At 42.5% G+C, this 122,500-nt stretch overlaps 3 protein-coding genes across 3 annotated transcripts; 1 reads left to right on the forward strand and 2 right to left on the reverse strand.

Moving 5' to 3' along the window:
• Positions 1–24,803: 24,803 nt before the first annotated feature.
• On the reverse strand, positions 24,804–84,307 carry arhgap35a (Rho GTPase activating protein 35a). The gene is made up of 7 exons (XM_083913833.1): positions 83,669–84,307; positions 44,709–48,553; positions 39,775–39,916; positions 32,681–32,758; positions 31,513–31,644; positions 29,837–29,942; positions 24,804–28,944 (listed from the first exon to the last, which is right to left on the reverse strand). Exons 2-7 carry the CDS (start codon positions 48,444–48,446, stop codon positions 28,449–28,451), a joined length of 4,692 nt encoding a protein of 1,563 aa, XP_083769959.1. The 5' UTR covers positions 48,447–48,553; positions 83,669–84,307; the 3' UTR covers positions 24,804–28,448.
• An 8,329-nt stretch (positions 84,308–92,636) lies between these two features.
• On the forward strand, positions 92,637–101,570 carry ap2s1 (adaptor related protein complex 2 subunit sigma 1). The gene is made up of 5 exons (XM_083914186.1): positions 92,637–92,773; positions 93,549–93,698; positions 94,228–94,341; positions 97,443–97,502; positions 99,907–101,570. Exons 1-5 carry the CDS (start codon positions 92,771–92,773, stop codon positions 100,006–100,008), a joined length of 429 nt encoding a protein of 142 aa, XP_083770312.1. The 5' UTR covers positions 92,637–92,770; the 3' UTR covers positions 100,009–101,570.
• Positions 101,571–102,422: 852 nt separating this feature from the next.
• On the reverse strand, positions 102,423–112,908 carry rab4b (RAB4B, member RAS oncogene family). Its single transcript, XM_083914299.1, has 8 exons — positions 112,746–112,908; positions 109,144–109,224; positions 107,757–107,871; positions 107,438–107,500; positions 106,077–106,231; positions 105,826–105,921; positions 104,937–105,114; positions 102,423–104,811 (listed from the first exon to the last, which is right to left on the reverse strand). The coding sequence occupies exons 1-7, from the start codon at positions 112,759–112,761 to the stop codon at positions 104,999–105,001; spliced, it is 642 nt and encodes a 213-aa protein (XP_083770425.1). The 5' UTR covers positions 112,762–112,908; the 3' UTR covers positions 102,423–104,811; positions 104,937–104,998.
• Positions 112,909–122,500: the final 9,592 nt, after the last annotated feature.

Raw genomic sequence — 122,500 nt, forward strand, 5'->3', positions numbered from 1 at the left:
GACAGCCGTCTCCCATGGGGAACTGAAACAGGGTGTCTATGCTGTCTTCAAAGCCACCAGTCTCCTTTGACAAAAACAGTAACTTTACCTCAGTCTACCACTGCCTCCATCAGTCAGTTTGTTTGTGTTATTGTGTGACTTTGTTGTTTTAAAGGCTTAGTTCAGATTCACCAATTCAACCATTTTTAGGTGGCTAAAATATGTTTTGCTGCAGCCTGTGTAGCGTCCGTGTCAGGACTTCCGCCTGTTTGTCCGAACTGGGGGAGTGTCGACAGCCAGCTACTGTAGGTAAAACACTGACTTCGGATAAGTACTTTATGCAACCACGCTTAAATTATATACACTATTCCTTTAAGAGATTATTTGTTTCTGTTACTCAACTAGTAACTAGCATTAGCATATTTTCAGAGAGGTAAATTACGCCAATTTTACACATCAAAATCAGTTTAGTCGTTTTTAGAAGTACCCCTTAGACCAAAAGGATAAATGAGGTTAGCGTTATGTGAAGTGTAGGATCCAGTATTGTTTTGGCTTAACCTGTATGAGAGATAGAAAGCCAGGATAAACTGCATGCAGTTAATCCGAAGGAAGCGTAACCTCGCTACAAATCTGTTTAAAATTCTGTTTGTCTTAAAAGGCTACTGATGGCATTGATATGATGCAGTCATCGCTGCAACATAGAAAAATAATTCGTTTTCTGTTTCTGTCGCGAAATGAAATATTTGTAGCTGTCAGTGTAGTATTTAAGACTATGGAAATTTAGCACAGCAACAACGTTTTCGTCACCTTTCAGCAGCTCGTACAGATAAGTATAAAAGGGTGTTTAAAGATAACTGCCATAGAGTAGATAATATTCCAAATCTATCAGACAATAATTCTTTGAGGGCATGCAGCCATTAAGGAGCCATTTCGCCTTTTGTTGAGTATGCTCCTCCATATTTCATTGAGATGCATATCTGCCTTTCACACTGTCTGCCTGCTCCGCTATTCTCTATTCAACAGTGACCCATTGCTCCCTGCCATACAATCCTTCACCTTTCTGGGCTTAAAAGTAATTACCACTTTAATTTGCTGTCCGCTTTTGTGCATGCCTGAGTGTATCTGTAGCTGACTGGAGGTCTGTGTGTGTGTGTGTGTGTGTGTGTGTGTGTGTGTGTGTGTGTGTGTGTGTGTGTGTGTGTGTGTGTGTGTGTGTGTGTGTGTGTGTGTGTGTGTGTGTGTGTGTGTGTTGGCGGCGGGGGCGGTATATGTATATACAGGAAGCAATGGAGTGCATGAATTTATATAAATGTCTGTGGAGCTGAAACAATGAGCTGAGATAATTTAATAGATAGACCCAAAATGAACCAACAACAATTTTGATAATTGATTCGCTGTTGTGAAAGTCAATTATAAAACTAGTAAAAAGTAAAACTTCAGTCACTTGCTGCAGCATCTCAAACGTGAGTATCTTTAGAACACATTACTATAAATTACACAAAACAGTCATTTTCATAATTTTCTGATCATTTTTTGCTGATTTGGGAAAGTAAATGCAGCCTAGACCATCTGAAGGTTGTATGGCTGTGCAATTAGTGTGTGGACATGAATGTGGGTATAAAATACAAGAAAGGTGTGTGTGTGTGTGTGTGTATTTGTGTGTGTGTGTGTGTGTGTGTGTGTGTGTGTGTGTGTGTGTGTGTGTGTGTGTGTGTGTGTGTGTGTGTGTGTGTGTGTGTGTGTGTGTGTGTGTGTGCACATAAAAGTGTATATTAGTGTGACTGTGTGCATATACACACATGTACATGTGTGTACTCAGACGTGTATATGAACTTGTGTGTTTTTGTATTGTTTAATGTGTGAGTGTGTGTTTATGGTTAGCCTCCCATTGGCCCAATTACTCTGAAACCAAACCCCCTCTGCTTCCCTGCTTCCCCCTAAAATCCCTCACCCCTCTCACCTCACAGTCCCAGCGGCGGACCCCCCGAAACACCCCAACCTTCCACAACGCCAGACTCTTAACCCCCCCGCAGCCTTGCACGGCCAGATTGCCCGTCACAATACACCCGACCCCTCACAGGACCTCCACCACCTCTACTGTACCTTCTGCTCCCCTCATCTCCAAAAGTCCCACTAAACCACTCCACCCCCCCACCCCCTTTTCCTCCCACATCTCCCCCCACCTCACCCCTCCATTCTTCCCCCTTCTGCCCTCCCTAGTCCCAGGTGAGCTGACGACACAAGGAGAGCAGAAACACTCTGCGAATATTAATGGTTTGATCTGAATATTAATAAACCATGCATCTTAATGATCTTTTAAAAAAAACAAAGAGCCACAGTCGAGCGATATACTGTCGGCACACACACACACACACACACACACATGCACACACACATGCACACACACACACACACACACACACACACACACACACACACACACAAACACACACACGCACACACACACACACACACATGCACACACACACACACACACAGGCCGATGGAACACACACACACACACACACACACACACACTGAGCTGAACTATCTGTCCTGCACTGTGTAGATTAGTTAAAACAGGGCCTTATCCTCCAACCTGCTGTTTAAATGCTGAGCACCACGTTCAAGACAAATGTGTTGTCTTTTTTTCCCTCTCTGTAAATGAAGACACCTCTCCTTTCCCACGTCCTTCTCCTCTATCTCCTCCTGTTGCTCTCATTTTCTTTTTATCTCCTGCTACTCTTTTAGTTCAGGCAGCCCCCCTCACTCCACCACCCCTTCCCTCCCTCTACCTCTCACTGTTACCCCATTTCAACCCCCCTTTCTTCCTCTTTCCCCACTCCCTCCCTCTTCTTTTCCACCACTATCTCACCCTCTCTCACTCTATCACTTTCTCTCTAGATTACCCCATCTCTCCCTCTCTCCCTCTCGCAGCCTCACCTACTCGATATTCCAGCCTTGTTCTCCTGCAGTCTCCAGCACAACTTTCTGACCCACTTCCTCTCTCCTCCCTGGCCCCCTGATCAAAGCCTGCAGGACGGCATCGCCTTGGGCAGAGGAGAGGGAGAGCGCGAGATGGGAGGATGAAGGGATCGGAGCTGAGAGAAGAGAGGAAGAGACAGATAGAGAAGGGATAGAGCAGCACGAGAGAGGGGGAACAGAGAGATCACAAAGACGGGAAGAGGAGCCAGGTGCCCTCTCAGCCCAAGGACAAAAGCTCTTCCTGGCTGATCACACACACACTCAGCGAGTCCTGTCAGCGCCGTCATTCCTGGTCATGTACGTTATGTGTAAAGACAGCGCTGACACTAATGTGGTATGATAAAGAAATATATTTTTTTCTGCAGCTCAACCCCCCCAAAAACAACTCAACTTTACAAGTGATGGCCATTAAAATTCAACAGGATGTTTAATAAATTACACTTTCAGATTACATGTTGTCCCATCTTGTTATTCTGTTTTGCATTCAGGCGTTGCACAGGTGAGTGCACTGACAGTGTGTATCTGTATCTCAGCAGGTGACAGACAGGGTGTAAACTCCCCTGATTATGAAGTCATTTTTGTTTTAAAGCCTTATTTTCTCAAAACAGGTGAAAAAACAGAGGAAAGAGGGTTTTTTTCCACTAAGTTTCATGTATTTTCTATAATCAAGTTGCATTTTTTCTTGATTCTAGTGCAGAAAACTGCTTAAGACACAGACACTGAAAATTATTACAAAATTCAATACAGAATGATTTGCACCAACTTGTTCTCACAATAGACTTGACTAGATGGAGATTTATTTCAGTGCACAGCCGCCTTCTCCACAGAGTCGTTATAATTTTAAGAGTCTGCGTCTGGGTTTGGGATGTAAGGTCTGTCCATCCCAGTGGCCGTGTCGGCTGGGCAGTCGGGGCAGAGAGGATAGAACACCAGCCCATTTGTACCCAGAGCGAGGTGGCATGTACTTTAACATTCCCCGTGCATCCCGACAAAGAGCACTAATTATAAATAAATTAGGGACACGACACGGTGTGCCACAGGGGGACCAGCCAGAGCAGTCACAGAATAGAGAGACTGATAGAGAGAGAACAGGGTGTGTAAAAGAAACAGAGAGAGGTAGGAGGGAGGGAGAGGAGAAGACAGAAAGAGTAGACAGGAGAGATTTGGCAATGACATAGAGGAGCAAGTAGGAGAAGAAAGTAGATAAGAAAATAGAGGAATGGAGCACGGGGAGGCCTGGGGATACAGAGGGAGTGGAGGGAGGGAGTGTAAGCGAGCGGATATACAAGGCCTGAATCCTCAAAATATAGCTTGAACATACATCTGCTGCCAACAAAAAGTGACAAGATTCTCTCTAGATGACGAAGGCAGTGCAATATGTTTGAACCAAGATAGAAAAAGGCGGCAGGGAAATTAACAACCGAAATGAAACACAGGGAGGCAGTGTTTTAAAAAAATAAGAAAGAATATATATACAGTATGAGTGGCACAAGATGAACTCTACAGAAAGCAACAGCAAAATGGAAAAAAAAGAATCTGCCCACTTCTGTTCTAAATTAATCTCTGTTATTTTCTAAGTAAATTATACAAATCTGATAAAGTAAATATTGTATAATTCAATAATCATAAGGTAGCGATATCTACCAGAGTGTTCTACACACACTAGTAGTCAACACTCCCCACCTGTCACTCCAGCTTATCTGAGATGACTTGTCAACCAAGCGAGTGTATGTTAAGAGACTGCCGTGAGCGTGCGTGCGTGCGTGTGTGTGTGTGTGTGTGTGTGTGTGTGTGTGCGTGCGTGTGTGTGTGTGTGCGCGCATGTGTGTGTGTGTGTGCGTGTGTGTGTGTGTGTGTGTGTGTGTGTGTTTATGTGTGTGTGTGTGTAGAGAGAAAGATCTGTTTCTTCACGTCCATGTGCACACACGTGTGTTAGTGAGCGCACTCGTGTTTGTTGCGTGGTGTGTGTTTAGCGTAAGTGTGCATGCGTGTGTGCGCGGGGAGAAAACCTCGCCACTATCTAAATGGATCACACTTCAGAGTGTGCTGCCATTTCTCAGAAGCTGCCATCTCCGTGCAGATAGACAGGAAGACGGACAGATAGACAGGGCGGTGGGGGGGTGGGAGACGGGCTCAGCCGGCTTGCTCTGCTCAAGGTTATGTCCTGCTTGAAGTTGAGAACTGATGACTGTCGCCAAGGTAGGGAAAATGTGTGAGTTCAAGAGAAAAAATAACCGTTTGTCTGTGTGATGTGAATGTCTTAAATGATGGAAGTTAACAACCTGCACGGACGATAACGCCAGGAGACATTCATCGTTACCGAACAACTGCTTTGTGTCTCCCTTTCGGGCTGGGGGGGTCAGAGGTCAGCCGACTGTGACACAGACAGAGAGAGGTCGACTGACTGACCTGCTATTGGCCCCTGACATAGCGACCCCCCACTGACACGGGGGTAGCCATGGCTACTGAGCTGCAGACAAACATGATGTCGGTATGAGACTTGGGGGCGGGGTGCAAGAGAGAGGTCAAACAATAACTCATCTAAGATTCCCCTCAACACACATTCACATTCACACACACACACACACACACACACACACACACAAATAGAGTCTGGCTATTATCCCATTAAAATAATTATTTTCCGATAGATTTGCTCGATTTGCAGAACCAACGTGCGCAGACGGATCTGCGAAGTACAAACAATATAAAAGAGACGGGGTCACCATTATACAAGTCTATACTTGTGTCTATAGTCTCTAAACTTTCTCCACAGAGGAGAGTTAAAGAAGAAGAAAGGTAAAGAAGGGAGGGAAGACAAGAGAGGAGCAGCTTGTTGCATTAGCATTCCACCAGCAGAGAGGCTGTCTGTTTGCCTCTGGCAGCAGCCGAGAGAGGGGGACACTCTCTGCATCCTCACACAGCTCGTCTATCTCTCCCTCTGTCACTGTCTATCTCTCGCTCTGTCTGTCTCTGCCTGTCTCTCTCTCCCTCGCTCTCCCTGAGTCTGTCTGTTACATTTCTCCTTCCACTCTTCCACTGCCTGTCACTGTTTTTCAACACTCTGGACAATTTTCTTTGCAGTCTTCCTGAATCTCTCTATCACTCTATCTCAGACTGTCATCTTTCGGTTTATCTTTCTCTCCACTAATTTCTATTTGACCCCTTTCTCTTCACATCATTTTCATTCAAGATCCCATCACAGTCTCCCCTAGAAATGATACTGTTCACCGCTGTCTCTCTCTCCCTCTCTCCCCCCCAAACGGTCAAGGCGGATGGCCGCCCACAGTTGAGCTGGGTCTGTTCGACGTTCCTGCCTGTTAAAAGAAAGGTTTTCGTTGCCAATGTGTTCAAGATTACTGCAACTTGCTATTGTTAGGTCTGTGTAAAGAATAAATAAACCATAGTGTAGACCTACTCTATGTAAAGTGACTTGAGATAACTTTTGTTAGGGTTTGGCATGATACTGTACATAAAATTTAATCGAAATTGATGAGAATTAAGAAAACCGGCTACATAGTTTAGCATGATATGTGTGCACATTGTTCATAAAGGTCCTGTGTTGTAAAAAGTAAGATTTCCATGCCTTTTTTGATTATAAAGCAGGTTAACATACTATCGGAATACCCTAAAGTATCAAAACATTAAATCCACAGACTAATCGGGACTTCTGTACAGATATGATTTCATAACTATACTATACCGTATATAGGTATGTATGTGAGTGTGCTGATTCAGTGCTGTTACAGTCATTCCCCAGCTGCAGATGGCAAGATATCAATAAATACATAGTCACGCATGCACATTCAAGCATTTTGTGCAGTTACTTTGCTGCTATCATACACTCCTGAACACGTATACACAGACTCTGTTTCTGTTATAATCACCTCATTAGATCATTTCATTAAAATGGCAAATGCAATATAGATAAACTGTGAGGGTTAATCTGAATTTAAAATTAAATTACATGACAGTGCCTGTGAGTCACACGCGTGTAAATACAGTCGCGTAGGTCAGTGTTGCAGGATGTCAGCTACGTGCAAGACTCTCTCTTTGTTGCCATGGTGATTTTAATAAACACAAGCCTTGACCATTCCATGCATGCAGATACATAAAAGGCAATCCATTAAACAGTATCATGTTCATTTTCAATTATTCATTGAATGTATTAAAGGTTGCATTTTTGCATTAATTATTAAATGTAAGTCCTTCTGTAAATGAATACAAGAAGGAAAATGGAAGAGCGCATCCATACCAAATGAATGAAATTGCATCTTCTTCTCTCAAACTGTACAACGGTTTGAAGAAAAAAGATGTTCATTTACCCGCTTATCTTTATTAGAAGGTGCCAGCAAGTGGACAAATGGAGCGTGTAGCAGGACAGCGATAACACTGTTTAGGTTTTGCACTCAAGTGCTGACCTTCACCTTTTTAGCTTTCAAGGACGTTTACGTTCTATTAACTAAGAATCGTTAATATTTTATAGGACAATACAGAAGGACAATCTATTTAATATGGAACTAAATCTCTGTCTGTATGTTTCTCTGTCCTTCTCAGGCACCCGTCGACTTCACACTTGGCGATGTATTAAGGACCCAAGGAAGTGCAGCATTAAGTGTGAGCTCTTGATATTTAGGGGACATATTTATTAGTTGTGCATTATGCACATACCGAATGGCATGCTGGGTCCAGCTCATGTTACATTGTAGCAAATTCTAACATTTCAAGCATCAGCGATGTAACTTTTGGAATGAACCCTTCTGTTTCTGGGAATAGCCTGGTCTTAAATAGCTAGCTGTTAGCAAATGGCGCGTATACTCTAACATTTCTCACAGACGCAAGTAGAGATGATCCTGATACTGATTCAGATACCTGAACTATATATACAGCATACAGTTTACTTCTCAATGAGACCAAACATCCATACAAGATAATATACAACTGGGGCAGCAGTAGCTCAGTCCATAGGTGACTTGGCTGGGAACTGTAGGGTCGCTGGTTCAAGTCCCCTTGTGGACCATGTATGGGGCACGGACTGGTGGCTGGAGAGGTACCAGTTCATCTCCTGGGCACCGCCAAGGTGCTGTTGAGCAAGGCACCGAAACCCCAACTGCTCGGGGTGCTGGTCACTGGCAGCCCCCTCGCTCTAACATCTCTCCTTAATTGCATGTATAGGTCCTGTCTGTGCATGTGTGTATTTTCGGGTCTGTGTGTGTAACATGTATAATAATAAGAGTGAAAAAATTCAATTTCCCCGTGCGGGATAAATAAAGTAATTCTTCTTCTTCTTCTTCTTCTAAATATATTCATATATATTTTTTTCCAAATGTCTTTATTACATTTTTGCAGACAGGAAGAAAAAAAGTATAACAGTTGTAAAAACCCCAACATGAATCCCAGCTGATAAATATATCTATTAATCAGGTGTATACTACCCTGTATGGATGTTTGCTATCATTGCTATATGGCCTGGCTCAGGTTAAACCCATTGTAAAAAAGGAAAAAAAAAACATACTTTCTTTCATGATCTAGTTTAACAGTCAGTAATAATGGAAAAAGAGCAGGAAATATTTTCAGGTCTGATTGGTGTGTAGACTTGCACACACGCTGCTACCAGCATTTTAGGCAGTATCAGAGGCATTTACGATACTGGCATCAGTATCGTAAGTGTAAATGTTTGGATCAGCAGTTCTTGACAAATACAAGACCGGAGACCAAGCAATCACCCTTTTCCATATAGTATTCATCTGAATGTAAACACTCAAATTAAAATTGAAAGCAGCTTTAATCAGATAGTAATAGTTTCATTTAGAATCCAATTTGCTGGCTTGAATAAGTAAGTACAGCGCCTTGATTGAGCAGACGTCACAAAGTGCTTTATAATAATACTTAAAGCCACAAACAACATGAGAATGAAAATATAAAGAAATAAAAAAATAAAACCAGTGCAGACGGAAAACAACAAACGTGTGTCGTGTCCCACTGCTTAAACAGACAAACAGACTGCACCATTTACAGGCGTGTGCACCCATTTGACTTGAATTGTCAAGAGAGGAAAAAGTGCTTTTCGACTTGTCAAGATCCAGGCTGTGTTCTCTGCAATGAAAGAAGTCAAACTCTTTGAGAATTCAACTTTTGTCAGCATTTCTACCTACACGCGTGAAAGGTAGTGCCTTGTGAATATCCAGCATAGTTTACTGTCATTCTTTTGCTGAAAACAATGAACATTTGCTTTTCTATCAACCGCGCACAAAGTGGATGCGGCATAAAACGCATTCAGACAACACTTAATGAAAACATTCAATCACGATAGAACAAAATTACCATATCAGTATGATGAGTACTCACCATAATACTCTGATGATTACTCTGCTTTATCAAATTCAATTAGATTATAAAGGCTGAGCCTCCAAAATAGCTGTGGGTAAGTAAATCATGTGGCGTTCGGGAGCTGAGCTAAAGCCAACTCTGTAGTGTAGCCACTGAGACAAAATGCATTCAAACAAATGAATAGTCCATTAAATAAAAGCAAAACTCTGCCGGCTAATAGAGCCTTAAAAGCATATTAGCATTAGAAGAGGATAGACACTCATTTGTCTTATAAGAGAGTGTTTTAGCAGTGAGAAATTCAGGGATGAGTTAGCAAGCCTCGTGATTCTTCCTTTACATACATGTGACATCTGGTGGAGGTCTTTATCCCTACAGTGCTGAGTGATGGTTCGACCTAACCCTGACGTGATCAATTCTTTCATTTTTTCCCCTCCTTTCTTTCCTTTTCTTACATTGTCACAGAAACGCATCCTTCTCATTTAAAAGGTACTGTATCTCCCTCGTCTCAATTAATCTCACTCTCTCCCTCTGTTTGCCCTTCCGCTTTTCCACTCCCCGCATCCCTGCATCCATCTTGTTTCCTGCCCTCCCCCTTTTCCCCCAAGGCCCAGCCACCACTCTGGTATTCCCAAAGTCATCTGCAATCAGACATCTTCAATGGATTAATTACACTGTCCTCACACAGCTTGATTGAGCATCTAACATCTACACCCCACCTCTTCAGACCCCCGACACTCCCACCCTCACCTCCACCCACTTTACAGACCTCAAATGCTTTCTTCTCACCCACTTTTCATCTCTCCTTCATGCTTCCTCTCCTTCCTTTTTTTTTTAATCCCTTCTCCTCTAAACCTCTACCTTCAACTCCAGACCCCGCCCTAACCTCCAGTTCTCTAAAAAAAAATGACCATGGCGGTCGTCCCCCCTCTTCTCCGGGCTAGGGAGCCTTTGCTAATTGGACATCGATTTGCAGGGCTACCTCCATGATCTCTCCGGAATATCGGGATCACACTAATTGAAGAATTAACTTAGGTGAGACTTGAACCTGGAAAAACGGAAGAGTGAGAGAGGCAAAGACGGACAAAATGCTTCAGCTTAAGAAATACAATAACGCACACACAGGGGGTGCATCCAAGCGCATGCAAGGGGCTCACGTACAAAATGGGGAACGGATGTGCAAGGAATCAGAGCTCCTTTAAAGATAAATGGGTGTTGACATTTTGCCACATGGTAGGACACTAGATGTACATTGATCATTATTATCTGGTTTAGAGTAACTTTAATCAGTGGGCCCTCAGTTAACTTCCTTAACAATACATAAAAGAGAGCAAAGGGAAAATTAAACACACTCTGGAGGAACAGTTTAAAGTAGTGTTCCTGCTCAAGTGTTGTATAGTGAGGCTTTAGCAAAAAAGGCACATGTTTGGAAAGGAGTAAATATACGACTGGATAAACGATACACAGATTATACTGCACAAGTTGTGTGAGTTTGTTAACGTTTAAGTTTGTTTTTCAAGCCTTTATTATGTATAGGACAGACAGGAAATGGGGTGAGAGGGGGGGAGACATGCAGCAAAGGGCCGCAGGTTGGAGTCAAACCCGCGGCCACTGCCTCGAGGACCCTCAGCCTCTTTAGATGGGGCGACTGCTCTAACCACTATGCCACCAGCCACCCCTTGAATGAATGTTTTGATATAGTTTTACCGTTTTATAGTTCAGTTCAAAATGGAGGAAAGTAACAACAACAAAAAAAGTTTTCTTCACAAATTCAACGCAACACTCGGTGAGTAATTAGTATATAAATGGTTTGAGGGTACAAGCCTATCTTTACTTATTTTTTAGCACACAAACACACACTCTCTTTTTCATTCCTCCCTCCAACACTCGCATCCACTCCACATCAATCATGGATCCCAGACCATAACCCCAAAAGGAGAGTGCTGCTTTGAGTCATTCTAAAATCATGATGGATGACAACTTCCCAAAGCAATCCCTCTGCGTGCCAGCATCATTTAACTAAAGGCATCAAGCTGCCCCGGCCAATACCCCTCCTCTGGTTCTCCGGCCTGAGAGCGCTGGACACCCCGCTCAAAAACCACTGACATGATTCTGAAAAAAATTCTCCTGAGGAGACATATGAAGGCTGCCACAGAAGAATGAGCCTCGCCCAAGTTTTTGATCATGAATCTGTATTGTTTCCCCCACCCTTTTACGAGCGGAATAGACGACGAGAGACGAGATTATAAAGAGGTTAAGCTGACCTCAGGCTCACGCTTTGGCGCGGGCTTACCCTGGAGTGTGAGATGACAAAACATTTAGTCCGATCTCACTTGCAGCTCGCTGACAGGCTGAAACGAAAGAACAGCCTCGGAGGAATTTAAAAATCATTGAATGAATGTCAATTAATTTCACAGGATGGACTTGAATTGATTAGAATATAAAACAATCTTTTTTGAAAGCAAAAGGGAATTGATGTCCAAGGCCTTCAAACAGCAAGAGTGGGAAGATAGAGAAACGACAAAATGAGAGAAAGACTGCTGCTCTTGTGTGCATGTGCGTGAACTTAACAGTATTTGTGCCAAGTGCGTGCGTGTGTGTGTCTGTGTGTGTGTGTGTGTGTGTGTGTATGTGTGTGTGTGTGTGTGGTAGTGTGTGTGTGTGTGTGTGTGTGTGTGTGTGTGTGTGTGTGTGTGTGTGTGTGTGTGTGTGTGTGTGTGTGTCTGTGTGTGTGCAGCAGTTGTGCTGCATGCTTGGCTGGCGGGGTGTGTGTAAAGTAATTAACATGATAGCCTCCCTCTAAGCCTGATAGCCTGTTCCCTGCAGCGAGGTCGTTCAACAGACACCAACAGACACCTGAGCTGCGTCTCAGACACAACCCTGCAACGCATCTCTAATTCAAGAAAGCACACACACACACACACGCACACAATGTTCAACCTACATATGCCTGGTAATAACAAATACTAAAAAACATACAGCTATCAGCAGATATGACATGGTACATGTATACCTGTCAGCAGCATGTGGCATGATGGCTGACAAACTGTTTATTCAAAATAAACTGACATTTATTAATTCACCTTGACAATCATGCAGACAAAATTGCAAAAAAAAAAAAGATATATTCAAGAGTGGAGGCAAGAAATAGAGATAAGTGGAAACTCAGTGAGCTAAAATCAGAATTGTTTTAATGCGCTTCTAGATCTGAACAGAATATGACATTATATGTCTTCTCTTTAAAGCTGCTATAATCAATATTTTGATGATAGTGTGTCAAATTACATCATGAAAACAATGTGACAATATGAAATGGATCACTCCACTTATAGTAATGAACCTGCAGGGAATTATCACCTGAATTTGCACCCCCTCTCGGATTTACGCAGCTTTAAGGAGCTTTACGGAGCTTTATAGTGACTTTCAGCCCTTTGTTTAGCTATCCGGCCTGAAGCTTTACTGTTTTGGTTCACCCTCACCGCTCATTTTTGGCCACAGTGGGCAGCTCAGTTGGCAACTGACTGGTGAACAAAGTGGAGCATGTAGCAGCTAAAAACACACATATTTCCCTCAGGAGATGGTAGAGACCAAAAAGAGAGCTAAAAGAGAGTAAATATTGGACTTAAACTCACCAGGTGGCCAGAAGCACGGTTCCAAAATAATGATAATGTTACGCTCTGCTGGATGTGTAATGTAATTAACGTAAGTGATAATGTATGTTCATGAATTGTTACCACTACTCCCAAGTTCTCAAAAAATCAGTTGTTGAAGGTTTAACTCTTTGTTAATTACATAAATTATATAAAGTATAATTTACTGTCACCCCACTGAAAGACGATAAGCTATCACATTTTGTCAAAATGCTTGTAGTTGAGATGTTCACATTTTTTCTAAAAGTTGCAATTGCATGATGTGTTGGAGGTTTACGGCAGTTACAATGACATAGGCCATGTCAACAAGACTTTGACCATAATTAGGCAATACAGTAAATAGATTATCATAAAAGAAAAATATGATAACTTTTTTAGCATCATCTCAATACATTGTGTATTTTGAATTATGGTTTGGAGAAAGGATGAAGGATGTGTTCTGTCCAAAAACGCCCAAAACGGGCTAGGCTAACAAAGAAATCTAAGAGATGTTGGTTTCGTTTATAAACGGCCGTGCAGTAGATCCATCCATTCCTGAAAAAAAAATAGTTATTTTTTGACTACACATTCTTTCAATTACATCTGTTAAGTAGATTTATATCCTGCTAACTAAAATATCAAACATGACGGGACAAAAAAACATAAGCTCTGTGGTGGAGGTAATGAGATATCCCATATGACCGCCGGTGGCCAACATAATGCTGACAATATCCTTCCCTTTACTTCCAGTACAATCTATTGTTTCCCTCTTCTTCATCGCCCATAACCCCAGGACCTTCGCTCTGGGCCTCTAATACTAAGACTGTGGCTTGGTGCAGACACCCAAACACCCCCTTCAGCCCCACAAAGCCCTCATTTGCTACAGGATTAGAGTGAGGGCACCAGGGTCAAAGTGAGGCTACCACCAGAGACCCTACAAAAGAAGAAATGCACACACACACACACACAAACAAGGGGCCGCAAAGCCACGAATACACACTCAAACACACACACACACATACATTAGCATTGTGTACGCTCTGCATACATGACACTGCTTTAAAGCACACAGTCTGAGGAGCATAACAGCATTATGTATTCACATACTGTAGGTGTGTAGGCAGGACCCATATCCCCAGACACGTACCGAAACAGAGACACAAATTTGCATGAGCATGTGCAGGACTAAATAAATTGACCTTAACTCTCCAACTCACAAAAACACGAATACATATTTGTGAGTCCTTAAACACCAGGGTCACATAACTTCAGAGAAAGAGAAAGGCTGTTGATAAATTGTAGCAGCTTTAAGGCGGCATGAATCACACCTTCGCAAAGAAGTCTGAGAGGGAGAGACAGGAGAGAGTCAGCGAGAGAAGAAAAGTGATTGTCAGGCAGAGAAGAAACATCACTCTGAAAACTTCTAAAGAAGGCCCTGCTCTGGGTTTTAAATGCTCTCCTCCCTCTATCACTCCCTCTCTCTTCCCACTTTCCTCTCATCCCTTTCATGAATTAAAAGCACGGCCGGTCTGTGGGGAGAAGCATAGTTAATTCTGATCAGATCTCCTCCTCCCCCCTCTCCGCCTACCCCCACCCTCCTCCTCTCCTCCCTGGGCGACGGTTGCCGTGCAGTCTGACAGACGGAGATGGGATCTGACAGTAAACAGGCATGCGGATGCCCAGCGCGTGATTGACACGTAGGCAGGTCGGCGGGGGCCCGCCCCCCTCCTAATCCTGCCCTGTCAGCTCTAATTGGGGAGGTGGGGCTCTATGTCACCAAGGTGACTGATTGACAGGACCTCAGCTTTGCATAGATATGAGGGAAAGGTGGGGAAGTTCACGCATGGCATAACACTGTTAACACTACTATACTGCTAATAGAGATATGTGTGTGCATGTATGCGTGTGTGTGTGTGTGTGTGTGTGTGTGTGTGTGTGGCGCGCTCCTGCACGTTCACAGACGCCAAGATACAGGTGAACACACTCAACGACATCGCTGAGCACACAAATAAACCTCCAACAATAACCATGAACTAAAATTGACATGAACGCAAAGTGCATATACACACACACACACACACACACACACACACACACACACACACACACACACACACACACACACACACACACACACACACACACACACACACACACACACACACACACACACACACACACACACACACACACACACTCACAATCTCTTAACGTGCTGTGATGAAGAGCAGGGGTCACAAATGCTACAAGTACTGGGATATGGGATGCAGGGAGGAGTAATTCAGAGGTCTTAACCACGTCGAGGCCAATGAACGACAGGGCAGGGGTTAGACACTTTGCTATAACACTTCAACCTGTGGACAAGCAAATGTGTAATGTCTGTTGAATGAAAGAACATCTGGTGAGAGTGTATTTTTGTGTGCACGTGTCGGGGTGATGCCTTTTGGACATTTGTTGCTCTATGTGGTTCACATCTTGGGGTTGGGACGCCTCCATAGGTTTGCAATATAAGATAGAAAAGAAGAAACGAGCTATGCTTAGCGGGTCTGGGAGGCTGTACTTATAGGCAGTTATGCTTTCAGCTAAATGTCAGCATGCTAACATGCTCACAATGACAAGTTTAGCAGGCGAAATGCAGCACCAAACACAAATTAACTGTGGCTGATGGGAATGTTATTATTTTTGCAGGTATGTAGGTATTGGACACATTTTGACCTAATGATGGTGCTAGATAAAAAGTCAGGTGATCACCAAAGTGATTACAATTAATATTAAATGGTACATGAATATCTGTACTAAATATAATGTGCAGTCCAGCTAATGGTATTTGAGACATTTCCCTCAAAACCATAAATGTTAAAAGTCAGGGGGAGTCTTTAATATTCATGACCCATGATTGTCTGGGTACATCCAATAGTTGAGATATTTCGGTCTTGATCACAGATGTGGACCAACCAACCAACCAACCAACCAACAAACCAACAACCAATCGACATAACATTATATAACACCCAATTTAACAGTTAAAACAAATCTAAAACTAAACTTGAATTCTTCTTTCATGAGGTTAAGAGTGATTTAGAGATGTGATTCTGATCATTTTAGAGGCTGTAGTTTGTGTGTAATGTTATACTGAGTAAATATTGTTCATCCCGTCTGTGTGTTATGTGTTATGGTTTGACTGTATAGCACACTGTCTCATGCCCACCCTATGTATACAATAGGGTTAAATAGGTGTACCTAACAATCTACGCAAAATTCTGATCATTTTTTTAAACTTCTACTTTTTTAATTTTTGCTTCAGGCCTCTAAAAATTATAAAATTGCAGAAATCACAGAGGGAAAATCACTGGTTAAGATGTTCACAATCTCACAGCCTGCTTCATTACAACGGGTTATAAACCAAAACCTCTATGAAAACAGTCAGATTTCAAGCTTGAAAATATCTGAATTTGTACAGCTAATTATGAACTGTTAATTGTAATAGCTCATATATTTGTGTATGAATCTATTGCAGGGATAATGTGTGTGAGTGCATGCGTGCACATGCATGTGAATGTGTGTGTGTTTTGATTGACAGCTGCCACTGACCTGTGCCAGTCAGAGTGCCATACTGCGGGGCGATGGGGTCGATCGCAACGGAGACGACCTTCGCCCTCATCTGCATCCTGCCTTCATTAGCAGAGCCAGGCAAGGAGAATAACAACCCAATAAATTAATAAAGAGAAAGAGGGGAGAGGGGAAAGAAGGAGGGAGGGAGCGAACAAGAGGAGAGAGCAGGCAGAGCAAGGGTAAAAAACGGGAAGACAGAGTGATGGGAGGAAGGAAGCAGGCGTGAGGAAAGGGCAGGGAAGGAGAGGTATGAGAGGAAAGAGCGACGCACTGAAGTATAGAGGGCTGGGAGTGAGGAGACAGAGGGAAAAAGCTGTGTGCGTGTGTGTGTGTGTGTGTGTGTGTGTGTGTGCGTGCGTGTGTGTGTGTGTGTGTGTGTGTGTGTGTGTGTGTGTGTGTGTGTGTGAGAGAGTGAGAGAGAGAGAGAGAGAAAGAGAGAGAGAGAGAGAAAACTAAGGGTGTGCGGTCAGCTCACCTAATGAATGAAAAGTAACGAGAGGCTGAGGAATATGGTCAGAGAGAGTTAAAGGTATATACGAATTGAATTAATCCCCAGCAATAATCCAAATGCAGATAAGATGCATCCGCAGTACATCATGACAACACACAGAACCGCAAGTCAATTAGTAAATGTACCCCAAAAGAAAAGAATGGAAACAGATTTTGTCAAACGTGTCTCTGGGGCTAATTTAGAAATGGTGGCTCAGAGCCTTTTTTTAAACAAAGTATTGATACATTACCATCTGTACCGGCTCCTAAATGCCAGCATTGACAGAGTTGCTCTAACTGGTGCACAGAGCAGCATTTTGACAGGGCCAAATGTTCCAAATCCTCCCCCCCTTCATGATTGGGTTCACCACATACAAATAAAGTATCTAGTTTAATCTTCTACTATTGCACAGGATACATATCCTTGCTGGTCTTTGAGCAGGCAGCGGTAGAGGAATTTACCTCTCGAATACCTCCACACGTGCAGCGAAACACACACACACACACACACACACACACACACACAGCAGAGTCCAGGGGAAGCTTGTCGCGTAAATAAATTATGAACAAGTATGTAACGTGCGATAGACTGTTGGTTGGGAGCTTTCCCAGGAGGACTCTGGTAATGATGCTTTCTCATCTTCTAGCAGAGTTGTAGCGTACACCAACTTCCATTACTTCATCTTCATCGGCGTGATGGATGGAAATGCGGCCTATCATTATGCCAGGAGATCTGCGTTTTAGATTTCTCTGTATATTTCTAAATGTATCTAGAGTTCTACACAGAAGAGCAGTGGCAGTAGCCGTTTGTTCGGTGTAACCCCTCAGTCATATCAGATGAGATATTGACGATATAAAAGTTGGTATTAATAATAATTTTTCATGCAGTTTAACTCAAGTTTGCATATTATTACAATCTGGAGTGGCAGAAGACGGACATTTCAACTGTTTATCTGTACTTTTGGCTACCTATTTAAGCCAATTTCCCATTAGCTAACGGTTTAGACTTCTCCGCTCACTGGATAATGAGTTTTATAGTAGTGTTGTCAGTTCTGAAACAGAAACTGAAGCCATCTACTCAGAGCATTCCCCTGGTTGCTCTCAGTGCCATCTATAACATCTTTCAAATTCCATGGTCTACGGAGGAGTTGTTTGGGAATCACTGTAGTAGAGTAAATACTATGGAAAAAGCAATCTAGGCCAGGTTTCTGACTGCAGCTTGCGTTAGAAAAAGACTGTATAGACAGATCACTTTGAAAAACAGAGATGTTCATTGAGCCGATTACAGCCGAGTCTCATTCTAAACTGAATCTGGAGAAGCAAAAACATTCAGAAGCAACATGCAGCCTTCTATAAGCATCCGATAACACACAACACATCAACAAGACCCATGTGTTGAGAAGACAAGAGGTAATGTGCCTGACCCTATTCTCTATTTGACTGAGAAGTGCTGGCTGTTCAGGGTCGAGGAGTGTGAGTGCCGGAGAACGGGCCCTGCTGTGCTGGTGAGGAAATTCTCATGGCGATCGATGGGGAGGATTAAGGCCGGCTTTGGGGCTCAGAGGCCTGGATCTGAGCAGTATTCTCAGTGGGGACCCTGAGGAGAGCTGAAGAGGAAAGCTGGAGGAGAGAGAAGAGGAGAGCTGGGGGAGAGAGGAGAGAGAGAGGCTAACCTGCAACTGTCAGAGAGGGTTGGCCGGGCTGGGAATAGAGGAGCAGTCATGGTCCCAGTTGACATTATGAATGGTGCGGAGACTCTGCCACCCACTCAGACAAACACACACTGGCTAGTCTGATTGGATAAGCTGCAGGGCAGAGAGGAGAGGTAAGAGGGAGAAAACAGCCTGATAAACACAGATGAAGTTGGTTATTTTTTGCCTCCTTACTCTCCATCTTTTAATTTTCTTCGGGCCAAATCGGTAGTTGTCTTTTGACTTGATGAGTGCAGTGCACAACAAAAGGCTCCCTCCGCCTGTGTGTCTGCCTCTGATGCTCATGATTGGTCAGCCTGTTCGCCAGCTCGCCGCTCTCCCCCGGGTACAGACGGTTGGATCCATGATTCATTTTGCAACGAGGAAAAAAAAAAAGGAGAGAGCGCAAGTGAGAGAAGAAACAGCCAAGACCACTGGGAAATTATACGGTGGAGCGGCGTGGTGGATCTGGAATTAAACGGCATAATTAATCAAGCAAAAAAACAAGCACGTTGCTCATACATTTATTATTTGCATTTTTTCACTTCAGGAGATGTAATCAGCAGATATACGTCGGGGGGCCCCTGATTCATGTCACAGGGACCTGGAGGCCGAGCGCCCATTTTCGACCACTGACCCTATAAGCGTAAAGTGGGATCAGTTCTGCTCAACGATTTTTTTGTTTTCCTCACTGACTATCATCTCCACACAATGCCCTCTGCCTCCAAAGTAATCACCACAACAAGCAGAACAAGTCCCACAGAATCATGTTGTTCTCTCTCCCTGTCCTTTAAATTAGGGTGTCCGCAAAATTGGGTTCACAACTCCAGGCTCTCCGCCGAGTTGTCGTGCATTATGCAGTGTGTGCACTTGACCCGATGGAGAAAAACTAGGCACTAGCCAACTAGAGAGATAGCGTGGAAATATCACAGCAATATGATCACACAGCAGTAAGAAGGATGCAGTAAGAAGAACACCTCATATAATAACTTTAAAATAAGTAAATCACCATTGCGAACACGGCTAAAAAGGTCATATCTGGTTGCATACCAATTAGCAGCACTTGCTAAACCTCTGTACACCCCTGCATGTCCATCATACTGTATCCTTATGAGGATCCTTGTTTGACTTTCGCATATAGTTGTAATGATTTTCAAGACTGGTCCCCACTTTAATGATGCCACTGCAGGGGGGGGGGGGACTCCGTTAGCTGTCTCAGGTTGCTTTGAAAACTCATTTACCAAAGAAGTGATTGCCAGGTGTTGTTTTTTTAGCTGACTAATGCTGCAGATTGAAAAGCAACCTAATATGACCTGGTAACTCTAGGAGTTACGTCAAATCTTTTTTTTTTCATTTTGGCATTCTGTGTGATTCTGTCCGCTTTTGTAGATTTTTGCTGTTATCATTTAAAGGTATCCCTACAAAATGTTCCTGATCAACTACATTGACCGGCAACCATTTTCTCATGGTGCAGATGCCTAGGAACTACCATGTGAGCAGTTCACCCGAATCTCATATTTGATTGGTGTTTGCACTCCCGGAGATGGTAAAAATTAAAAAGCAAAGATAGGAGATATTTTGTGTGTTATTTTTCTCTTCCATGTTGGTCACCTCACAACCAGAGATTGTTTTTTGACTCATCAGAGGGTCCTGTCTGACAGATTTTGAACAACTGACCTGAAGGACCAGGAGTTTATACGTATTAATTCACATTGACATGAGCTTCAAACATTGCAGCCAGAGTATATTACATTCATGCCCACCACCTATAGGCTGCTATAGCTTCCTAACTTTGCTGTATTATCAGTTATTTGTGCCTTGATTTTATCTTGTCATAAAGAATGGTAAAAATGCTATAAAGCACAATGTCACGCAATATTTTATTAATAGTTATACAAACTACATTAGAAGTGATGGAAGTGGGATTGGGACAGTTTTTGACTTTCCGCCTTGTGTAAGCTTTCATGCCATACTTCTTTTTTTTTTAAATAGCAAGACGCAACACATTGCTGTTAAACTGAAGATGCTGCTTATCCATCTGAAGAGGCCAGACTATCAAATTCCAAGGAGGTATGGCATATCTTTTTGTGTGAAATGACCCCAAACCTTTTTTTGTTGTTGTAACATTTGGGCCATGTTGATGGCGCATCTTGACGTTGATTCAGGCTAGTGGAAGCATATTTATCAAACCTCATTCCAATGATGATGGGCTATCAACACTTTACATCATATTCATGTTTCCACTGAGGTTTTGTGCAGTATATATGAGCTATGACAATTTTATGACCATTAATCTCCTCACCATGTGTTGCAGGGTCAACTTCCTGTTTGATGCATGTCCCGCCCAGCCACGTGATGTCAAACCCTGTATATAATTATAATATCCCATTTGACCTTGTTTCCCAATCACCCTTAATTCACTATGACATGTTGTTGTTGTTATTGTAGGAATATTGATGTTTTTATTAACAGGATGCAGATAGTTGCTGAATTTGCAGGTAACACATGCTTCATTTGTTCCGCCTAGATCTCCTGTACTGCCCTACAAAGCTTGAGTGCAGTAAATTGGAATAAAATGTATTAAAAAATGGCTTTCAAGTTAGTTTACTGTCCCAACAAATAAATATTTGGCACACTGATGATAGATTATGGTTCACTAGTTTACCATTTAATATTTTTAATCCAAATCAATCCTAACCTCCATACTTTCAGGCCCAAAATTGTGCAGAAATCATGTTATTAGTGATTTTGTAGTTACTGCACTTAGGCTCTGTAGGGCCCTTGATTATGCTCCAGTGTATGCATAATAACTACATCCGCCAAACCGTTTGAAACGTATCACTTTCCAGCTGGTCAATACGGCTTGTTCCTAGAGCGCCGTCATCAATCGAGCCATCAATATGGAAATACCACTGTGACCCAGACATTAATCAATGGGCTCCTCGGGGAGGTAAGAGGGAGAGCTGGGGGCACCTGAAATCATCAATGAGACGGATCGGCCCGCAGTCAGGCTCGGACAGTCCGTATTGATAAGAGCATTTCCACCTGTAGCGGCCGGAGCTGGGGGGGGGGGAGACAGGCCCGCATCTGAATTCAATACCCGCCGCCGCAGCTGCGAGCTCCAAGCCCAGAAAGACACGGTTGAGCGGAGATACGTGCCTCGACTCATCATAAGACCGGTCTCTTTTTCTCCATATATGTCCCCTTCCTCCTCCTTCCTCTCTGTCTACCTCAGAACTTTTTTTTTTTTTTGGTCATGCCCCGCACTAAAGAAGCACATCACGCCTCTAATAGAGAGCTAAAATGACTTCAAATTAAGTTCTTTGTCTTTATTCCGCGGATTACTTTACCTCCTCCTCCTCCCTCCCCCACAATCTCTTGAGTTTAGTCAGACCTATTTCCTCCGCCAAACTTCAAACTGAGAGAGCTGAAGTGGAGCTTCGACATCAATGAGAAAAGTCTTCAGATGCTCCTCTCACGCGCTCATCTCGCTGTGAGCGCGGGATTAAAGCGTCGTCTCACTGTTGACACCCAAACCTTGACCCGATCAATTAGGTCCACGCTCTCTGCCGTTTGCCTCCTCTCCCCGGATACAGCAGAGCGGTGGTGGATGAGTAGTGTGGGACAAGTCAGCCTCCTAGTGGTGCGTTTATGCACGCGCAAGGGAAAAAGCAGCAACATGCTTGTGATCCTTTTGATTTGGTGGCACAATGGAGCTCTACTAGCTGTGTTCGTTTGTCTCACTTGTCCCCTCATATTAGTCCTAGCATTCCTGACAACCCCTGAGTGGTTTCATCCCCACATTGGCCAGTGAGGCAATGTTGACAATCCCTATATTTGACTTCCAATCAAATCCCAAAACACTCTCTCCCTCATGACACTTCTTAAAGGTTAGAGTTCAAGGGTCGCATGTCCTGTGTGCACACGCGTCTGCCCTTTTCATTCTCAATCAGTCGCTCTCTCTCTCTCTCTGTTTTTTTTTTCTTCCTGTGCCAGTATGGAGAGATGCACCACAAAGGTCATGGACATGGATTTCCTTTGGTTTGACTCAATGAAAAGGTCAGAGGAGGGCACCATGAAATGGCAGTGAGGCCTTCGCATTACCCTCACAGGGACCCGAGTCCTTACATCACCCTGAAAATGGCACAGGCGGAGCCCTTCTCAGGCAGCCTCTCGCAAAAAAACGTGAGGGTCCCGGAGGCAGCTTTGACGTTGTCTGTTCCCCCATGTGGCTTTAGTGGCCCTTCATCAGTGTGTAGAGGTACATATTATCAGTGAAATTAAAGTTTTTAGCACATTTAATGTACACACATCCTCCCATGGCTGTCCTATTATTTCTGTTTTTATATATTTTATACAAACTGATAGAGTAAAATAACAGACAAAAGATAATGGAAATTGCTATTTACCCGCTGTTATTGTACAGTTTATTAGAGTACATGTGTGTGATTGGCTGTGTTTCGCTCCTCCACCCTAAAATGCAATTAGAATGACTTTTCGTAGAGCAGAGTGGCCATTAATTTTGAAGTCCCATACCAGACACGTGTTTAAGTATTTAAAAACGACTCTGCTATGATTAATACTTTGTTTAACATGGATTTCCCACATAAGAAGGAAAAACAACTCCGAGATGGAGCAGGAAGCATATCTACGCTTTTTCCCTTATTGAGAAAATCACGCATAGCTGGCCTCGCCCCACACTCCCACGCATTCTTGCGGTAGCTTGAGACTCTTCAGTAGCTTCTGCCAGAGGTTGATGAGCATTTAAAGGTTTAAAGAGAAGAGCGCAAACGGCTCATCAAGATGACTAAACACATTCATTGGAGTGAATCAGCCATACGCCTACATTTTTGAGCCGGCTTCACACAGGAGGCAGCAGGGCAGGCGCTCTTGGGCGGATCGCCGACTCATGGTATGGCAGGTGCAACTCCTGGAGCCCCACAGGTGGATGGACAAACAAAAGCCTTAGCGATCTGCAACCAAGTTATAGTTTCAGAATGGTAAATGTAGGAATGGAAAGTTTAGTTAGCATCTTTTATTCGTTTCTGTAGTTTGTAAGCTTGTAACTGTCAATGACTGACAGCTATGACAGTGTGCATTCTCTTTGTACTGACAGTCCGCTCTGAGTCGGAGGTTTCAGGTTTCTTTGCCGGAGTTGTGTTAAAGTTGTTCCCCCCGTTGATTAGTGTTTCACATAGGCAACGATTGGCTTATGGATTAGTGACGTACCAACTAAAGCTTGCCCGAATACGTTTGAACCTCAGGTTGCAGAGGAGGAGACATCACCACCTTCAGGAGAGGAATGTGAACACCTCTCTAGTGACAAAATGTGTTCAAATAGAAGTCACTATCGCCAATGTCAGACATTTTAATGGACAGGAACAGAAGACAGACAGTAGAGGGGAACATTCTCCCATCCACACTAGTCTACTTGAGCAAGACAATCATAATGTCATGTATCTTAATAGATAAGTTAGAAATAAGCTTCTGTTATCCTGTTGGGAAGACCAGTGGTTCTGAACCACCGTCTTTATTTTTTTTAATTAAGCGATTATTTTGCCCCCTCAAGTCTTCACAATTCAGAAAGAGTAAACACAGTTAAACTCGCACTTTGTTAAAACTGGTCACAACCGGAAGGCATATGTGACTGCGGGTGAGGGGTTGCATGCAGATATTCCCTCATTTTATGTCACAAGCCAAAAAGGTGCAGGTGTGGACCATTATCTTCCCTGATAGCACACTTTGGATTTCAAAAACTGGTTCTGGGAGCTTTTCCAGTTGAGGTTAATTTAAATATAGGAGTCGATTAAGAATCCATCACCCTAACTGTAGACTGTGTCGGCCTTGGGACTTTGTCATCTGTTCCATGTGCCACTAATCACTCGTGTAGCAAAGAGACAAGAAGCAGAAGTTTTACAAGATTTGATTTATTAACTATGATACAGATCACATAAGGCCTTGCTTCATACACCATTCCCATTGAGACAAATTACCATAATGACAGTTTTTTTTGTTTAATGTTATCTTTTCATTTTACAGTACTTTTTTTCATTTTTTCTCCCACCCACCTCCCCACCCCCCATTACTCCTTAATATTTTTTCTTATCATCTCTTAAATAGTGAGAGTGGTGGAGCCCTCTTCCTTGTTCGGGAAGAAATCATGCACTATACTGGGCTGGTCTCTCAATAGTTCACAAAGAAATTGTTAAAAAAAAAAAATGCTTTGTATTTTTTTAATTATTAAAATAAAACGTAAAAAGAAACTTTTTTTTCTATCACCACTGACTAAAGGGCAACATGTTAGACCCCCTAACATACCAATAAACAACCATTTGAATATAGTTTTGCTTGTTTCTCATTTTAACTTAACAGACATCTGTCACCATTGTTGCAGAAAAAAAGAAAAGAAAAAGAAAAGCAATGCAGCCACATATTATCGCTGAACCAAAGTCACATTTTTAATTCAATTGTTGTTCTAAACTGTCACTTTGCTTCCCATCTCTCCCTCGACCCTTTTTTCCACAGTCTTTGGCTGCCTCACAGTCAGTTCAGTATTAACACATTGATATACACAGGGAACGCCACTGGCTGGCGTTCACACACAAGTACCAGTGGTCACCCCTCCTTCCTCCCTCTGTCTCCCAAATAATGATCCCATTCACCCGTTCGCTGCCTGTCTTCCCTCCCTCTCACTCTCCCCCATCTCTCTCACACTTTCTCTGAGGATCAGTGTGTGTAATCTGGACGAGCTAACAGGGTTAAACAGCGGGGTAATGACCACAAGGAGAAGTGCATTCCTCTCCTTCATGTTTATTTGGATCACGCTGGTGTCTGGCTGTCTGCCGAGCACAGTTTGCTAGCATGTTAGCTCAAACCCACCCACCCAAACACACACTCATAATTCCTCTATCCTCTGATCAATCACACACACGCACACACAAGGTAAATAGGTAGTGTAGACTTATAAAAGCCCCTTTAAGAGTTCAGTGATTGGTTAAAAGGTTTTTTTTCCTTTTGGGCAGAGAGGACAGTCTGGGGAGACATGGAGAGATGCAATTCAGTGTCAAACAGAATAAGTGACCTTGGTGAGCATCTGCTGAACATTTAGACGCATAAGTTTACGTGCGCACACACTTTCTCGAGCTCACAAAAACACATGTGCACACACACACACAGACACACATTTCTGCTACGATCTGGGTTCAGCAATTCTCCTCGAGCCCCATCTCACTGGTTTCTACGGTAACAGCAGGCTGGGCTGAGGAATTCTGTGATGCTCTGTTCCAGTCATGCAGATGGATGAATGGACTGTCTGTTCTGTCTGCTGTCTCTCCCAGACCCAACTGTCTCTCTTAGACTAGGAATGACTAGGAGATGCGGCAACATAACAGTGACAGCAGGGGGGGGGGGGGGGGGGGGTTCTGGTGTAGTGGTTGCAAATTATATTTAGTTTCCACAGAGAGCAGGTTTCAGTCTCCTTTCCAGAGGCATTAAACAGTGTCCTAAGAGGACAGCGTGCTGAGGCCTGGAGCAGTGGTTACTAATCATTTTCAACAATAAAAAAGCTGCCCCTCTCAACCGTCAAAGCTTGAGCCTTGCTTCTAGCGCTTACTTTCTGGCACGCAATGCTACATTGTGCCTTGCGAAGCCATAGTGAAGTCTTCATTTCCTTCCACTCAAATATGGCGTCTTGTAAGTGGCATGCACGCCTTTATAAAGGGTTGAGTGCTTTGGTGAAGTGGAAACTAACGAGACAGAGAGGCAATTTTATTCTATGCATGTCTAATCAACTGCATTGTAACCGCATGTGGCTACAGGGCCTTGCTCTATATATGCCCAATTGATTTGTACCAGATTTAAAAATGCTGCTGTCTTTTTATTTACACTCTTACAATTTGAGAGCTCTAACGGTAATTTGACCTGACATACAGTGATGAATAATCTTAACAATTGCACCTATAAGAGAATGTGACGCTACAAAAACCACAGCAGGAAAATGGTGCTACGCCCATGCAGTAGTGGAAGTGAGGTTATGGCCACAATTCCCATTTTTAACTCTAGATGTCAGTGGTGTGCTCCCAGAGAGAGAGAGAGGGGGAGAGAGAGAGGGGGAGAGAGAGAGAGAGAGAGAGAGAGAGAGAGAGAGAGAGAGAGAGAGAGAGAGAGAGAAAGAAAGAAAGAGAGAGAGAGAGTAGGGTGGACTGACAATAAAGTGAATAAACGGTGGCTGTCATGTCATGGCAGCTGCAATTTAAAATGTGCCTTCAAAGTGCTCAGAAAAGTGCTTTTTGAACAAGGTCCTTACTATGGAAACTGCAGCACCGACTCACTTGTAAAACCACCACAGCATGAAAGGAGCAACATGACACATGAAGATCCAACACTGGAATTATTCCTACTATCTGCCTAATACAGGGAAATATAGGTCAAACAAAAAGGTATGGATACATGCGCACACAGACAGATACACAGTCACACAGACACTTACACACAAGGCCACTTATTGAGTGATAGGCCTCGGGTTTCTCTGTGTTTCCCAAGATTTTGTCAGGATAAAAAACGATATGGGACAATATGAATGTCAAATTTGTAGACCAATTAAAATCTCCACTTTTTAAGCTGATATCTTCTTCTTTTTTTATAAAGACAGGGCAAGAGAGAGAGAGAGAGAGAGAGAGAGAGAGAGAGAGAGAGAGAGAGAGAGAGAGAGAGAGAGAGAGAGAGAGAGAGAGATAGAGAGAGAGAGAGAGAGAGAGAAAGAGAGAGAGGCAAGAAAACAGGAGACTGGGAGGAGCCATCCCAGAATGCAAAGGGTGTGAGAGTTCCCATAATCCTTTGCTCCAATTTGGTGCCTAATGGATCCGGTCGGTTGAGGTTTTTTTTTTTAGCACCTGGTTTACTGCCTCAACTGAAACTGATTTTGCCTGCATGCGTGTGTCGCTGCGTGAGGGGTTGATAGATAGGAATGTGTGTGTCAAGAGGACAGAACGTCCTGTTGGGTGAGTATTGACACGTGTTTCTTGCTTAAGTTTTCCGTACAGTGGTGAAATCAACAAACGTGTTCAGGACTCGAACTCTGCTCCACTTTGTCCCAGCCACAGCCTCACAGTTAGGTACAGTAGGTGGGTGGCATTGAAAAAACCTGCACCGGTCGGTCACCAAAATTCCCAGAACAATTAGAGCCTAAGGGATTGAGGAGTGTTTGTCAGAGGCACACTGGCCACTGGGTGTTTTTGTCAAGTGTTTGTGTGTGTGTGTGTGGTAAGTTTCTGAGTCCCTCCCTGAGTCCCTTTAACAGTTACTGGCAACATCTCACTCATTAGTGTGCTTGTGTGTAGGTTCTCTATAAGGCAAGGAGGGCAGGTCTGGATGAAGTGCGACAGAGAGACAAATGGGTAAAGTGGCGAGGAGGGAGAGAGATCATACTGCCAGTTCAGAAGCTATTCAGTGTTCCCCTTTTCTGCCTTGTGTGTGTCCATTTTTCTAAAAGCAACAGAGGCTCAAATGTCCCCTTCTTCTCCCATATATGTAGGCTTCTCCCTGTACATACTGCATCCCACTCAAACTCTCCCAACTTCTCTTCCTACCTCCTGTTCTCGTTTCAATTATCTTCTTCGATTCCTTCACAAACTTCAAAATCTCTTAGTGTAAACCCTTAAATATCTCTGAATCTCGTTATCCATCTTCTTCAGGTTCGTTTTTTTTTTCGCCCGTTCCCTTTCACTTGATCCCTGGTTCACAGCGTGTGTTGTTCCGTAGGGGGGTGATGGGGGTGCAGGGAGGGCGGCAGCAGTGCTGGGATCGGGGACTGGGGAGTAGCAGGTGGGGAGTGGGGTGGGGACTGATGTTGATGGTGGAGGTGGTGGTGATGGTGGTGGTGGTGGTGGATAGGAGGGCCGTAGTGTGGAATGACCGGAGGGGTGGCTGGGAGGACATAGGGAGTCGGGGACGGAGTCGGCGAGGATGAGTAGCCTCCAGCCATGCAGGAGTAGGCCGAGGTTCCTCCTCCCGAGGAGAGCGTAGAGGTGGGGGAGCCGGGGAGGCCGTCGGCCAGAGGCTGATTGTAGAAGAAGTAGGTGCACTGGTGGATGAAGCTCTCGATGATTGTCTGGTAGGTGCGCGTGGCAGTCAGGGCATCCATGGTGGTGAAGTCTGGTCTCATCAGTGTGGGCCAGAAGCAGATGGACAGGTTCTCACTGGTCATTAGGTTCAACTTGTTGTTCTGGCTCACCCTGCACACCACAAAAAAAACAAAAAATAAAATGAATTGGCCACAAACCTCCACCTCATTTTTACCAGACATTTGACATTGGTCACATAATCAAATTACAGCAAAGGTTTTTGCTCCTCATATGGCATAAAATAGGCTATTAAAACAGCTGAAATGGTCTGAAACTAACAGTTATTTTCATTACTGATTAATGCTTAATTTTAAAATAATTTAACAAGATTTTTCTTACATCCATGCTCGTGATTATGTCACTCAATGCTAATGCTAACATGCCCTCAATGTTAGCATGCTGATGTTTAGTTGTATTGTGTTAGCATACTAACATTTGCTTATACGTATTAAACACAAATTATAGCTAATGTTTGGCAGGTATTTGGTCATAAACCAAAGCAATGAATACATTTTATTTTGACTACATTTTAGATAGACCCATCATTAAAGGTTATGGTTGTAGTGTAGACGTGCATGTGAGCTGTTCAATCAAAGTGTGAGATATCATTCTTAAGATAGTTTAATTTGAAGGCGGTAAAAGTATCTTTCATTTGACAATAATGAAAAAAATAAAAATAAACATTGTTTCTCTTATTCCTTTTATCATGTTGTAACCACTCAGATTTAACTTGGGGCCTCCTGGGGGTCCTGTCCTACAGGTTGGGAACTAACTCTGTACTATAGTTTGAATTGACTTTACTGTTTTCCTGGCATCAACTTACAAATGGAGACAAAAAAAATAAACACTGCATTAACACGGATCATGACTCAACCTTTGTAAAAGCTCTATTCTGTTAGTGTGCTAGTCTCGGTGATGTCACCGCTAGGTCACTTGACTGGGTGACCGGCAGTGTAGTCAGCATGGCTGTCAGAGGGCGACTATGACCCTGTCATTCACTTACTTGCTCAAGTGGCTGATGACATATTTGAAGACCTCGTAATTCTCCCTGGGGAAGCGGCGCAGAATGTCCTTCATCGTCTGGAAGCGCTGCTCGCGATCGTTGATCTCTGAATGGCGGCAGAGAGAGACGAGAGAGGTTAGAGGAGGGTGGAAAGTGGCTGAAAGGGAATCTGTGGAAAAGATGTCAGGGGAAGATGAGTTGGGCCAGGGGGGGCATTCAATGGAGAAGAGGAGAGTTTGGAGAGCATAGTGAAAGCAATTGGATTTAGCTCTCAAAAAAATCAGTGCAGGACACAGTGATTTCATCCTACAACAGTATGAGTTTCACAGATCCCAGTCAAGAAAACACACACACACACACACACACACACACACACACACACACACACACACACACACACACACACACACACACACACACACACACACACACACACACACACACACACACACACACACACACACACACACACACACACACACACACACACACACACACACACACACACACACACACACACACACACACACACACACACACACACACACACACACACACACACACACAGTGTTAAGCCTGATGGCAGCAAGGAGTGAGTCAGAAAAGCTGACGTCACCAGCTAACACAGTCCTTCCTGTGTGTATGTGAGCGAAACAGCAAGCAGCACTGGGAACAGCAGATGTTCCCCTCCACATCACAAACATGATTTACAATCAGAGAATTTGAGTTTGTATTCCCACAATGAGGTCAGCGTGTATCAAAAACACATTTTGAGGCTTGATGTCTTAACACAGACCCATTTGTTCCTGCTGTACATCCGTGATCGGTAATCAAAACATAACTTCCTACAGCTTATTTAAAGTAACGTCACCATGACAATATGCACTAAAATCCACCCGCCCGGATTTTTCTGTATCCTTCTTTTTCTCCACCTCTCAGTCTGACAGCAAGAAAGCTCAATTTCTGAAAACGGCAAGCGCAATTTGCTATTTTCAACCGAATGAAGGCTTTCTTGTCTCTAAACTTCTGTTTTCAGTCTCTTCTGTTCCTCTATTGTGGTACAGACTGCAGAAGCTTTATCAGTTCTCTGTCACGGCTGAAAAGTCTCGCCGGGGCCGTTGAAGAAAAAAAAACGTACACACATACGCACACACATGGACGCAAAGCTTGGTGAGTGACAGCCGCCGTGCAGCCCGGGGGTAAATCTCTCTAGCCCGATGCAAGACTAAGCTATGCCTTAAATCTCCATTCGACAGATTACAAGACACAAAGAGAAAAAGAGAGGCTGTGGAGGGTGCAGGAGCACCCTCGTTTATCTTAACATATGACTTGTTTTCTCAAGACTTCATCCAGACCCTGTTATCCACAGTGCACCTGCATCCCTCTGCTATGTGCAATCATCCTCACATCCTCCTTCCCGAAGCATTAAATATTCTCTCCTCCATCCCTTTTCCCCCTCCATTCGCCATTTTCCTCACCGAGTGGCAAATCCAATTCTCCCCATGGATGGATTTGGATTGCAAGAGTTGTGCTTGTTAGGTTAAAGAAAAGTTACAAAGAAGGGAAAGGGCTTTAAGGCAAAATCCCATACACCTCAGGTTTATTATGCAAAGCAGAACTGTCCCCCCACACCCCTGTGCCCCATGTCCCCCTCACACCGGAGCTCAAAGACTTACTGAAGGCCTCCACCAGCTCTCCCTGCATGTTGTAGGGCACCAGAGGCTCAGGTAGCTCAGAGAAGAAGGCCTTCATGGCTCCAGCTACTGTGTTCATGGTGAAGTCTTTCTCCACAAGATCCAGGTTGTGGTCTGGGGAAAAATAAACACACATATCACATACTGTACGTATATACATCACACTTTTATGTATACAGTAAATAAGAGGTTAGGTGGCTTTTTGGAAATGTGAGTGTGAGAGATTTTGCTATTCTGTTTATACCAGAGGCACACGTTTTTATTCAAGGTCCAACTAGGAATTGTACATAAGGGTAGCTGTCTGGAACAATGCTAATAGAAATTGTATTAACATGAATAAAAGGTTAACAAAAGGTTGAAAACATGTCTCATCTGTTCTGCCTGCCTAGACTTTAAATTTAATATTTTTTGTTTTTTGTGTTAAGTATTTTTGAGTACAATTAAAGGACCACATAGAGTGATTTTTCTGATTGTTATTATTAGTAGTAGTAGTATTAGCAGTATTATATTGTCTATCATATAACTGAACTAAAACTGCACATATTCAATACAACAGCATGGTGGCCTGATAAATAATGGACATTTATATAAGTTTTGCATCAAAGTGATTTAGCCTAGTTTCACCTGTAATTGTCTTGTCCCATTGGCTGGAGGCTCAAAATGATTCAATGCAGGGTTTCAACCCTGATTACCTAAGTTGGATTTAACCTCAACCAGGCGTGGACGCACACACACACACATACACACCATCTTGCTCTGCTATCTATCTCAGGAGCGACATGCTTCATTAACCAAACCAATCTGGAGGTAATTAACTGCCCACAGCAGATAGAAACACGCATGGAGAAACACATTGAGAGCACTTGTACACGCACACATGTGGGCATGCACACGCATTCAGGAGCAGGTAGAAGATTGAGAAGGCAGCTCTATAGACTAAAAGGAAGCAAGGGCCAATTCCATCCGTAGAATTAATGCTCCCTGGCTAATTAAGGGGATCCAGGCTTCTTATAGATAGAAGCAGACATATGCACACAAACACATCTTTTTGTGGCCTTTTCTTCACACCCAGCTTGTAAGCGTACAGCTGAAGCACGAAGCTGAGCATGTGTACACATGTACACATGTACATGTGAGTACTGTAACATACCTTGGTCAAATTGCCGCTGCATGCTCTCCATCTCCGCCTTGTTTCCGCTGACCCTGTAGATGCCCTCTGTGCTCAATCCTAGAAGAGGGAGAGAAAAAAATAGATAAAGAAAGAAATAAAGAGAGAGAGAGAGAGGAGAGAGAGAGAGAGAGAGAGAGAGAGAGAGAGAGAGAGAGAGAGAGAGAGAGAGAAAGAGAGAAAGAGAGAAGAGAAGAGAAAGAGAGAGAGAGAGAGAGAGAGAGAGAGAGAGAGAGAGAGAGAGAGAGAGAGAGAAGGAATGCAATTAGCTTATTTTCATGTGTTAAAGTATTTATAGTTGCTGGTCAATCGCAACAAAGGCCTCTTTGAAATATCACTTTGTGTTGTAGATGCACTCTGAAGGGCTGAAAAAAGTAGAGCTACCGCAGGCTGCTCTAATGGCCTCTTCCTATGTCATCTTACATCTAAACACACTATTAGCACTATTTATTAAACCTGTAAAGCGCTCCTGCAGGCCCGCTAAGAGCCCACTGGTGCACTGTGACAAGCTGAGGCTCTCTTAGGAGCCACACACTTTAAATGACTTGAACTGGCACTTTTCCTTTCACACTAACTTCATTATTAGGTGGATTCTGGATGTGTGGCACCAGGGCCACAACGAGGTTTGTGGCAGAAAATGGAGGAAAAGTACTAACGCTAAAATCTGCAGGTTTGAGCTCCTAAAATATATTTTTTTTTCTAGCCTGAAAACAGACAATATTGCTGCACTCATGTTTCATTTGCTCTGGCAGGTGCATCTGGCTTTTCTCCCATTCAGACCGATTTCTAACAGCTTGAGATCTGAGGAGCCAATCACAACCATTTCCCTCATATTGGGCGGGTTTGAAGACTATGACTAGCAGCGTTACAGTCTGCAGATCCCCCCAGCACAGGTTCAATTGTCAAACTAGGCAACGTTGATCAAATATGAATCAAGATTCTGTTACTGTTTTTTTGGCCTAAAATGTTTTCAGAAACACATTTTAGTGTACTGTTTAGCTGTAATTTGAGGAAGTTTGTGACCTGGTTTGTCATTGTTTTGCTGCTTCAAAACAGAGCAAGCCCCAAGCACATCCGTTTATTTGCTGTGATTGGTTGTAAATTCATCAAATTGCGTCCAGAGGCATTTTGGTCTGCAACGTTATTACAGCGTGATCACACTGTGCTTTTGGCCGCGGCCAAAACCGTTTTTCAGCTAAAGTCTAGTACCTTTAAGTAGTGTGAGCGCACCCGCTCCGCGCTCAACTGGGGCCAGCTGGCCCTCCACGGCCCGCTTGAAATAGGTGGGCTTTAGCGGAGCCGTTTGCACATGTACGAGCACGAGCGTGCGCACGTGTACGCCGCACGAGCACGAGCACGAGCCCTACGGCAGTAGCGTTATGTCCGCCTGTTCGGACATGTAAATAGAAGGACGGACCATGCGCGGACATTTAACAACAACAACAATGGCGGTGAAAGGTTCATGTTGGTGTGATGCGGAGGTGGAGTGTTTACTGCAGATTTGGTCGGATGAAAATATTCAAAAACAGTCGACAAGACGCACAAAAACTCAGAGGTCTATGAAAGATTTGTAAACAAAGCCACACACACGCGATCAATGCGTGTGACGTGTTACGGCTTGAAGGCGTATGGACAGCAAGAAGCATTGGCCGAGGCCCAGGTAGTGTGAGTACAAACGGGGCTTGGGGCGCGGGGGAGAGGGAGGGGGGACAAGTACCCTAAAGTCCGGGTCGTGGTCCGGGAGACAGTGTGATCCACGCCCTTAGATAACACCCCTTGGAAATTGAAATTGAACTGAGAGGTTCCAGACTAATACCGTTACTGTGAATTAGTCTGGTGATTGATTCTCTATTTGATTTCTATTTTGAGGGGCAAAATTTACCCAATGACCAATGCAGCAGTTTTTGATATTTAAGATCTGGAAATATCGGGTGTAAAATCTGTGGCACCGTTTTAACTGAAAACACAGATAAGGAGACTCCTGCACAGGGTTATAGACAATTTTGGCCCATCTAATAGTTCAGACAACAAAAACACTTGACAGCAATAAAAAAAACATTGCAGCATATTATGAGATGTCTATAAAAGGTGACTTAACAAGAACTCCCCATTCACCACTTTAACAATACAAGGCAAAAACTCTGTAATGCAACAGTTTGCTATTTATCACACAAATCTGCCTCCCTGTTTCCTCACCTTCTGCTTGAATATGTATTTTCCAGTCTTTTAATGGCTCCCAGCAGGTGCAGTCGAGTATGATATGACTGAAGCCGCCAATTAAATAGTTATTAAGAAGGCCTGTTGATTGTATTTTCTGTTTACAGCAATAATCCATCCTGTTATAATTTAAAAATCAAATAAAGTTGACAGTTTTAACCACTAACCCTGCATTGATCTTTTATAACTCTTGGAGGCCTTTTTAATTCAATAACTGATCTTTTTGTGGATCCGACAATCACTGACTTATAACTAAGCTGGTATTTCCTCACATGCTGTATACTTCTCATTTTATAGGGGGAAAAAGCACAATAGCAGTTTCAAAACATATCTAGCTCAGCAACGTAAAAATAATTGTATAAAACATATCTTTGAAAGCCCATCATCGTTTCTTATTTAGCTTATAATATCACGTATATTCGTCTTACTAAATACTCTGAATTGAATAGTGGGGATGCAATTTGCAGTAGGCTTAGTAAATATAACCTTTAGTCTTGTATTTTTGCAATACAGACTTGGAAAACACAAGCAGCCAAGTCAAAAGGGGACAGCAAGGGCGCATGGATAGCTGCTGTGAGAGTTCATTAATATATTTTCCAATTTATATAAGATAAGATTCCGCCTCCCACCCTTGAAATTCTCTGTTGGTTCACATTTTGGAGGGAGTAAAGGAGATAGGGAGTGGCAGAAAAAGAGGGTTATATAGAGAGAGGCAGGGAGGAAATGGGAGAGCTCTCAGTCAAGGCATACAGCATCGATCTCCTCCCTCTACCAATCAATTATCCACAAAAGCTTTTCTAGCCAGATACTAGGAAAACACGGATGGGAGGAGAGATAGGGAGAGGGGAGTAGCATAGCATTGGTGGTGGGGGAGAGAGAGAGATACGGGGCGAAACAGGACAAGCACCCAAGTATGAGAAAGATAGTGGTGGGGAAGTGTGAGGACGAATAGGAGAGAGGGCCAGAAGTGATGAAAGAGAGAATGAGAAAAAATAAAGAGATTAAGATAAGGAGGGATATATAGAGGCCTGGGAAATGTGTTTCAAACAACACAACACATCAAAGATGGAGTGTGTGGGAGAAAAGAATGGAAAAGGTGCCACAAAGCATTGGGAGTCCGCGGGAGTGGATAAAGAGGGTGAATAGTAGAGTTTTACAATGATAGAAACGACTAAAGGTGAGTTCTCTAAAACGGACAACAGCAACCTCTTCCTCCGGGGTCAAACAAAGCACCAGCACTTCCTGGGGTCAAAGTAAATATGAGTGCTTCCTGTGGCAAACAAATGTTTTTCTGTATCCTCTAACAATGTGTTCTTTAGTCCTGTTAGAAAATAACTTTTCATTCTTTTTAGCCGTTGCCAATTTACTCTACAGTTCATACTGTATCAGGACAGACAAAGCATTACTTTTATAAGCTTCTCGAGCCTATTTCAGTATTAGAAACCTAAAAATACAACCATCTATTTTGCCCTTGCAGCATCTTACTGTCTGACAACACTCCAGCTGATCCCACATCAGCACAGACGCCAGTGGCTGGTTTCATAGTTCACCATGAAAACAGGCAGCTGGCTGGGTGCTGCCCTTTACGTCGCTATGGAGGCTCCTACGGCCAGCAGATATGCCCAGCGCACATGCTAACGCACATTCATCACCCTTGCACCCGTGAGCAAAACACACTGCGGAGACCATACCGAGAGAAAAGCCAGAGCTGAGGACAGATAACAGCAGTCAAAATGGATTGATTTTTATATAGCTGCTTTTCTACAAACTCAGAAGGCACGAAAATAACACAAAATACCACATCTACTCCTATTATTCTCAGGGACAAAGGGAGTGAGCTAGGGAACACAATTAAGAGAAGCAACAAAGAAATAAGACTTTTGAATAGAAAAACAAGTTTTTCTTTGGTGCTTTGTGTGTATCGCAAAAATACGCCTGAAAAACATTGAAATACCCAATTGCTCTGTTTGAGGGTAAAAAAATAGGGTTTTATCACAGACCAAGGTCATCAGTCAGCATTAACACACGACTGTAAGAGGATGATGACAGTATAAAGGCAGGAACGCTGGGTTTCTTTTGTGAGTATATTTGAGGGAAAGGGGAAGGATGTAGGTCGAAGCTGCAGGTCCACGGTCACCTCACAACATCACTCATTATCAGCTCACAGTATAGTGACAAACAGTGTCAGCGCTGTATGGTAATTTCCCATGAGTGCCATTATACTCTCAGATTGTAGACGCAGATACAGATAAATAAAGTCTGACTTAAGGCGACTACAATTGCAACTAAATAGGACATTGTAACTCATTTCCCCTCGTAGCTGTAGTAAGTCCCTGCGTGGGTGTGCCATTCTGCACCACATGTGTAAGTATGTAAACTAAGCATTCCTATGCGTTTAATCTTATTGGTTCTGACTGTGAGATGTATGAGGCTACACACATGCATACACATATGAATAACACAGGGGGCAAGCTAAACGCACACAGAAAAGAGCTGAGCCCAAACATTCTTCTAATTTCATACCTTGTGATATTGATCAGACAGACCACCCCCACACCACCGCGAAAACACACCCAAACACACACACACAAAGTATGCCGACAAGTGGAAGGAGAGAAAGCAATGGAGAAGGAGGAGGAGGAGAAAGAGATGTAGGGGATAGCAGGAGAAAAGAAAAAAAAGTGCAGTGAATTGAGAGAGGTGACGATAAGACAGGCAGAGAAATAGAAATATGGGTTAGGAAGAAGATGAAAGAAATCAAATCTGACAAGTGAAGGTACTCATGGAGACAGTGGGAGAGGGATGACTCGGTCGAGAGGAAGCAGTAGAGAAACAAGGGCACAGGAGGAGAGGAGGGAACAGAGGATTAGGTGAAATGCTAGAGGAGGGTAAGAGGTGGAAAACATCCTCACGTATGCACACATTGTTGTGTATATAAAACACATATTCAACCAGTTTTGACTCCTTCATCCAGAACTAAGTGCTGTGACTGCTCCAGTTAACACCTGAACAGGGGGAGGTGAAATCTAACGTGATGCCTTGTTATCTAGAGCTTTGCCCCTATACTCCTACACAGAGGAGGGTGGAGGATGTTTTGTACGGCCGCAGTAATCCACAAATACAGATTCTTTAATCAGGACAGAGATTACAGTGGAATGCATTGTCAGTAAGCAACAGCAATGTTTTGGCAAATTCACATGCAACTCACTTTATGGAAGGTAAAAGACAACTTGAGCAACGAATGGGCACATTATCGCAAACATTTCTTGGACATATAATAAAGTTTCCTTTTAAAGAAACATTAAAATTCAAGTATCAGCACAGTAACTACCACTGGCATCACGTCCTCTGTATTTTTCTACGGCTGTTTTGGGGGATTTAGCAAACTCTGGGGAGTTTACAGTTAAAGAACATTTTGTAAGGCTGATTCCAGTTTAACCAGTTTAAATTAATTAATGAATAAATAATTCAGTATTTTTCCATCACAATGTTATTCCTGGCAGCATGGAAAGAGAGAGATTTGAAACAGCTTTTAGACCTCTATATTGAAAATCTAAATAGTCACGCTTTATTTTACGGGTCTGTAATAACTTGATTATTATGTTGTAAATTTCCTGTTGAGAAAAAAACAGTATGTAATCTGAGGGTATAGGTAAAATGGACATATATTTTAGGTAGAAGCAGTTAGTTGTGTTGAATTTATTTTCAGAGGAATTTCAGAGCATTTGCATTGCATTTGGATAAATCTTGCAAAAAATACTATTAAACAGCTAAATAAAGAATAAAAAAATGGTAGTGGAGGGGTGGGAGACTGATTCATGACTTCAATACCTAAAATAATGTTTGGCCCAGCCAAGAGTAGAGAAAAATATGTATACATACATATCAACCCTGAACTAAGTCGCTTCTGGTTTAGTGTACCAGCGGGTGGCAGACTGAGAGCGAGCTGGTAGTCCTGGGGCAGTGGGGCACCAGAACAGCCTAGCAGGGGGTATGGCATCTGGGCAACAGGGTTGCATGGTTAAGAGCATCTGTGCTCCCAGTACTCCCAGGGAGAAGAGGAGGTGAGGGGGTGTATGGATGATTGGTGTCAACAGCCTGAAACCCTGCACAGACTCTATAATCCACATCAAATTCAAGGTTATTCTGAACAGATGAGAGTACTTCAGATAAAGTACCAAGAACCATTCTAACACTATACTCCGTGACAAACTTTCTTGTTGCTTATAATCCCCCTTGGTTTTTCTCATCATCACATTGATCTCAATGAGACTCTGATGACTCATTTTAAGTTAGCACAACAGTAATCAGTTTTTTTATTTGAACCAGTTTGCATTTAAGTAATATGCATATAAAAAAAGGAACCGGCTTCACCCATGGATCTAATCACACCTCATATTACTTTACTTTTATGAGACAACCATTTAGGTTATCAAAAAGTAAGTTCATACCGCAACTTGGTTCACGTTTCTTGAGGTGCCCACCTATAAAGCCCACAGCTCAGCAAAGCACTGCCGTTTATAAAACCTTGACAAAGAATGAGGGAGACATAAAAGAAAGCTGAGACGCACACGCACGTAGACACAAAGGCTGCGTGTGGTTTAAGGAGGACCACACAATCATCATGGTGACGGAAACCACAGTAGGTAACAACCCCACCAGGGAGGAGGATTAGGATAAGGAAAAAATATAGGGAAATAGAAAAAAAGAGAGCTCAAAGGAGACAGGTTTAGGATATGCAGAGGCAAAATGGATCCTTTGAAATAACTTCAAAACACTTAAGTGACTGAAAACAAACAGCTTGCATCAGATCAGATGTCGTTAAGCTCTTTATTATGTAAAATAAAACAGTTTTTCACCTGTTGTTTCAATGAAACGGATGCACTTCTCAATGAAGACTGGGATCGGCCTCTCAGGAGTGACCACGGTGGCCAGTGGCATACCGAAGTAGTTGCTCTCGATGGGTTTTGAGATGGAGTGCCTGGGTTTAGGTCGTGGTTTCTGGTAGAACAAAAATTGAAAAGGAAAGAAGAGATAAGTGGGAGCACTCAGAGACAAAATGGAACATTAATTGAGCGCTGCTGACTGACATAGACACACATTTCAAAAATGACACAGAGCCTTGGGGCATTGTTCTTGACATGACTTGATTTAGGTGGAAAAGACCATGACCTTACTTTAAAGTTTTTATGCAAGTATCAGCTTGAGCAACATATATAAGTTTCTCCCAGTCCCAGCCTGGTCAGATGCGTACATGAACTGGTGAAGCCTCTTGGAAGAGAGGTGAAACGTCTTTCTAAACAAATAACCAAGTCCAGTTGCTTTTGACTGAAATTGCTTTGAGGATAACATAAGTCTCTTCATCCTTGCCCTCCTTCCTTCAGCATTCTGCGTTTCCCTTTCCCTCTACTGCACAGCAGCTCTCGGATAATCAAACTCTCCTATTCATTGTTTAATTACTGTCTAGCTCTTGTACTTCTCCTGTTAAGAGACCTCTAAGGCACTCCTGCAACATTCTCTGCTTGCCTATGTATGGCTGAAGCATCATCAGCAGTAATTGTACTGCACTTTAATGGTGTTCAGAGGGGATGTTTTGAAGGCCCCTGAGGCCTGGATCTCTAGTAAGTCTGCCAGCCCCCTGAGGCTCTGTCCTGGCAGGCTGGGTGGTGAGGCAGGGATGCATGGTTGGCTAGGCACAGACTGTGGGAGCAGTGCAGGCCTGACAGACAGACACAGGAAAGGTGCAGAGGAGTGCTCATTAGAGGAGGAGTCCGCCGTGCCCTCTGCTCCAGATACTGGCCTCACTGCACACCACCAAACATTTTCGATAGCATGTATATACACACTCACTCACAGCAGTATTCAAGGAAACAAGGACGGAACCACTAATTAGGACTGAGCGGATCAACACAGGCTCACCTGGAATTCATGCTTGTTGTTCGGAAAATTAGTGAATTTATTCTGTTGTTAATCTACGTTGTCTTTCAACCGGCTTTCATTACCACCTAAAAGAGCATGACCAATGCATCTGCAGCCCAATATTATTGGGGGATATGTGATTATTACAGGTAAAACATTATCAGCGAGTGTGTTATGCCATACCTGACCGATGGGAAAGTAAATCAATTCATTTTTGCCTCTCCAAACTGGCATGGTTATCGTCACCAGATGGATAAGTATTTCATAGCACACCTCTTCAAAAAATCTGAACCATCTCTCTAAAATGAATTAACTGTTTTTTACAGCTAAAATTCAAAATAACTTATATTTTAATGATGTTTAACATCCAAAACGTAGTTATATTTACTGTTCTGATCAGCGCTGTCATAATAAATCCTGTTGTTCAACAGCAATAATCATATTCTTCTGAAGTATTGATATGGGCATAGGCCTCAAAGATCCAATAACTTCCACCGTCTTCTATCTAGGGTGTTTTTCTAATATAAACTGTAGAAAAAGGGCACTGTCACTACTTCCCCAGTGTACTGGATGCTTAAGTGTCAGGAAAACAAAGTGTCAAAAATAACTCGATAACACTGACCGGCTTAGTGGAAGAGTCTGCACTTCATTCAGCAAAGCCCCTGAGATGGTGATGAAACAAATCCATCTAGGTGAAATCATGGCAGATTTTCCCAGCAAGTTCTATTATGAGAACCAAATGAGAAAATTCCTAACTAGAATTCCTTCACCTATCACTCCCAGCTAACTCCCCTGCCCGATCCCCCCGTGACGCTCCCTTTCTCGACAGACAGACATCCTTACACATGTGGCTACCAGTGGAACATCTGCGCACACGTGTGAAGCGCACAAAACACCCACATGAGGCTCTAATTGAATTAAAAGGGTAAGTAATAATAGACGTGACGCTACAAGACAACAGCCTCTGTGATGGTTGAGAGCTGGGCTGTCATAAGTCACTGCCAGCTTGGTTTTTAGCTCTGAGTAGAGGCTCATAATTTATTTGTGTCCCATCACACTGACTGCGTTGTAGATCTGTGGCCTATCTCAGTTTAGCAGACTGTCTCTGTACCCCCCTCCTCTCTTCCACCCACTTTTCTCTTTCACTGTCTTCTCCCCCTGCAGTTTTGCCTTCTGGCCACTCCTTTTAGTTGCTGACTGAGACAGGATATGTTGCCAGCACTGAGAAGACAAAACAGACCTCCACCACAAAAGACAAGCAAAACACATCCTTAATAATAACATACATACACCATGGTGAGCGTTAACATACACAGCGTGCTGTAGGATGTTGAAAAACAAAGCCGAAATACAATTTATTTTTATTTTTTTTAATCCAGTTTTATCTTAACCCCTATTTCTCTCAGGCTCCATTTCATTTTCTTTCTGTGGCTGGTTGCATTTTTTCCCTTTTCTTTGGTTGTCTCCCTCTCTTTTATTTCTTGTATAAGGACACTAGACTGGAACTAGGTGACTGTGGAATTTGAAGCATTCCTCTTGCTGGCTGAGGAGGTTTGAAAAAAGCTGCAGGAGAAAGAGAGAGGAAATGTTTCCTGCCTCTCTGAGGGAGGGCGGGCAGGACAGAGACATAGTTGGTCATTGCCTGAGGTAAAGGGGTTTTTAAAACAGGCTCAGAGTCTAGTTTAAATTATTTGTTCCTACCCGTCACAACTCAAAGTGGTAGACAGTACCCTGAGGCTCTGACTAGGAAAGTGTTTACACTGCATAAATCCAAACCTTCACCCTAAAACCAACTGGAAATCGGACTGTTAACCCTGATGCGCCACTAACAGGAGGGCTGGTTCTATACCAACCTAGAGTCCCTGCTACATCGCATTTCCCTGAAATGACCAAATAACTCAATAGCATGCCAGTTGTCCTGAGGGGGTTTCAGGCTTCAGCAGATTGAAAATGGACTCTTATCTTTGAGACAGCTGCTTAGAAAACAGGTGATGGAACTTGATCACTTTGTTACAACCACAATTAAGCCATAATGACCTTTAATGTGGATATCCAGATCCCAGAACTGCTGCAGGGCACAAATCAGAGGCTCTCATTAGAGTAATGATGACGACACCAATCTAAATTCTGCTGGCTTCAATTTTCCTGGGGATTTGTTTTGGAACAAGGCTAAGACGTGTCATGTGATACTTTATTGATACCACACCCGCCCCCAAAGAACAGGGTCAGAGCACAGGGTCGAGTAAAAGCTACAGGAGCTTGTATACTTGCTAACATGCGGCTTGAACTGTGCTGCCCAAGTCATTGGCAGTCTGTCCTTGCACACTTTTTCAGAAAGACGAATGCCATTGATTACATAATGTACAAGTCAGTTAGCGCATAAAGGAAATAACGTGTTTTAGGCAGTTAGGAGCTATGTGAGAAGACTGCCTTCATCCAGGTACTTTGACATCACAGCTGAGTGTGTGAAAACTTTAAACCTCCCCCTCCTGTTTCACCACACTGATAGCCATGGTAATTATCAAAGATGCACAACATACACAGCTGTAAGTCCTATTCAGCTGACATGTCTGTACCATCAACCCATGTGTGTCAATGAACAGCATACCCGACTGATCATTTTTACCTTACTAAATGCCTATGATACGTATGAGAGATATGCACGGAAACAGTAGACAGAGGATAGCGAGATATGGGGAAAAACATAATGGTGGGGGGGGGGGCTGTACTGGGAGACTGAAAGCAAGGGAGCATCGAAAGCTGTAATGAAAGTGGAGAATATTGAGTCTTAACAAGCTGACAAGCCTTTGTACGTAGAACAGTAAACAACACTGCCTTAACTTGATGACACTCAGTGATCACTAACAGCAAATGAACTGAAAATAAGTTGTAAACAATGCTCAGCCGTACTACTAGCAAGGCTAAAACCAAGGTGAATGCACAATCCTTTTTTGTAAACTATAATTTAAGAGTTAAGGACTCCTGTGCTGAGACTCTCTCACATTCTTTTGCGTGTTAGTACTCTTTCCTGAACAGCAGGGTTGTTCACAGCTAATTAGTTGAAATATAACTGTTTGAATTCCTCCTCATGCACCACTACAGTGAGAAGTGTAAGACGGGTGGTGATGCTTTCAAAATCTTGCTGAAATAAAATGTTAAACATCATCGTGCCAGCTCTTATAAAATGTGAAACCTGATGCAACCAGACATACACATGAGCACAAACAGATAAAATAACACAGTAGTGTATACTGTGGCTCTGTGCCTATTCATTAAGGGTTTCTAACTTCTGGTATAGAAGTTTAGTGACTGGAGTTTGTCTCTTTTTCCTCTGATTATCTGGCTAGTTTAAAGAGCCCCCACAGAGCAGTCAGGGTAAAGTATAGCAGACCTGCTTTCAGACAAACTCCTACAGTATGGAATTGTTTCACTGAGCTAAGCTGCAGAGAATAGAAAGATGAAACTCATTAGTTATTCCTTGAATTAAGTGATTCACCAAAGCAAACAGGGTTGAATCTCCGCTAACTTACTGCACCGGGGATTACGGACATTTATTCCATTCTGTCCAAACAAATACATGTGTATGTATACTGCAGACAAAGCTTTCCACTATTAAAAACCACTGACACTACTTTTACTTACGAGGCCATGGTACCTTTCAGTTAGAAGGTTATTTTTAAACTTTGTTTGAGAAAAGTCAATATTTCAAAATGACTTGGGGATTTACCTGGTCAATGTTCCAAAATAAATATGGAGAATTTTGGAATAACACTTGTTAACTGCTGTATTGGGGATGGATAATCACCTTCTTAATTTAAGACATAACACTTTGTTTTAGTGTATGTAACCCATACATCACTGCACAAACACTTACCTTTGCATTTCTGCGTAGGCTCTTGAGAATATTTCTTCTTTTGGGGTCCTCAATCTCCTCGATGGAGTTGTCCTTTTGTGCTCCTCCCTCATCCTGGCTAGCCTTGGGTGGACCCCCCATCTCATCATCACTGCCTATAGAGAAGCTTGTTCTAAAACTGCTGAACTTGCCAAGGCGCTTGGATCGGTCTCTGTAAAGCTTAGGCTTTACTCCAATGGCAGACAACTTTCTCCTTCGCTCCAGTGAGCTGCTATCAGCCTCACTGTCTGACCCATTCCCTCCAGCACTCCCGTTGGAATGACCTTTGTTGGCGTTACGTATGGTGATAATCTTGCCCTGTGTGCTGTCATGAGGGACAGAATAAATATTTTCCTCTTCTGTGGGTCGAGGTTTGCTCACAGCATCCATGGGCTCTGCATAGTCTGAGGGGTCATAACCACCATCGCTACCTGGAGCCCAGGTGACAGCTTGGGGCAAGGAACGGCGGTTGGTGCCACTCTGCTGGTCCATGTAGGGGCCGAGGTTAACCTTACGGACAGGCTTGGGCTTCACTTGAGGAGGAACTTTGTTGTTCAGCTTACTCTCAAAGGTACTAAGCTCAGAAATGACAGAGAACGTATCACTTGAATCCAGATCTGGCAGCTTGAAGCCTCCCAGGTGGGAGCTGAGACTGCCATCCTCCCTCAGAGTAGGGTAAGGTGGTGATGGGTCGATATCATCCTCTGAGTCCATAAGAATGTTAACAGGACTAGGAGAGCCACAGCGAGGGCTGATGCTCTCATTGGTACATGCCTCAGCCACATTGTCATACATGTGTGTGGCCTCCACAATTGTGCGCTTCTCCACTGCCTCTTTGAGGAAGGATTGGAAAAGGTCGATCTTATGAAGCCCCCCTACTACCCCACCATGTCCACATATTACTGTGTTAAACCTGGCCTCTATTTCATGGGCCAGTTCCTCTCCCTGACTGACCTGCTCCTTAGCTGACTCTGAGTCTGACAGCTCCATCTGGCTTTCCCCTACTGCTAGCAACTGGACTGGGATGATGTCTTGGACCTCACATAGGAAAGCACATAACGTTTCCATAGAGGCCTTGCGGCGAGCAGAGTAAACCGCAATGTAGCCGTGGACCAACTTGGTCTTGCGGAGGGAGAATGAGGAATGAAAGGAGAGCAGTGACAGCTCGATATTCTGCCTCTGACCTCCTATACTGAGTTCCAGCAGAACAGAAGTGCCACTGCTGAGGCTGGCTGCAGGACGACAATGCTGGGGCAACAGGAAGGGAGCAAGGAGCTGGTCTATGTCGTACGTGTCTCCACACATCAGGCACATGACTATCCTCAAGTCTGCCTCTAGCATCGGCTGAGATTGAGAGTCTCTGAAGGTAGAGGATGGAGGGGGTAAGGGAGGGGAGCTGCTCCCTATGCTCCTCCGTGATTCTAAAAGGCCCTTTAGCATCTGGTTGATCTGCCTTTCATTGACATTGCGACCGTAGCCCATGCCTGGAGAGGCTGGGTCTAGGTAGGCACACTGCAGCTTTCCAGCCACCTGCTGCCCTTGTTGGATAAGAGTCTGCGCTGTCTCTCCCCCAATATCCCCAATGGATCCTACCCCTCGCTTGGTGACCAGAAGGAGGGACAGCGGGAGTTGGGCCAAGCTGTTTTCCCTTTCCCTTCTGCTTATAGTTGACTCCCTAAGCTTCTCTAAACTCTCGACAACATAAGAGAGGGATTCCTTTGAGTTGTACAAACACAGACAACCATGGGGTGTAAAGGTTGGTGTGTGGAATGAGTTAACTGGCAGGCGTACATTGCCCTCTATGGGACGAAGGGCTAACTCATACATCTTGCCATCTAACACGTACCGGTCGTCACTGGTGCACAAGGCCCTTATCTCATTCGCCATCTCTCTGGCTAGCCCATCTTTCCCTAGGATGACAAGATTTATCCGTTCAGCCCTCCCCAAATCCAGTCTTGAACTATCTGATGATGAGTAGCGGGTAGGGAATCTGGAGGCTAGTATCTGCTCTATCTTACTGTCAACACAGTGGGGGCTGTTGGGACATGTGTCCTTTGTGGGGTGGTACACGAAGTGGATATGTTTCAATACGAGAGCATCCCTTTCCGCCTGCAGCTTCTGCAGGGCTTTAAACCTTTGCTCTTCACCCAACACCTCCTGAATAGCTCCCATTTTCTCTTTACTTGGCTTTGCATCCACTTCCAGCTCATAAAAGAGCTCAGAGTATTCAAGAAGCAGTTCCTGAAAGTCCTCTTTGGCTCGATCAATGATTTCCTTCTGGTGTTTGTTGTAGATATCCAAATATTCAGCCTCATCCAGCCACTGGTAGAAGTCTTCATTCATGATGAAGCTTCGGGCCTCCTCCCAGGGTTTCCCTGGTGTGATGAAAGGAGAGACACTTAGCTTCTCCTTGAATTCCCATCTCATCTCAGCCCGTCTGCGCTCATTCCTTAGCTGCTCCAGATGGGTCTCATAGATAGCTTCAGCTGCGGGGGTCTCCAGGAGGTCCTGGGGGATTCGATCGTCCTCCATTTTATCAATGTGGGGTGTGGTCTCCCAAGGGGTGTCATCTAGCACCACAAACCATTGGGAGAAATCTCTCTTTGTCTCCAGGACTTTCTGAACTCCAGACCAGCTCAGATGGTCTATCTCATCCAACTCTGGTAACAGTACAGACAGGGCTTGTGGTAGAGTACTTAGATAGGCCTTCCTACGTTTCTCTATATGCTCTTGTTTAAGTCTATGCACATGCTGCTGGAAGAGCTTCTTGGCTTTAGCTGTCCCCTCAAGGAAAACATAGTCCTTGTACTCAGGGGCAGACTGCATGCGGCGACTGACAGCTGGCCATGTCTCATTGTGGTTCTTCACAATTCGGTTGACCAGCCACTCATAGCGGTCTTTGGCTGAGGCAATTTGTTGACTCTGCTGTTTCAGTGCCTCAAAGTAAGGGATGATTTTGGGCTTTCCCCTACCCTTGTCTATTAGCTGAACCAGTGTAAGAAAGGCTAGGTCAACATTGACATTAGAGCGTGCTGATGTTTCTACCACCTGTAGGTTCTTCTTGGCTAGGGCAAAGGTGTGTGAGTCTTTAATATAGCGCTCAACTCCTTCGTCACATTTGGTGAGAACCAGTACCACAGGTTTCTTCGTTTTGGCTAGCTGGTTGTACAGGTTGGTAACAAACTTCATCTGGTCCTCAAAGCTACGGTTCATTCCCCTGCTAACATCCACACAGAGTAAGAAGCCATCCACCATAAGCTTGCCTTCAGGCATCTGTTTCTGCTCAAAGTCCTGCTCCAGCCCCAGCTGATCTGTGCAAAAGTACATCAGCTTCTCAGCTGAAGCCAACTTGTTAGAAGCTGCCCTCTTGATGTAAGGCTGGAGTGCCGTGCTTCGATGTGGCTGGAACGTCTGATCATCAATAAACTCTGTCTGCTCCACCACATTCGTACGGCATTCAGGCCCCTCCTCCATTGTCCGCCCCGCCTCTCCCCAGAACAGGAAATGGTCATTGTTCACAACACGGCCTCCAAAGTCACTAGTGCTGAGAACGGAGGTGTGGTCTAGGTGGAAGTCGTCTGCACTGGGCCGGACAAAGCGGTTACACAGGCAAGACTTGCCCACACCACATTGGCCTTTCTCCTTCTCTGTGCCGGACAGCCCAACCACGACCAGGTTATAGGTGGGTGTCCGGACATCTTGCTTTTTGGCCATCATCATCGCTGGCAGAGGCTCATCCTGCCATTCTGGCCGCTAGCTCTAAGGAGAGGAAAAGGCTGCCAGGAGGGTTTCCATGCAAGAGGAGCTCACTGGGCTGGGGTTTGGTCCTGCATGGGAGAGAGGGAGAGGGGATATAATTAATATAGAGAAATACAGAAAACAAAAATATTCCGATCACAGGCTTTATTATTAGAGCGCTATTGTGACTCTTTTCTAAACTCCTACAGCGTGCCTATGTGCTGTTAATAACGGTTAATCTGTGATCCTATTTCTCCACTGAATGTTTCCTAAAAAGATTGAGGTCAGTGGCAAAGGTGCTGGAATGCTGCACATTACTTAACCCAGCTGTAGCAGAGTAAAAGGCAAGTTTTCCCCATTTAACTCAATTAACTTTTTTTTTTACTGGCACGACTGCACTGCTAACAATGGTGCCTTCCACATTTCATCCCTGTATTCGTTGAGACTATGTATGTGTTTTGGTTTATTATCCAACATCTAACAGTATGGTTAGTTTTCTCATTGCTAGCAGCAGTTGAATAAAGTGGTGTGGAGTTTCACTATCTCAGAAAACAGACACATGAATGTGCACACAAACACATGCACACTTGCACCACCACACACTTGTGAAAACAGGCACACTAAGCTCCCTGCACCCCAAATGAAAGACACACACAAGAAGATGAAAGCAGATAAGTGTTCCAGAGCTAAAGTTACTAATTGGCCAACTAGGGAAAGCCATCTGCATTTTAAAAGGCTGCACTGCCTATTGGCTGACTAGTCTCCATCAAAAACATGTTTTCCTACATTTCTCACTGTACAGCAGCACTCTCCAAACAGATCAGAGTTGATTGATGTACCATCACACCATCTCTACTGCCTCAACATATTTACCTACAGTACAGTGCAATACAACAAATTTGTGCTGTGCTGTCAAGGAATAGGACATAAAAACATATATATAGGCTTAGTTGGCCAATCTCAGTATCCTTTATTCCATCAATAGATCTGACCTAAAAAAAAAAATAATGAGAGAGAGAACGAGGGATGCTCTTTATTGAATGTCCCTCTTTGACAGCACAATTTGTAAGGAACAAAAAACGTCCACGACAGCCAACACACAGACTTGCAGTACGAGACCACCCCCTCCATGTCATAACTATGGAGTTAATGTAGTAAAACAGACATTAAAACCACTATTAATCATGAATAGCTCTTTTGACAGAGAGCACAAAAGCAGACACAGACAAAGCCTTTACTGCTGCTGAATTGAGTTTGTCAGAAAACAGAGAACTGTGGATGTGCAAAGATGAACTTCAAACACCAACGCTGCTACACGGGGGGGAGTAAAAGAAAGCGGTAGGAATTTACTACAGTGGAAACCACTGTAGATAAAAAGCAACCATACACCTGTTGTGTATCGACTACTGCATATACTGTACATTCCTGAGTTTTGCTTGAAAGCTGAGTGCCAATAATCAAAGTTCAAAGCTGACAGTTATGGCAAAGCCATAAACTCCTGAGTCCCACTTAAGAAAATTTTAATCAGACCGCCCTACTGCTGCACCAGGTGTATTACCAAGTGCCAGCAGAAAAAAAGAATCAGTATCAAAAAGAATGTCTTGTGTTTTGATATTTATAGAAGCAACATACATGAAAAATGTATCAAGGCACCCAGATATAGACTCAGACTCTGTGTGTTGTGCTGAGCCAGACTTGCTGGTGGGTAGATTTCAAATAAGTTTATGACCTGTGAATTATGGTTAATTCATAGGCTTCTCTTTCCAGACTCTCTTGGAAGTATGTTTACTACGTGTGTGTGCGTGTGCGTGTTTGTGTGTCATTTCTTGTCTGCGTATGTGAGTGCAGTGCACACCAACTGATTTATATTGTGTGTGCACCAGCTTGTCTATGATCACTCAATAAATCCAGTTGGAAAACATGGCAGTATATACAGCCCTGACTAGATGAGAAGAACGGCAGGTGTGATGTCTACAGAAATGGAGTCAGCAGGTTAAAGGCGCAACTGTATCCTGACCTAGTCATGTTCACATTACAGAGCAGACAGCCTCAACTATAATCAGTCAAAAAAAACAACCATGACCTGATGCCCCTGGATATGGTCCAATGGCTAAACAACAGAACACGTATCCAGTTGGTTAATCAGAATTTGTTACGTTCGGTATCTACATGATCCCTCCTGTCCTATACACTAGCGGGTTTACAGGCACAAAAAATGTAATGTAAAATCCATCTGTGTACGTGTAGAAAAGCCAATTTATCAACAGTTCATGAATCATTTTAATTTAGTGCTATTACAATTATATGCAAAATATGTAATTTACTGTGTTCTAAACTATATAGATTTCCTTTTGGGGATAAACCAAAGGGGATTTCAGGTAGGTTTATGAGCTCTGCTACTGCAAAGGTTGCTGTGAACTGCATCTCTACACAGACTGAACTGTTGTGACACGCTCGAAGTAGCTGCCTACTGAGCTGACAGAGGGTGTTACATACAGATAAGTATGGAGGCCCTGGTGCAGACCCACATTTGCACAAATGTCCTATATAAGTTTTCACTTGAAAGTACACACACAGACTACTGTTTTATGCTATGCAAAACCATGGTGATGAGCGTGTCATGTGTGAAGTATTTCATGTTTGTGACCAGTTGTGAGAATGTCTGGATTAAGTAATATCAAACACTGCTAAAGTCCCTATGGACCTGGATGTTAGCCAGGCTCAACGCTCTTACAGATGTACTGCTAACAACTGCTTCACTGACCCCACCCATCTTTTTCTAAGAATGTTTCTGTGTGTACCATGAATGTGAATCTACAAAGTTCAAAAGCAATTTGTGACAGTTAACTAACGTAGTAACTGTGATAGAGTGCAGGTTAGCGTGTGTGTGTGTATGAGAGAGAGAAAAAGATAATAACCAAAAAAGGAAAAACGAATAAAAGAGGAATAATGCAGTTCTTTTTTCCCCGGTTATGTCCCAGCAATTGTGCGAGGAGTAAACGGACAGCTCAGAATTCAGTTTTAAGCGATTGAAGTATGCATTGGTTTAAAACCTAGCAGCAGCGGATAATGGCAGAAAATAAAACGCGTCATGAGACCGACTGCTGTGCCTTAGCCAAACTGACGGAAACATAGAATTTACAGTATGACATTACAACTGCACATTTCAGCTTGTTTCAACAGCCTGTCTATTGACATCTAAGTGCAGCATTTTATACACAATAGATCTATTATTTTAGGGAATGCATTCTCTTTTTCCGCAGACCTTTAAAAAGACACCACTGCTTGAGCTAAACTAGCCTTAGTGCAGCAGTCCTGTTGTAGAGCACTCAGAGAGCAAGTCTCCCAGTGCACCCCGAGGCCAGGTGTCTGGTGCGCATGTCTGGCCACATACCACTGTCTCGAGGCCCAGGGCTGTTGAGGGCTGACTGAGGCAGAGATAGGTTAGGGCCCTGAAACATGAGGGTAAGCAGAAAAGAAGAGGGAGAGAGAGTAGTAAGGAGTGGAAGGCATTAGGGGGTGGAGACAGAGAGTGGGAAGTTAGTGCACACAGAGAGGACGGGGGTATATAGAAGAATGAGTATGAGGGGAAGGGGAGATAGATCAGTGGCCTGGGTCATGTGAGCTGCACATTGGAATCCCCTCAGGGAAGGGGGCAGGGCGTGGTGAGGCCTGGATGAGTTAAGGGTCACGGTCTGACCCATCACATCTTTCTTCCCCTCACTAATCACAAACAGCATCACAAGCAGGACATATCCAAATACCACATCTCCATTTAGCCGTTGCTTTTCCTTCTTCCTTTCTCTAACACGCATTTACCAATCTATTGGTTTCTAAACAGTCAAAACACATTTAAGACAGCAAATCTGGCCTTGACTGGACCGGCCCTTTGTAGGTCACAGTGTCTCAAGGACAAGACAAGCTAAGGAAGATAGGATGCATCTGTATGGGTATTGGAGTACAGCCTGGAGCTAATGCTAGGGTGGCAGGGCGTGAAGTTCATCATAACACGTGCTATTAAGGGCCGCAGGGAAGAGGCTGTGTTCAATGCCCATGAGGAGAGTCCACGTAGCCTGCACGGGGTGGCTGCATTCTTTTCATTACAGAGCAAAAACGAAAGGTCAGTCAGAGAGCAATTGTCAGTCAGGCCTGTTTTATATACAAAAAAAAAGTAGCGTTTTGACATGTTAGCCTAAAAGGTAGAGCGTGCAAACGCGGACTGAATGAGATAACCATGCGTGTAAGCTGGATCTCAAACAGAGTAAGAGGAGAGAAGTAGTTGTGAGGGAACTTATAAATGTTGAGTGGAAGTGGAACAGTGCAGGGATTAATTTCCTGATTTATTACTAAATTAGGGGCTGATATAATTCCAGTACACATGAGGGGAGCTTAGAGATATCCAGTGACCATGTTATTCCTTAACACAGTGACAAAACTATCAGATATTTGTAAAATGCAGTACAGTTCATACTGAAAAACGAGGATAAACGCGGAAGCCCGTTTGCGTGGTTTCCCAGCAAGCCCTCGGGTTGTACAGTATTATACACTCAGGAAGGCTGGGAGTTGACAGAAACAAAGCTCATGAAATACTCATGAAGCAGTGTGAGGGTGATGATGATGGCAGAGAGGCAGCGTGGAAAAAAACTCTCTCCCTTATTCTCTAAGACACAAGGCTGGCTGGCCCTCCCTTTGCTCCAGTCCAAAACATGTTTTCCCTCCTTTTTTCACTCCTTCTGCATGATGTAAGCACTTCCGCTCCCCTCTCCCTTATTATTTTTCTCTCCTCTTGTGCTCTCCCACCCACAAACATTATCCGCATCATATAGATTTCCCATCTCCATCTTTTTCAGCTTAACTCTTCCCTGTCTCCAACACTATACCCCCCCATTCTCCTGCTCTCTGGAGACTTGTTGTCCATTAGTACAAAACTAGGGTCGTGGCCAGGGGATAGGGCTGTGGCTGCTCAGGCTATGCTCCCTCCCTAGACAAGGGCATATTCACACAGACGGACATACAGAATAAAACAAATATGATACAAATTCTGATGAAGACAGGTCCAAAACAACGTACTGCAAATATATGGTGCATAACCATTGATGCACACACACACAAGGCATAAACAATAACTCAAAAAATATGTAAAAATATGCCTCAACAGACACACCAAATTTAACACTTTTTACATGAAGTGCTCTGCGGTGCAGTGTATCCACTAAAAAATAACTAATTTGTCTCATTCGCCAATATGACACATCCATCTATCACTCACCAAACAGGAAACACCAAAATCCTCTCTGTTTCCATCTACTGTATGTGTGCACGCATCTAAACCAACTGAAAACATAAACACTGCAATTGCACCATTACTAATGCATTTCACATGTGGCCAACCGACACCGACCAAACCGCAAGAGCAAATCCAACAGTAATGAACTATTCCTATAACGAGAAAATACTACCGCAAAAGCTCAGCACAGCCCAAATCTGTCGTTACATTCATTTAGCCGACGTTTTGAGTCATGTCTCATGTGGTACACATACAAAATACACATCTGCACTCAAATACACAGAAATGTTAATGCAGCAGCCAAACAGTCATCACATATCCAGGTCCTGATGCAGGGGAGCTGGTCAGCTGTGACTGCGGATTATGGAGTCGGTGGATTAGCTAGGGCTATTTGCATCTTTCCATTTGCAGGATCACAAGTGGAGCTGCTGTCTTTGCATTAGCATGATCCGATGGCATGGTGATATAACCACATGAAAAAGCTGCAGATAACAAAATTCCCCTACGGCTGCGTCGATGTGTCGACATAGAAACAAACATATGTGCATGAAATAAATGATTAGCCATTCCACATCTTCTAATACTGCTCAGTGCTCTTTATTCAACACCCATCTGCTATGGCCCAGGCCCTAGATTATCCGTTTTTAAAGATTTTAGTAACCTATGGTGCAACTGCCATGCCGGCTATTAGTTCATTTCCACTTCCTCCCACCGCCTGGCACGGCAGAGATGGAGGGTCAGTTACTGACAGACCCCATGACTCGAGAGGTGGACAGACAGACAGAGGAAGGAAGGATGCAGGTTAAGAGCAGAATAAAGGATAAGGGGGACAAAGACTGTAAATAAACACGTAGTTGCTCAGGAAGAGTGTTAAGAAGACCATATTCACGGACTTATCTGGAATTTAGCGAGTGAACAGTTCAAGGAGCAGAGACAGAGGAAAGAGCCGAGTTTAAGCCAGATAAAGAAAAGATCTTGAAACGGCAGACAGCCTATTTACAAAGAGGATGGAGGAGAGAGAAGTAAGGGCAGAAAATGAGTGTGTACGTGGTTTAACCTCTGCAACTGAGCCAGAAGGCCTTACTGATAGTCCAGCTAAATATAATGTGCTGGAAACATGGACAGTGACAGCTTTACATTTGAACTACCACCACATAATGCTGCTCTGACAAACACACACACACGCTCAAGTACTCACAGTAAGGTACCGTCTTCAAATGATAAGGTAATTTCTCTTCAAGCTGACAGTAAGTGATTGGAAGTGAGAGGCTACAGTGTTTCTTGAGCCACAACTCTCTCTGACCATCGCGTGCGTGCTGTGATATTTGATTTCAGCCAAGCTTTATTCTAAAATGGTCTTCATTTGTTCAAGTTCATCCAAGATAATGATGAAATTATTATGTTGAAACGGGTTTGTTGTTGAATTCATTTATCTGCTGAACATCGCTGCTTGAGACTTTGTGCTGCTTTGTCTTTGTTTTAATATAATTGTAATGCATATCGTTGTGTTTTGGACAGATAATACAAGCAAAACAACCATACAAGAGCTCATTTCATAACAGACAGAATAATCAATAATGAAAATTATAATTGGCTGCCTGGGATTTGGGGGAATCAAACACAGAGTTTTGCACTTTCAACATGCAATTTGCTACATGTAAACATTTACTGCAAAAATGTGTTCAACAGGCTGAGCAATAATGACAACAACAACGACAACAAGCATTGCTCTGCATGCATGGACAGAAAGACACAAAAGCTCATCTCTCACTTAATTCCCTCTGCTAGGCCTTACTCCTTGTTTCTTTCAATGGCCCCTGGGCCTTTTCTAATTCTCCCTATATTTTCAGTCTTCCTTCTTCCTTAGCATCTCTCTGCTGTGCTCCATCTCTCTCTCTCTTAGCTTCTCTTCTGCTGCAGCAGTACCTAACCTCGCGGCCCCGCTGCTGTCAGACGAGCAGACTGTCTGCTGGCGATATTAGCATACATCTGATCCCTGCTGGAAGGCTTGTCAGCACAACTGTACACACATTCAGACATCCAATACAGCTGTCCTGTCCTCCCAGCCAAACTCGATGCAACAGCACAAACAATCAGCTACAACGCAGACAGATACAGACCGCAAACAAATATATCCAATACATGCCATAGGAGAAGGTATGGCTTGTATACTTTACACACACACACACACATACCAGTTTTGTGGTAGCTATATATATATATATATATATATATATATATATATATATATAGCTAATCTTCCACCTGAATGAGCCTCTAGTTCTAACCGCTGGTGTAATTGCTTTGACAGCAATGTGTGTGTTTATCTCATTTCAGAACTGGGGATGCCCTTCACCCTAATGGCTGGAAATAATTTGTGGAATATTTTACTACCTACGCTTGTTTTTTTTTCAAAGACGCCTAAAATTCTACATTTGTTAGTATACTTGTTCATGTCTTGGTGCATTACTGTAAATTGCTTCCAGCACATCCTCTCTGTTTACAAATAAAATCAGACTGTGCATAATAGATTTCCGCTATAAAAAGAGCCCGTAAAGGAGAAAATGACTTGCGCTGTCCTACTGCTGAAAGGATAGTACAGCTGAAAAGTTGCTGAACAGAAACGTTCTCATCTTTATTTCCCAGCACACTACTGTAGATAAATCTGCACTCTGACCTCTGGGTGGAAAGACTTAATGTAGTAAGAGAATGTCTTGATAAAACAGGATTACTCCATTTCGTAAATTTTCAATAACTCGACTCAGTGACTCACACTTATTCAAAACCACTATTCCATGCTGGGGAGAGAGCCACCCACATAAAATACTGTGATTTGTGAGAGACAGATCAACTGCTGGCATTACCTTGAATTTAATTGTCATTATTAACCCATTTTCAGCAGAGCGCTCATCCTTAGCTAGAGTGGGTGTCTAATAGATGTACTGGGTGTGTCTTCCAGATGGTGACCTAGACGAGAAAGCTGTGCATGCTCGCAGAGTGATGCCGCTGCCACCGGAGTTTAATTTTTATCACTCTATCTTCCGCTGCGCTGTTGTGATGGCCAGACTAAACTCACAGCACAGTCTTGATTGCAAGAATTACTTGATTGCAGCCACACAGCTTCCATTGTTTTGTCTTACGATGACAGAAAGTTTCCATTGCGCAGCACGTGGGCTGCGTTCACCTGTGTGTTTTGCATCCCCCGCTTACTGCTTTAGACGGTTAGTATAAGGATAGGAGAGTATGGCTGGTGCAAAATGGCTGCTGCTTGGAATGGATTTAACAAAAAATAAAGTTACATATACATAACAATATTTCATGCATGTAGTGGTACCCCAGCAGCTAGAAAGAATTTCTATTCGGTCTTCTAACTTACTAAACTCTCAAAATAAATAAAGTCATGAGGTGCACATTTTTATATACCAATTAGACAGTCATTAAAGGTCCCATATTGCAAAAAGGAAGAGTGTTTCAGACAGAGGGTGAATACAGGTGTACTCATGTGTATTTTGAACATTAAAGCATGTAAAAAGGTTCTAGCAGAAACTCATCATTTGAGCTACATTACAGTATTATACACAGGATTCAGACTTTTACATATGTATATTTATAACTGATGTCGAAGCAGCACATTCTGATCAGCACTCAGAATATAAGGATAATGTTTCTTAAGTCTTTCCATCTGGGCTTGTAACCCCCCGGCTTTGTATATAATCAGGTGTTATGATCCCAACAGGGAAATCTACCAGAGATCACCAAACTGTTACTAGGTGACAGATGGTCATCACACGCACGAAAACACCCACACCCAACACCTACACCATATGCTCCAACATAGACACGGCACATTGTCATCTCACACATACCTTCTAACTCGCCCGCTCTCTTTGCAAAAGTTTATATAAACTAATATTTTTTTGTCTCTTCTACACTGAGAGGATTTTCAGGCACTGCTGAATCATGAGACCAATTAAATCTGCATATGATGGAAATTAAAGGGACGAGGATGGGCCGAGAGGGTAATGGAAGATAAAATCCAATTTCTACACAACGCTGTAGAGTGGAAGCTCAGAAACAGTGTTGCCGGCTGTGAAAACTGTATTCCAGCAGCTACGGTACATCACTGCGAGGCTGTGAATGCCACGCTGTATGTGGTCTGTTCTTGTCATGTTCTCATGTGTGAAGCTTAGGTGCTAATGGGCTAGCCTGAGCAGCAGTATCCTTATAGCATCATCACACCCTGCCAGAAGCGCAAGAAGACAATCTAGTCAATAGGTGCCACTTCCACTTGGGTCTCCAGTCAATCCCCTCAATCCTTCCCTGCCCCGTTGAAGGCTAATAAAGCAGTCAGCAGTAATAAACGGTACGCCTAGACACTGCATTGCCAACAGCTTTTGAGTGGTTTTCCAATAGTTAAAGGCACAACCCAGATTCAAACAACAGTTGTAGACAGAGCATCCCAATACTTGCTTTGTTCGTGTAATTATTTTTTCATTGAATTGGACACTTTTTTTACCCACAAATTGATCGACCGAGTTGGTGATGGCGGCGAGAACAATCTTGTTATAATAAAATAGATTTGAAAACTGCAAATGGTTTTTGAAGGCTCACATTGTTCTGTAGACACTGGAGCAAAATTGTGTTTTTCATTCCGTGTGGTGCAAAGAAAAAGAAAATTACTTTCCATCAGCAAATGCCACCTTTCAAGAACTTGTGTCCCACGCTATGAAAGAGTGAGATGAAATGAGCTACACAAAATAACGAAAGTTTGTTGGATACAGATATACTGCAAGGGGGAGTGTCTGAAATACGAGAGAACAAGTTTTCAGCAAAGTGAGGTAAGAAGGGGGAGAAAGAGAGAGTTAGCGTCTGGGGGAAGAGAGGAGGAGGTTAACACGAGCAGCTTCTGGTAAGTGCTTAGCACTTGCGGTTGGTTAATGGTATACAGACAGGGCTACTTTACGATCGCTCATCTGCACTTCTTGCTGCTGCTGCCTCGACAAGCCTCAACATGAAAGAAATAAGCCGCTGTTAAGAAGGATAGTGACCACTTTCTCTACCGCTTTGCCCTCCACATTCCCAACAGTTGTCTCCACTGCCATTCAATCTTTATGCTCCTGTCATTTTCCTCTTTAAAATGTTCTCACAACTCTTTTTGCTCTGTCATCGTGTCATCCATCAATACCCCTCGCCATCTAAAAGCATCATGCTGCATGCCCTTGGAACAGGACGCACACACACACACGCACGCACGCACACGCACGCACGCACGCACGCACGCACACACCTAAAAGAAAGGTACACAGCATGCAAAACGCAAGGATGACATGGGAAAAAAAGAATGAAGAGCCCCAGAATGAAGTGGAGGACCGCTGCCAAAGATGGGTGACTCACTGCAGAGAGAAAAAAAGCTAATGATACAATTGAAAACACCTGAACCTGCCACAGTGTAAATTAAAGATAATGACTTTTTACTGGTTGCCACAGTAACCAACTGTTGGCACAAAGGCAGATGGCTTCAGAAGCCCGGCCAACCCCCCCATGTTCCTCCCCTCCCTTCTTCTTATGTTGCTTTCTTTTTTTCAAGAGCTTCACTCTCTTTCTGCCCTCCCCGAGTTCCACCAAAGTGCAATCCATGCAGGGACAATAGAAAGGCAAACAAATAAACAATTTGGATCCTTTAATAACCCCCAACAAAAATAGCTTCTGCTTGCTTTGTCTCTTCTGCAGCATGAACAGAACCAGATCCAGGTGGAGTGATGGTGAGATGGTTTAAATAAAGTATGTCTCCCTGAGTGTAATGTAGCGTGTAAGCTCTAACAGTATGCATATGTAAACGCAGCATCTTTAACACTTTTAAAGCAGTGCACACATGTGGGCGTGTCACCTCTGAGCTCCTTCTGCAGTCTGCAGAGTGGAGGAAGCCGACAGGCTCTGGGGCAGCTTGTCCAGAGGTTAAAGGGGTTGCGCTTGGTCATCCATTTTAAAATCAGTCTCCAGACAGACACCGGAGCGCCATTACAGCTCACAACTTTGCTACTCTGTTCCGATCTGCCTGCAGCCACAGCAGTATTAGGGCCCAAGGCCGAGCTGTGCCTGCCGAGGCTCACTTAGTGGTGTCCGCTGCCCTGTTGGTCCTGTCTACATCGCAGTCAGAGGAATGCAGCCTTGCAGGGTAAGACTCGAGATTTTACCACAGTGCAATAAAAGCTTTGCAGGGCGCAGGATATAACTGTGTCCTTGTGCATGTACAACCAAAATACTGCTTCTGAAATCTCTGTATCGCTGTCTTCTTGTACATACCTATATGGCAATGTTGTGGTAACTGGAGTACCGTGAAGTTCTTACATTTGTACTATAACAACTATGCTTGCATTTGTTAGGGGAAATATCTTAATATATATGATTCTGTACCGGTAGATATGCAATAATAATTCCACATAGGCAAGGCCTAAGATAAAACTAGCTAACATGTAAATGCTTTATGGTCAGCCTTAAGTCGACAGTTATTTCTTCCTGGGCAAGAGAGGGTATGTCCTGTCCAAGTCTTGACCTGTTAAGAGAGGCTGTGGAGACGAGTCTTAAGCTTTATTCTGCAATAATGTACAATTGTTAAAATGTGATAAATATAATGGCAGACCACAAGCACAGAAGCAGCAGGAAGAAAATAAATAAATCTTGACTTCTGTTGACCTCCTCCTCCTCATTTCTAAAAGTTGCATATATACTATATTATCTATTCTTCTTGAAACTAGTTTCTATGCTGTGCTGACCCTGTTCCCTCTCCAGGCCCGGAGGAAGAAAACAACTCAGACATGGGGTGAGAATTAGACCATTCTCTCTGCTGAAACAGAAAAAGGAAGGAACCAGGTTGGATTTTTAAAGTAGTTCTCCTGGCTCTAATCCACCTGGTAACCTCCTACCTCCCACCCCATGAACACACACACACACTATAAAATTCATTCCTCAGTAACAATGATGCCAAGTCTCCTTTCCACTCTTCCCTCCCTTCCTCTCCCCACCCGTCCCTTCTCTCCTCTCTCACTGGCACTGTTACTCCTGACTACCTCATATCCCAGAGTTCTGGCCAATCAGGTTCGCAGATGTGCTTCCAAATTCTCTCCTAACATCACAGGCCAGATGAAGGCTAAACAAGGATCTCTGCCACACTATGAAAATGTCTGCAATAATGCATGCTTTTTTGCTCCGTTACACTCTGTTTTCTAAAGTACATGCAATATAGTTGAATAAGGACATTTATTAACCTGTTTGACAACAACTATATCCTCCCACAAAGCAACTTGTGTATTAACAGACAATGAAGGATAACATGATATAACACAATCATAATCATATATGAATTCATATTTTATATGGGGATGCAGCTGAAAGCCCTGGAGGAAATCTAGTAAGTACACCTTGAGTGGACTATTTCAAATTACTATCTTCAAGATCAAGCTCAACATGTCTTTATGAGTTTTGAATAGTCATAACCAGTTCCAAACCTGCCGGTGAATGTTGTGTACATTTAAGAACAATTATTAGATGTTATAACGCACTGACTTTGTGTATAATCATCAATAAAAAAATACAATGACAGCTTTGTTATACTGTCAATCATTCATCAGCTATTTATACACCAGTAGTGGCTGCTTCGTCTGCTGCTAGTGTGCTACAAGTATTTGTCAAGGATTTTTATATTGGTCATAAACGTTACATAGGAACAAAAATGTTTTCATGCGCTGACCTTGTTAGACTATCATGATTTGCAGAAATGAAACTAAAGAATCTGTGTTTCTATCTCTCATTTCAAATGCAACACCAGTCTCTTGTGTTGACGTCATCTTAGATATCGCAAACCTCACAAAGACACACAAATGCACACACACAGCTAGGCGTGCCATCTTTAAGCCTTTCTAATCCTTGATCTCAGACAAAGGTGGGGGGGGGGGGGGGGGCACACACACACCTACATGTCTATGCAGCTGACAGATGCAAGTCTGTCTATTGATGAGTGCATGCTAAGTTCATTACTGTGATTGTCGTGTGAAGGTAAAGACGGATTATTTTGCCAGTGTCCACTCAACACACATCAGGGGACCTAAGGTTCTCTCTATTGTCTTTATCTCTCGCTTACAATCTCTCAGGCTCACTTCTGCTTTCTCTCCTGTCTCCATGGGGATTTGCACAGAGAGAGAGAGAGACAGAGGGGGGGGGGGGGGGGTGGAGGGGGCGGGGGCGATAGGGGTAGGCCCAGTCAACAGGTTTCTTTTTAAATATCAAGAGATAAAGGAAGTATGTTTGAGCTGCATGTGCAAAGCCTCACACAGTGACCAAATGACCTTGGCTGGGCTCATTCATAAAGCCAACGTACATAGCAGGGGCACAACCAAACGAGATAAAATCTGAAGGGGAGGGGAGGGGGGGGGGGGTACGTGGTAGAAAGGAAGGAATAAATGAATTAAGCCAGATAAAGCCTTGTTCCCATTGCACTCTGGAGACTTGCTGCCATGCCATGGAAAGTGGAGAGAGGAGGAGAAAGCTTCAGAAGGCCCTTGGAAGTGAAAGAAAGAGAAAGTGGCAGGCTGAGTCACACTCTAAATCCTGCTACTACAGCTATCCACAACCTTAATACAGAGAAAATAATAAAAAAAAAAATAATAAAAAAAAGTCTACACGGCAGCCAGAAACATTTCTCCAACTTCTCTATTTATAAACAGCATTGATTTAAAAGAATGTACCTACATATTACATCCTAGCATCCAATAACCTTTAAAATCCTTCAGTGGCAGCAAGAGTAGACTGCCCCTGGCTCCCATCCCACAATCCACTCTGATGTTTAGGTTTTCAAGTGAGGCTCTTGCCTCAGTAGAAACAACATGTGATAGAAGCTAAATCAAACTCTTGGCACAATCAACGGAGTATGGTAATGAATGAGCGGAAATTAAATAAGAAGAATTTTAAGATAAATGACACGGTGAGGAACAGCGAGGCCAATTTAAACACAATCTGACGTTGTCCAGACTGGTAAATATTGCCTTGTTAAAATAAATCTACTATTCTTTCTCTGCTGCCTATTAAATCCTATCCCTTCATCTCCCCATTAACTGGCCTGTCGGGCTCTCTGTTTGCTGGGCTGCTCTACACAATGACATGTTTACCTCCAGTCAGATTTCCATTTAGATCCCTGAAGAAGCACAGGGAGGTGAGAGCGTGTATGTGTGTGTCTAACTATAACATAAAGCCTTGCTGTAATTTTGTTGTCATCATCCGTGGTGCTAAATGAGCTAGTTAGTTAGTGTGACTTCTGTCTGTCACTGGAGTATCATCCTTGTAAAAGGACATGGTAATAAAACAAACAGTGGTTTTAAATTACAGGTATCCTGTACTGTTATTAATAGGGACTGTCCCTGTCAAATATAGTAATAAACTAAAATATTGTAATGTGTCAGGTTGCTATGGGGCATTTATGCAGGCTAACATGTACAACATGCAAATTATCATCCACCTGCCACAAAGACATCAGTATTCAAATCTAAGAGGACATTAACAGGATATTGAAGAACCAGAAGCATGGTGAGCACAGGAATCCTTTGATTTGGTATTGTGGGTATGCAGAGCCTGCAAGTCCTCTCTGTTGCCCCTTTACGCCTGGGTCAGACTACCTGAACGAGCAGTGTATGACAAACACCCTTGCTCAAACTGCTGCGCGGCTCGCACACACGTAATGCCTGTCTTTCTACATGGAGTTTGCCTATGATGAACCTGAAACAGAAACACAAAGTGTTGAGTCAAATTTAGTTTTGTTTTCATGTCTGTGATGTATTCTACATATACGTATACACATTGAACCTGAAGTGAAAGCGCTGTTATAAGGTCAATATGACACGTCAAAAGACCATCTCACTGTCTTTTTTTTGCTGCAAACTGCACATGTATCATGGTAAAAAAAAAAAAAAAAAAGGCAAGCCCTTGAGATATTCCACACCGACAAACGGGTGGGCTGTGTGTCTGCTCCAACCTGTGTGTCTGCTCCAACCTGTCAACACCTGCCGCTCACGCAGTTAGGCCTAGCTGTTGGTTGTGTTACAGTATCTTTACTATGTAACATGAACGAGGTACAGTGCAGCAACAGTGAAAAAATAATATATGAATACACAATTAAGGCCCATCTGATTTCTTGAGAAAGTTTGGACTGTATGCTGTTGCGCAGACCTTTAACACATCCTCTTCCATATGACCAAAGAGCAGAAAGGTCTGCATCATAGCACTGAACCCCACCACAGTTGGGAGGCTCTGCATCATTGGTTTCAACTCTTTCATTTTCACGGTCTAAACTGCTCGTTTACATCTCCATCACAGTAACATAGAAAGTGAATGCTTTGCAGAAAATGGCTGGCAAACTCTATAGGACACGAGTCTACATTGATAATGAGTTTCAATAAACTGGACTTCAACTCTACACAGCATCCTTCAAAACATACCCATCATTGCCCCTAGAAACTCAGAGTGATGCCTCCCAGACCATAAACCCAACCATTAATGCACAGTCATGCTGCACTGGCTCTCCTAGAAACCAGAGCACATTACCAGGGACAGTTTCCTTTAGAGCTATCCGCATATGGGTAAGCTTCCATATAAAATGTTGTCAGTGGTGTTACAGACAACTGTGTTTATTTCCTCATGTTTAGAATGCATAAGCTATCTGGCCATCCCAGATTTGACTGCCAAAGATTGTGTTTGTCCCTATGTGCTGGACAGTAAGCCACAGGGTTTGTGACCATCTGTTAAAGTAATGGGAGATATTTTTTGTTGCATAGTCAAGGACTCATATTTACATTTAGCCTTAATAGAGTATTCCTGAAGCTTCTTTTTAAGTGAATATGTGTAAAATTCGGAACAGTATATACTCTGGTTTATAAACTAGTCACACCTGCCATCATAAGCGCAGATCCCAGTGGGACCAAATATCTATGTATAGAACTAAAAGGGGTGTGTGTGTGTGTGTGTGTGTGTGTGTGTGTGTGTGTGTGTGTGTGTGTGTGTGTGTGTGTGTGTGTGTGTGTGTGTGTGTGTGTGTGTGTGTGTGTGTGTGTGTGTGTGTGTGTGTGTGTGTGTGTGTCTGGGGGGGTGGGGTGCTCCACACTCAAGTATGGGTTTTCTGATATTACACACTATCTGTAAAACCATACAGCCAAGTCTACTGGAAGGCAAATTGATGGCGCACGTCACCGTATCATGAATGTGTCTGTGGGCAAATTATTCAGCTTCTGCTTTGACAGCATTTTCTCAGAGCCTACTGCTCACACTCTGACATATCTACATGCTGGCACAGGAGACACCCTCTCTTACCGAGCCCGACGGCAAGCCAAAGACACAGACACACACTCACATAATAATTCATGCAAATAAAATGATTTAATCCGATGCAGGAGGTGTGTGTCTGGAGTGACGTCCACACAGATGCATGTCATGTTGCAGACAAAGATGAGAAGCTCTACACGTGGCTTATGCACATCGCTCAAGCGCTCGAAAAACGCCACACATGCAGGGCTTGTGGTATAATAGGAGAAAATGCAGCATAAAGACAGCACAAAGGCAGCTGGACCTGACTGGTGACAACACTTCCATTCATCACCATGCCCTTGGAGACTCTACATCCCTACACACTGACAGCAGTAAGCAGAGCACACACACGCACACACGTTCGTGCAAGTTGTGTTACAAAAAGCACAAGCGTACAGCACACAATGGCCCATGTCAGCATCACCACAGCCACCACCATCAACCAGTTACTTGTTGTGCGTGAGTGTGTGTGTGTGTACGCGCTTGTATCCACATATATTATTCATCTGCATGCGTGCACATGAACGAAGTGTCTCTGGTAGGAGAGATAAGGGGCTTCTTTATTTCAGTCTTTAGCTTGTGTGTGAATGAATGTGTGCATGTGTGTTCTTCCAATCGTCTTTTAAAAAGACCATTTGTTAAAGGGAGGAGTGGAAACATATAGAGATACTAATAAAAGGAAGCAAGAGGGTTTCTAGGACACGGGGAAAATAAAAAGGCTGAAAAAGAGGAATCACTTATATGAGAGAGGAATAAGAGAAAGTGAGAAGTGAAAGGTGATGAAACAGGAAGGGAGGCTCAGAGATGGCAAAGTAGGAGCTCAAGGGGGCTTACCGTTGTCATATTTTCATTTTAGTGTACAACCTTGAATTTATCAAGAGAGATTTGCAGAATTCAGGGACAAGTCGGTACAAGAAATTACTGCAGATCTGCCTTCCAGTTCGAGCCTACAGTATTCATCCACCCCATCAGCACTAACAAGCCAATACTGTCAACCGTCACAGTGGGCTCTATTCCATCTACAACGCTGCTCCCAGAAAACATAACACAAACAAACACACACAAAACTGGCATAGGGATATAGAATCATAACCACACACAAAAACATCTCTGAAAGAAAGGCCTGGACAGCACAAAAACCATTCCTTTTTATACTGAAATGAATGAAATAACTGAAATAACCCACATTTTCTGTGCTCTCCCTTCAACCTCCATTTGCCTGCGCCTGGATAAACACGGAGCCTGGTCATCAGACAGGCAGCAGACGGGATGGGATGAGCAGGTGGGGATTTGTGTTTAGAGCAGTACTGAGGGTGCTGAAGAGTATTCTGGGTACACGAATACATCTGTATGAGCTGGCTTGAAGCCTGTTACCTTTCATCTGGGGAGCTATAAAGACAATATTGTAAAGTTGAATTATTAATTGATTTGAAATCACAGACTGAAAGAATGCAATTTTCATGTAGCAACTTACATTATTCACAGCAACCTTATAAACAAATGAAAGTTTAGGCCAGCTAATGGCTACAGCCAACTGTCACCGGCATATTTCCTCAGCTGTGGCCAATTATTGTTAATTGTGTGAGTTGGCGAAACAACAAAAACAGACTAAACTCGTTTGTTCACGCTTGTCCACAGATAGTTTTGCTGGAGAACAATTGACACTCTGTATAATTATGTTTTTTTCAAAAAAAATGAGGGACAATCTTTGTTTGCCATTCACAAAAGACCAACAGCACATCAGTTTCTACATGATATTACTAAAGGCCTCAATTTTAGATGTGCAACTAGCAGGTAGCTCGGTAGCGTGTAAATGACAGACAGCTGGTAAAGAGAGTTGTTGGAACGTGCCTGCCTCTTAGATTTTTTCAGAACATCACGCATCATATAATGTTTAGCCATTCACCCAAAAAGGATTCAAAGTTGGGAAGCAGCTTGTCCTGTCTATGAAGCTAACATTAGCTAATGGTGTGTTCAGACTATAGGTGACAAATCAAAAGGCTACAAGTCATTTTCAAATGGAAGCCGGTGACAAAGATACAAGCTGACGGCCAACACTTGCTGCATGAAGGACATGATGCGCTATAAATCAAAGTTGAGCTGGCCTGGGATTTCAACGGCGACTCTTCCACGCTTGGCCGTTTTGAGCTTTCGTGGCTCATAGTGTGAACCAGGCATAAAGCAGCTACAGTGCAGAGCTGTTAACAGTATCATTAAGTGTATTATTATGCAGACCAGAAATAAGGGCCTAAAGTCTAATTCATTTTCAAAACCGCAATATTGGTGAGCAATAAGTTAGGTATCTTCTTAAATCTGTCAGTCCTACAATGTTTGTTATTGAGCTTCTTCAGTAACCACGCCCACAACAAAGCTGCACCTGCAGTGTGACTACCAGGGCATTCAATATGACTTGTAAAATAACTTAGTTCCTGGAGGTTTATAGAAAAGCCATATTTGGTGTACAATTCTGAAACTGTATGTATGTGCACACACCATGGGAGAAACTACTGCACAGACCTCCTTCCATATTTTACAAGAAAAGCTATTAATGCATGCATGTATTATGGTGGTGCAGTGCAGGGATTCAGGGATTTGTCGCGTCTGAGTATTAATATGTTTCGAGCACAAAATCACAGGCTGCTATCTTACTGGCTGAAACAAAAATGGCATACTGACTGTAAGCATAATCACGCACACACACACACACACACACACAATAGAAAGTCGGTCAATGAATGGGAGGGGGCAGGTAGACTAGCAGGTGCTGTGTTGCTGGAAGATATGGCTTCTGTCCACCTCAGCATTTCTAAACACTCAGTTATCTTCCCTCTTCACAGGAGGAGAGGTCATTTCTTTTTTGCCTCAGCACCGCCGTCCTCTCCTCATTTCCGCTCTCCCCTTCTGCTCCAGCCTTTTCTACTGTCTCATTTATCGACTCTCCACCTCTTCTTTTATATCCTTCCCCTTTAGCTTTTATCTCCTTTTTCCCAGCATCCTCATGCTTTTCCTTTTCCACTCCTCCACCCTTCTCCTCTCCATCCCCTCCTTCCTCCGCAGCTCCTCTTCGTCTCCTGCGCTCTCAGTGGAACAGCCCATTCAGCAACAAAACAAAGCTGCCCACAGCATCACACACCAGCTAATCAAGCAAGACCAGAATGCAGCAGCCCTCACATCCACTCAACACCACCATGATACTGGGAGGCACTGGAGGGGAGAAGTTGGAGGAAGACATAAAAGATTGTGTTTTAGAAAAAAAAGGTTGAGGAGAATAAATGTGCACAGGACAATATTACCTAGCTGATAAGCACCAAAGGTAATTTGGATTTCAAAGGTTCAGTCTGTGTTTACATTTGCCTTATGGACAAAGTGAAGAGAATGAGTTGACAGTACAAAAGGCCGTAACCAATGCAGGTAAAGACGAGACGGAAAGGAAGGCTAAAGGAGGGCATGAGGGAGAGGCAGAAGGATAATAGGCTGAAGAAAATTCTCTGACAGGCCATCCCCAGCGAGGTAGGGTATTGATGATGAAACCCAAAAATGGTCAGCTGCAATCTCCTCCTCGACAGAGGATGAGGTTTTTACAAGCTAGCATGCCGGCCAGCTCCTCTGCAAACGGGAAATATCTGATGTTCGGCTTCAGGGGAAACTCTAAACACAACAAAGGCGCCAATCCTGCTAGATGCAGAGATGGGAGAGATATGTAAACATGCCACAGCAACAACATTGTAAGCTGGCAAAAAGTTGGAAACCTACAAGATAAAATATTCCTACCCATGGTCAAGGCACAGATTTGCTCCACGGTGGGATTGGGGAAGGAAAGTGTGTTACTGACATGAGAAACATATCCTCTTCTTACAGCAAGAGGAAGAGGGGAGGCTTAAGAACAAGGGCGGGGAAGACTGTGGAAGCAGAACTGCTGCAGCGATGGACATGTGCTAGAAGACAGCCAACTCTGCCAGGCAAGTTGTTGGAACACTCACCACTTCCGCCAGTCTGGCTTCAACCTTTTGAATTCTGATCACAGAAGCCATTAGTGTCTAACCTCAGAAAGCCCTCATTCTCAAGTTATTGCTTCATGTGCCTTGCTCTTGAGGAACTTTATCACTGAACCGTAGCTCGACTTCTCTGTCAAGCTAACACTGGATATCAAGTTTGAATGCTCAAAATCAGACTTTACCCAGCTAACTCCCTTGTAATATCCAACTGAGCCCATGTGCAGTATAGCCCACGATAGAAAAGAGCAGGTCATCGTGCGGTTGACTTTTTCATGACCAAATTAGAAACCAGACCCAAGTAGTGATTTTACGGGGGTTAATGTGTAGGGATTTTTTTCCCCAGGTGAAAACATTAGTTATAATGTGTTAACTAGTGAGTGACAGAGCCAGGTGAGCTGAAATTGTTGAAATTGGAAAATTCTGTGATCTTCAACTTCTGTGAAGTTGAAGATCCTTCACAGCCCTGACCTCAAAATCCGCCATGGCTGTGCCCAGCATCCACAGTAGTAAATCTCTAGGAATACACCGCTTATTCACACTTCTTTTTTATTTGTGTCTCATTAAATCAGTCACAAACATTGCTGAATACACTGCCATCATCTATCTGTGGACATGCAATGCGCTACTATCAACTAGGGCTAGACTCCCCCTACCAATTACAACTGCCCGTTTAACAGACGGATATGCGAGTGGTATCAAACTTTTTTCCCAAAATGTTGAATTATTCCTTTAAAAGGTCAACTTTCATTTCTGAATTAACAATTTACAGAAGACTTTCCTCTGCTCAGACAATGTGCCACTAAACGCTCATTAGCACCAAGATTATAGGCAGACAGGGCAAACTGTGGGTACAGTTGTGCATATGTTGTAAAATGTTTATTATACTCATACGCCTACTGATGATTGTATTCCGTTTCTGGGGTTCTACATGCTACATTTTCACTTGTTCTAATGATATTCTGGTGCTAAGCAGGGAAAACAGAAGCTCGACAGAAATAAATCGTACAGAGAAATGTCATTACATGCTTAAAGGTTGTAATAAAGGCAGGACAGAATGCCTGGGTGTGATGCACGACATTAATGGTGTTAAAAGGAACGAGTGGGATGGTAAGGAGGAAGAAAGGGCAGAGTGTGCTGTGAGGATGAGAGAGCATGATGGCAGGCAGCAGAGACGAGACCGTGGTGAGGAGACCGAGAGGCGCGAGTGATGGTGTGGAGTAGAGGAGAGTGTGATGGTAGGATGGGATTTGAGTCTTTTAACTTCATTAGTTCCGCCTCAGTCTGGGGTCTGTAGATTATGTCTAATTAAGCAGCTTAACATGGCTTAAAAAGCACCACACAGAAAGCACAAGAGCCTTATCTGTCAACCTGCTCAAACGATTCTCCACTTCTCCTTTTCTTCCCGTGGCAGGCTAACATAAATTCCCTTTGCATGGCCTTTATGCTAGAGAGATTAGAGGCTCCTCTAACATCGGCGCAAGCTGGATAGTTAGCAGCCGCAGCGATAGCCGTGTGCTGGGGAGAGGGAGCGAGAGCGAGAGAGAGCATGTGTGGCGAGCGGTTGGGAGGCAGAGGAGCAGGCAGATGCTTCCTCTCAGACTGCAGGGGGAGAGAGTCGACAAAGAAGGGTGGGGCTCACCAAACACGAGTGCTCCTGTCAATCTAACCAGCATTGGTACACAAGCCAGAGTTAGGTCCGACAGTCTGCTCATTATCAGAGAGTGTAACAATACATCACCAACTAGGCAGTAGCATTAACACCAGTATGGGGCAGGTAACAATCTAAAAGTACAGGTGATTTGTTGAACAGATGCACAAGCCAAAGAGGTGCAATATTCCCTCCAAATATTGAGTGGGTTAACAAAAGCATTCCAGTTTAGTCAGGTTTTGGGAGTATTTTGGTTATGTGTTTAAGTAACTTTATATCCTGTTTCAGAAACCTGGATAGCTGCAGTACTCTGACAGCGTAATAGAGTTACACCGTTATACACCGTTTTTGATGATCGTCATGTGTGCAACTTAGTTATGTACTTAATCAATAAAACAGAACAAAAATCTCATAATAAATGATACAATCATGTAGAAAAGTCTTAAGCAGAGAAGCTCTTGTTATTATTTTTAGTTGCAGCCCTAATGATGATTTACATACTGAAATGAAGCCAGACATCTGTAATGTGAAAGATAAATTGGGTTGACTCAAAACTGGGATACTGCTGTGCATGTAAACACACTCATTACAAAAACGGTTACAACGACAACAACAACCTTTACTGAACAGATGTAAGTATCTGCTGGGTTGGGTTACTGTTAATCTTGTTTGGTGAGACGCCTCATCACACATCACAGCAATAAACACACACTTTGAATGAAGAGTGTGTGTGCCCGCTCCACCTCTTCCTATGCACTACCTGTTAATTATCGAGCCGGAGTATCTCCGCAGTGATTGTGTGACATCAGACATTCCTTGTTGCCATATGTCATGACAGAATGACTTGTTTTATGTAACGGGGGAGGAGTTGGCGTTAGCGGTAAAAAATAAAACGCTGGGTCACTGGGCGTTTGGCTGCACTCAGCTTTCCATACCAGGCGACATTCCCCACCTCAGGCAGACAAAAATCACTCCCTTCTTTTTCAGCGTCTACAGGTAATCTTACTCACTGATCTTCTTCATTCCTGCATCGGTTCTATCTTTTGTGACAATGGTATGCAAACAAAACCATACAAAAACAATTCCCACTAATCCACAAGCACAATCTTCCAGTTGTTGAGGCAGAATGTACTGGATTATCTGTTGTCAGACTGAGCAAAGCAAAATGGCCGCCCTACACACACACACACACACACACACACACACACACACACACACACACACACACACACACACACACACACACACACACACACACACACACACACACACACACACACACACACACACACACACACACACACACACACACACACACACACACACACACACACACACACACACACACACACACACACACACACACACACACACACACACACACACACACACACACACACACACACACACACACACACACACACAATAGCCTTAAGGCAAAATCCACAGTGTCTCTTTCTGACCCCAACTCATCTCATTCACTCCAGGTACGAGGCCCCTGGGTGGAGAAAATCTGGCCCACAAATAGGTGCACAACATGAGGTCTTTACATTATAAAAACGTGACAGTGAAAGAAAGAACAACGGCAAAGAAAGACAGAGAAATAGGCCATGGCTACAGAGAGGAGAGCAAGGTAGTGATGAAGAGATAAAGTCAAAGCCTGACTGAAGTAGTGAAGAGAAAGAGTGCGGGACTTGGAAAGGAGGAAGAGATGAAGAGAGAGCTGCTATCTGATAGAAGGGATTTGCCCTTCACTGGAACAGTAATTTACTAAAGCCATTCTGCAGAGGCCCATCAGTGGCGATCTGCTGGCAGATTAGACAACAAAACCTCATCCCTCCCCCCCTAGCCAATCGGAGCCGGGCAGCAAACACAGGGCAGAGGACACAAGAGGGGAGGGGCAAAATTTCCTGTCTCTGTCTGTTGAATTTAGAGAGGCCACATACACAAACACACATGTGCGGCAGAATGCGACAGGAGACTGAATTGGAGTTAGAGCCATTACTGTTGCATTTTCCCACCCTCAGGATACAGCAGCCAGCACTGCTTGGTTGCAAGAGCTAGAGATTTGTCATTTATAATCAGTTTTCTGCTCTTGTTTCCCCTGTGCTGGCTTGTGCTTTTTGCAGTTTGTATCCTGCCCTGAAGGCCCTCACAGCATTCCTCTGTTGTGTTGGTCCAGTCACTCTGCCCTCCCTCCCTCTGTCTCGGCCTCCTCCCCATCCCTCTCTCCGTCTCCCTCTCTCCGTGCACTGCAGAGGCAGTGTGCCCCAGCTGTGCAAGCAGTAGGAGCGGTTTACCATGGTACATCATCAGGGAGCCCTGGGAGCACTGCCCAACACGCTCTCAGAGCTTCTCACAACCGCGTTTCACACATGATTCTGGACATTATAGACCCTCTGAACAAGTCAACGACCCAACGTTTGCTAAAACAAACTCTCCTGGCAAACTCCAATGGCTTAAATGCAAATCTCAACTTATCTTATTCTTGAGTACTATGTAGCACAGATAAGGACTTGACTCAAAATATATAACTACTGTTGGATCACAATTTAAGTGCAAATCTGTCGACCTTGTGGTGTACCAAATGGTTCCAGCTAGCTTATTGATAGATGCACACACCCATGACTGAGCTCTTCTTGGCGATACAGGCCTAACCATCGACATCCTGCGTCGCCCTCTTTAGCGCCGCTGCCGACACGTGAAAAAACAAACAAAGTAGAATGGGGAGCTATTCCTTCCCTCTCTCTGCCAACACTGCTTTCCTGTCTTCTCCTTTAGGGCTGCTGCCCAACCTCACAAGACCCCTGAGGATCCCCCTGAGGCCCTGAGGAGAGGCCTGACATCACCCACCCATGTCTCCTGTCAACTATGACCTCTGGAGGGAGAAGGGAGAGGAAAACGAAAATCCCTCTGTGGTCTAAATGCTGCATGTGAATACCCTCGGAGTTGCACAGTTTCCTAGAATCTGATCCACTAAGGCCAAACAGTGAGAGATTAGGGACAGAGAGGACATAGTTACATAGATGTGAAGCAAAAACTGAAATATTGTAGAAGGGAGTCTCTGTAATATATAAGTGTGTTGTAATAGAGATTGCTAAAGGTCTGACAATAAGTGTGCTCATGTGCAATACCTTAAGTTGTGGTTCAAGGGCAGGTTAAACTAGTCTCAGGAACTTGTTTTGTTCGTTCTACCAATTAGCACACAGACAAGAAGTGCCCTACGATCAAAACAGCGTGACTCAGAGGATCTGACAGGCTTATGGCAACACCTAAACTGATGGCTCCGATATACTTTTTGACCTTTTACTCTTATAATTCTTCCCTTTGTACTATTTTTTTGTAGTCTTGCCATTCTAAATCGCCCCTTTCTTTATTTAGAAATAAAGGAAGCATCATCATCCCGACAAGGATAGCTTTGGTGTCGTTTCTGGCAGAAGTTTGACAGGAAACTCATATAGGCGAGGTAATTGCCAATTACTGCTATCACAGTGATTCTGAATGTTCCCAAGATTATAATGGCAGTGGAAAAACACTAGATCCCAGAAATCCTTACTTTAAATTTACATTGCGTATTTCCCTGACATAATGTATACATACTTTATGGTTGAAATAAAGCATTACCTGAGTACTCCCAGACAATCTTCAGTAGAGAAGTAGAATGGATTTCTACTCAAATCAAACAACTTGTTCTTCTCAAACGACTTTCATCATTAGTTTTCAGTTGTGCACAGCCACTGCTAAAGTGGCTGGGTTTTAAAGCTCCATGTGGGTATTCTTGGAGACATAAGAACTGCTCTGATTGAACTAAAGCTTTTTTGGCTAGGAATGCCATTAGCCTGATTTCCCATGTTCCAAAATGGGCAAAGCTACATTTTGGATAAACTCTTTTTATTCAATCTATCCACCACTAAGTGAGGACCAATCCAGGCTGGGGATTCAAGTATTACTGGTGTAAAAGCACATCCATTCTCTAATAAATCCCTTTTGCATAATGTGTCTTAAATTTGATGTCAGGAAAAGAGCCAAACATTTCATAATCTATGAGGCACGTGAACAAAGGAGACAAGGACAGGAACAAATTCCAACCACAATGCCATGGTGTGTCTGAGCTTGTTTAACGACTTTCTTGATTGTTCAAAGATATGTCTTCGCATGGGCTAGATATGATCAGCAACTGAGAACAAAAGAAAATCTTTAATCTGCATTTTCCACAATCACTGCAGGATGAATACACTATTAGTTATTCACAGTCATTAGTGATTAACTACTTTGCCTTTTAGGAGTAACTGCATGACTGAAAACATAACAGCCTGCATGGAACAAACACTGTTTGGACAGTAGATCAAACAATCAAGTTCAATGCCATTGAACAATATAGTAACACTAACTATATACTGTATTGGATGTCTGGCGGCCTGTAACTTGACCCCCTTACTGGGCCTGAGCAAAATGTATTTTTAAGACGTTTTAGACTACAGTTACAGCTGCTTGGTTGTATACTAAGATGTACTCATATTTTCAAATCCCCAGCTTTGTTTTTTTAGCACTAACTTAATAAAATTAATCAAAGAGATATTTTGCTGGTTTAAATCCAACTCTGTGTTATGGCAATGTGGCATATGGCAACAGTTACTGGCTCTGGTGGAGCTTGGACACTTCTAACCTGCATTAAGGGAAAGTTTGAAACTAATTTTAACCATTTTAAACCTGTCTCTCAAAGTCCCCAAAATGTATGCAAATGAATAACTAAATAGCAAACATACCCCTTTAAATGGATGTGAATAATTTTCTCCTTACTTGAGAAGGAAAACATTTAATTTTTAAGGATTTCGTCTACCTGCACAAATAGCAGAATTGAAATGATATTTCAAATGTAAAGACAGAAATGCTTCCTGCCCCTCTTTGCTCCCCTCTTTGGCCACTACAACGACCAAAGTGATCCAAACTCTGGCATTACAGTGAAGACAAGGCCTCTGTGGAAATCTTAAGACTCCCAGTGTTTTGATATTCATGTTTCACCAAAGATTAGTCCAGCTGATGTTCACCTCTCTTCGTCTCATTTTCTTTCTGGCAGTCACATGGATTTAAGCAACAACAGGCCCGGCTCACCCTGACCTGACAAACTGCATTCCCAACGACCTTTTCCCTCATTGGGCAAAAAAGGTCTGCATTCTCTTCCCTCTGATGACTGTGACTAATACGAGCTGTGGTGTGGTTAAGGCCGTCCTCTCCCTGAACAACCCTCACACCAAAAACAACTCCTAGAAATGTTTACATTCTTCACCCATGTTTCCCTTACTTTTATCATCACAACTTAGGACACACAGTACATGGAAGTCGGCATGAGAAACAAAGAACTCGTACAGACTCAGGTTTATGGTTTGTGGGGATCTGCAACCAAAGATGATGTATTCAAAGTATTATTAGAAATAGAAACATCAGCAAAAACTATTGTGTGACATTTCACACAATGTCTCGCTTTTTTGACTCATGAACAGTAACTTAAAATCGTATTAACAATTTCACACTTCTACTAGATTAGGCACAGTGTGACCTCGGCTGTGCTTTCAGTTTATTCCGTGTAAAGCTGACTGCAACAGTTTCAAATATTTAACTGAGATCATGAGGGTATGGAATACATTTTGAAAGCCACACTTGACACACGTGACAAATGGACGGAGAATTGAGACACATTTCTCCAGTCCTCATTGGGAATGTTACAAAATGGTGGATCCTCATGAGCTGCTGGAGCCCAGCAACAGGAAATGAACTCTGACATAAGAGCTATGGACCTTGGGGCCCCAACTGCATCCTGGGAAATTATGGCACTGAGAAGAGAAATGACCCATGTCACCCCAAAGAAAACCCAACTCAGAGCTAAATCCATTTACAACCCTCTAAAATGGCATACTGGATTATATATAGTATATATCGTCATAGTATTCATAGCAGCGTTTTCTAATTGCCTCTAGATTCAAGCGAGTATTTATTTAGCACAAACAAATGCGCTGTTTGCCCAACAACAATAAAAAGCTGAGTAACAAGGTCAAAACCAGGCCAGCACAGTGACTAGCAGTATGGTGGAAATAATGGGCTGTCTTTCTTTTATGCAGATGGACCAACAAGCACCACAATAAAGACAGCCAACAGCAGAAGCAAATGGGGGGAGGAGGGGGGTAAAGACAGAGTATGACAGCGCTACCATCCTAAGATAGCATAACACAGTACCATTTGGCTGAGGCTGCTTTGGGTGTGCCTTGGTAAAATCCATCTTCCCTCTGCCGCCACTGCTGTTAGTTGCCATTCTGTGTTTTATGGCCATTTTCCCAGCCGTGAGACAATAGTATGGACATCATTAGCTAAGTGGTGGCTGGATGACAGGCAGTGACGCTGCGATCGATAACGGCAGGCCAAGCCATTCACAGGGTGAGCAGTGCTGCTTACTCATCAGCCCTCGGCTTGCATGAGCCCTAGCTGGAACCAGAAAATGGGACGTGGCCAGATAAGGGATGTGAAGGTGTCGGGGGCTCGCTGCCTGTGATAACAAATGGCTATGAACAGCCACCTTATCTTCTCACCTTAAAGAGGATATGATGTCCACTGTCACACAGCACCCAGAACCACTCTGACAGTTATGTTATGAGGGTGAGGAGGGGTCAGCTATGTGTGTGTGTGTGTGTGTGTGTGTGTGTGTGTGTGTGTGTGTGTGTGTGTGTGTGTGTGTGTGTGTGTGTGTGTATGTGTGTGTGTATGTATGTGTGTAGCGTACACCTTTTCACATCTGGGTGTCCCTATGAGTGAAAATAACAGTCAGCCATTACCAACTGTCAAATTTGGAGTTGCATCAATCATGAATGCTAATCAATTAGAGCCATGCAATGATTTGCAAATGTTAAAACGCCCGGAGCGAGCGCCGAATCAAGAATACCTAATCATAGCATTGTTAAAAATGCCCCTTGTCAAAATACAGGTTTTGTCTGTCCTTATGTGCGTGGGAGAGAGACAGTGTCAGCGCATATTCACTGGGGAAATGCCAAAGGCCACCACAGTGGTGGCCAGATCCCCCTGAAGTGGCATCTGAGGCAAACATCTAGTGACAAAGTGGTGCCCTTCCTGTGTCCTTAACCACTGCTGACAATCACACTGCACTGTGCTCCAAGGACAGACAATCTGAGGGATGGAGGGAGCCATGGGAGCAGAAATAAACAAACGGAAATATTTTGTGACAGTGTGAAAAAGGCAAGAAAGCGAAGCAGAGCAATCAATATCGCTTTGGAGGAGTTTGCAGAAAGCAAGTAAAAACTTGGGTTTGAGTGAAGTTCTTTCAAAGGCCTCTGGTTTTGTGGGTATGTAGGCACCTTTTCCCCTTCCTCTCCTCTCTACTTCTGTCCTATTTACTTCACTGATGCTTATCAGTCTGTGATTAAATCTGCCAACTTTAATTAGGATACGTTGGAAGAAAAACACCTCTCTGCCTACCACTCTCCACCTCTATCTTCTCTTTGATGCAGGTGTACGAAGACGCTTCCAATAAAGCTATCAGAACTGGGCAGAACAGAAGCAGCATGTAAGAGACATCATGATAAACAGCAACAACATGGCGGGATAACCAACAAACTAAAGCTCCTGTTCTGTGGTGTCTATATGCATTAACCATGAGCATTCACATACACATAGCTAAAGCAGTTCCATTTTAACAAGGCACAAAGAGACAGTGACAACTTACAGTAGAGGGACTATATTCAAGTATCACCACAGCCTCACTTCTTACCTCAGCACAGTTTGTAAACTGCCAAATACTGAAATAGTTCCTGCTCCATCTTTCACCAGATACCTAATCGTATTATGGCTAATGTGTCTAAATGAAATGAAAAGTTAGTCCCACAACCTACTGCTTTTAAATTACAATGTTTACAGCATAGTTACACGAGAGGAGTAGAGGTGAGGATTCTAGTTTGTAATATTACACCTGACAGGAGCAGCTTACATGTGCTGCCAGTCTTCATAGATAACACCCCAAACCTCAGTGTCTCAGTCGCACTAAAGTCGCTGTTGCAGGAGCGACTTTCTGGATAAAATGAATCCGACTGATCATACCCAAGGATTTATAACTCAGCAGCACTACATAATCAGAGAGAAATGTTCAATCATACATAAATCCAGCACTCCACCTCTGTACATTTGAAAAAAAAGGATGGGAAAGGATAGAGCTGCATTAAGCGCTAAGCACCATTATTGCTTGACTGCTGTTGAGCTTTCTGAACCAACAAGTTGTATGAAAATACACAAGACTACTCCTGCAGCTATTGAACAGAAGAAGGCGCGCCATCAAAGGCAAAGTGCCATAATTCAGAACGCCAAGCATACGCAGAGAGTGTAGACATTCTGAAAATTGGAAGTTATTGGCAAGAGTATTTACATAGCAAGCTATCCTCTGCTTACAGGGTGTTTCCAATGGCATTGGATCATTTATTCTTATCAAGTTGGTTACATTCAGCTTTTCTCTGATTATTAGTGAAATAAAATAGGCACTCTTGTTGCGCTCCTCTGAATCTTCCCCTCACCTTAGCTCTCCTCGTCTCCTCCACCTTATCTACTTGTCCGGTGCACACACACACACACACACACACGCATCGTAGGTGGACTTCCTACAGGAAACCCGGGGGCGCCACAAGAGAGAATCTCCAGAGAAAGTCAAACAATGACACAGAGGGACTTCTCCTGACTGCAGCCCAATTTAGGCAATGAATCCTGGAGGCTTGGGAGTGATATAAGAGTAGGTCAGCACGACAGGTTAAGACAAAAATGAAAATTAAGTGTGGGGAATGTGTGTGTGAGTGTGTCCACAGACTACAAACAAGCTTACATTGATCCCTTAATACGTGTGTAGGTGGATTTCAGGGCTGTCTCTCTTTGTTCCTGAGGGTGAGACGTTTCCAGCCTTTCAAAATCCAAAGTACAGTCAGCGTAAACACTGACTCACTCAAAAACAGTCTGAGGCTATTATACCCTTAACATGATAATGCAGTCATAGGATATGTATTAATGCATGACATGCCTCAGATTAGTCCCCTACACAATCCACAAAACTTGTGATCACGTTGGTGCTCTGTGTCGCCGGTACAAACTTTTTTTTTGTGTGATTACAGCAGCAGAAGTCCAACCTATTGAACTCTGGGCAGTGGCCTCATTTCGCTGGCAGTGACTCAATCATAACATCTTATCTACAGACATGCTGAGTCATGGAATTCAGCTGTGGCCAATAGCCAAGCAGCAGGGTTACTTATGGCGGTCATTGATTGGTTGATCCCTGAGCACAAAGCTGAAAGGGCACATACCAGGAACACAGCCTGAAGCAGAAACTGGCAGCCTGCATTTTACTTTACTCTCTCGTTCTTGTAGCTTTTTCCCCCCTCCAACTGACTACCTACTTTGTTGTGTCACTCTCTCCCTTTTCCTAGTTTCTCCCCTCATGTTGCCTCTCTACAGCTCTTCCAAATTACCATAGCCCATTAGCCTTGTCCCTCTGTTGTGTAATTGTAATTGTATCTGGAATAGCAAAGCAGGGCCGCTCACGTCCAGAGGTCACCATTCTTCAGTGGCTTACATCCTGGTCCTTCATCTCCATGGTTACCGTGCTTCCAAACAGTGTCCTTTTTTTTCTTGGGAAGAAATATGAAGGCTAGTTAAAACTCTCTACAGAGCCCTATGGCCACCATTCAAACCATAAATCATATCTAAAGCCCTTACATTCCACTAGCATTATCTATTAATAATGCATTTGTATTGGAAAAGCAATACCACGATTAGGTAGGCTTGTGATAGAGAGCAAATGCAATCTTTATTACCGAATGATTTCAATTAAAAAAAATCCTTTCAAACTTCTTGGGTGAACCATTTGTTCTAATAAAAAAGGGCGTATGCATAAGAATAATATATTTTCCTTTTATTTTGTTCTGACCATTGCTGATTTGGGGTCAGTTCCCCTCATACATAATTCGTCCATTCAGGATACAGAGTTAAACTGGCTCTAAAACAGAATAGGGGCACACTACAGAGGCCTCTATATCAAGCCATCCCCATCTGCAAATCTGTAATGAGCATGGGAGCTGAATCAGTAGGGAGAGAAGAAAACCTCAGTTCAACTGAGGCAGGCACACTTTCTAATGGAAATCCAGTTACAATCATCCCAGAATGCACTTCTCTCTGCCTAATAATCGGCCACTAGAACAAGGCAGCCATTGAGAAGAGTGTGACTGTAATCTGGTCCACCAAACTCCAAAGCTGCCCGCTATAATTAGCTCCTTTCTCCATCAAACACAGGCTTACACTGACTCACAAGCAAACTTCCCCTGTATTACAAGAGAGAGAGGAGATTTAGTGAACGGCACATTTTCGGCATATGGGGTCATCCTGCATTGACAGGTATGTTAGCTGTGAAGTCGGCAAACGAGCAAGTGAGAGGCCACTGTTTCATTCAAGGGTACAGGATTTTGTGGCAATACAAGTCTGGGCTGGCATGGAAATAATGTGGTATGGGTCAAGAAATACGTTTTCAAATGTGGTGATATTACAAGCCAGAAATGTATTGTTCCTTATCAAAATAACTCACAGCTGGGTTTACTGATTTAGAACAGGTTTCACACTAAAGGGCTCAAGTACTTTCCAATTTGCTTTTCTCATTTGATTACTGTTTCGGTGTTGAGAAGTCTTGATACAGTAAATAGTAGATATCCCTCCACTGTTTCTGTAACAAAGCATGCCAAACCCTGTGTTTATCTGTCCACATAATATGAGATAGACTCTCACTCCCAGTGGCCACATCAAATGATGAATCCGCATCTCTGGCCTACATCCTGACACACAAAGCCTGCCCTCCTCTAATCCCGGGAACATGTTCTAGTCCAGGGACTCACGACACGATCCGCAGCCCAGAGGCAGGCGGGCAGGCAGACAGACAGGGGTGAGTGGGTATGCTGGTGGCTAGTCTGCTGCCTGGGCAAATGGCACGGCTATTAGGGGAAGAAGAGGCTTCCTGAAGAGGTGTGACTGCACTGCAAAGGGCCCAATCAAGCAGAGAACAGAAGTGCTGACAGCTGCTAATGCATTTACCTGAGAGCAAAGAGACTGCCTTTGCCAGGGGAAGTGTGTGGTGTGTGTGTGTGTGTGTGTGTGTGTGTGTGTGTGTGTGTGTGTGTGTGTGTGTGTGTGTGTGTGTGTGTGTGTGTGTGTGTGTGTGTTTACTTCCTCCTTAGCATGGTCTTCCCAATAAGGTTGATTAAGATCAAAAGGAGAGGAAAAAGTCATCAAGAAGCACTCAGCCAAGCACAGCCAGCAAATGCAGCGTTATGAGTCAACTTATTTACTTGTAAATTAAGTAAAATCCACACCATAGTGCCATATATCCATTAACAAATGACAAAGTTCCTGTCTCGAAAACGTCCCCTCGATCTGGCAGTGACACAACAGTATAGGCCACAGCTCATGTGCACCTATGTGTTAAGGCTATATCACAAACCTTCACGGACATGTCCCTACTTAAGTCTCTGCTGAAATCTTTCACAGTCAATCTTGAATCAATATTCCGGAGACAGGTAGAAAGATTACTTTTGGAAATTAAAAGTACTGAAGTCCAGTGGAAGGACTCTGAAAAAAGGGATTGGCTAGCTGTGCAATGACCACTTTGCAGTGGCAGTGAGATTAAGCTGTGAAAGGTTCTGACAAAAAAAATAGATTAATGGTAGTGTTAATTATTATCATTAGGTCACCTGAATCAGTCTATCTGTAGGTTACCGTAGAACACGGAGGGGTAGACATGCAGCATCCATACTGTCAAGTTAAATGCCCCCAAGCTGAAAGATTTGAGTCATTTGTGTGACAGGTAAAGTTAAACAGGAACTTAGCAGTTACCTCCTGGTAGGGCATAGGCACATTATCTGACTGTGTCACCAGGAAGCCCTGTACACGCAGCAGATTACAGTCACAGTTAACAAGAGAGAAAAGAATCATCAGGACAAACGTGTCTAATTCTGTTAAAGACACTTAACGGTCATTCGTTATATTAACGACATCTGGAACTCATGTTATGTGTTATATTAACAAATACAGTCACTTATATTTCATGTATATAATTCAATGCCATATGTTTAGTTTTGCTTGTGTTCATGTTTATATTTATGTAGGCACTGTCAAATCAAGTCAAATTCCTTGCAATGAAAATTGTCTGACGATAAACCTGATTCTGATTATGTTTAAGAGCTTATATCATGAACTAAATATGACGAGGGCAAAGGTTTGTGGCGACTGAACTGCTATAACATGTGAAATAAAAAGCCCAAGCAGCTACATTAGACAACTTATAACTTCACAAGGCCTTATTTTAAAGTCACTTAACTATTATTTTTTGAACCGGGAGATGATGAGAACATTAATAAATTCACCAAACATGCAGCGTGAAACCCACACATCATACTTCCCCTCTTATGAATTGAAAGTGCTAATTGCTGATCATGAGAGTTAGCCAGGCCTGACAAGAGCAATGCATTCCAGGTGCTGTTGTACAAACAATTTTAATGTTTGGACAAGATCCATTTTTTATGACCCCCTTTCTCCTCTGTGCACTTCCTATTGAAAACATGCAGGAAACTGTAACCTATCTGGCTTTATTTATGTATTTATTGTTGACCACCATATGCATGGTCATCCGAATAAACATTACAGATACCATTAGCTTCATATCCCACCAGCCCTCAGGGGGGGGCTAGGGTTGACTCCCAGGGTTTTTGTTATTCGCAGCACTACAAATTAAAACCCAAGCTGCAATGTAGGAAGGAGGTAAACGCCTTAACAGATTTGTCAAGGTTGTTTCAAATGTGTCCATTCACATGTATGATTTGGGGAAGAGTATCTAGTGTAGTCTACATACCATAGCATTCCTCCCTCTCTCCAGCTCTCGTCCACTCCTTTCTTTCCTTCTCTGTCTGTCCCTCTGCAGCCGGCGAAAGACTTTAAAAAACAGACAAAAACACTTCCTACCAGCACTCAAGCCGATGGTTTTTCCGCTTTGTTTTTTTAAATACACGAATGTGTGTCCATCGCTTCCCACATTAAGTGCTCGTTTTCATCAGTCTGAAGTTTTCACATGCATTTTCTCTCCTCGTCTGCGGAGAGGAGAGGAGGAAAAGCAACTCAATTCTCGTCAAGAAAAGACAAAAATGCTGTTCAAACTCCAGTCTTTTCCTTCAGCGCGGCTGGAAACGACGAGAAAAGGGGGGAGGCGTTGTGAAAAAAACAAAAAAAAAAGCGCTGTTTCGGTGTGTTTTTTCCTTCTTGGTTCAACCACCACGTTGTTTTGACCAATTATTATTTCCTTTGTTGTGTCAAAAATAAAAAAAAGAGTCCGTATGAGACGCGATAAGCTCAGCCTTCATTCACCAAAGCGCCGCTTTTTAATGCACAGCGGCTCGTCCCGACGCGTTGTTTTCCTTTCTAATGTTAAGCCCCTTACAGGCTAAATGTGTGACGGTGTGTTTAAGTCTATTTTTTTCAGCTTCCCAATAATGGCGGACCTTCTCCCGAATCCAGCATCTCCGTCCCCTCCTATTGAGAGAGAGAGAGAGAGAGAGAGAGAGAGAGAGAGAGAGAGAGAGAGAGAGAGAGAGAGAGAGAGAGAGAGAGAGAGAGAGAGAGAGAGAGAGAGAGAGAGAGAGAGAGAGAGAGAGAGAGAGAGAGAGAGAGAGAGAGAGAGAGAGAGAGAGAGAGAGAGAGAGAGAGAGAGAGAGAGAGAGAGAGAGAGAGAGAGAGAGAGAGACTCACCCAGCGGTTCATGGACACAATTACAACCCACACGCACTGTTTATGAAGAGATTTAACTTAGACAAAAAATAAATAAACATATATCCATTGTCTCTTTGCTGTCTTTTTACCTTATCATCTGTTAAGTGTATTACTGTTCGTTAAAAGTCTATCGTTTAACTGTCCTTGTGTGTGTGCGTGTGTGTGTGTGTGGATTTCTATGCGCCTTTGCCTTTGCTCCTGCTGTCGAAGCACTTTGAAAACTTTTGTTTTTAAAAGGTTCCATATATGTAAATAGGGTTATTTTTATAATAACATAACAATATATATATTTATATGTATATATATATATTAGTCAAAAAGACAGAACATGCTGAAGAAAACTTCTTTCTGGATTCCATAAGAAATTGTGTTTATTTTGCTTTCTTTCTTACTTTTTAGTAGTCGCAAGACTAAAAATTACAACAACAGTAAATCAATAAAATATGTATTTTTTAAATGTATACATAAAAGTCCACAGAATAAAAAATAAACACTGGGGATAAAGCGAAAATAATGTCAAAAATAATGGTTAAAACTCAAAAACTAAGACTATACATTACTCCACATTAAAGATTAAAAAGATAGAGCTTGCCATTTCAATGTGTAACTTTATACTTATAGCTACTTAAACAAAATTAAAATCTGTACTTTTTCATGTTGTCAGTCATCGTTGTGATACCTCTCTATCATTTCCCTCTCTGTAGCACTTGGAGCATGCTTTCCCATTGAAAAGTACAACAACAGAAAGGAGGGGGAGATGGATATATTTTTTCTTCTTTTTCCACACATATTTTATCCACTTATACTGTAGATCATTTCTCAGTCTTTCAGTCAGTCTACTACATTGCTGATATCAGATGTGTTTTCCAGGATTGCAACACTGTTTTTGAGCATCGAGAAGAAGAATGTCCCATGTCTCACACATCACTTCCTTTCACAACTGTTTCCATGCACAAACTCAAACACTTGTCATCCTCTAACAGATTTTAATGTCCCGTGCGTTTTCACATGGGCACGGAGATAAAATATTTAATACCTTTGCTGAGAAAATTCATCATCTCAAAGGTTCTTCCTAAATTGTTATGTTGTGGCCACTCATCCTCAGGGTTTTTTTTTAAGTGAGATTCCATGATATTTTATTATAAAGCAGGTCCAGGTGCTATATAAATACCGTGGAAGCATCTAAATGCTCAATCCAGAAACTGTCTTTAAAGGAGCCGTCAAGACTTCTGTAGTTGCGATGTTGCCACTATGGTCCAATACCCGGAAAGAGGCAGGCCTATCTCACCGAAACACCCCTAATTTGCATTTGAGTCGCTCGAACTGCCGTTTGAGCGGCTGTTTTTTGGACCTGGGGGAAGAGCAGGGCCAGCAAGCGGCCGCTCAAGCAGCCGCTTAAACCCTGATAGAAGCCGACTGCTGATTGGATGTAGCTCTCAGCGGGATGTGGCGTGTAGTAGGAGAGACGCCACAACGGCACAGTGAAGTAGAGAGCAGACCGGAGCAGCGCAGAAAATGATCTCCGCACGGGCTTGTAATGAGTGCTGCAGCGGCCGGGTTGGCTTCTGACCTGCCTAGGTTACTGCAAGCGGGTTGACAAACAGTCTTAAAGCACCCAAAATGTTTTAAGATGGAGTGTTTTCTTCCATGTTACTTGTACATAAGTTGACGTTGTAGTCGTATGGGCTACCTTAAATCAAACTATTCTGTACTTTGAGGAAGACCGGTGCGTCACTGTATCACAAATCAGGTGATCATCGGCAATCGAAACCCATTCAAAGTGATACGTCCCCTCCGGAGTCTGGTAAATCCCTGTCAGGCCTTTTTTTGTAATGGTAACATGGCGGGTGAGCTGCCATTTTAGAGGGCATGCCCTGAAACTTTGGCCACATTTTACCCTGATGGAAATGCACCTATTATAGGTCAAAAAAGTGCCTGTACTGTGCCGTCAGTAATTAGGGAGCAATGGAGGAAGGGACGGCTTTAAGAAACATTCCAGTTGGTTCCTAATGTTGTAGCCCAACTGTCAACTATGGGAAAACACAAAAAATATTTCAAACAGAGGTGAATACAGGTTTATTCAGACAGACAGAAAGAAAAAATGTTGTTTTGTTTTTTTAACAATGTAGCATGTAAACAAAGAAACCCAAAATATGAGTATAAACCTAAACATTAGCATAATATGTCCCCTTTAAGCTCCTAAAGTCGATTTTTTTTTCCTCAGAAAGGCAAGACAACTACTTCCACATACTTGGAGAAATGTCTGAAATGCTGTACAAGACAACTGCCTGTACCAGCAGCTCAAACAGATGTTCAGTGTCTAGCAATGGAGACTTTCTCCTGGAATTCTCCTCATCTCTCCCTGTTTATTCTTCCTTCAACATGTGATTTCTATCTCGTAATCTAAACCCTGTCTGATATGAAAACAATTTTCATAGGCATGTAAAAACTCATTTATTGAGTTTAGTATAGAATTTGACACTTTAGAGGGTATTTAAGACTGCACCCTTGAAACAATGCAGAGATCATGTCAGAACATGACGCATGTTCAACCTCCTGGGCTGCTGAAAAGCTAAACCAAAACATGGGAAATAACCATTTCTAAGTATAGAAGTTCTATTTGAGTTGTAAACGTCTAATGTATAAAGTGCACCATGTGTGCTCTGACAGTTTGAAATGTGACCCGCCATTAAACACACAGTCGGGCAGGGTTCAAGGTGCACTGCCCTCCATTTGAATAAGTCCACAAGCTTCTGTCCAATCATATTTATCACTGTGTTCCCAGCAATATTTGCATGACCCCAATCACACAGACCAAGATTAGCAGGGGTCAAAGTTTCTATGGAATAATACCACAGTATTTTTTACATCCCTTGCTCCAACCACTGTGTTTTTCAACAAGGCGTGACCCTACCCATAAAACTTTTGGTCATTTAGACATCAAATTAAGACATATTTGTGCTATTTAATTCTCACTTCTCTAAAGTTTACCACACTTGTGGGTTTTTATTGCCCTGGACACACCAGAATCAAAACACAGCTGCAAACATATGGGGTAAAAACTCTGTATTTATATGACTGGTTTTCCCTTTTTATTTAATATTTTTTCCCGATCAACCCTCTCTGTATTTGCAGCTGAAATGTTTCTGGGTCCCAAGGGCGAGCACATTCCTTCACTCACAGTTGTGCAATCCCTGACAATCACACAGTTCCCCATCCCCCTCCGACTCCCTAAACACCCAGAACGCTCACACTGCCTGGGCCACGGCCAATGCTTCTTGCTGTCCATACGCCATCACGCCGTAACACGTCACACGCATTGATCGTGTGTGTGTGGCTTTGTTTACAAATCTTTCCACAGACCTCAGAGTTTTTGTGCGTCTTGTCGACTGTTTTTGAATATTTTCATCCGACCAAATCTGCAGTAAACACTCCACCTCCGCATCACACCAACATGAACCTTTCACCGCCATTGTTGTTGTTGTTAAATGTCCGCGCATGGTCCTTCCTTCTATTTACATGTCCGAACAGGCGGACATAACGCTACTGCCGTAGGGCTCGTGCTCGTGCGCGTACACGTGCGCACGCTCGTGCTCGTACATGTGCAAACGGCTCCGCTAAAGCCCACCTATTTCAAGCGGGCCGTGGAGGCCCAGCTGGCCCCAGTTGAGCGCGGAGCGGGTGCGCTCACACTACTTAAAGGTACCAGACTTTAGCTGAAAAACCGGTTTTGGCCGCGGCCAAAAGGATAATGTGATCACGCCCTTAGGGCCTGCTCACACTATCCTCCCGGGCCGAGACCCGGACTTTAGGGTACTTGTCCCCCCTCCCTCTCCCCCCGCGCCCCAGCCCCGTTTGTGCTCACACTGCCCCGGCCTCGGCCCCGGCCCATGCTTTTTGCTTGTCCGTACGTCATCACGTCATCACGTATGCGTGTGACGTGTCACGTCGTAACACGTCACACGCATTGATAGACGTCATCGCGATGCGTCGCTTTGTTTATAAAATGCGCGCGGTCTTTCAGGGGCGCACTCGCACATAATGGAAAGCAGCGCTGAAAACATGGCACAATTTTTGGCTTTGTGGTTGTTTTGGACTCATTGTGAAGCGCCACGACCCAGTTTAGTCGACGTTGTGAGGCGACAACTTGAGTCGAACCGAAGGGGACGAATGAGAAGGTTTTTGCGAAGGCAGCAGGTTGCGAGGGAGGCATTCCTAGCGTTACTCATGTCCCATTCATCAACAAGGTGAGAACAACATCAGTTTTAACCAAAAGCATTGTTGAATTGTTGAACAGGGGGGGGCCAGCAAAGCTCGCATAAAGAGCATATAATTAAAGGAATGTAAAAACAACGCATTATTAGACTCATGTATTTAGATATTAATGTAATATAACTTTAATGTAGCTGCATATTTGATGTTAGTAATCAGAGTCTCCATAGTAACTGTTACCTGCAGTTGCCAAATAAATGGAGTGGGGCAGAAGTACAAAGTAGCAAAAGATGGCATTGCCCAAGCCAATTGTACTTGAGCATGTGTACTAGTTGCTGGATTTTTTTTTAACTTATTGAGAACATCTGTATGCAATGGGGGATATGCATGTGGTTTATAGCCATCCTTTCCTATTACTGTCTGTTACACTGTTGTCCTTTCAAAAAAGCTGTCAGGCTATATTAAATGCATAGATAATTATAAGCAATGTTCCTTTTGTTACAGGAGCATCTGGGTTCGGCAAAGATGTGGTATGTGGTGGCAGCACATCATCACACACTGGACAGAAGATGAATGGCAGTTAAATTTCAGAATGAGGAAGACAACATTTATGCAGCTCTGCGACATCCTCCGGCCACACCTTCAACGACAAGCATCAACATTCAGGAGACCAGTGCCTGTGGAGCAACGTGTGGCAATATGCATCTGGAGACTGGCCACAAATGTTGAATTCAGAACCATCTCCCATTTATTTGGAGTTGGACATTCTACTGCAGTCACTATTGCCAATCTTGTCTCTCGTGTCATTGTGACCCACTTGCTTCCACTGTACATTAAAACACCCTCTGAACGTGAGTTAAGGCTCATTGTTCAAGGTTTCAGAGAGACCGGTGGGGGTTCCCACAATGTGGCGGAGCTATTGATGGGACTCACATAGGTATTTTGGCTCCACCTGACAGCCCTGCAGACTACTATAACCGCAAAGGTTTTTACTCTGTGATCCTGCAAGGTGTGGTAGACCATCGCCTTCGCTTCTGGGACATTAATGTGGGCTGGCCCGGCAAAGTCCATGATGCCAGAGTGTTTGGGAACTCAGCCATCTATGAGAGGGGTCAAAGTGGCACACTGTTCCCTGACATCACTGAAACTTTTGCTGGAGTGGATGTGCCAGTGGTCATGCTAGGAGATTCAGCTTATCCTCTACTGCCATGGTTAATGAAGCCCTACCCTGAAAACCAGCTCACCACCCCATCTCAGCTGAACTTTAACTATCGTCTCAGCAGGGCAAGGATGACTGTGGAGAGGGCTTTTGGTCGGCTTAAGGGAAGGTGGCGTTGTCTGATGAAGAGATATGATGGTAACATTGACAACATTAACACTGTTGTGTCAGCCTGTTGTGTGCTCCACAACTTTTGCGAAGATAACAGCGAGGAGTATGATGATGATTCCACTGTTAATGATGAAAATGAGGCGCGCAATCATCATGGCGGTAATTTGAACAACACTCAAAACACTGCAAGAGATGCCTTGTGTTCTTACTTCTGTAGTCTGTAATGCAAACAAGTGACTGTTTTTTCTGTTGTCACTTTTTTTTGGTGGGTCTGGTGTCACTTTTTTTTGGGTGGGTCTATACATACTCTGTAAAGTGTCCTCTTGTTATGACATGGTTGTATAAATAAAATAGAATTAAAACCATTTTTGTTGTCTACATTTACTTGTTTTAAACTGTGTTGTTTTACATCTCATAACCTGATCTTTATGTATTGATTGATGCACTGAGGCTTACAATAAATTGTTTCCAATAGATGTATGGACCTTATAGGTTTATAAAAAGACAAGATGTATGGTAAGACAGTTTTATTAAAAGTTGGCAAAACAAAATTATAAACAACATATCTAGAAAAACACTTAAAAAATATAAAAAGTCACAATCACGTTATATAAAAGGTAAAAACTATTTAAAATAAACATGCATGGAAGTTGTTAAATACCTTACAATAACAAAATTAAATACAAAAAATAGTGCACGCAGCAGTCTTCTGGCAGACTCCGGCTCTGTTTTTTAATAATTTTAATGTCACAACTGACAGTAGCTCAGGTTTTCCTGTGACATAGACCTGGCCGGTTGTGTCATGGCACCCAGAAGCTGCTGAAACATGGCATCTGTCCGCTGTTGTCGGCGGACCTCAGTCTCTGCCTGAGTGGTGATATAGGCGTTAAGTGTTTCTATGTCCAGCCTGCTGCGCTCCTCCTCTAAGCGCCTATAGTCGCCATTGTTGTTGTTGTAAATGTCGGCGCATGGTCCGTCCTTCTATTTTCTATGTCCGAACATGCGCACATAAATGACGTCAGAACCGCCGTAGGCATCGTGCTCGTGCGCGTACACGTGCGCACGCTCGTGCTCGTACATGTTCAAACGGCTCCGCTAAAGCCCACCTATTTCAAGCGGGCCGTGGAGGGCCAGCTGGCCCCAGTTGAGCGTGGAGCGGGTGCGCGCACACTACTTAAAGGTGCTAGACTTTAGCTGAAAAACCGGTTTTGGCCGCGGCCAAAAGGATAGTGTGAGCAGGCCCTTAGAGGCAAGCTGTCCAAGCTGTCTGGGCAATGCTCTGCAGTGAATGGCTGCCCAACCAGACCAGTAAACAAACTCTGAGCCCTGACTCTGCAGAAAACAGCCACAAATGATGTAACCTCAAGAGGGTGGAAGTAAAGTATTGGGATTGCAACCTTTTAATTCTGGATGAGAGTACAAATTCTGAAGTGTGTCACAAATATGTTATACACACACACACACACACACACACACACACACACACACACACACACACACACACACACACACACACACACACACACACACACACACACACACACACACACAATACAAGAATTCAAAAACGAAGATGGCATATTTTTTTTTCATTTGGTATAGTGAAATATTAGAAATAATACAAATGTTTCTTCTTTTTTTTTTTTAAAGCTCCTGCTTGTTTCATGTAAGAAATTATAATGATGGCCCATCCTGTAGTGTATTGAATACCTTTAGTTTCATAAAAACTTAATTGATAAGTCTGATTGGTGTAATAATAATAATAATTATTATTATTATTTCAGAGCACATCTCATACAAAAATGCAGCTAAAAGTGCTTTGCATTGAAAGCATAACATTGAAAGACAACTATTAAAAGCATTAAACATGAAATATGCACAAATCAATAGGTGACACACAAGAAGAACAGGCTTATAAAATTAGACAATAAAATAATAGATAAAAGAGAAGAACCAACCATTTAATAGCTAAAAATAGATAAATAAAAGAACTTAAGTGAGGAGCAGCCACAATTACTGAGCGAATCATACAATAAAACTAAATAAATTTAAATAAATAAAATGTGCCATACAAGGAATACGATGTCTTACTTATAATCATAGTTTCTTTAAATTCGTGTTTAGAAACTATACCATATTAACATGTATCTGTTACGAAAATGTTTTCTTTTTGTTTATTCCTTTTCTATTGCTTTACTCTCTCTTACTGTTCTGTTTCTTTCTGAATGTAAGAAATGCTACGCTCAGTTCTGAAAGCAACAACTTTTGTAATTGCATTTGAACATGCTTACTTGTGTCGTATTTTGCACTTTGCAATAAAACAAAAACAAAACATGTATCTGCAATAAAACAGAGCGGTCGTTTCGCTTCTCATGTGACCCGCTGTTACGTCTCAACAAGCGACACTGCGGAGGAACTCTGGTTCTTGTAGTTCCATAAAACCAACCGTTGGCTCTAAATTTGGCGACAAAAACTACATTCCCCACCGCTCAACGCAATTCGGCGTACATTTAGCACTTCCTGTTAGCTCGGGAAAGATAGCGGACGAGCGGTCGAAGAAATTACTGATGTATTTACGCAAAATTGTGGCATAATTGTTGAGGAACGTGCTATTCTGGAGACTCTCGGGTCCACATTTAGGAGACGACAATGGTAAATATGTCGCAGATGAACACGGTTCTGTTTTCTTCCCCTAACTGTCGCGTACAACTGCTAGAAAACCGCTTCATCTGTCAGCTAACTTACCTTAGCAGGCTAAAGGGCCACAGATCCGATGTCACGGTGTTTTATCACAGATGCAGACTTCCACTAAGCTCAATTACATCGACTGACAATCATTTTGACTTTGTTTAAGGTCTTGCACAATCATGGTGTCAAAATAAATGGGTGTGGTTTTGACACCACTCGAGCTAAAGCTAATGCTACCAGTATTTATCCATATAAATACACATTCACAGCATTTTTTTAATCTAGCTACGGTTAAGTAAGCGAGGTATTCAGCTTTTGCTAGATATACCGTCTAACGTCAGTTGTAAACGAGTGACAGCTCGACAAAGGCAAATCAGACACTCAGTCGAGTCTGATCTATGAGTTTTTTATTGAAAATATAAACATTTATTTTCTTACATGTTCCAGAGTTCTACACAATACCATAACGTCATTTCTAAATGTAGAACTAATAATAACATACATTAAAATGTACAAGAAGAGAAAACCATAAAATGAATGAATACTAATAAAAACATAGCGGTGTGCTAAACTAAGGGAGTAAATCTGGAATGCCAAAATAATCTAAAAGTTTTTGCCAATTTACTATTTTTGTCAGATCACTAGTATTTGAGAGATACAGTATATATAGAAGTATTTCAGTGGTTCTGTTGTAATCTCATTCTGTCATTTTTCTTTTCCTTCTGATTTTATCTCATAGATCCGCTTCATCCTCATCCAAAACCGAGCGGGGAAGACACGACTGGCCAAATGGTACATGCAGTTTGACGATGATGAGAAACAGAAGTTGATTGAGGAAGTGCATGCTGTGGTAACTGTCAGGGATGCCAAGCACACCAACTTTGTGGAGGTATGGGATCAGTCAGTATCATATGCATGCATGCATGCACGGCTGTATGGTTCTTTTTTGTGTGTGGGTGCTTCTGTGACATGCCTAAATATGTTACTTTTTACAGTTAAACGAGAGGACCACAGTATAATGACTGAAACCACACTGTTTTAAACATCTCTGTCATGGCTACCTAACAGTTAAATAATTGGGTGACTCATGTGTCCCACATTTTAAGCATTTTCCACTAATCAGTGTTTTTTTTAACAATTTCTAAAGCATTTGCAAAAGAACCCTTTCAACCAAATAGGGAATTCTAGATCAATACGCTGTCAAGTGAAATATATATCCTGTGCAGCTGAGCCGTTTTATTATGCGTTTTGTTCCTAAGTTATTAAAAATATACTGGTTGTGTTTCACCTTAAAGCTGGGAAGCTCACATCCAAGCAAAGCTGCTGTCGTTGTCATAATATGAGCGTCTAAGCTGCTGTTGTTATTGTCACAATATAAGAGACAACAGTGTTAAGAGGCTTTATCTGTGTTCTCACAGTTCAGGAACTTCAAGATCATTTACCGGCGTTACGCTGGCCTGTACTTCTGTATTTGTGTGGACGTGACTGATAACAACTTGGCATACCTCGAGGGAATCCACAACTTTGTAGAGGTAACTGACACCCAACATACACACAACGCATGATATAAAGACTCAGTAAGTGAACTGTGATGATTTACTTCTCATGGTCTGATTATTTTCAGGAATGCCTGTTAATGATTTCCTTCTAAAAAAAATCCCCTCCTCTTCTGTCTTGCAGCTTCTTAATATCCAAGTATGGCCTTCAGTCAAATTAAATGTAGTGCAATGTAATCTCTAAATGGCTGTGATAAGTAGCACATACAGTTTTGTCTTCAAAAAAAAGTATGGATTATCAGATTGCTGCAAGCACAACAGAATGAGTCACAGTTTAGCGTGACAGTAGCATGTCTGTACAAATTCATAGAATCAAAATTAATTTAGCATTCTTATGTCCAGGGTGTGCCGTTATCGACTTTGATCAGCGTTAGATAATGCCAGGTCAAGGGATGCTGGAAATAAGCCTTCAGCAATAAAATAACAAATTGATCACTAATTACAAACTGAGTCTGATAGAAACAGACTGCACAGACATGACACAAACACTGAAGTGGCTATGGCAATGGTACAGTGATTTTGGAGATAGGTATGGAAGCTAATACTTTTATAATGTGCAAGCATTAGTTTCCTTATAATGTCTGGTTGCCAGCTTGTATAACCTTCAAAGTTACTTTCTGTCTGTGCTCAGGTTGCTGCTGCTGAACAGCAAACTAAATAAGATTTCAGTATCTTCTGCTACTCTGCATGTCAGATGTTGGTTGATGTTTTTATTTTATTTTACAAGTAGTAGATATTGCATAATTAAAACCTGTTTTCAAAAGTATGGCCATAAACAAAGATTAATCATGATATATTTATGGTGAAAGCTTAACTATTTCACTTCTTAGATTCATCTTTTTATTCAAAACGGCAATCTACTTAAAGGAGTGTAAACAGAGTTGAGTGAAGTGAATCAGTCATGCTGCTTTTATTTTGAGTTATTTTCAGAGAAATGTTTTTTGATTGCAAACAAATAAATCCAGGTTAGATGGCATGTGTACTGGCCCATATTTTGAACCAGGACATGTTTTATATGGTTCTCTAAGTGAACTGAGTCACAAGTCTAAATATGTTGAGTGTGAATTAGTAAGAACAACACCAATGACTTATCACAATGCGGTTTGGATGAAAAATTAGACTTCCTGCGCTCCATTCAAGAGCTGCGTGACCTGGAACATGGGTCACCTCAGTCCGGATTGATCATTGCGTCGGTCATAACTTGTGCTTCACATAACTGCAGTGTTTCATTACTTGCTAACGTCATCATGCAGGATTTATGTATGATAGAAATGTCATAAAATGTCATACACTTGCAAAACAAATCTGACTATCTAAGAGCTTCTTGCTGCATTAAGTATGTACACCACCCAGACAAAAACCTAATTCCAGAAGTGTATAATCTATATTTTGGAATAATCCTCTGTCAGGCAGCTGCCTCCAGTAGTCGGTGTCATTTTTAAAAAAGGTGGCTCGAATTTGAACTAGAACTCCTTTGTCAGCTTATTATTGTAGTATTTGATGTATTTAATTAATGACTTAATCTGCATAACTAGCTATGTTTATTTTAAATCTTGGTGATTAATTGGCATTAGGCTGTGCAAGTGTGTCTTGTTCATCACTTAATTTGTTTAATTGCTGTTTAACAGCTTTTTTCCTTTTTAATTATCAATTTTATAAATCAAATAAGTACCAACTGAAATTGTGAGCTTATGGTGCAATCTACTGTTTGCTTTTGTCTAAGGCAAACAGTAGACCGTTTTCTATGCAGAGCGCTCAGGATTGAAGGTTATTTGATGTAATGTTTGACTATGAAGGAATGCCTGTAAGTGCACAGTATTCTTGAACTTTTTAAGCTTGTTGTGAGAAATAACTAATTTAAAATCAGTACAATGCATGTTTTTTGTCCCTGTACTCATGTTAAAGGAGAGTATCAGAATTTTTCAACCTGGACCCTATTTCTCTATGTATTTGTGTCTTAGTCACAAGTGACTAATCGGAAAACAATGTTTGAAATTGGTCCAGTATTGAGTGAGAGCACTGCAGCCCAGCAACTGTGAACCTGGCTGCAATGTAATCGGATAAGGCAACAACGGCTGTCAATGTACATCCACTGAAAGTACCATTTTTTGCCACTGACAGGCTCAGATTGTTATTAGGGCGCACTCCCACTGTTCATCCGTACCGTGACCATGCAAGTTTCGCGGGTACAGCGACTAGGCGCGGTACGGTTGCCGTCCACGGCCCGTTTGGGAGAGGTGGGCTTTTGTAAAGCACGTTTGCACATGTATGAGCACGAGCGTGTGCACATGTACGAGCAGGAGGCCTACGGCGGTTTTGACGTCTTTTTATGTGCGCCTGTTCGGACATAGAAAAAAGAAGGACGGACCATGCGCGGACATTTAAAACAATGGCGGTGAAAGGTTCACATTGGTGTGATGCGGAGGATGAGTGTTTACTGCAGATTTGGTCGGATGAAAATATTCAAAAACAGTCGGACAAGACGCACAAAAACTCTGAGGTTTATGGAAAGATTTGTAAACAAAGCGACGCATCGCGATGACATCAATCAATGCGTGTGACGTGTTACAGCGTGATGACGTATGGGCAGGCAAGAAGCATTCTTCCGAGGCCCAGGCAGTGTGAGTGCAAAAACAGGCCTGGCCCGTGGGGGGAGAGGGGAGAGGGAGGGGGGCACAAGTACCCTGAAGCACGGGGCATGGTACGGATGGACAGTGTGAGTGCGCCCTTATAAGTGTCTGGCTATATTATGGAAAGATGGAAAAGTTGCTGTTATCCTGCCACACTTTTGTGTGCAGCTACTGATGCAGGTCAACACATCAGTGCTCATTTAAAAATCAGTAGTTCTGCCATTACATTAAATAACTGAGTTCTTGTGGAAACAAACACAACATCAATTTTAGATAGTTGTGATTTGGATTCTGCTGCGACGACAGCATCACTTCACTTAATTTCTGCACTATTGTGTCACAGTAAGTGTCACAGTTACCATACATCTTTACGTCTTCTCATGTTAGACTATTCGGTAAACTCCTGGCTGCAATCTGATTTTGGACTGTTCCTCTCTTTCCTGTAAGGTACTGAATGAGTATTTCCACAATGTGTGCGAGCTGGACCTTGTGTTCAACTTCTACAAGGTAAGGACATCGCAACATTATTTTTTCTTTGTGAGATTTCTAAATGATAGACCTTGATCTGACAAAAGGAGCAGAGGAGCACAAACTGCAGATGAGAAAATGTTTCTTTCATTACAATGCCATGGAAAGTTCTATTATTCACAACTCGAGAAGTCATTCAGTGATATTCATCTAAATAATTTTAATTGGGGATGGTCAGAATTATATTTTTTATAGAGGGAAATGCTAAGCAACAGACACCTCTGCGCTGCCTCGCAACGGCTACTAGTGTTCTTACTAATTACCTAAGGTGTCAAAACATCTGCCCACATGCTTAATTTTAACCAAGCACCACCCACAAATGAGGCGTTACAGCTAAACTCCATGGGCTGTGTAGGCAGAGCGGCACATCATGTTCATTATATTTAATTATTGAAGCAGCTCCATGGGTCACGAAGCTGCACATAGAGAGAGAAAACAATGTATGTGCTGCTTCTTGAGCTCTCCAACAGGTTAAAACGACATAGTACTGAGTAAAAACGAAATAGTACAGTGTTTAAAAATTATAATTCAATTCAATTCAAAAAACTTTATTTGTCCCCGGGGGGCAATTCAGGGCACACAGAGCAGCAAGTAACGGCAGTGCAATTATACAAAAACATTTTAACCTAACACAAGAATAAAGTGTAAAAGAAGAGTTAGTGTCAGGATGTTAGTGTGTTAGTACAGGTAGAACAAGTGTCAGGATGTTAGTGTATAAGTACAGGTAGAATAAGTGTCAGGATGTTAGTGTGTTAGTACAGGTAGAATAAGTGTCAGGATGTTAGTGTGTTAGTACAGGTTAGAATAAGTGTCAGGATGTTAGTGTGTTAGTACAGGTAGAATAAGTGTCAGGATGTTAGTGTGTTAGTACAGGTTAGAATAAGTGTCAGGATGTTAGTGTGTTAGTACAGGTAGAACAAGTGTCAGGATGTTAGTGTATAAGTACAGGTAGAATAAGTGTCAGGATGTTAGTGTGTTAGTACAGGTTAGAATAAGTGTCAGGATGTTAGTGTGTTAGTACAGGTAGAATAAGTGTCAGGATGTTAGTGTGTTAGTACAGGTTAGAATAAGTGTCAGGATGTTAGTGTGTTAGTACAGGTTAGAATAAGTGTCAGGATGTTAGTGTGTTAGTACAGGTAGAATAAGTGTCAGGATGTTAGTGTGTTAGTACAGGTTAGAATAAGTGTCAGGATGTTAGTGTGTTAGTACAGGTTAGAATAAGTGTCAGGATGTTAGTGTGTTAGTACAGGTAGAATAAGTGTCAGGATGTTAGTGTGTTAGTACAGGTTAGATACAGAGAACATCGTCGGCGTGAGATGTAGAAAGACATGTGTGTATATGATGTAAGCAGACATGTGAACGGGTGTATATGATGTAAACAATGTAAACATGAAGTAGACTGTTGAAACAGGTATGAACAGAACTGTAGTGCAGAGAAGATATAAGTGGACAGTGATCAGATTCAGATGAAGTCAGACGTGATACATGTGTGTAATGAGCAGACGTAACAGAACTATAGTGCAGTAATAGAGTATAAATATAATATATAACTATAAGCTAAATAATAAAGTGATAGTGGTGGTGCATGGCAGGAAAACAGCAGTCTAAGTATATGCTAGCTCTGTGTAACCAGATGAATACTGAAAAATAAAGTGACCATAGTGCTGTGATGGATACAATATAAGACCTGATAGACACAATAAAGTAGAGTAGTGCATTAATACCATAAATTAACATAACTAACAGAATCAAGTGGACCAGTAAGAACATAGTAGCAGAATAAGGATACATAATAAGGATACATACCTCAATACTAGAGGGCAATGTGAGGCAGCACAGCTTCCAAACACTACAAAACCAACTGTATTAAAACACACACTACCAACGGAGTCTGTGTAGCAGGTTAAAAACTCTGTTGTGCCCCGCCTATGTACGCTGTGCTCACCCACCCCACGTAGTTTGGCTGTTAGACTCAGAAATTGACAAAAACAGGAGTAATCCGCATTCTTGGACACCTTAACAGACTTCCAGTTTCATCCGCTGATGTATTGCTGCTCCTAGGGAAAAAAAACATTTCACAAGCTCAGTCACTGGCAAAGAAGGGCTGATTCATCCCATCATATTTGTCACATGAATTCATCCTGTATTTGTAGCCATCCAGCACTTATTTTTACATTTTGATGACACAGAGGGTGGGGTTGAGTAAAGATTATCACCAATGTATAGGACAATGTTCAAGGAAAACCAAACATGTGTAGGGAAGAAGATAATGTCTCTTTGCTTTCAGGTCCAGCAACACTACTTGTGGTTTGTATTTGTCATTTGTAATCCTGAATTGCTAGAATGAGCCACTCTAATGCGCTGCCTGTGTCCACACTTTAAGGTGTACACGGTGGTGGACGAGATGTTCCTGGCAGGAGAGATCAGGGAGACCAGTCAGACCAAGGTCCTCAAGCAGCTCCTCATGCTCCAGTCGCTGGAATAGAGAACAGAACCATCCGTCCTTCCTTCCTTCCTACCTGCCCACTCATCAGCTGCCCTGGTTCCTAAACCGACCTAATCCTCGTTCCTTCCGGGAATATTTTCCTAGCCGCTACAGAGCAGACTTCACTCCTTATACAGAACTTCAGGAAAGGGAGGGGTTTTTTTAGAGATAGAAATACACAATATTGTTTACATATGGATATATAACATGGAAGCTCAGTCAACCTGTTCGTCCCAGCAAGCTAAAGTCTATATGTTGCAATATTCTGTATTTGTTGTACTTCTAATGAAGTCTCCCAGTATTAAAAGGCTATACATTTCAACATGTTAACATCTCATCGTGTTAACATTTCCTATAGCGCCTCAGTTACAATCAGTTTTACATTCTGTTGACTTGTTCCCCCCCAAAGCCAGAGGCTGCAGAAATGAGTTATTTCATGAAGGAACCAGTTAGTCTGCGTATTTATCTCTCTGCCGTGTGAAAACACTGATGAAGATTCATCAGTGTGACACTGCGCTCTCCTGCCCCCCTCCTCCCCCTTTCCACCTTTCATTGACCTCTACTTTTATTTGATAGCACTACTGTAACTAACAAGCACCACGTAGACAGAGCGACTGCCTGCAACAGCCTCGCAGCCATTTATAAAAAAAAACTCCATGTGAAAACAGACCTCACCCGTGATGTGATATCAAGACTTTGTGTTAACAGTACAAGCAATCTACAACTAGAAAGCCCTTCAGAGCCATTGACCCACCAACACAAGTTCATAATTGAATGGAGTGTACTTAGGATGAGTGCCATTTTTGACAGTGTGTTATGGCAACCTGCGCTGTGTCAGACACCCTCGTGACATGATGAGGATAAACAGCGCTGGTAATGTTAGCTCAGATGGCTGCGCTCTGGATGTTGTTATCGTTTTTCATCGCATTTCGAATGATCCAGATGATTTGACGCAACCAATTACACTAAATGGTGCTTGTTGGTCACACTTTAAACAAACACACTTATAGGGGTAAAAAAAAAAAAAGACCTGGACGTAGAAAGTATATTTTACAATAAAGCAGTACTGTGAAGTTTGCTTGGTATGGTGTACATACAGTGTATCTTGCGTATGTTGAATATTGTGAAATTAACACATGCATTCCAGAAAGAGTTGTTCTCGGTCTGAGGAGTATTTACTTGTGTGAGATCCATAAATTCTTTTTGCCATTGCATTTAATAAATTGGTTTTTAGATTCCTCCTTCAAGCCACATGAACTTTGACAAACGTCAACTTTTATCAATTTCCCTTGGCTGGACTTGAAATGACTCGTCATACTCTAATTTAAACCATACCCGGTCTTAAAGGTGGTTTCAAATGTTACTGTTGTTGAACTTTTGTATTGTTTTTTTTTTTTTAATGATTGGCAATAGTGAAATATGTACTGCTTCCCTTTTGTCCACCTGTGTGAGTGTTTTTTGTTGGAAGATGTGTGTTTGTATGTATTACTGTCTCCAATTCAAAGTACCCACATCAAAACCATCCCCTTATATGTAAATAATAAAATAAACATGAATATCAACCGTTTCTGCTTTTAAATAACTATTCATCTCTATGAAAAGGGAAATATTATTTAAATTAGATTGACAAGACTTAAATGCCCAGTCAGTCCTAAATTGTATGTGTGGTGGATTTTTAAAGTTGTAATAATATTCTCCCTAAACGTGTTGGCTTAACAAGTACAGCTTTTGACAAGACTGAAAGAACATTTACCCGTAAATGTAATAGTTTTAAAATACATGAACATGATTTTTCTATCCAATAATTTAGCACCATCTAGTGGTGAAACAGTAAATTATGCAATGTGGTTATGAGGTCATCTTGAGAGCCTATCCAGGATCAATAAATCAGTCAATATATCCACTTCAGCGATGTTAAACCACTCTAGGCATTGCGCCATCGACTTGAGAGCATAAATCCAGTCAATTGGACGCAGAGGGCGTTTAGTCTTCATCTTAAGAGTCCTCTGATATCCTAACCTCACCCTGACTGCCTTTGAGAGAAATAGACTGAAGGATGAAAGATGAGGAAAATGAATCACGTACATGGATTCTATTGTTACATTTCAGGGCTGTTAAGTTAGCTGCCTATAAACCTGATGCAGTAAGTTATTGCTCACAGGAGAGTTAAAATAAAGTTGCCGTAGATTGACTTATGTTCACGACTGGATGTACTATAACAACCTGGGGCAACAAACGGAGCTTTAACATGAATTTACAGTCACTTAGAGACAAGACGCAGATATCAGCATTAACATCCAGTAGACAGGTGAAAGGGATTTAACTGAAAAAAACAAGCAGTTTACTGGGAATTGCATATTCATTACAATCAATGAGCAACACTCACCCTCAATAGACAAATCTTATTTACAGCATAGGTTACTTGAGAGGTACAGTAGCATTTTGGGTTGATTATATAATATTAGTTACTAAGCAACAACTGAGTTGGATTGTATTCATTACATGATTGAATCCAGACAGGAAGTGAGGAAATTATGCTTATCACATGGCTGTTGATGAGTGCTTACTATGAACTGTATAATAAACACATACAGATGAATGCAAGCTGCAGCATTCAACCATTTTGATGACTTGATAACAGAATATAAATGACAACTTGTGCATATGAGTGATCAGAGACGCTGACGGCCTCCTGCAGCTCAGGAAGGGAACGTCCTTCCATCACTGCTACAGCAGCCTTGTCTCATGACAGCAGAAACAAGGAAATGAAATGAAGCATCTCAGTTGTTACTCAGTAAGAAATTATAACATCTAGAATTAAAATCTGTATCACACTTTACCGTTCAAGTACAATAAAATGTACAATTCTATAGTTTGCAGCATAAAAACAAAACATGAAAACTCAAAAGTAAAAGTGCACTTGCAGGAGACAAACTATCACACGATGCCAATATTTTATGAAATAAAAATCTTTGACCGTCGGTCTCTCTTGATGTCCTACACTATCTCACATTTGCACGACTCATCTTTTTCCCTTCAGCGTGCTGGCTCACTTAAGCTTCAACCGCATATGGTCTGTCCGTCTGTGAGGACGTACAGTATGCTAACACTTGAGGAGAAGACATGACAAGATAAGTTTTGCGGGCAGTTTGTTTTGATCTCCTCTTGGCTGAGGGTCAGTGTGACCTTCTTTCAGTGGTTCAGACAGAAGCAGTGCCTTTGACTCAACAGTAGGGCGGGATGTTTTTTAAGTTATTAGCTCGCAACCTCATTCTCCTCCTGCAGCACCACAATCATGCTGTCAGTGCTGGAGAGCGGTAACCACATTTCAGTGGAAATTCCCTGTTTCTCTCTGAGGGTCTGCTCTGAGGAGAAAACATCTGGGTCGGCCTCGGCAAACTCAGCGGCTTTTTGTAGCAGAGCTGCTCCTTTGCTTTCACAAAGAGAAGTGAAAACTACCTCAGAGGTTAAAAACAGCATCCTGACTTTAATCAAATTGCACTTGCAGCCTTGCATGACTAAACAGCATCGAGCCTGTATGAGGGAACTGAGCTGGCATCATGAAAGTTTCCCCAAACATGGCACTGAAGCAAAACCAACTGTGGTTTCCTGTGACGTCCCTTACACAGAATGTGCGGCGTGAATTAAAGGGAGGTCAAAAAAAATGGAGAAAAAGCCCAGCAGAAAGAGTCAAAGGCATTGTTAGTTTTGTAAAAATTGATGACCCTTTCTTAACCAGACCAGAGACACTGGGACTTCACCGTGGGCTAATTCTGATGATTCAAATCAGCACACTTTGGGAACTTTGAAGTCAAATAAAGAGCAAAAATCTCTTTTTGTGCTTTAAACCTGACCCACAGGGTCCTCTATGTGGATTTAGAGTGGAGTGATTGGACCGTTCCCTCTGACAGTTTAGAGACACGGTGACTAGGAATAATATACTGTAGATCCACAATATCAAGTATATAACTAAGACCAATATTATATGTCATAATAGTGCATTTTAATGCGAACCAAGAAGTCAAATGACTCAACATAACACACATCTTGGTTTGGATAAAAGAACCGGGCTCTACATTTGGGTCTGTATGACTTTAAAAATCTTAACTAGGCTGAAATTCACCAATCAGCTGTTTCTATATGGATCAGGAAAAATAAAACTGTTAAAATTGTATCTGGTTTTCAATACATCCACATGAATTCTAAACCGATCTGTGAAGGTTGACTTAATTTTACTTATAAGAGATTGGACTATTTATTACTTAGTCACCGACAATGACAGGCTGAATTTACAGAAAATAAAGTTAACTCAAATAATGGATAAAATAGAAAAATATCATCGGGTGCCTTTATGATTAAAACTCAAAAGCTAAAACCAAGGTTTAGACCAAACTAAACATGAATCATATCCGGACAGATTGAACAATGAATATGCGCAAAATAGTTTACCAATAATAATTTACAAACAAAAGTTAAAAGCATCTGGGTGTTACTAAAACGAGAATGAAAAGCACAGAGATAAAACAACAGTAGGGCAGCCCGTACACACAACCCTTGACTTTGCCTTGTCTGGTAAGTCACTGAAAAAGGTTCCTCTTCTTTATGATCCCAGCTTGTTCACACTGAGGGGTTTCCCTGCCCAGTCACAGGGGCAAAGCTGACCCCCCTCAGGCTAGAAGTCGAGAGTCTTACCAGAGGTCAGGGGTCAGGGGTTGCAGTGATCTCCATGACCACTCATCCAGGTGATCCAAGGTGTGCGAGACTGCAGAGAGGAGGGTCCCGCACACCAAAAAACACCTGGAGCTGGAAAATAGAAAGGAAACAAGAAGCTGATCACTGACGTGCCCTTATTTATACTGAGGAAAGTAAAAAGGTTAGGTCTCTTATTGAAAAGTACTACAAGCCTGGTGTGATGACATAACACTGACCTGTAGGGGGCGTCTTGTCCTGTGTTAGCCTGGGGGCCGAGTTGAAGGTGGGGCCCCGATCCCTAGCAATTACACGACTGCTTATTCTGTGTGGTGGTGCCTCTCGGCTGACGCAGCTGCCTCAACGAAGCATCTCCATACTGGATACCCGAACCCATCCTCTCTGGGTCCAACTCACCTTTGAAATGAACCGTAATGACAACAGTCAGCGATGCAGACACACCGGTGAATCGTAGACTAAAGGCTCATTTATGCTTTACGTTCGATACGCATACGGATATGAACGGAGCCTTCTGTCCGTACTCTGTGTACATTTCGTCCGTATTTCTGCACGTATCCTGCAAGCTTGCGGATGCATACCGATACGGACCAAACATTACAGTAGCACCGGTTATCATGGGGGGCAGTGTCGGGCATCGTATACAAACAAATGGCCATAAATAGAAGGAGCAGGCAAGTCATCAAAAGCCCAGACGGACATCCTGAATTGCCGAAAGTGACGTAAAAAGTAAAATGACTATGACAATGACTGGAATTTTCTGTCCACGCTCTGTGATGTATTTAGTGTCTCACAGACCATTTTGCCTCCTTCTCAATAGACGCAGGATTGTTATCTCCTCCATTGTTGCCATGTTTGTTGTCATAAACCTTTTTTTTTTTTAAATCAAACTTTATTGGAGTAACTTTTGAATCTGATCGACTCCCTCTAGAGGATGTTTTGTTCAACATGCATGCGTGAAAGCATGAGCGCAGTGATGATTAGAACGATAATAAAGTATGTCTCTATTTACGCACGAAATAGGAGCATAAATGAGCCTTAAAAGAAAATCCAATGTGCTTCATGCACTCAAGCACAGAGATCACAAGTTAGGATAAAATCGTGGTGTACCCGAATCTATCTTGTTGAGGATGATGCGAGCGCACTTCAGGAAACCCTCCTCAACATTCTCTCCTGTCAGAGCACTGGTCTCCAGGAACATCAGCTCTACATACGGTTTATAAAGAAACAAAGGCACAGAAGGTTAAATAGTAGCAGAAGGAAGAGAAACAAAGTACAGAATGGGGTGACACAAATTATGAAAAGCAAGCAGGAGAAAGAGACTTGAAATGTGAGATAATGCAGATTAAACAGTGGGTTACCGTTCTCCTGAGCAAAGCGCGATGCTTCCAGGAAGGTCACCTCTCTGTCTGCATCCAGGTCTTTCTTGTTGCCACACAAGATAATAACAATGTTGGGGCTTGCCAGGGTCCGGGCATCCGTCAGCCAGTTGGTTAAAGCATTGTATGTCTCCCGACTGTAAGACAGAACAGGAAACACAGTGCAACACTGAAAAAATGTAATAAATCAAAATGATCCCTTCTGACACTAGTCTGTTCCCGTACTCAGTTCACTAGATTGGATTATTTATTCCATGAAACAGTCTGTTGGGCAGTGAAGCTAGTCACTGAACTTTTTGTGGAAACTTCTTTGGCTTGAAGCCACCGGTCACCATGGAGACAGGACCCTGGTGTCCATGGTAACATGAGGCCAGTGAGGTGAGCAGAAGGGTGTGGGTCAGCAGGATGATGTTTAACAGCTGCTTTTCACAAACAGCCAAATAGTGACATCAACCCCTCATCCACATGTAGCCGCAATCTGATTCACATGCTCTCTCTTTCTCTTTCAACTACTTTCCTGTCCATATTCCTGCTAACCTTTTCACCTGTGAGAAGTGATAAATGTCTCCATGTATGTCTCCATGTTTTCCATCTCCTCCTTCTTATGTTCCCTTCCCCCTGCAATTTCTCCTTCTGGTTTTTTCCTCCCCTCAGGTGACACTTTCTGTGATGGACTTTTGCTTCTCCCGTCCGCTGCAGCCTGCCAGAGGAAGCCTCTATATTAAAGCTCCTGCCACTCTGCACTCTATCTCTCCCTCCACAAAAGCCCATACATTCTTACATGCACAAACAGTATTACATTCCTGTCTCTCTGCATTACGGCGCTCACTCCATCTTGATTTCACAACCCCCTTCTATCGCTACACAGAGCTTATGAAATACAGGCCTGTGAGTGGGTTCTGGTATTCATATTTCACCGTGTCAGTCCCAGTCGTTAAATTGCACAATTTCTGGAGGAGGTATGGACATACTATCCTTTTTTTTTACACCTCTCAGACTGAAAACAACAATATAGGAGCTCAAATAAAATCAAGTGAAATACTATATACAGTTAAGCTTCATGGGTCAGTTAATTTAAATTTCAAGTCCAGCCAGATCCAATTTCAACTGTTCAACATCATCATTGCTGCGAATGTTTATCTACGATGTGGTTTCTTTACTTTGTTGTTGTTTCGTTTTTAATGATTATTTTTTTGTCATTTAATGCAGGAAAAATGATCAAGTCTTGGACATATTTCCTGCACTTGGCAGGGAAATCTAAGTAATGGTGATTGTGTCTTTACTCCACAATATGGAGAACATTCATTTTAAATAATAATCCTATAGATGCAGTGATGTTTTACCTGGTGATATCATAGACGAGGAGCGCTCCAGCTGCTCCTCTGTAGTAGCTGCGCGTAACAGAACTGTGGAGAAAATGCATAAATCTTGGTTGAAATAATGTATTCACATTGGCTGGAGATGGTGAATGAGAAACTGTCCCTTGATTTGAATTATAATCATCTGTCGGGCACTGAACTACTCCAATGGAGCAGCCAAGCGACTGTGGGTAACTGTTTGAAGCTGGAAGTTGCCCAAAGACAGCATGTGCGCTCACTCAGTAATTCAGGTTTGCCAAGTTTGCCAAACCCATAGCAGGAAATATTATATATAGGCTGTTACCGGAATCGCTCCTGCCCAGCGGTGTCCCAGATCTGCAGTTTGACTGTCTTTCCCCCAACATTGACCACTCTGGAGCCAAACTCCACACCGATGGTGTGGTTGGAGTCCTGTTTAACTGCAACAGGAACGCAGAGAGAAGAGAGTGAAAAAAGGTGAGGTGACGGCACAGCAGAACATCTCATTTCAGCACAGTTATTGCAGTCCTGCCGTTCTGCGTTTTTTTTCTCCTGGCAAAAATGATGCACTGTTTTAAGAGAAGCCAGAGTGGAGACAACGCTTTTAAACTCTGCTCCAAGAAATCTTACCTCTAATCTGTAATACGCTGGTGTGTCGTGCTTGTTATAAAAGACCTGAGCTGTTATCTTCAAATGGCTCACACCCGCGTTAGAGTCCACAGGGAGTCTAGATGAGATTAACACTGTCAACCCGACCTCCCTTTCTCTCGCCAGTGACAGCACAGGGACCTGATGTGTCTTTAATGAAATTAATAGAAGCATGTGTGCGAGTGAAACAAGTTTTAATTATGAGATACTTAGCCCTTACTTGCTAGCTTACTTGTTAACATCTTCACAGTTCTGAAGTTCAATGGATAATTAAAATGTTTTTGTTGTAGCGGATACACTGGATTAGAGGGTTTATTGTGAACACTTTACAATTGACTGCAATCCAACAGCCCTGCAATAAAACCTGACTTTGCGAAGCTCGTGAGGACAGTGTGATGTTGTGATTTAAGCCATTTTTAAATTGAAACCCACAATTTGGAGTACATCAAAAAAAAACTGACAGAATAGACGATCTGAGTTTGAACTAAAATAAAGTTCATCTGGCAGAGTAAAATAAATGCAAAAAAAAAAAAAAAAAATATATATATATATATATATATATATATATATATATATATATATATATATATATATATATATATATATATAATGATTGATTAAACAGATTAATGAACTCCGACCCTCACATAAAAAGATTACACTCTTTTTTTATTGGAACATTTAGTAATGTACTTTCTTTTTAGGTCCCTATGCCAGAGAACGGTGGTGCCATGTGTTAGATATTGCTGGCTCAATAATTACCTACTGTGAATGTTTGGAATCTGGGCAGACACATTTAATCCTGTCATTTTAGTTTGACTTCACATGGAGGTCAATGAATAACTTTCTCAGGAGGAACTTGTTGAGAAAATTATAGAGTGTAACCTCACACAGCAGAGTGCGAGGCTTTATTTGCTTTCTGTGTGTGGCATGAAACAACCAATTAAATCAACGACGCTCATCGTGACCGTGTCGATTCTCTGTGTGTCTGTAATAGCGTGATTATGTTTTCACTCTTATGCAAACCTGACGTGACTAATAGGCTTAAATGAGAAGACACTCACACTTGTTCTCAATGAATTGGTGGAGGAGGCAGGATTTCCCCGTCCCAGCACTGCCAATCACCAGGAACTTAAACAGGAAGTCTGCAAACAGAGGAGAGGAGGGAGAGATCGATGCAATGCATCAGACATCAGGGGAGAAACTGAACCTGCTGCTGTTTGTGCTTCTATCCTCAGAGACAATCCTTAGATTTCCTCTTAATCCCATTGAGTTTCTATTCGCATCGTATCCAACAACCCCAAATTAGCCGGCTAATCACAAAGCCTCACATGTTATCAGTTTAATCTGCTGCTTGTGATTCTGATTGAATATGCTTGTTTGTCTGAGGTGGAAAATGACTGTGTTTGATAAGCACCGGCACTTATTAACACATTTAATTAGAGCGAAGCCAAAGCTTTAGAGTTACTGAACATGGCTTAGGTTAGCTGACTTCCACAGGGAGTGAATGACAAGAGCCAGCTGGCTGTACAGATGTTGTTGTTGTTGTGGAGAGTGGGCCCTTGCTCACAGAGAGAGAACAACCCAACCCACGCATATGATCCACAGCCCAAATGACTCATGGGGGGGCCCTGACATGCAAGGACATCCACAATACAAACATCCTTTGTGCGCTGTGACCAAAGACAGTGCAGGAGACATTTTCATGCATAGGCTGTGCTTCAGTTCCAACTACATATAAAAAATTGTAGTGAGGAAAGTGTTTGTTTGTGAGTAATGCATAGACAGGAAGTAGAAGTATGACAGGAAATTCAAGAGTGATGTTAAGTTCCTCAGGATGTGAGAGCAAATAATCATCGCAAACTACACCTTTCCTCCTGAGGCCCTGCTTCAGTTTGGAATTTAAAGAAGGTGTTACAATTTTGGTTTAAGCTTAAGAGCTGGCTCTGCAGGCAGAAGTGCTTGGTCTGGCAAATGATTAGCGAGTACTGTTGAGATCACCAGCCAGGTGAACAACACCCTGCAAGTTTACATTTCCACCCAAGGTCAACAGACACAGTAGTTTGGAAAAATAGAGGAGCAGATGAGACTAAGTTTTCTGTTTGGAATTTAAGCGTGTCATGCTAGTGCTCTTAGAGCCACCTTCGTCGACCGACAAGCACCACTACTGCCAGCAGAGTTTATGGTGCGCTGCCACCTTTGTTTGCTGAAGCAGGTGTTTCCCCAAGCAGCACAAGCTAGAGGTCAGATTCACAGTAACAGAACTGCAAAAGCAAAACGAAGGAGCCTACCAGCACTTAAATGTTTTCTTGTGCAACAGCAGTCACCTTTACAATCACACGTTGTCACGTTGTCCGTGGCAGCAGAACTGACAGAATCAAAGGATAAGAGCTTGGTTTTAAAAGCTTGCCTCAGCTTTTACTGTCTTCCTCGACATCACATATTCCCGTGTGAGATCTGCATACAACAATCAAGCTGTCAATATGTCAAAGCAATGGGGAGAGGAATGTAGCACAGCCCTCTCAAGAGCAGCCTTTCAGGCTATTGTATTCTTTACACATCAATATTAAATAACCCCTGAGGGAACGCACCAACCCTGTTATCTGCATTCACTTACACTGTGACAACACTTAACATACTCAAACCCAGATCTACCTAAGGTTTATGTCTGATGTGTCCTCTGATCTTTAAAGTGCATTTGCACTTTAAAGTTACATGATGTTGGCCTGATTGCACAAAACAGAAGGAGAATATGGAAAGTGGAGAAATTAGATTTAATTTCACAAGTTATAATATACAAAACAGAATATGTAACAAATGCCAAAACCAGTGCAAAGCAAGTTATTTTTCCAAATACAGGATGGACATTTTCCAATATTTTTGGCCATTTATAGACTAAGCCATTAATCAAAAATATTATTGATAGATTAATCCAGGCATGTACAATCCTGCTCCTGGAGGGCCACTGATTAATCAGTAACAAAAATGATTGATCATTATTTGCAGATCCAGTACAGTGTTTCCCCCAGGTTTTTTGTCACCAAAAAAGTTAAAGGAATCATGGTTTTCATGTGTTTCCAATGCACTGTAGCGGACTGCCTGAATGTTCTTTTCTTAGCGTGCCAGTCGGTGTTTAATCAGGCAATTTAATAGTTTGTATTGAAAGGTCAATCCCAACATGGATAAATGAATCAGTGTTAAAAGGCGTTAAAAATCACCAGACAGAAGGATCACAAATATACAATCAATAATTAGAGCCTCAATGCAAACTCAGTTTAAATCAGTGTATTACACAATGAGCTACACTCGGCATCAGAAAATGTCTTTTGAATAATTGTCCAAAAGGTCCAAATTATGTTCTCCAACAGAAACATAAAGTCCAAAGTTAAATCAAATATCACTTTCGGGTTTCAAGCACAACAAAATAAAGAAAGAATTTCAGTTTGTTCTGTTTTAGTTGTTTTTGTGTAGGAGACCCATCTTCTCAAACTAAATAATAAAGGATCTCTGATAAATTTCAGTTTCATTTTCTATTTTCTTACCCCACTCTGTAACTAAACAAGATGAACTAATGAAAGAGTGCCGTATAGACCAAACACCAATATACATTTTAAAAATATATAAAGAATTCCCTGTGGAGCCATTAAACCTGGCCATGTTCTTATTGTATTCATATTGCTTTTTGCCTGATCCACTACTGGCCCTCCAGGAGAGGAGACAGAACAGGAGACAGAAATCAATAAAATGCTATTACAGCTACCATTAGCGCTGGCACATTTACCTAAATACTGGCCACTGGGATTAAGTTTCATACAAGGAATGAAGGAGGTACAAGTAGAAACATATGGAGAGAGTGTGTGAGACAGTGAGTGCAATAGGAGGGGATGATGGCGTCCCCTTTCAAAATAACTGGGTCTACTGAATCAGGCTATATTGTGCTATTGATACTATCAGTTGTACAGAGTTGTCTATCAGAGTTGTTGGATGTCAGTAGTACTGGTGATCTGTCATAATGGCAATGCTCAGTCACAGACAGGTGCAACCATCTCTGCTGTCAGCATTGACCTGTAATGTAGATAGTGTGACAGAAGTGAAGTTATCATGTGAACAGAGGTGGACACTGACACACCTAACAGCTGCTGCTCTACAGGTAACTGAGGGATGATCAGCCACAGCTATCTAACTTCCTCATAAAGGCCTTGTAGCTAAGAGCTAACCTCTTCAATAAAAAATACACAGCAGCACTTAAGACTGAATGTGACATCCTTGCAGCTTGCAAGATCAACCCATTCTTCTTGAATTTCAATGAGCTCAGGTTACACCAGCTCCTGCGAACACACCCTTTCTGTGACGACATCCATGAAGCTATTGAGTCTGAAGTTTGTCCAACTTTTACCTGGAAATGCATCACCACCATCTGTTAGCTCATCGTGACCGTTTAAGGAAGCAATGCACTCCGCCATTGTTGAGACAGAGGTGTCAGTTGATACACACGTAAGTACACTATTTGAATGAAACAAACGTTGATAAGTATCACTCTCTCTCCACACACGGTGAGGTGGTAACCTACAGCTAACCTGAGCTAACCATGTAGCAGCGTTGCTAAGAGCCAGTATATCTCCTCACACCAGTGTGTATGTCATCCTGCCGCCCCGCACAAACATACCGTATGTCTCAGACATGTTGACCCTCGCTGTGTGTCTCAGTCGGGTCTTTTTTACTCTCTTGGTATTGTGACAGCTGTTACTCGCTGGATTCACACCTCTTCAGGGTGTTTATCTACGATGCTAGATGCTCCCTTCCTCGGTTCCTTCCTAGCTTATTTGCTCTCCCTTTGCTCCGACAACAAACCAAAGACAGCAGCTGCGTGCTGCGTCATTTCTACGACGTCCCGTGTTGCCTTCTGGTGTTGTTGGCCGTGTAGGAATTTTGAATTGTCAAAGTGCGACCAAGCCGACAAAGTTTTTTAATGTTTTATTTACTTTTTTTTTTAATCTTAATAATCTTAATCAAAAAGGACTTACATCATATTCAAGATAATACAAGTTATATACAATATAAGCAACCGGACGAGTGACATAAATAACAGATACAGAAAATGAAAATAAATAAAATACTAGACAAAACTAAATGAAAATAAATAAATACAAATACAGTTAAAAACTCATTAAAGTTAAATAAAAATCAGGTCAGTCAGGAAATAAGGTAAATAGATATTCATACAGTTTTTACAGATTTTGCAATTTTATAGCATTTTAGTCCACATATTTTTTTTGTACAGGCCTAGTATCATCTAAATTTTAAATACTTTTAAAATAAAATAAAGGAATCCTTTTAAGAAATGACATATTCGCCAAAATAATGATTGTTACCAAATTTCAGTTTTTTTGTCCTTCAGTTGGAGACCAAACTATATTTTCAAATGTCAAAACCGGAATAATTTGGCAAAGCCGACAAATTGGTTTTATAAATTTGGGTTTCCTTTTAAAATAGAAATCTGATGATTTGTGTTTTTTAAATGCCTTGACTTATGTGTTGGAAACATAGATTGCATGGTCTGAAATCCTGTTAATGCCCTGAAAATTAGATAAAATTGGCCAATTCATCATTAAATTTCCACTTGTGTTCTTCAATGTGCCGTTAATTTCAAATTAAAGCAATATTTACTAAAGACTAGGCCTACTAACAGTTATAAAGTGTTTTTACAGATAAGAAAGTGCTCACTAGAACGTAAAGGCATCATTAATTGGTATAGCCAGTCTTACACCTTCTGCCTAATTATAGGCATTTCAAGCAGTCTTTATTCAGAATGATTCAACTTGTCTATTTCTATTATGGTCTAAAAAATAAGCATTGTTGATACTGTCTTTCTGTAGTTCTGTGCGTCTGTAGCTGCAACAGCAAGCCACAAGGTGTCAGGCAAAGATAAAAGGGAAAAGCTAGAGAAAGCGTGTAGAAGTGTAGTGTTACCTAGTTAGATGAGTTACTGAAGCCCCAACATCACATGACATGACATAGCATGATGTGAAGATATTGGTTAATTTTTATCATATTTTAAACCCCATATCTAGAAAAACACAAAACAAAATATGTCACAATCTGCGGTATAAAAGGGGCATCAATGTGCTGTCTTTGGGAAGCAGATGACTGCTTTTCTCTGGAAATAATTGCTCAAAGCACTGTCTTTTAAGGTTTAGAGGAATGAGGAATGTCTGTTTTCCTGTTCTTTGCTTATTCATTCATTCATCACCTTTTCATACCTCAACTGCATACACTGTCACACAGAGCCCAGGGCGTGGAGTGCAGGGCTGCCCAAGGACAGCAGGTGATAAATTACAGAGCCTTCCACTCTGCTATCTCTCCCAGTTCCTCCCTGCCTTTGTTCTGCTTTGGCAGATCCCCTGATCCTCCCCAGCCTTGTTAAAAGCTCTTTTCACTAAGATTAAAGACAGAAGGAAACACAAAGCTCAGCGTCGTGTGGGGGCACGGATGTTTTCCTAAGGTGGGCTGCAAGAAAGGCTGGCCTCAAAGGTGTGCAGCAGGCAGAAAGAAAGGATGTTTTTGCTTCCGTTAGGTGTTCTGCTTACCTTTGTGGGTGTCTCAGTGTTCGTTTTGTGTCTCTTTTGTCATCTTTCTTGTCCTCTTGTCGATTGCAGGTGTCATCATCAGAGCAACTGAACTGCAGGGCAAACAAGGTGCCCTTGTGTCTATGTGTGGGTTGTTTGGGATTTTGACCTTGGACTATTTTGTCACAGTTCACATAGTTCTGCTAGATTCACATGCTTTTAAAAGAGACATGTAAGGCAGAAAATAGAAATGAGGGAAGGTGGCACAGTTTCATGTCATGTCCAGACAGTCTCAATCCAAGATCAAAACAAATGTGTTCATGATGAGCACATTGGGGAAGCCCCACATAAACCCAACAACATTCGCAATGTTTACAACAAACAATGAGTCATTTTCCAGAGGCTAATTTGAGTGAATCACTTCTTGAGACAGGTGGGCACTGCGGTTGGCTGTTATCGCTGTAAATATAAAGGTGTTTGCACCACCATGAGTCATAGGCTATACAGTAAAACAGAGGGATGCCTGATGACTTGCTGTTTTATGTACAGACACAAAGGCATTCTATGAAGTAAGGGCTATTAAGACACACTGCGGTGTAAACGTAGCCAAAAGGTGTCAACGCATTAATGAGTTGAAACAAGTACAAGAATATCTGTATTGACTCATGAGTTTGCAGACTTCACCTGTAGAGGCACTGTGACTGCTGCAGCTAAAGTTTGAAGAATCACAGATCTAAAACCCAACTGTCAGAAATGAGATGAAGCTCACAGACGGTTCTGTGTGTGTTGGAGCGCCGAGCAAACGGCACAGCTCTGATTCAGACTGAGGGGGTATTTATGTGCATACCTACTCTGCACAGTAGTGCTATTGCTACTGTTTGTTTGCACGCCAGGGTATCCACTTCAGTTTCTATCCCACTTCACTGTACTGTACTGTACTCAGCTTTGCGCTGCTAAAGTCAGTAAAAACCCTCATGGGTCGCCACACATTACAGCAGATATCCCAAGGCTATTTGAAATTGCTGTAAGTACATGGAATAGGAGCCTTACGTTGACAAAGTGGGAGAAGAATAAGAGAGCATCTCTCTCAGTTATACTGAGGGTTACAAATACAAGAGATAGGTCTGGCATATCAGTTCCTTTTTAGCTATTCATAGTTCACATCTCTCTTATCCTTCCATTATAAGGATAGGACAGAAGTAATGATGTCAGATCTAAATAGACAACACTGTACTGCATTTTATACTAGACCATAATGACAACATTATATACTGACAGCAAGGTTTCACTGTGTTGATACTTTTCCATTCATTCATCCATTAGGCTACATACCTGCTTATCCTTGAGGGTTGGAGCCAATCCCATTTGACTAGGGCTGAGTATCAGCACTCGATACCATAAAGGTATACTACGTAACTGTAGTATAGAAACGTCTCCAGTCAAACCACACCTGCAATTGATCCTCTTTTGTACCCAGATTTAGAACAAATGACTATTTGAATAGTTTTGCTCACAGCTAATCACCACAAACCTTGTCCGGTGAAGTCAAGCCCAAATAAAACTTTCTTATTGTTGTTGGTGTTGTATTATTTAATACATATTTTAATGATTTGAATACTTGTACTTGAAATCTATTTGTGTAAAAAAACACTTGGATGGGTAGGTGCGGCAGCATTTTATGCATCTTGATGCTTCCATGATGGGTATCAAATGAAGTAGGAAAAGAAAGTATCAAATGAAGTACTCAATCAGTATCAGTATCACTCTGGTACTGGTACTGGTACTGGTACTGGTGTTATTTTAAATGATACCTACAACTGACATTAAATCATCCTTTTCAATAATACATTTCTCATACATTTCTCTCTATAATTTTCCGTACAGATTATACATCTCTGCGTCCGGGCACTGTAAAAAAAAAAAATAATAATAATTTTGTTGAGGAGTTTGGTCATGTTTTAGTGTGGAGGCCTAGTTCACAGAAGCCAACCATTTACTCCATGATAAGTCATTTTGACCTGAAGGTTACAGGCGACAGCAGAGACATGATCTAAAATAGAATGAAGGTATCACAAGCTGCCCGGAGGCCCACTGATCTGTTGTTTTTTTCACTGAGCAGACAAGGAAGTTCACTTACTACAAGAGTATTTTTGCTGTGTGATTAATGCAAGTACACATAATAATACATGAATTCATAAGTTTCAGATTTAATACTGAACACAACTTCGGACTCAACTGATCCACTTATTGTAAGCTTACGCTGTATGTGGCCATGAAGCAGTACTGAAATAAGACCAAGTGCCAAAGTATGAGAAGAATGTCAATGAGTTCAAGGGTCCGAGCAAACCCAAAACAGCAACAACCCAAGCATCTAACAGCCACAACTCAATACACATCGATGTGATGCTAAAGGGTTAAATAGCGAAGCCTGCAAACTAGATCAGGCAGGACAGTTGTACTGCAACAAGTTTTTCTGTCTGTGTTCTTTGGCAGCTTACGTGGTGACTCTTCCCAAAATAGTTTACTCCCAAGATCACTGATTCATTTCAACAAGCTTTTTTTATTTGGGCTAACGCGGATATCATGAGTAGATCTCTCGGTTCTGTTTGTGTTTGTGCGCTTGGCTATATTACTATCTATCGTCACTCCAAATCTCCTCTGAGCTTGTTGTATCCTTCAGGGAAGTGCCGAGGTTGGAGCCCAGATGCCAAATATATTTACTCTGAGTAGGCCTTTATTCAATATTCACATAGTAAATCCCTCACATTTGAGTTGGCTGACTGAACTAAGGTCTTACAACCCCTTTTAGTCAGAGTCACATATAGTCACATAGAGTTCATTCATATTTACTTTGCTTTACGGCCAAATTGACAGAATAAAACATTTGTTGCATTTCTGAAATAAACACTACAATTTATTAGGTCCACCGCACTAAAACTAAGCAGTTTCAAAGAGGCGATGATTTAACTCTATGGCCATTTTTGAGGTTCTAGTTTGTGCGGTGCTTCTAATATTTAGTCTACCCTTTTTAAATCAAGGTTAGACTAAATGTATGTTTATGAGATTTTTCAACAAATATTTTTTTGTGAGAAAGAGATCATTTAAGTTCAGTGTGGTAGCAGGAGACCAGAGGTTAAGAGTGAGGACTGTGTATACGGAAAGAGTCCCGCTGACCTCTCCAGTGGCAGATGGCTATCTAAACCCCAGCAGCCTCCTCCATTCATCTTTCACTGTCAGTGCTCAAACTCACCTCTCTTCACCTCCACGCCACCAGTCCTGCTCTCCTTCCAGTTTTCACACTATCACACCACAGCCTGGAGGAGAAAAGGAAGACAGCCAAATGTTGTTTGCGTTCAGCTGTTTGGAGCCGGCACGGTTTGCTGTTGTTCGTTTTTGCACTGCAACTATTATTTAGTAAAACGTATAAAAGAAACTTATTGAAACCAGACTTGACTACAACAACATGACATTTTGAAACGTCATAGAAAGCACAGGTGGAAATAATACAATTCATGATGGCTAAATTCCATTTAGCTTTTGTTTTTCTTCTTTAAATATGATGAATAACAATCACAATTTGTGCTATAATTCCCAAACATTTCATCCTATATCTGGAGAAATCACATTTTTTTTCATGTCAAAATAAGACATGACAATTCTGAAAAACAATGTAGAAGACTTTAGCTGGGGTGAGAGAATGATTTATTGTGTTCTGGGGTGGGGGAGGGAAAGGGAACAATGGAGAAAAGTGAATGCAACCTGGAAGAAGACAATGCAACAATGTGTCACTCTGCATGTTACTGCTATGGGTTCCTGTTGTTCAAAACATGCATTCTTCTAAAAAGGTCACATCAAATTTCTATTTTCACACGTTGCATCAGTCAGTTGCAAAGAAAAGAAGCTTGGAATCATTAAAGGTTATTCATGAAATCAAAAAGGGGAAAAACCATTACCACATAATATTTCAATCAGCAACATACCCTGATGTGTTTCTGTCGTCTTTTTTGATTCCATTAAAATAATCAATCATAGTCTTTTGCCTCTGTGTTATGACACATATTGACATATGAAAGGTATCATCTGCTCTCACTGCTGGATGCAACTTGTTAAGGAATCTTCAAATGATGTCATTCCCAATCTGTGGAATCCAAGATCCTCTCGCAGGTCTCTGGGGGGAAAAAGGGAAAAGAGTAGCCAGAGGCGCCACATGTCCCCCTTTTTTCTGTGAAGCTGACTGGTGCTGCTTGTTCTCTTTTCAGCTCTGCAAATAAGAACTCATATTCTGCAAATGTGATCGTCAGTTCATCTTTCAACATACGCTTAAGTGAATAGACTCCTTCAGAAAACATCAAGAGACATGCCAGACTGCACGCACACAAAGGCTGATGCTTGCTCGGGAAGAAAAGGCTCTTTCCTTTACATTGTATCTGTGTGTGTGTGTGTGTGTGTGTGTGTGTGTGTGTGTGTGTGTGTGTGTGTGTGTGTGTGTGTGTGTGTGTGCGTGTGTGTGTGTGTGTGTGTGTGTGTGTGTGTGCGCGTGTGTGCGTGTGGAGGGAGGAAATCCCTGCTGCCCACAAAGCCTCATTACCGTCTATCTCTCACTCCTGAATACATATATAGTATCTATGGAGAACAAAAACAAACAGCCTAATTATTAGTTACTCAATCTGTGCTTTGATGGTATCTTTTCCTTTCTTTGCCACTCTCCTCCTATCTCAGAGGTTATCTTTCACGTTCTCTTATACCTCCCTCAGGCACAAAAGTATGCCAAACTTTTCCCTATCTTTTCCCTTACACTTACACCTGTCAGAGAGCCTGGGAATATCCCCTCCATATACATATAATCCCATAATTATTTACTTCTCTCACTTTTTTTATTTGTGATGTCTATAAATTACAAACTAAAGGAAAACAAATCCCTGCATGACGGAATTAGTATGTAGTGAATTCTTAAACGATTGTACATCATGTTGCGAAAACAGAGCCCAAAGCTAAATTCATAAAAATATAATAAAGATTAGGATGATAGTCTCAATCTAGGTCAGGGAAGCTTGTCCAAAATCCAAAAAGGAAACAGGAACCCTTCTTCAAGTTGTGGAGTTCACTTGTGTGCTCTTGCAAGTTCACGCATGCTGTTGGCCAGCCCTTCAGCAAAGTATCAGTGAGAGAAAACAGTCACCTCCTGAGGATGATGACAGAGGCCCTGATGGATGACATCACTGACCACAACACCCATATAACCACAAATCAAAGAGATGCCTGTGTGCATCCTCTCTGTGTCTCTTTTTATTGCAATTTGAAACAAAATAATATGGTCTACAGTTTATATATGTTTTTTTTATAATGGTGTAAAATAATTTAATCAAACACACAATTAAATATGCAGGCAAGGTTTAATCCATTTAGCATGTAACTAGTGCTGAAACGATAATAGATTAGTCGAAAAGTGAGTAAAAATGCTAATTAAATGCTGGTTCTAACTTTTTAAATGTGAGGATTTGTTGCTTTAGACAGGCTTTTGTCTCGATTTGGGCTGTTATTCAGACAAAACTGTGATTTGTAGACATCACCTTGGGTTCTGGTGCATTTTGATGTTAATGTTTGATTATATAGACTACACACTACATGTAAAATATGTATCTTTAAAATATGTATTGAAGGCACTTAAAAGAGGTGCCGTCAACAGCCTGAACCAGCTAATGTGTCCTAATTCCACCTCACAAAATCCCTGCTCTATTTGTAACAGGAGAGAGGGTCATTGACCTCAGTTATGCGGGTTAACCTGTATGGCTAATGGGGATGCCCAGAGGCCCAGGTGTGCAACACCTGTGCTTTGGTTGGACTGCTCGTGCAGGTGAGTGTGGCTCACCCTCATCCCCCTCCCTGCTGCGTCCCTTTTAAGCTCCTCTAATTGTGTTCTCATCCCACATCCCCTCGAAAAAGCTCCAAACAGAAACCCAGCCCCGCCTCACGCTGACGTTTTCTTTATTCTACTCTTCTCCTTTCTTCTCATGCAGAGGAATGTCACTGTGCAGTTGGCATATGACAAACTGTACAGTACCAGATGAATAGATGTCCGTACAATAAAGTGTGAGTCTATATACTTTACATGTCCTATTCTCAATGACCTGCTTTAGTCCCTCTTCACATGAACAAAACTCACAGATGAAAGAACTTGCAGAGACATAACATTCATCAATATCCAGCAGGACAATATTATTATATACTAGATACCGTACATTACCATTAACAGTAGACTGTTCAGTGTTGCCTGTTAACACATATAGCAGATAAGAAGTAACACTGACAATCATTCAATCAACATTGTGTTTTGTGGCTAAAGGCTGCACTGTGTCCACCACCTAGTCCCTCTAACTGGGCCTGTCTGCAGTTTGGTGCTGAGCAGTGTAAGTGGGTCTTTAGAGATATTGTGCTCAAAAAAAGCAAAGTGGACCAAAACAGTGAGCAGAAAGTCACAATAACGCTCCGTAGTACGGCGGAACTGCTGTAGGGGGATAATTATCTGTATGTTCATCACTACAAATGACCCACACACATTAACTCTATCAAAACTTTGCCTAAGAGTCAATTTGGTCAAAACAGTGCCTTGAGGCTAAACTTTTAGTTTAGTCTTGATGTGTGTTGATAGAAATAGAATTAAAACTAAATTATACGATAGTAAGGGTCCCTTCGCTAAAGTCAGCTAAGGATAAAAAGACCTTATTGTGGTAGGGTGGCGAAGATGTATTTACCCTCTGCATTTAAAGGAATCCAGCTGGAGCTCTGTCCTTCTGTCCTCTCACTTCAAATTGCCGCTCACCTCAAATGACGGGGTCTGTGCAAACAAAACTGTCTCTCATTTCACGCAGGCGTGTGCGCCTGTGTGCCTCCTCTTTTTAACCACCTTTATTGACCCGCTCTCTGCCTAATGTACCCACTGCAAACACACACACACACACACACACACACACACACACACACACACACACACACACACACACACAAATCTTAGCCTAATTGAAGGTCTAAACTTGTCCAACCACAGCTTCTCCCCTCTGTCTCTAGTCTCCCTGTCACCATTTTCTTCTGGGTAATTTCATAAAGATTTGTTTGCTTGAAGGGTCAGGGCTGACTTGACTAATAATAGACTTAATAGAGTCAAATCCTGGTCCAACAGTAGGCCTTCAGAAGCCTAGGGTTAAATTAGCTGGCCACACTGTTCTGAGTGGCTCGCCCCAAGGGGCCTGAATGGTGCCTGAACAGAACACCATGGGGCACAGGGATTATCTTTTGTGGTTGTTTGAGGTTGATTTGGCGTGGGGTGGGAGGGGTGTGGGGGTGGCTATTTAGCCAATCCCTTCTTTAGTTCCTATGACAACAATGTCTCCATCTCACACATCCAGTTTGAACATCTTGTTATAATCTACACAATCCCACTATGATTTCCCCACTCTGCACAACTGTCATACACTTTTCTCCCAGAGTTTCACACACTTAATTTCTGATTAACCTGCTCATCACTTAAGACAAAGGCAGACCTTGAGGCAAAGGTCACCCACCAGAGCACCCACTCCCCGTTCCCCATTCACCCCCTGAGGGCAGAAACAAATAACCTTCGTTGGGATCCCTCAGCAGGGGGCTTCAGCAGCACAGAGCTGTCAATAACGTTCCCGCGTCCAGCAGCTGATGAGACAAGAACCTTTTGGTGAATCTCTGCTAAAAGTGTGACTTTAAGTTACAGTGTACACACTTTGAAGAACATATGGACAGCATGTGCAGCGTTCCTCACAAGTCCCGCCCGCCTCTTCGCCTGCAAATGTTTTTTAACGAAAGCACACTTTCTCATGTAAATGTG

Source organism: Echiichthys vipera (assembly GCF_963691815.1).
Source record: "Echiichthys vipera genome assembly, chromosome: 5".
In the NCBI taxonomy this organism is placed as follows: Eukaryota; Metazoa; Chordata; class Actinopteri; order Perciformes; family Trachinidae; genus Echiichthys; species Echiichthys vipera.

Coding starts and splice junctions, on each gene's coding strand:
- ap2s1 (XM_083914186.1), top strand. Junction 93,699..94,227: donor AGCACACCAACTTTGTGGAG/GTATGGGATCAG, acceptor GTGTTCTCACAG/TTCAGGAACTTCAAGATCAT. Junction 94,342..97,442: donor GAATCCACAACTTTGTAGAG/GTAACTGACACC, acceptor CTTTCCTGTAAG/GTACTGAATGAGTATTTCCA.
- arhgap35a (XM_083913833.1), bottom strand. CDS start 48,446: ATGATGATGGCCAAAAAGCAAGATGTCCGGACACCCACCTATAACCTG. Junction 39,917..44,708: donor GCCTACGCAGAAATGCAAAG/GTAAGTGTTTGT, acceptor TTGTTCTACCAG/AAACCACGACCTAAACCCAG. Junction 28,945..29,836: donor GTCATCAGCCACTTGAGCAA/GTAAGTGAATGA, acceptor TGTGGTGTGCAG/GGTGAGCCAGAACAACAAGT.
- rab4b (XM_083914299.1), bottom strand. Junction 107,501..107,756: donor GCTGGGCAGGAGCGATTCCG/GTAACAGCCTAT, acceptor TTTTCTCCACAG/TTCTGTTACGCGCAGCTACT. Junction 105,922..106,076: donor GCGCTTTGCTCAGGAGAACG/GTAACCCACTGT, acceptor AACCGTATGTAG/AGCTGATGTTCCTGGAGACC.